The 133,625-nt window shown below is 43.7% G+C and overlaps 3 protein-coding genes, 3 long non-coding RNA genes and 1 pseudogene across 18 annotated transcripts; 3 read left to right on the plus strand and 4 right to left on the minus strand.

Moving 5' to 3' along the window:
• Positions 1–22,853: 22,853 nt before the first annotated feature.
• LOC103888937 (uncharacterized) lies at positions 22,854–27,740 on the minus strand. The gene is made up of 4 exons (XR_008517576.2): positions 27,120–27,740; positions 24,041–24,150; positions 23,561–23,742; positions 22,854–23,335 (listed from the first exon to the last, which is right to left on the minus strand). It is a non-coding gene; the product is annotated as an uncharacterized LOC103888937 (long non-coding RNA).
• LOC100447677 (melanoma antigen preferentially expressed in tumors) lies at positions 27,716–39,380 on the plus strand. Of its 11 annotated transcripts, none has more exons than XM_054543071.2 (6): positions 27,716–27,845; positions 29,612–29,647; positions 30,280–30,377; positions 36,042–36,364; positions 36,794–37,402; positions 38,487–39,380. In XM_054543071.2, exons 3-6 carry the CDS (start codon positions 30,357–30,359, stop codon positions 39,061–39,063), a joined length of 1,530 nt encoding a protein of 509 aa, XP_054399046.2. In that variant the 5' UTR covers positions 27,716–27,845; positions 29,612–29,647; positions 30,280–30,356; the 3' UTR covers positions 39,064–39,380. The 11 variants fall into 11 exon arrangements, with proteins under 11 accessions (XP_054399046.2, XP_063578832.1, XP_054399041.2 ...); XM_063722762.1 differs by having other exon boundaries at positions 27,750–28,049; positions 30,105–30,377; XM_054543066.2 differs by having other exon boundaries at positions 27,750–28,049.
• LOC129052521 (uncharacterized) lies at positions 34,868–38,978 on the minus strand. Its single transcript, XR_008517575.2, has 4 exons — positions 38,015–38,978; positions 37,215–37,490; positions 35,998–36,903; positions 34,868–35,150 (listed from the first exon to the last, which is right to left on the minus strand). It is a non-coding gene; the product is annotated as an uncharacterized LOC129052521 (long non-coding RNA).
• Positions 39,381–53,177: 13,797 nt separating the features above from the next.
• Positions 53,178–72,919, minus strand: LOC134761153 (uncharacterized). Its single transcript, XR_010139430.1, has 5 exons — positions 72,857–72,919; positions 62,187–62,243; positions 59,474–59,636; positions 57,171–57,238; positions 53,178–53,976 (listed from the first exon to the last, which is right to left on the minus strand). It is a non-coding gene; the product is annotated as an uncharacterized LOC134761153 (long non-coding RNA).
• ZNF280A (zinc finger protein 280A) lies at positions 62,882–69,440 on the plus strand. The gene is made up of 2 exons (XM_002830888.4): positions 62,882–63,096; positions 67,478–69,440. The coding sequence occupies exon 2, from the start codon at positions 67,549–67,551 to the stop codon at positions 69,172–69,174; it is 1,626 nt and encodes a 541-aa protein (XP_002830934.3). The 5' UTR covers positions 62,882–63,096; positions 67,478–67,548; the 3' UTR covers positions 69,175–69,440.
• Positions 65,301–65,396, minus strand: LOC112130709 (small nucleolar RNA U13; annotated as a pseudogene).
• Positions 72,920–73,351: 432 nt separating the features above from the next.
• On the plus strand, positions 73,352–98,210 carry ZNF280B (zinc finger protein 280B). 3 transcript variants are annotated; one of them, XM_054543077.2, is made up of 4 exons: positions 73,352–74,438; positions 75,231–75,291; positions 92,728–92,850; positions 93,592–98,210. In XM_054543077.2, the coding sequence occupies exon 4, from the start codon at positions 93,660–93,662 to the stop codon at positions 95,292–95,294; it is 1,635 nt and encodes a 544-aa protein (XP_054399052.1). In that variant the 5' UTR covers positions 73,352–74,438; positions 75,231–75,291; positions 92,728–92,850; positions 93,592–93,659; the 3' UTR covers positions 95,295–98,210. The 3 variants fall into 3 exon arrangements, with proteins under 3 accessions (XP_054399052.1, XP_009232416.1, XP_009232417.1); XM_009234141.3 differs by lacking the exon at positions 92,728–92,850; XM_009234142.3 differs by lacking the exons at positions 75,231–75,291; positions 92,728–92,850.
• The last annotated feature ends 35,415 nt before the right edge of the window (positions 98,211–133,625 follow it).

Consider the following 133,625-nt stretch of genomic DNA (forward strand, 5'->3'; position numbering starts at 1 on the left):
CAATCATCGTCCCCAACCTAGTCCCCTGCTGCCCCCTGGTGGCCTCAGATGGTTCATCTCAAGTACCAAGACACAATTCTAAGTGAGAGATAGAAATACCTGCTTTGGTCCCACTCCAACCTGCCTTTTTCTCCTCCCACCTCAGGACCAGGCCCTCGATCCATGCTAATCTTGACCCTTTTCCTCTGACTTTTTCCATGATGAATGTGTCCTCTGCCATACCAGGTGGCTAAGATACTCGTTCTCAGGACCGTTTTGCTTGTGCTAGAATGGCTTTGTCAAAGATACCTGAGGTGTCTTAGCTCCAGGCTGAGAAAACATTAGATGTAAAATGAACTAACCTCAGTATAAGCACTGGGTGAGAAAAATGGTATGAGGAAAAGACCAGCTGGGTTCTCAAAATGTCTTCTTACATGCACAGGGTATATTCTCCAGGAGACAGCTCATATTTGGTCACAAAACAAGTCTTAAGAAACTTAAGGAGAATTAAATCATTCCAAAAATCTTTTTTTACAACAAGAAATGAATCTAGAAATTAATAACAGTAAAAAAATGGAAAAATTCACAAATAGGCAGAAATCAAACATCGCATGTTGAACAACCATTGGGTCAAAGAGGAAAACCAAAGGGAATTTTAAAAATATCTTCAGACAAATGAAAATTAAAACACAGCACACCAAACCTATAGGATGCAGTAAAAGCAGTACTAAGTGGGAAGTTTATGGAGATAAGCAAACATTTAAAAAGGAGAAAGATCTCAAATAAGCAACCTAAAATTACAACTCAACGAACTAGAAAAAGAGGAACAAACTAAGCCCAAACTTAGCATAAAAAAAAGAAATAATAAAGATTACAGCAGAAATAAATCAAACAGATAATAGAAAAAAACAAAACTAAGGATGGTTTTTTGAAAAATTAAACAAAGTTGACAAATCCTTAGCTACACTATGAAAAAAGAGAGAAGACTCAAATAAATAAAATCTGAAATGAAAAAAGGAGCTATTACAACAGATGTCTCAGAAATAAAAAGGCTCACACCTGTAATCCCAACACTTGGGAGGCTGAGGCAGGTGAATCTCTCGAGCTCAGGAATTCAAGAGCAGCCTGGGCAACACAGTGAGGTCGCGTCTATAAAAAAAAAGAAAGAAAGAAAGAAAGATATTATCCGGGCATGGTGGTGCATGCCTGTAGTCCCAGCTACTCAGAAAGCTGAGGTGGGAGGATTACTTGAGCCTGGGAGGTTGAGGCTGCAGTGAGCTGTGGTCAAGCCTCTGCACTCTAGCCTGGGTGACAGAGAAAGACCCAGTCTCAAATAAATAAATAGGATCATGAGGGACTATTTTGAACAATTACACACCAACAAGCTAGATAAATTAAAAGACATAAATAAATTCCTAGAAACAGTCAACCTAAAAAAAAAAAAAGCAAATCAAGAAAAAATACAAAGCCTGAACATACCAATAACAAACAAGGAGACTGACTCAATAATCAAAAATCTCTCAACAAAGAAAAGCCCAGGACCAGATGGCTTCATAGCTGAATGCTCTACCAAACATTCAAAGATGATTTAATATTAATTCTTCTTAAAGTCTTCCAAAAAATAGAAAAGGGAACACTTTCAAAATTGTTTTATGAGGTCAGGATCACCCTGATACTAAAGCAAAGCAAAGACAACACCAGAAAAGAAAAAAACTACAAGCCAGTGTACCTCTGACAAACATTAACGGATATTACATGCAAAAATTCTCAGTAAAATACTAGCAAACCAAATTCAACAGCATGTTGAGAAGATCATACATCAGGAACAGGTGGGGTTTATCCCTGGATACAAGGATGATTCCGCATATGCAAGGATGGTACAGCACATCCACAGGCTGAAAGATTCACACACACACACATATGATTACGTCCACAGATGTACAAAAGGCATGTGGCCAAATTCAACATCCATTCATGATTTTAAATGAAGATGAAGAAGGAGGAGGAGAAGAAGGAGAAGAAAGAAAAGGAGAAAAAGGAAAGGGAGAAGAAGAAGGAGAAGAAAGAAGAAAGAGGAGGAGGAGGAGGCAAGAAAGAAGAGGAAGAGGAGGAGGAGGAGGAGAAAAGAAAGGAAAAGAAAAGGAAAGAAAGGAAAAAAGGAAAAGAAAAGAAAGCAATGGAAAAAAAGGAAAAGAAAAGAAAAGAACTCTCAACAAAATAGTTATAGGCCGGGCTCAGTGGCTCATGCCTGTAATCCCAGTATTTTGAGAGGCTGAGGCAGGAGGATCTCTTGAGCCCAGGAGTTCAAGACCAGCCTGGGCAACACAGCAAAATTAATCTCTATTATAAAATAAATCTTTAAAAAAGCAAAAATAAAATAAAATAGGTATAGAAGAAACTTACCGCAACACAATAAAAACCATATGTGAAAAGCCCACAACTAACATCATAATCAATGGGAAAAAAACAGAAGCTTTTCCCCTAAGATCCCACACAAGGCAAGATGCCCCCTCTCCACTTTTTTTTAATTCAACATTGCACTGGAATCCCTAACCAGAGAAATTACACAAGAAAAAGAAATGAAATGCAACCAAATTGGAAAAGAATAATTAAAATCCTAATCTCTGTGTGCAGATGACATAAACATAAGTGTAGAAAAACCTAAAGACTCCATAATAACAAAAAGTCAATTAAAACTAAGTTAAGTAAATTTGAAGGATAAAAAATCCACATACAAAAATCGATGATGTTTCTACACACAGACAGTAAATATATGAAAATAAAATTAAGAAAGCAATCACATTTACAAAAGGAATTAGTACTTAGGAATAAACTTAACGAAGGAGGTGAAAGAGTTTTACACTGGAAATTATAAAACACTGATGAAGAATGTTAAAGAAGATACAGATAAATATCAAGACATCTCATGTTTATAAATTGGAAGAACTAATATTCTTAAAATGTTCATACTACCCAAAGTGATCTCCAGATTCAATGCTAGACCTATCAATACCCAAACGTCATTATTTATAGAAATAGAAAAATAGGCCAGGCATGGTGGCTCGCACCTGTAATCCTGGCATTTTGAGAGGCCGAGGTGGTGGATCACTTGAGGTCAGGAGTTCGAAACCAGCGTGGCCAGCATGGTGAAACCCCATCTCTACCAAAAATACAAAAAATTAGCCAGGTGTATTGGCACATGCCTGTAATTTATCAAAAAGATAAAAGATAACAAATGTTGGCAAGGATGTGGACAAAAGAAACTCTTGTACACTGTTGGAAGGAATGTAAACTAATACAGCCATTGTAGAAAACGTATGGGGATTCCTTAAAAAATTAAAAATAGAACTACCATATAATCCAGCAATACCAATTCTGGGTATATCTCAAAAGAAAATGAAATCAGAATCTTGAATAGATATCTGTTCTCCCATGTCTTTTGCAACATTATTCACAATAGCCAACACATGGAAACAACCTAAATTTCTGATGACAAATGAATGGATAAAGAAAATGTGGTGCATGCACACACATACATACATACATACACACACACACACATACACATACACACACACAAATATTGCCAGGTTTTAAAAAATAAAGCAAATCCTGTCATTTGCAACAACATGGATAAAGCTGGAGGACATTATGTTAACTGATATAAGCCAGAAACAGAAAGACAAATACTGCATGATCTTATTTGCATGTAGAATCTAAAATATTCAAACTCACAGAACCAGAGAGTAAAATGGTTGGTGTCAGGACTGGGGAGGGAAAAGGGAAATGGGGAGATGTTTATCAAAGGGTACAAAAGAGTAGAGTTATACAAGATGAATAAGTTCTAGATAGCTAATGTACCGCAATGTGCCTATGGTTAACAATATTGTATTATTTACTTTAAATTTGCTAATTTGGTAGATTGTAAGTGTTCTCACCAAAAAAAAAAAAAAAGAAAGAAAGAAGTTGATAATTATGTAAGGTTATTTTATGTGAATTAGATTGATTTTGATTTCACACAATTATTGCAATAATTTCACAACAGATATATGTATCAATATATCAAGTTGTATACCATAAATATATAGAATTTTTACTAGCCAATTATATATCAATAAAGCTGAAAATAATAGTGAAAGAAAAATATTGCATGAAGGAGATACAGCTCACTAGATTTAAGAATGACCTAACGGAATGCAGAACAGGAATTCTAGTGTTTTTAACGGTCTGAAAGACGAGGACTAGAGTCAGGATTAGACTAAGGGCACCAGCTCTGGAGACCTCTCATCAGTGCCTGTCTGTCTATCACACAGAACATGGGACTTTTCTTTGTCTTGCTCCATTGTGCACATTGAGGCCACCTCAGCTCAGAGCTGTGTGCCTTCATGAGGGTCCCCCATCCACAGAGAGATGCTTAACCTAGTGTGTTTTTCTAGAAAGAGATGGATATGAATTAAAAACACTAATCAGGGCTGACTGATCTTTGCCAGATTAAAAATGGAAATGTCCACTCAGGAAACAGGATAGGGATTCTATGGAGGTAAATGTTCTTGGGGGACTATTTGGTGTTCTTGTTTGTAACACATGACAGACACTTGCAAGAGCACCAGAAAGTGAAGCCAAAGGAGCAATGAGCTAAGTGGTGGCACTGGGGCTTGGTGGACAAGGAGATGGGTGATTGGGGAAATGATAGTTTTGAATGTAAGACCCTTGTTTCACTATGTATGCTTTAAACATTTATGTGCTATATTATATTAAACAATAGTTGAGATAATGTCTATAATTTGAGATAATATTAAAATGGTAATGGTCAATGACCGGCTCAGAAATCCATCTGGGTGCGTGTGTTGGAGCTAATAGCCCAGATCACTGTGAAGAGAAATTTTCCTGCAAGAAACAGACTCTGAACTTTACCAGGAGCTGCTTTGTCCTCAGTTCCAAGGACACAGTGAGAAAATGGCCTTCATGAGGAAGCAGACAGTCATTAGACACCAAATCTGCCAGCACATTGATCTTAAGACTTCCCAGCCTCCACGAGTGTAAGAAATACATTTCTGTTTTTATAAGCCACCAGTTTAAGGTATTGTGTTATAGCAGCCCAAAGGTACTTGGATAATAACCACTGTACTTTTTAAAAATATGTGGCTGGTCTTGATGGCTCATGCCTGTAATCCCAGCACTTTGGGAGACTGAGGCGGGTGGATGACGAGGTTAGAAGTTCGAGACCAGCCTGGCCAACACAGTGAAACCCTGTCTCTACTAAAAATGCAAAAATTAGCTAGGCGTGATGGCACATACCTGTAATTCCAGCTACTTGGGAGGCTGAGGCACGAAAATCACTTGAACCCGGGAGTCAGAGTTTGCAGCGAGCCAAGATTGTGCCACTTCACTCCAGCCTGGGCAACAGACCGAGACTCTGTCTCAAAAAATAAAATAAAATATATAATCTACTTAATTGAAGTTTATATGTTTTAAGGTTTAATGATGATTATAATTTAAAAGTGGCTCACAAAATCAAAGAAAATAAAAAAATGGCTAGAGAACACCCTGCATGTTTAAAAAATTAATTCTCATGGTTATGAGATTAACTGGGATTCCAGCTAGAAACAGTATTGGCTCACCTTGAAAATAAACTACCAAAAGAGTCCTTGAGGAACAGGAGACTCATCCACCAAATAAGCTTTCCTGTGGATCATTTAGGAAAGAACCCATCCTAACAGGGAGGCAGTCTAAGTGCAGGACTGTTTCCAGGACAGGGGTTAAATGATCTGCTAGAAGGGGCTGTTCTCACAAAGAACAATCACTCAAATATGCCCTGGCTAAGCCCCCAAAGATAGACAATGGGTCAAAGACAAAGGAACTCTAAAAAATAAAAACAAGGCTGGGCACGGTAGCTCATGTCTGTAATCCCAGCACATTGGGAGGCTGAGGTGGGCAGATCACCTGAGGTCAGGAGTTCAAGACCAGCCAGGCCAACATGGTGAAAGCCCATCTCTACATTAGCCGGGCGTGGTGGCGCATGCCTGTAGTCCCAGCTACTCAGGAGGCTGAGGCAGGAGAATTGCTTGAACCTGGGAGGCAGAGGTTGCAGTGAGCTGAGATTGCACCATTGCACTCCAGCCTGGGCAACAAGAGCAAAACTCTGTATCAAAAAAATAAATAAAAACAAAGTTAAAAAAAAGAAAACATATGAATAAAACCCTTTACTTTTGTGCTCAGTCTCTCAACATCTTCGGATCTTCTCTCAGTTGCTGTTGCTTTGGGAAGAGACCTGCAGAGGAATAAATAACCCAGCAAAGACAGCCATCCTTACTACAGCGTGGTGGATACGGAGTTGAGTAAGATGTTATTTCTGGAGCACTGACCCAGACCAGTCAGCACAGTGTAGGAGATGGAGGCATTTAATGTGAGGGTTTCATAGAAAACTGCAGAAATGGTACTGAGCGGATGGATCCTATTGCTCTGTCCCTGCCATTGAAAAGTTGGAAAGAGTCACCATCCGGGACCATATCACACAGGAAAAGAAGAAGCTGCCGTTGTCCCTAGACAATTAACCAGAGAGCATGTTTCTTTTGCATTTCATTGTGGGAGGGGAGAGGGGCTGAGAGTGGATGAAATTCTCCAGGCCATGTTGCATGAAGCCCTCTTCTGCACAGGGTAAGGAAGCACCTTCACAGCGAGAGAGAGCCTGAGAGCCCAGAGCAGGTTTTGGTCTCATTACCCATGAACTTGGACCACTGTGGAAATTGTAGCTGCCTGCATATGAGCTGCAGTAATAATCAGTCTCGTCCTCAGCCTGGAGCCCAGAGATGGTCAGGGAGGCCGTATTGCCAGACTTGGAGCCAGAGAAGCGACCAGGGGCCTCTGAGGGCCAATTACTGACATCATAAATCGTGAGTTTGGGGGCTGTGCCTGGGTGCTACTGGCACCAGGAGACAAGGTCATAACCCCCAATGTCACTGCAGGTTCCAGTGCAGAAGATAGTAACCAACTGTCCAGGAGACCCGGACACTGAGCGAGGCTGAGTCAGAACAGACTAGGCCCAGGACCCTGGAAAGAGGGAGAAATACACTCTGGTGAGTCAGTGCTGGGCCCAGGTGAGTCTGAGGAGCAGGAGACCAAGGATCAGCCCAGAGGTCCCCGTGGCCCCTTCCCTGGAGGCGTCACCTGTGCCCTGAGTGAGGAGGGTGAGGAGGAGCAGAGAACAGGCCATGGTGGAGACGTCCCGAGAGAGCTGCCTCCTGAGACCCCAGCACTGGGCCTGCCCCCAGCCCTGTCTTATCCCCTCTGCCTCAGAGGAGGGTGGGGCCTCCATGCAAATCTGCATCCTGAGCTCCTCTCCTCACCCCACTCTCACCTGGGCCAGGCTCAGAGACTTCTGCTTCCCTGGACAGCGGGACTCAGCCGAGGAGATTAAAACTTGTTGTCTATTCTGATGGTAGGAACTTGATTCCTTTGTACCTGATTTCCTCAAGAGAGAAAGATCTGCTGAAGTCCCTCACCTGAGTGAGCTCCTGGCCCTCAGTGTCTCTGCTGTGTGGTGCCTGTGTCTCTGTGACCCTCCAGGCCTGGGCACACCCCATGGTGCCCTCTGCTTGGCACCCACCTCCAGGCTCTGTAAACTGTGAGGAAATGGGGCTGCCCACCCCACGGAAACCCCTGCTGTGTGTTGTTGGTCTTCCATCTCTTCAGCTGCAGCCTTGTCCCATCCCCACCCCCACCCTTCATGCCGAAGCATCTGCAGCGTCAAATCCCTTGAGCACATTAGTCATTCTAGGTCATGCAGCATTCAGGGGCACACATGGGAGGGGCCCTGTGGAGGAAACAAGGAGCAATGGAGCCACAATCCGCTGCTCCCAATCCTGCCCTTCCCACTCATGAGCAGGTGACTTGTCCTTTTCAGCCTCTGGTTCTCAGCCTGAGAACTGAGGACCACAGGATCCACCCACTGCCCATGCAGAGGATCTATAGAGAGATGAGTGTGAGGTGGAAAATGAAAGCTTCTAAAATGGGTCATTTCTAGCCTAGTAAGAGCCATTTTTTTTACAGACTTCATACTTATCTAAAGATTTCAGACCGAGAGTGATAGCTCACGCCTGTTATCACAGCAGTTTGGGAGACTGAGGCAGGAGGATCGCTTGAGGCCAGGAGTTCAAGACCGGCCTGGCCAACATGGCAAAACTCCACTTCTACTAAAAATACAAAAATTAGCCAGGCATGGTGGTGCATTCCTGTAATCCCAGCTACTCGGGAGACTGAGGCAGGAGAATCACTTGAACCTGGGAGGCAGAGGTTGCAGTGAGCCAGGATTAGCCCACTGCACTCCAGCCTGGGAGACAGAGCAAGACAGCAAGACTCTGTAAAAAACTATATATATATATATATATATATATATATGAAACATATATATGAAACATATATGAGAAACATATATATGAAATATATATGAAACAGATATATGAAACATATATATGCAAAATATATGAAACATATATATGCAAAATATATGAAACATATATATGCAATATATATATGAAACATATATATGAAATATATATATATTTCATTCAACTTTATCTTTTATTTTTTTCCTCATATTACAAAGAAGTGTTATTTCTGCTTTCTGGGTTTTCTTCCATCTCACTATATGCACAAGCTACAATAAACCAACTTTTTGGCCAGGCACGGTGGCTCACCCCTGTAATCCCAGCACTTTGGGAGGCTGAGGCAGGTGGATCACCTGAGGTCAAGAGTTCCAGACCAGCCTGACCAAGATGGAGAAACCCCGTCTCTACAAATACAAAAAATCAGCCGAGTGTAGTGATGCACGCCTGTAATCCCAGCTACTTGGGAGGCTGAGGCAGGAGAATCACTTGAACCTGGGAGGCGGAGGTTGTAGTGAGCCGAGATTGCGCCATTGCACTCCAGCCTGGGCAACAAAAGCGAAACTCCGTCTCAAGAAAACAAAAAACAAAAACAAAAAACAACTTTTCTTAATCAAGGAGCACATAAGAAACACAGGGGCCGGGTGTGGTGGCTCATGCCTGTAATCCATCACCTTGGGAGGCTGAGGCGGGTGAACTGCTTGAGCCCAGGAGTGCGAGACCAGCCTGGCTGGGCAACATAGTGAGACCTCATCTCTATTTTTAAAGTTAAATTTAAAAAGATAAATAGAGTAAACATAGAACCAATGTGAAAATATTTCTCCCTGTTTCTTTCCTCAAATCACTTTTAAAACTCTTTCATCTTTTGATGTCTTCCACTGCCTGTGATTCAGATTGATTTAATTTTCACATTTAAAATATTATTATTGTTTTCAAGTTCCATTTAGGATGCAGTGGCATATACCACCTTTTCTCCAAACCCAGCTATAAAACCTGGGACAGAATCCATGGAGCATCAATTTGATTACTTGGAAAACCAAATCACTGGAGGCAGACTAGGGGAGATAGCAGCACTTTTAGTAAAATCAAACCATCAGAGAGCTTCCCATTTTCCCCCGGTGTCCTGTGGCCTGCACTCAGGGCAGCCTGAAACCTGGAAGGGGTACCAGTGTGCAGCCACAAAAGTTCCAGAAGAAGCTCCACTGTTCTGGCTTGAAGATGAGAAAGGAAACCCCTAGTGCTCAGGGCAAATTTGAAATGTCCACGTTTTCCTTTTCTTATGTTTGTTCTTCTCTCCATTCTACATGATCCAGCCTCCAGGAAATTCTTCGTGGTGACAGCAGGGACAGTAGAGACTGTGCGGACTTTCTTTTCTCATCTTTGGAGCTGATTTCCAAGAAAGTGGCACTTAATCCCCTTACCTTTGTTACTCTCTGTCCTCTTGGTGTTTGGTGTGGACACGGACTCAGTTGCAGGAAGTGCACAGCAGTGCAGGCTAATTAAAGTCAGTTTTTTTCACCAGAAGACCAAAAGGGAAAGTCTGGGGAACCATAAATAATGGGCAGACTGTGGAGATAAATAAGTTTGAGGAAAAAAACCCTGTAAATTCCTTATGAAATCTTGGGCACAACTCTGAGGCACCCGTGCATGGATCTGATCCAAAATAGAATAAAAAAGACTCAGGGAACAGAATCAAGGAACAGACCTTGGACCAGATCCCAGATGACCACTGTGGAGTGATCCAAGTGCTCTGTTTCCCAGGGACCAAAGGCAGAGCTGGGGACTGTTTATTCCCACTCAATACCTTCTAGGTTCCCTCAGTTAGAATGACCCTCAAATACCTCTGTCCTCTTTCTATGCAGTGCTCTGAGGCTGGGGGCTGAGGCTATTTATTAGCCTTTCTAGAAACGAACATATTGGGACACAACATATTTTGAACACTCCACTCCCCACTTCTCCCTTAGGAGGGTCTCAGGAGGAAGCAGCCCATGGAACTTCATACACTCCCTGGTTAAACCACAGCAATTCCCTTCCCCAAATCCAAGCCCTTGCCGCCCCCTGGTGGCCTCAGATGGAGGAGCCCAAGCCCCAGGGAGGCAGCTGAGTGGAGCTGGAAATCCCTGTCCTGCTCCTGCCCCTTCCCACTCCTTCCCCTCCCAGCTCAGGACCAGGCCTCCTGGTCCCTTCTAATCCCCCCCAGGCTCCTGGCCCTTGGTCCTCTGGCTTCCTCCAGGATAGGATGCACCTTCTGCCACACCAGGGGGCCCAGACCCTCCCCCGTATAACCTCTTAGCTTGTCCCAGGGCAGGCTGGTCACAGCGTTAGTGCACCTGAGGCAGCTCTAGAGGCTCAGGGTTACAGAAATATTGTTAGATGGTAAATAAAACCAACCCCAGGAGGAAGGCTGAATGGGAAAAATGGGATGAGGAGACATTGATCAGCTCATCGAAATGGTTTGAAAGAAAGACTAGTTCTAGTTCATGAAGGACAAAGAGCACAGTCAGACTTGAGAACAACTTAATGGACAGTCAGAGGTGAGTTTCTGAATTTGAGGACATGGGAGAAGGGTTGGGGTCAGGCTGGGGCTAAGGGCTCCAGCTCCAGGGGCCTCTCATTAGACATTAAAGTGATAAGCGGCCCGGCACAGTGGCTCACGCCTGTAATCCCAGCACTTTGGGAGGCCAAGGTGGGCGGATCTCTTGAGTCCAGGAGTCTGAGAGCAGCCTGGGCAACATGGCAAAACTCTGTCTCTACCAAAAAATTTTTAAAAATTAGCCGGGCATGATGGTGCATGCCTATGGTGGTCCCAGCTACTAGGGAGGCAGAGGTTGCAGACTAGGGAGGCAGAGGTTGCAGTGAGCCAAGATCATACCACTGCACTTCAGCCTGAGTGAGAGAGGGAGACCCTGTCTCAAAAAAAGAAAGAAAGAAAAGACAAAAACATAGGTGTAACCCCCACCCAATAATTCAGTTTTCTTTCTCTCTATGAAGTTCTAGAACTCTCAGCATCCCTCCAATTCAATTCAGATTGACTCTTGCTTTTCCAAAATAAATACCTTGCTAATCTGCCTCCAAAAAGGCAGATTTTTGATTGACCATAGGAAAAATTTTAGGTGTACATAAAAGTTGAGTAGATATATCATGTAAATTCTCACAAACCTATGAAACTATTGTTTCATTTTAGGAACCATCCCTCCAAATTTCTTGCCATACTTAAATTTGATGTTTATAAATATGAATTATGTATCTTCCATAAGGATGAACATATAGTAAGTTTTGTTCATTTTTCTATCTCTAGCCATAAAAGATTATTTGGCATATAGTAGACCTTTGGTTAATATTACTTGTAACAATTAGTGATGTATAAATTGAATCAAGGTAACTAAACATATATGATTTTACATAAATAGGATCATATTATACATTCAGTTTTATGAATTGCATTTTGTATCCAAATATTACAGACATCATCATCTTGTTACTTGTATCTTGTCTGTCTTCTCCAAAAAATCCCCATGAGTCCAAACAAAGCACTTTATGTTTTTCCCTCAAACCTGTTGCTCTCCCATCTGTCTCTGTCTCAATAAAAGTCAAACTTCCAGGAGTCAACAACTCTTTCTTTCCTTCACGCCCCATATTCAATCCAAGAGCCAATCTGCCAACTCTAATAGTGAATCTCCCAGTCACTCTCCATGACTCTACATGGGACAAGCTTCACTCTCTTGTGCCCAAAGGCCATAAAATGCTCTGCCTACTTCAATTTTTCTTCCATAAATTTCATACACCATGAATGTTAAATTTCATTCATTTAACACATCCATCACTTCATGTAAAAATGATGGAAGATCTTCAAATAAATTCTCTTTTCATTTACAAAAACATCCAGCCATTTGCCTCTGCTTTCAAGTGATCTGTCTGCACATGATCTGTTGGCTGCCTATAACTCCCCTCTCATCTCCTTACTCTCTTTCCCGAGTCCCACTGGATTTCTTTCTGTTCTTTCAATTATCAAGTTTCTCTCTACCTCAGGGCCTTTGCACAGGCCATTCCTCTGACTGGAATTATCATATCTTCATGTGTTGCATGCCTGCATCCTACTGAGGACACACAAATGCACCCAACAATCCACTCAATAATACTTGCTTGCTGAATGAATGAAGGAGACAACTTAAGTAGGGAGGCTAAGCTATTGGCCTCACCCAAAGAGTCTCCAAGCCACATTTAGGCATGTTAGAAAAAAAACTTCCCAGAAAGGTCTGATAGCGGATACCAATTAGACAATTAGAAGTAAGTGTGGTTTTTTGTTTTGTTTTTTAAAGATGAGCTCTCACTATGCTACCCATGCTCATCTTGAACTCCCGGCCTCACAATCCTCCAGCCTCAGCCTCCTTAGTAGCTGGGATTATAGGCATGCACCACAACTCTGCTAGAAATAGGTTTTGATGCAATTATCTGTTCCTCTAGCAAATGTCACACTCAGTGCTCTGTTTTTATCCTCTTGCTCACTCTCTGCAGTCATCCCATGACTTAGAGGAGGAAGAGGCATGGGATCTGATCTTTCCCACTTTATCCTTTCCTGAAAAACACAATTGTGGTTGCGGAGAAAGCGGAGGACTTACTCATCCCTGCTCTGAGTGGGGAGGGTGAGGAGAGGATTCCAGCCTTGCTGGGAAATATCCAACATCTTCCTTCACAAGAACCAAAGGTGGGGCTGGGGACCTCTCATTCCTACTCAACCTCTCCAAAGGGTGGATGCTCACACATCTTTCTCACTGTCCTCAGCCCTTACAGTGGCCTGAGACTGAGGCCTGGGGATGTTTATTGGCCTAATCAGAGAAGGCACTGAGTGGAGACAAAAGACTTGTAAGTTCATCCCCTTTGGAGTCCCTGGAGAGAACAAAGCTCTTGGGACTGCCTACAAGTAGGATAAACCCCATTAGTACCTTGGGGCCATTAGAGTCCTCAAACTCATACCTTTCCTGTCCCCTGGTAGCTTAGATGGGAGGGTCTAGTCACAAGAACAACTGAAAGAGGCCCAGTCATCTGTATTCTGCTTCCTCTGCACCCTTCCCCCTTTCCCTCCCAAATCTAAGTTTGCTCCTTCTCCCTCCCCTTGTTTACCCTTCTGATCTATGCAGTGCTCCCTCCCTGGTTCCTCCACCCAGAATGGAATGTGTCACCTGCCATGCCTGCTGGCCCAGGTTCTCCAGGCTAAGGGCCACTCGCTTGCCCCAGGGACCCCAGTCCACGGGTCGCTGCTTGGGAGGTAGGTTTCAGTTCCAGGCCAGAGAAACATTGGATATAAATTGAAGACAACCCTGGTAGTAGGACTGGAGGAGAGAAATGAGACAAAGAAACCCTTTTAGAGTCTCAAAATGTTTGAAATAAAACTTCAGGAGGGAAGAGAGAGAGATCAGGCTGGACTGAGGCTATTCCAGGGCCCACATAAAGAATCTTCCTTCTCAGCAAGTGGGAAGATGTTGGACAATGCTCAGAGGAAGCTTGACCCAAGGGTCTAGATCCAAGGACCTCTCATGAGAGTGGAGTCCTGTTTGAATACACGAGATTCTGGGTCCTTCTTTTGCTGTCACCAGTGTCCATCTTTGGAGTCACAAATCAGAGCAGTTCACTAACCTGGAGCGAGGTCTTCCACCCATGGGATGATGCACGATTTTCGTATGTTTTTCTATGAAGACTTGGAAGCAGCGTATAGTAGATTGAATGGCTCCTCCAAAGATATCAGGTGTGATCATTTAGAGGTCTTTGTTTTTAACCACTCAGTTTATGGTTTGGTCATTTATCACAGCAACTACAGTGAATTAATCCTTGGGGTAAATATCCTACTCTGGAATGACTAGACATTGCAAGTTGGGCTCTTTCAGAAACTTGTTAATGGGGTTTGACCCTTCTTCCTTACTTCCCTCTGAAAATATAGATTAAAAGCTAGGCCGGAAGCTATGGCTCACACCTGTAATCCCAGCAATTTGGGAGGCTGAGGCAGGAGGATCGCTTGAGGCCAGGAGTTCAAGACTACTCTGGATAACCTAGTGAGACCCCCATCTCAACAAAAAAATAAAAAATAAGCTAAAAAGATTAGAAGCTATCCCTTTCTTCATGGCTTATGCATCTTGCCCGGAGAGGTGCCATGCTATACTGACTGATACCATCATTCAATGTCAGGTGCCTTGGCTGCCACTTCATCTTTTGCCACACACCTGGCTCCTATGCTTAAGCCCTGACAATGTGACACTATCACTGCATGGTCCTTCAATCCCTATTGCTATCAACTTCCTTACAAGCCTCCCCTGCTGGCCTGGTCTAGAGAACTACCCACTGAGTTTCTCAAGGATGCTGGATTTCTCTTACCAGTGTACCGCTTATCAATCAATTACAGACTGCAGCCCCCAGGCCCTCCTGAGAATTCTCTCACTTGGGGAGGTGTCCATGAGTACCTGGTATTGCCTTTCCAGCTAAGCACTCTCAGAACCCTTCTCTTTCTTTCTTTCTTTCTTTTCTTTTCTTTCCTTTCCTTCTTTCCCTCCCTCCCTCCCTTTCTCTCTTTCTCCTTCTCTCTTTCTTTCTTTTTTCTTTCTCTCCTTCCTTCCCCTCCTCCCTTCCCTTCCCCTTCCTTCCTTCATCTTTCTTTCTTTTTCTTTCTTCTTTCTTTCTTTTTCTTTCTATCTCTCTCTCTCTCTCTTTCTCTCTCTCTCTCTCTTTCTTTCTTTCTTTCTTTTTTTCAGGGTCTCACTCTGTCGCCCAGGCTGGAACAGCTTGCTACAGTCTTAAACTCCCCAGGCTGAAGCAATCCTCCTACCTCAGACTCCCTAGTAGCTGGCACTACAGGAGTGTGCCACCATGCATGACAAATTTTTTTTAATCTTTTGTACAGACAGGGTCTCACTATATTGCCCAGGCTGGTCTTGAACTCCTAGCCTCAAGCCATTCTCCCACAGTGGCCTCCCAAGGTGCCGGGATTACAGGCGTGAGCCACCATACCTGGCCTCCCAGGACCTTTTGATTCCTCGCTCACCATCTGCCACAGCAAGTCTGGCATTATGACCTTGCTTGGTATGGACCATTGCTTTCTCTGTCCTCCTAAGGGCCATCCTTGCAGCGGGCTTGCAGAATGCCTCAATGTCTTTGCTAGGGGGTTAAAGCCTGCATCCCAGGAGAGTGCTTCCAGCAGATAAACCCTCCCCAGTCCAATCTTAGGTTTTGCACTTTGATCTTGCACCCTCAGAATCCAGCCCCATACACACTCGCCTGGGGCCCACTGCATGTGTTGGCTGGTTCTGGAGCTCCTTAGTTCTGCAGCAGGTCTATCGCATTCCTTGCCAGGTTTCTTTGTGACTCAATTCTAGTTATTGGTCCATTGGTCTTAATAGGAGGAGGTGGCAGATTTCTGGGGACACTTGTGGTGGTGAATATAATCTCACAGGTCAGAGGCCTCTGCATCATCTTCAGGCAAAAGGAAGGGAGACATGGGCTTCAATGAGTAAGGGAGGGCCACTTCTGCAGGTTTGGAAAATTCAAGAACATCAAGATTTTCAGGTGTGTGAATCCAGATGGCCTCATGCCGTGACTCAGTACCCCGCTGTTACCCTGTCAGGGTCCTGATCGTCTGCCACACTTAGGATTAAGCTCTGGGCTTCAGTTTTCCCTGCTCTCTGTCCAAGCAGATGAAAGGGCAGGGAAGACTCAGGCCCAAAGGAAGAGTGCAAGCCAAAAAGCTTTTTCAGCCCAAGAGGAAGCTTTTTTTCAGCCCAGGGGGAAGCTTTTTTTTTTCAGCCCAGGAGGAAGCTTTTTGGCTTGCGCTCTGATGGAGTTAAAAATGTACCAGTCTATGGATTAAGAAAATGTGGCACATATACACCATGGAACACTATGCAGCCATAAAAATTGATGAGTTCATGTCCTTTGTAGGGACATGGATGAAACTGGAAACCATCATTCTCAGCAAACTATCACAAGGATGAAAAACCAAACACTGCATGTTCTCACTCATAGGTGGGAATTGAACAATGAGAATACATGGACACAGTGGGGGAACATCACACACACAGTGGGGAGAGGAGGGGGGAGGGATAGCATTAGGAGATATACCTGGTGTTAAATGACGAGTTGATGGGTGCAGCACACCAACATGGCACATGTATACATATGTAACTAACCTGCACGTTGTGCACATGTACCCTAAAACTTAAAGTATAATTAAAAAAAAGAAAAGAAAAAAAAATGTACCAGTCTAGCAAATTGACTATTTAAGTAAAAGGCACTTGAAAACACCAGTCACAAAAAGATCATTCTGCCCTGTTTTCTGTTTCTTAAAAGCAGAAGACAAAAGTCCCATGTGAAAAACCCTGTCCCTCCCTATGCTAGAAGGAAAAGCAACATTCTTATCCTCAGGGACGAGAAGTCAAAACTGAGATACTGCTGAACAGACCTTATTATAATAACTTTTATCTTTTAAGCAAAATCAGTGTGGACTGGGAAAATTCCAGGAAGCCTCAAAAAGATTTTCTCTTCTCAGCAGCTGGGAAGAAGTTGGATGGGGCTCAAAGGAATCTCAGCCCAAGAAACCTGTCATCAGAGTGGAGTCCTATTTGGATACAACAGATTCTGGGGCTTTTTTCCCACATATTTTAGTTGTTTCTTCACAACTGACTATTCTTTGACCAATTCCTTATATAAGTAACTGACTCTAACTGCTTCTTTGGGTCTTCATTTCCTTGTGAGGGCTCCTGTGCCATGTGAAACTTGTATTAAGTAAATTTGTATGTTTTTTCTCCTGCGAATCTGTTTTATGTCAATTCTTGAGCCCAGCTGGTACCCTAAGAGGATGGAGCTGGAGCCTTGTTGACCCACAACTTCTAATTTTTCATTGCTAATTAATCATTCCAGCATTTTATCTGTTGCAAGTCATCAATCACACTTAGCATCAGTGCTACCACACTGTTCCGAGAAAGCTGTGGAATTGGTTCCTTTAATGTTCTGTTTTCTTCACGTCTCTCAAATGTCTGACTCATGGTCCTGCTTTTTCATTTCCTCCTATAGGTAAATCATCCCTATTCACCACTGGTAAAAAGTTTACACACTGCATTGCTCCACCATGGTAGGGGCTATATGCGCATCTACCCCCGCGCCCCTACCTCCAACTCCCGCATATTGGGGTCTCCATTGCTCCAGAATCCCATCTCTCAGTGTCTCCTTTCTTAGACATTCCTGGTCCTAAGATAACTCAGGACTGTCCTGTTTTAGCACTGAAAGATCTATGTCCTGGGAAAACCTTCGGTCCAGGGCAAACAGAGACTATTGGTAATCTTCCTGGAAACAATGGTCACAAGCTGGGTCTCCTGGAAACAGAAGTTAAGGCGGAGATGAGCACACAGAGTTTTATTAGGGAGTGCTTTGGGCATCACCTGGAATCTGCCTGGTGAGCAGATCCCTCCAGAGTAGGCAAGTTCAGGACAGCATTTGCAGGCGAGGGCTGACTTCTGGCTGCATCACACTTTTGTCCTGACAGGGGATCTGGGACATTGGCCTTGACATTGGCCCATCAGCAAATGGCAGATTTCACTTTCCTCAATCAATGAGCTGGGAATAAGAAGTCCTGTGGAGTGTGAAGCATATAAAGCATTTCCAATAAAATGCCTAACACTTTTAAAACTTACAAGCATGTGAACTGCTGCTCAATTGGGGAAAAGCCTCAGGTATTTGGGGGAAGGGACTTCAAAGATCCTGTGTCTTTGGTTTTAGGCATGTTTTGAAATCAGCGTGTCATCAGAGGAAGAATAACATCAATAAAATACCTGTAGGTAAATAACTGGACCAGAAGCCCACTAGACTGGAGGTGTGTGCTGGATTAGGGCCCAGCCTCCATCACCTGTGGTCCACAAGGGAAAGCACTAGAAGGTGCCAGGTAGTTCCTGAAGGAAGTAAACAGATGGTTTCTCCTATGTAATCAGTTATTACCAGAAGATTTTTAGGCATTCCAAGATGCAGGAATCACCATCCTATTTGATTTTTTCTTGAAGAATTTTCCTACGCAATCAGTCATAAATAGACACAAGCGCATGGTTGATGCAAATTAGGAGACAAAATGATAATTTGCAAAAGATATAATGTATCACCTATAACCAAAGTTAATATACTGGAGAATGTACAAAAATAATTTCCTGTATACCAAGGTTTACCAGTGAGAGGGCAAGGAAGCCTTGCACAGTACAAATCAGAATGGTACCATATATAGAGAAGATGTCAAAATGTGTGGTACTTTAGCTATATTAGATTCCCATTGTTGCTATAACAAGTTGTCAAAAACTTAGCAGCTTAGAATAACAGTAATTTATTTTCTTACAGTTCTGAGAATCTAAAATCCAAAAGAAGGCTTATAGAACTGAAATAAAATTATCAGCAGGACTGGTTCCTTCTGGAGGTCCCAGGGGAGAATCTGTTTCCTTGACTCTTCCAGCTGCTAGATACTGCTGGCATTCCTTGGCTTGTAGCCACATCATCCAACCGCTGTTCATGTCTCCTTTTCTGTCCTCAAATCTCCCCTACCTCCCTCTTGAAAGGACACCTGTGACTACATTTAGGGCCCATTGGATAATCCAGTATAATGTCTCCCTCAAGATCCTTAATTACATCTGCAAAACCCCTTTTCTCATATAAAGTAATGATATAGCTTGGATATTTGTCCCCTCCAAATCCTATGTTGTGTTCTGTGCTCCCAGAGCTTAAGAAAAAGAAAAAGAACCATCCTGGCTAACAAGGTGAAACCCCGTCTCTACTAAAAATACAAAAACAAAATTAGCCAGGTGTGGTGGCGGGTGCCTGTAGTCCCAGCTACTAGGGAGGCTGAGGTGGGAGAATGGTGCGAACCGGAAAGGCGGAGCTTGCAGTGAGCTGAGATCACGCCACTGCACTCCAGCCTGGGCGACAGAGCAAGACTCCAAAAAAAAAAAAAAAAAGAAAAAGAAAAAGAAGGTGGGAAGTTTTGGGGTCATGGGGGCAAATCCCTCGTGAATAGCTTGGTGCCCTCGCTGCAGAGATCAGTGAGTTCGTTCATGAGAGAGCTGGTTGTTTAAAAGAATGTGGCACCTCTCCTCTCCCTCTTGTTCTGCCTCTTGCCGTGTGATGCCTCCTCCCCTTTCCACCAAGATTGAAAGCTTTCTGAGGTCCTTACCAGAACAGATGTGGGCACCATGCTTCTTGTACAGTCTGCAGAACCCTGAGCCAAATAAACCTCTTTTCTTTATAAATTACCCAGCCTCAGTTATTCCTTTATAGCAATGCAAAACGGACGAAGACAGGCAGTATTCACAGGTCCCAGGAATTAGGACCTGGATATCATTGAAAGCCATGACTCAGGCTACCCTACCAGCCTTCAAGTCTTACTGAGGCAAGTCTTACTGAGGCACAGACAGGAAACATTCTGAGGTGTTGTTCCCAGGATGCTTTGCACAACAGCACACTGACATATTCCAGAAACAAGAGCTGTCCATATCTAATTTTTAAAAGCCACTGTAGTATGACCTTTCTGTCCTCCTTTTCTTGAAAAAGCATTCCAGACTAGACTAATATTCATGTCCCCCCAAAATTCATATGTTGAGACCTAACCCCTAATGTGATGGTATTTGGAGGTAGGGCCTCTGGAAGGTGATTAGGTCATGAGACCAAAAGGTTTGAGAACCACTGATCTAGGAAAGATATTTACCAAAAAAGAAAGAAGAGGAGAGGCAAGAGAAGGAAAAGGAGGAAGAGGAGGCCATCCTAGCTCCCCTGGTATCTCACACTAGTAATGGTTAGTATGCAGCAACGACCGCTTTCTCTACTCATTCGCAGTTGGTTCTCTTAGATTTAACAGCTAAATCAACCATAAGTGCAAATATTCATTTCTGTCTCTTCCATTGTAAAACTGTCTTTTATTTCTTTTTACTGTCTTATTTTTGAATTTGCTGGAATAATTTTTGATATCAGCATGCAGTATGCTGTCCACTGCAAATAGACAAAGAGTATAGAGAAACACAAGACATAAGTATCATCACTGAAGTATATTTTTAATAGGATAGGCCAGACCAAGCAGAGACCATGGGGCCAGGCAGGGAGTGAGGAGAAATGGGGGTGGTGGGTTTTCCCAAGGGGCCTCTCCACAGTGGAAACCAAGAGACACTACTCCATCCCTTGGCTCTAAACCCAGATCTGCACACCCATCTAATAGCATCTGAACTGTCATCAGCTCTACCATTTCATTATTGTGGTTTACACTTGGAAAATCTGCTTTCTAGAACACCACTAAAAATCAATGAATAAAATGACAGAGTGTCTTAAAAAGTAAAGGATGTCTTCTTAAATTCTGAATAGAAAGCACAAGTCTTCTCTGTATAATTAGAATCTCCTCCCCTAGTCCTGACCGCACACAATTACTGAGGATGTACCCTATGGTGACCCCAAATGAGTCATACCCTTGCAGAATCTCTTCATTTGAATTCAAGAAGAACCTGTGATTTGCTTCTAACCAATAAATATGGCAAAGGTGATGGAATATTTCTCTTTTCATTAGGTTACATTAAATGGCAAATGAGCTATGGGTGACCTCTAGGAACTCTAGGAGCTACGGGCACTGACGGCAAATAGCCCCCAAAACCCTGGCTTCATACAGCAGCAAGGAAGTGAGTTCTGCCAGTAAGTTTGGAAACAGATTCTTCCTCAGTTGAGCCTCCAGATGAAAACACAGCCAAGCCAATGCCCTGATTTCAGGTTGGGAAGACCCTGAACAGATGACTCAGCTAAGCTGATCCCAGACTCCTGATCCAGGAAAGCTGGGAGATCATAAATGGGTGTTATTTTAAGGTGCTAGGTTTGCAGAAATTTGTTACACAGCAAGAGAAAACTAAAACCTGGATCATCTCGGTCACTTTGGTCAGATCCAGGTGGAGACAAGATAAGGAGAGAGACCTCGATCACTGAGTACAGGAATACCTGGGCTCACACTGATGCACACCTTCAAATGAGGTGGCCCCTGAGTTGTCTCAGTGCAATAAGAAGCTGTTGTTCTTCCTCTAACGTTGCCACTGAAGAGGGAGACCAAGTCTGCATTCAGAGGCCATTCACTGCACAGAGGGAGGGAGGGAGCTTTTATTTTCATTTTTGCAAAGCCAAGTCCCCTGGGAGATGGTTTCTCTTTCCCACATCATTATAAAGAGCAATGAGAGTTGCATAGGGTCCCATTCCTGAAGCGTCCACACCCTTGGGATGATGAGCAGAAATGAAAGCAAACACCACCATCTGACTGCCTGACTGGTGTGAAGCCCCATGACACTGGTCACTCATGGCAGATTTGGTCTCTGTTCCCCATGGACTTGGAGCACATGTGGGTAAAAATGCTATGGCTGTCCCAGAACAAACAGTGACTGTCAGGCCCATCTTCAGGCTAGAGGCCAAAGATGGCCAGGAAGGCCGTGTTGCCAGACCTAGAGACTGAAAATCAAGCTGGGACCCCTAAGGGTTGAGAATGGCCATAATAAATGAGGAGTGTGGGGCCAGTTCCTGGGCACTGTAGGTACCAAGAGATATGGTTAGAACCCTCAATGTCACTGCTGCTTCCAGTGCAGAAGATGGTGACTGTTTACCCCAAGTCCCAGACACTGAGGAAGGCTGAGTTAAGGCTGAGCCCAGGCCCCTGAGAAGAGAAAGAAATGCAGAGGGGGATTAAGTCAGATCATGACCCCAGGTGAACTCTACTGGTTCTCTCCACCTGGAGAGAGGAAGAGTCAACCCAGGTGCCCAGGTGCTCTTCCTTGAGGACCCTTGCCTGTGCCCTGAGGGAGAATGGTTTCAAGCAGCAGAAGTCAGACCATGGTGGAGATGCCCCAGAGCGGCCGTCTGAGACCCCAGCACTGGGACAGGATACTCAAGGCTCTTTTAGCCCTTTCCATGTCCTGAGATGCAAGAGGATCCTCCCTGAAAATCTGCCTCCTGAGCACTGACAATTCTTAGCTCTTCCTTTGCTCCAAGCCCTGGAGGCCTATACCCAGGGGAGTGCGCAGATGCTCTGGCCCAGGCTGGAAGCGTGTGAAGGGCATAAATCCTCTTCCAAAGTTGCTTTGAGGCTGGATTGGCAGAACACAGAGATGCCAAGCACTATCCATCAGTGAGCACCTGGATTTCTAGTGTGTTCCCTGACCCAAACACCTCATCTTCCCTTCCTCTCACATACCTGGGGAGGATCCTCCTGCCCTCTGTACACCCAGGAGGCCTGAATCTGGGGTGGAATCATGCTGCTCCCTACCTGAAGGCTCCTGCCTTTCCCTCTGCTCATTCACAGCTAGCCCCAAAAGAATTTTTTTTTTAAGACAGAGTCTCGCTCTGTTGCCCAGACTGGAGTGCAGTGGTGCAATCTTGGCTCACTGAAATCTCTGCCTCCCAGGTTCAAGCAATTCTCTTGCCTCAGCCTCCCGGGTAGCTGGGACTACAGGTGTGCACCACCATGCCAGGCTAAGTTTTGTATTTTTAGTAGAGATGGGGTTTCACTATGTTGCCCAGGCTGGTCTCGAACTTCTGACCTCAGGTGATCTGCCTGCCTCGGCCTCCCAAAGTGCTGAGATTACAGGCATGAGTCACCGTGCCTGGCCTCCAAAAGAATTTTCCAAAGTGGTGATTCTCCCATTAGGACACACGGTCATGGGAACGTAGGCAAGCCACTCTGAATTCTCTCCAAGACCTTCCACTGCAGCCTCTTGTGCATCTGCAGAATCCTGCAGCAGATTGGGGATCAGGGGCCATTTCAAACATGTGTTATTAAGTCAGGAGCCCAGTATGCACTAAGTGTCATGGGAGCACAGCCAGCCAGTGTGACCCAACACTGGGGGCAAGGAGCCTTGCACCAGGACTACACAGCCTGAGTTCCTTCTTGACTTGACCACTTTGTCTTGGACCTGTGGTTTGCCTTTTCTTACTGTCAGTGTCTTCACCTAAAAAAAAAAAAAAAAAAACGAAAACAGCAGTAAAGTTCACAAACTCCTTGCATTCGTCTGCTTAGAAAATTGAAAGGCAAATTGTTTCCATTAATCAGCAAGGTCTCTACGATTTTTATTCCCGGAATGGTTAGGTTGAGAGTGCTGGCCCCTTCAACTCCAGGTTTATTTTAGGTGGTCATAGAAAAATACATATTTTTCTCTCTTAGTTCTCTATCTCACCCGTGCAAAGGTTAGTGCTGACTCAGCCTCTCTCAGTTCCAGGAGCAGAGCAGAACAGACTGTCAAATGCGTCCCCCTCCCTTGCTTTCCTCATTGCAGTCTTAAAGTATCTCTTGTCATCACTCTAATTCAGCGCAGGTTGACTCTCACTTTCCAAAATGAAGATACCTCTATCTTCATTGCTGGTCAAGGAAAAAAAAAATCATATGTTTATGAACTGAGTGTTTGCGTCCCCCCACCACAAATTCATGTGTTGAAGCCCTAATCCCCATTGCGGCTGTATGTGGAGATGGGGCCTCTAAGGAAGTAATTAAGATTAAGTGAAGTCACAAGGGTCGGGTTCTCATAACGATCAGCATCCTTATAAGAAGAAGCACCCATGCTCTCTCTCCACACATGCGCACAAAGGGGTCACGTGAGCACAATGCAAAATGGCCTCAGCCTATAAGCTAAGAGAAGATGCCTCAGAATGACACCTACCTTGCTGGCACTTTGATCTTGGACTTCCCAGCCTCCAGAACTGTGAGAAATAAATTTCTGTTGTTTAATCCATCCAGTCTGTGATATTTTGTTATGGCAGCTGAAGCAGTCTAATAAATGATTAAAAAAAAAAAGTTCAGGAGAATACAGAAAAGTATTTTATAACAAACTGTTATCATTTCAGTGACCATTTTCTGTACATGTTAGCCCACTTATCTAAGACATTCACAAATATGAATTACTGATATCCCAGGAACTTTGTAACTCCTACTCCCCATTCCAGGCCTAGCAGAGCCCCAGGAATATGGCATACGATTGTAAAGAACTTGAAGCAACGAATGAGTGAATGTTATGGTCATACACAAGTTTACATGAATAGAATTACATTAGACAATCATTCATGTGACCTGCATTTTTTTTCAAATATTACAGGCAGACATCATCAGTCAAAAAAAACAAGGGAATCTTGCCATTTGCAACAATACGAATGAACCTGGAGGAAATTATGTTAAGTGAAGTAAGCCAGATGCAGAAAGACAATACTGTACGAGCTAATAATATGTGGAATCTAAAAAGTGGAACTCTTTTGACATGGTTTGGTAATATAACAAATACAAAAAATTTAACGGAAAGGGAAAAAAGAAACACAAAAAGTGGAACTCATAGAGGCAGAGTAGGATGGTAGTTCCCAGGGGCTGTGGGTGGGAGGAATGAGAGATGTTGGTCAAAGGCTACAAAATTTTAGTTATAAGATGGTAAATTCTGAGACTGTAATATACAGCATAGTAACTATAGTTAATAATGCTATATTATTAATTGAAATTTGCTAACAGAGCACACACACGTTGACTACTGTGGTGAAAGATGTGTTAACTGATTTGATTAATCATCAAACAAGGTATATGTGGATCAATGTATATGAATTGTACACCTTGAATCCATACAATTTTTATTTGTCAATTATACCTCAAGAAACCTGGAAAAAATCAAACATTACAGACATCTTATTGTATTTTGTGTGTCTTATCCAAAAAAAGCACCCGGAGCTCAGCAAAGCACTTGATGTTTGCCCTTACACTGTTCCTCTCCCATTCCAATTGTCGACCAAAAGGAACCATCAGACTAAAAACGCCTCCAAATTTGTTGAATTTATTCAGGAATTAGAATACAAAATTGAAGGCTGGGCACGGTGGCTCATGCCTGTAATCCCAGCACTTTGGGAGGTCGAGGCGGGAGGAACACTTGAGGCCTGGAGTTCAAGCCCAGCCTGGGAAACACAGTGAGACTCTCTCTACCAAAAAAAAAATTTTTAATAAAGTAAATACATAATTAGCTGGGCGTGGTGGTGCATTCCTGTTGTCTTAGCTACTCAGGAGGCTGAGGTGGGAGGATTGCTTGAGCCCGAGAGTTGGAGTCAGTGGTGAACTACGATTATGCACTACACTCCAGCCTGGGTGACAAAGCAAGACCCTGTCTCAAAAAATAAATAAATATAAAAATAAATATAAATTTACAAAAAAATTAAAAAAGAAAAAAAGCATTATAACCTAAGATGCTCAGATATGGCAAGCCACATATGCATCTCAAGAGGGGAGGGCAAAGGGAAGGTTGTATTGGCAAAAAAAGAGATTTAAATAAGCTGCTTGCAAACAGTTCACTGCTTATGAAGACTCAAAACCACAGTTGGCATCAGTTCATTGGTGGAGATGCTATGCCTAGGCAGGTGTTCTTTCAAAAGCATCTTATCTAAACTGTTGTGATCCTAAAACAGGAATGTCTTGCAGGGCTATTTCAGAAAGTCCTGAGACAGCCAACCCTTTTTAAAAATATAGATGAGGTCTTGCTGTATCGCTCAGGCTAGTCTTGAATTCCTGGCCTCAGGGGATCCTCCAACCTTGGCCTCCCAAAGTGCTGGGATTATAGGGGTGAGCCACCACACCCAGCTTCCTGAGACAGCTTTTATCTCAGCCGTGTAAGCATGAGCCCTTCCCTTTCATACCCTCAGGGTTTTACTTTGGGTCAACAAAAAGTGAGTGTATTTTGGTATGTGCAACTTTCACACACCCATCGCCATAAAAGAAAGGACCAGCCTTGGCCAGGCACAGTGGCTTATGCCTGTAATCCCAGCACTTCGGGAGGCCGAGGCGGGCAGATCACGAGGTCAGGAGATCAAGACCATCCTGGCTAACACGGTGAAACCCCGTCTCTATTAAAAACACAAAAAAATTAGCCAGGCATGGTAGCGGGCACCCGTAGTCCCAGCTACTTGGGAGGCTGAGGCGGGAGAATGGCATGAACCCGGGAGGCGGAGCTTGCAGTGAGCCAAGATCACGCCACTGCACTCCAGCCTGGGCAAGAGCGAGACTCCGTCTCAAAAAAATAAAAAATAAAATAAAATAAAAAATAAAGGACCAGCATCGACTGACTGACAGCATTCCGCAGGCATCCTCCACAATCCTCTCTCCTCTCTGCCTCTTGCCCTGCAACCTGGCCATGCCATGATTCCTCCCTGTCTGTCCTCCTCTGTGGACTTCCATGACCACGCTCTGTCCTATGAGGCTGGACCAGGGTCATGTTCACTCACTTCTCTCCCCTCCCTGACATTTGTTCCACTCCCCAGCTTGTTCTCCACGCATCGATCTCAATGGAGCAACAGCAATCAGATGATGAAAATAATTAATGGTGGCCAGTCTTCAAATGGATCCCCTTTTCAATCCCACACTATCCATCTGCTGCCTTCTCATCAGCCCTCTGCCCCAGTTTCTTTCCCTTCTCAAACTGGACAAGCACCCTATTCCGTGAAGATGTGTACAGCCCGTTCCCATGCCCTGAACTCCATCCCTTCAAGCTCCTCTGGCTGCTCCCTGCTCAGGTCTCAGAAAAGCAGCCCTGGGCAACCCTCCCAGGGAGCCGCCTGCCTGTGTAACTTTCAGTACCAGCCTGTTTGCTTTCTTAGATAATTAGCTACAACGGCCACTTTAAAACAATGGATTTCTTATTTGTTTTTTGTTTTCACCCTAAACTTTATAAAGTCAGAAATCGTAAGTCCTTGAACATCCACAGCCACTCAAGGACGAACCTTTGCTGAATGCCTCAAGCAGAGAGGGGGAGGCGGAGTCTCTATTTCCAAGGTGAAAACACGACGGTTTTTATCAGCCCTGTTTTATGCGACAATCCCAGGTCGAATCTGGATCAATGCAATGACTTCCTTTGTATGGACCTATGTTTCGTTCGTGCATTCATCTGTGCAGCTGGGAACCCACAGCTCTGTTCACTGGCATGGGGATGCCTCGGGGAATGGAAGGGCAGAGCCATAAAAAGACAGCCAGCCTCACCACGCCGCCTGTTGCTCTTAGCCACCATGCCCATCATAGCCTGTGGCAGGAGATTTTGGGGTCCCCCCGACCCCTTTCAGGAAAACAGAGTTTGTGGAGGCTGAGTACTTCCCAGGCGTGACTGATAAAACAATTCAAAAGACTCAAAGAGACTCCTCGCCTGTCCCGTCCCTTGAAGGGCCTTGAACACGACGGGGTCCTTCCGCTTGGCTCCTAGCCCCTCCCTCTCCCCTTACCAGGAAAGGATCCTCCCCATCTCTGCAGAAGCCTGACCATCCCCCTAGAGGGCCTGGGAGGAAGTGGGTTTTGCATACAGTCCCTGTTGACTCTAGTGCCCCCTGCTGGCCCCAGACGCGAGATTTCGGCGAGGCTTCAGGGCACAGCTCCCCCACAGCCAGAAGCCGGGCCTGCAGCGCCTCTGCACTGCTCCGGGACACCCCACCCGCTTCCCAGGCGTGACCTGTCAACAGGTCTGTATTGGCGACAAAAGGAGCAGCCCTGAATGTAGGGAAAGCAGGGCGGAGTCCTCTGCAGGCTCGGGGGAGGGGAGGGGCGTGAATGCGTGGATTTCCGTGGAGAGGAGAAACACGGGGAGTCGAGGGGAGCATGCGCGGGCCTCAGAAAGTTCTGGGAAACGGACTCCCGGGAGCAGGGAGGAACGCGTGCTCCAGAGAGTAAGTTAATTGAATCCCGGGGGCGGGGGTCTCTTCAGCCCGGGGGGTTACAGAAGTAGGTAAATCCAGGTAAATCCAGAGATTACCCAGCCAAGGGCAGGGGCGTGTTTTCTAGACATGCGGGGCGGGGTGGGGCGAGAACCTGAGCTCAGGGTTCCCTGGAACCGGCCCCTGCACCCCGCATCCCACTGAAGAAAAGGGAGGTCGCCAGAAGCACAGACCCAGGACAGAGTCCAGACTTGGACGTCTCCGTGATCCCAGAACACCCCATCACACACTCCCAGCCAGCCCCTCGCCTCCCCACTGCCTCTCCATTCGCCCACCGCACCCCCTTTTTCCACCCTGCCCCCACCCTACTGTGGGGGGGGGAAAGGCCGCAGGCGTCACGTATTCACCCATCCCCACCCCTCCTCCACCCCTTACCCACCACGTTGTTTCTTCCCACATCCCCACCCCTCCCCCACTCTCTGCCTCTCTTCCCTCCTCCTGCCCAACCCTTCGTTTCTCTTATACATCCCCACCCCTCCCCCAACCTCTCTCTTTTCTCATCCCCACCCCCACCCTGTCTCCCTTCCCCCATCCCCGCCCTGGCCCACCTTCTGTCTCCCTTCCCCCATCCCCACCCCTCCCCCACCTTGTCTCCCTTCCCCCATCCCCACCCCTCCCCCACCCTGTCTCCCTTCCCCCATCCCCACCCCTCCCCCACCCTGTCTCCCTTCCCCCGTCCCCGCCCTGGCCCACCTTCTGTTTCCCTTCCCCCATCCCACCCCTCCCCCACCTTGTTTCCCTTCCCCCATCCCACCCCTCCCCTGCCTTCTGTCTCCCTTCCTCCACCCCGTCTCCCTTCCCCCACCCCACCCCTCCCCCACCGTCTGTCTCCGCTCCTAATCCCCACGCCTCCACCACTCTTTGTTTCCCTTCCCCCATCCCGACCCCCCAACCCTGTGTGCCTTCCTCTATCCCCACCCGCCCACACTGTCTTTTTTCTCTGTTCCCCACCGTCTCCCTTCCCCCATGCCCACCCCTCCCCCACCCTGTCGCCCTTTCCCCATGCCCACCCCTCCCCCACCCTGTCTCCCTTTCCCCATGCCCACCCCTCCCCCACCCTGTCTCCCTTTCCCCATGCCCACCCCTCCCCCACCCTGTCTCCCTTTCCCCATGCCCACCCCTCCCCCACCCTGTCTCCCTTTCCCCATTCCTAATCCTCCCCCCGCCCCCTCCTTCCCCACCCCATCTCCCTTCCTTCCCCACCCCCATCTCCTCCCCACCCACTGTCTCCTCTGCTCCCCAACCCCCTCTCCCCTTTTCCCCTCCTCCCGCTCCCTTCTCCTCTGCCCCTCCCCCCACTGCCCCTCCTCCTCCCAGTCCTTGAAAACAAGCGCCTCTCGACTCTCTGGGCGAGCTCACTGGATCTCGTGAGATTTTGCCCTGGAAGGACTGAGAAACGGGGATTGGTCAGACCAGGCTGCTCGCCCCCCCGCCCCCCGCCGCCGTCTCGCCCCCCCGCCCCACGCAGCGGCTAGGGCGCTTAGCTGAGCCATTGTCTCGTTCTTTCCTTCCAGCAATTTCGCGGAGTGGTGAACTCTCTGAGGAAAAACGTAAGTTCGAGCCGTGATTCCTTCGCTTCCCCGCAGGGTGACCTTGGGCTTGTGCCCCGGCACCACCCCTGTCCCGGGTCCCTGTTTTCTTCCTGGAAATGGGTTGAAGACCAAAGAAAATAATGTGCGCCACTTGGGTCACCCCGGGCCGCCTGCCCCGGAAAATTGGCCACAGTTGAGGAGTTGTGGCTGTAAGGATGCCTTGAACCGAGGCGGCGGTGCTCGTGGTTGGAGCTCTCCAGGGTGGGTGCGCATTTGTAATGCGGTGGATGCTCTGGGACTTGGCCCCTCTGAAGGTGCTGGGGGTTGGGGACGGCCCAGGCAGTGGCGTAGGCGTCCTAGGAAGGCGGGAGCAGAGGCAGAAATGTCGCTGCAAGACCGTAGTCAGGGTCCTTGATCACAGGGGTCACTTGTGACCAACCACATGGTCTGTTTTTCCTCCTGCCCGCTCGTTCAGCCCAGGAGACACTGGTGCTGGTTTGGAGCCAGAGGTTTGTACTGAAAGGGCGGGATTGAGTCGCCAGTTGTCAGTTTTCTCAGCAGTATTTGCGGAGGTTTTCACAGGAGGCCGTTGCTTCGTAAATATTATACATGTATCCTTCTTTTTGGAGCATTTTGATTATTACTCTCAGACGTGCGTGGAAACAAGTGACTGAGACCTAGAAATCCAAGCGTTGGAGGTCCTGAGGCCAGCCTAAGTCGCTTCAAAATGGAACGAAGACGTTTGCGGGTAAGAAGGTCCCCTGAGCTGTCTGAGGTGCTCAGAGAAGCCCTGTTCCCCTCTGTCCTTGTCACTCGAGCCAGATGGGAGCTGCATCCTGACGTCCCTCACAGTAGACGAAGGGGCAGGAGCTGCTTTTATTGTTTCTGGTCATTTCCCCAAAAGAGCATTTCACTCCCCCTGCTGTCTTTGTATGAGAGTCAACCGTAGGGCCGGGCGCGGTGGCTCATGCCTGTAATCCCAGCACTTTGGGAGGCTGAGGCGGGCGGATCACCAGGTCAGGAGATTGAGACCATTCCTGGCTAACACTGTGAAACCCCGTGTCTACTAAAAGTACAAAAAATTAGCCGGGTGTGGTGGCATGAGCCTGTAGTCCCAGCTACTCAAGTGGCTGAGGCAGGAGAATCGCTTGAACCCAGGAGGCGAAGGTTGCAGTGAGCCAAGATCATGCCGTTGCGCTCCAGCCTGGCGACAGAGCGAGACTCCGTCTCCAAAAATAAAAATTAACTCTAGGCCGGGTATGGTGGCTCTTAACATGTAATCCCAATCCTAGTACTATGGGAGGCCGAGGTGGGCGGATCACCTGAGGTCAGGAGTTCGAGACTAGCCTGGCCAAAATGGTGAAATCCTGTCTTTACTAAAAATAGAAAAAAAATTAGCCGGGCATGGTGGCCGACACCTGTAGTCCCAGCTACTCGGGAGGCTGAGGCAGGAGCAGGAGAATCGTTTGAACCCAGGAGGTGGAGATTACAGTGAGCCAAGATGGTGCCAGTGAACTCTAGCCTGGGCGACAAGAGTGAAACTCCTCCAAAAGAAAATAATAATAATAATAATAATGTATTGTGGACCTTATTGCCAAAGCCACGATTACAGTCAGCACCTTTCCCCGGGGTAATCAGATTCCCAAGTCCACACTTCCGAGTGGTGTCCAGAGAGTATGAGCTCAGGGAGGCTTTGATCTCACTGCCCCATGGGCTGGGGCCATTAGGGGTAAGTGTCGGTCCTGGGAAGTGAGCAACAAGATTGCACTGCCTCATCCTTGGGTGCCACCTGGGGAGATCAGGGAGGACATGCAACCTGGGTTGAAGCCGGGAGACTCGTGCTGGAACCAGAGGCTCAAGGACGACCCAGTGCGTTGGACTGTGGGACCGTCCTCAGGTGCTGTTGGTATCCACAAGCCTGTAATCCCAGCACTTTGGGAGGCTGAAATGGATGGATCACTTGAGCCCAGGAGTTCAAGACCAGCCTGGGAAACATAGTAAGACCCTGTCTCTAAAAAAGAAAAAGAGGCTGGGCATGGTGGCTCAACTCCTGTAATCTCAACACTTTGGGAGGCTTAGACAGGCAGATCACTTGAGGTCAGAAGTTTGAGACCAGCCTGGCCAACATGGTGAAACCCCGTCTCTACTAAAAATACAAAAATATAGCGGTGTGTGGGGGTGTGTGCCTGTAATCCCAGCTACTCAGGAGGCTGAGGCAAGAGAATCATTTGAACCCAGGAGGCAGAGGTTGCAGTGAGCCAAGATTGCGCCATTGCACTCCAAAAAAAAACACCTGAAGGACCTGGTGTAGATACTTCGGGGGTCCCCACTGGGATTCTGTGACTAGAGAGGAGGGTGCAGACCATCCCCCTGATGAGCTCAGAGGCCACTCTGGCCTGCGCAGCCCACAGGGACCGTAAGAACCAGTAGACAGGGGACATGCAGAAATAACTCCCCAATTCATGCCTGGACCCTAGGAATCATGCTGAGCCCCAGTCTTTTCACTCCTCCCTTATACTGGGAGGAAGGACAGCACCTTTGTGCAAATGTGCCCCTGGTGCTGCTTCCTCCAGTGCCACTGGACAAACTGGCAGTGTGAAGCTGGGCAGAGGAGTGTCACTGCCTCACAGGGAGATTGGACAGCTCAGAGATTGCACAACTCACACTTGATCGCAGTTCCTCCTCCTCGCTTGGATCTCCTGGAAGCGCGGGGATCCCATAGAAGCTTCCCTAACTGTTGGACTTACTCAGTTTTCCTGTTTTTCCATGGTTTATGTGAAGTTTATCAGCCCTTTCTAACACTTAGGTTGTTTGATAGGGAAGGAAATGAAAATCTTTCTAAACTCCTCACATAAGGGCTACCAATTCCTGCTTGCCTGGAGCCGAGCAGGTTCTTCCCCAGACAGAGTCAAGGACTTACAAGACTAAAAATGAAAATAACAGTGAACTTTAGATTCTCTGTGAAGGCTATTTGAGGTAATGAATGAGAGCTGCTGCGGCCTTTGCTGTGCCCAGTAGGTGCTTGATAATTAGGGACATTGACAATGACCTTTATTACTAATCTCAGTCTCCCGCAGCTGATGAGTAAAGATGATTGCCTGGGAATTAAAGGAAATGTAGAACAAATTGTAGTTTAACCCAATTTTCACAAAGGCCATTAGGTGTTGAGGGTGAAAAGTAGGAGAAAGTAGTCCCCAGAGAGATAAACAAAATGGAAAACATCCTTCAATGAATTACAGTCTCTTTACGCAGGCCACAGCAAACAAAGCCAGGCCCCAAGACATTCCAGCTGGACACTTGCCAGTAGAATATAAGAATTGTGGGGACTTCACAGTGCATGAGGCAGAGAATGGCCTGGAGAATTCTTTGGGTGGAGAGGTTCTGAAACTTCAAAAGTACCAGTGGGTGATCAGGCCCAGGATAGGAATCATCCCTAAGCAGATCCTTAAATGCCAAATGTAACTTCAATTTTTGTGACAGAAAATGTATTTGTGCACTGTGCCTAGCATGGAAAGAGAGAAAAACTGAGTCTAATTGATAGGCCTGATTGCATCTCACTGACCAGAATCTCTGTACCTGAGAAGCTTAGGGGCAAGAAGGAACAGCTGTTTTCTTGAAGTGTGGAAACATTAGTAATACTTAGGACGGGGCTGGCCATTGGAGATTATGTTTGTGGTAAAGGCCTGACTTCCTGCTTGTGAACAGCCCTGATGTGGAAGAGGACACCTAATAATAAAGAGAAAGTCTTCTGACAGCTTCCTTAATGGCAGGGATGTGTGCTTTCGGCCCTTGTTTATTTCTCTCCTGGCTCCAAGATTCCTAAGAAACCACAAGGTCTTTCAGACTTGAAAATGTTGCTGTCCTAGGTTTGGTCACCAATATTACCCTCTATCCCACCTCTCCAGCCCACATTCCTAGATTTAATCTTGTCAAGGCTGTTTGCCAAGAGGATCCTGACTTTCTGGGAGAAAACACCCTTTCCCTCTAGGGAGGGAGGAAGATTGAACTCCCTCCCTGCCTCAGTGATTACCTTGGCTTTACTGGAACTATCTTTCATCTTCCTTAGCCATTCCCCTTTTTAATTTCTCTACTCCATCCAGGCCAAAGTCTTTCAATTCTGCCCCCAAAAAAACCTATCTGTCTTTATGGTAATCCACTCAGTCCCATTACAAATGCCCAGCCTTACTTCTGACTACACTCCTAGTTGTAGTGTAATTTTGACCCACCTTCCTTCAGGACAACCTTGACTTTCAAAGTCTGGAAGACCAGCCACCCCTCTGTTGTTCCTCCCTTTCTCCCTGAATAGGCATGTGATCTGCTGTGTTAGGGAACATGGGGTATAAGTGACAATTTGATACTTGGGGATTGTTTGGGAGTGGGGAGGGGTAATGTCATGATGCCCTTCATAAAGCTATCTTAACTGGAATATTTGGGTAATTTTGATGTGGCCCAAAATTCCCCTAACAGTTACACTCTCTGGGTGGTTTTGTTCACTTTTTCTTTCCTTTTGGTAAATGGACATCCCATTCAATCAGTTGAACCTGCTGAAGTAAGTAAAAAACCCCATCAGGATTCACTGGCTGGAGATCCAGGAATGTAATTAGATTTGGCTCTTCCATTGGCAGCGTGGAGTTGAAAGGGGAGGTATGCCCAGAAAGGCCTGTAATAGCTTCAGAGGGGCCAGAGGAGGGACCCAGAGGCCTTGGAGTCAATGTTTTGGTCCTCCCAGAGGTCTGGGCAGATGGCTTCTGCACCACAGCTGGGTCTGGTGAGTCGGGAACCTCAGGCTATGGCCACTGCCTTCTTCTACTGTCAGCCCAGGGTCTGCACCGGCCATCAGGGCCAATGCTGCTTAGATGGTTTTCCTTTTTCTTTACTTACAAAGGAACAGGCTTTGTTCTTGCCTCTAAATGTAGTTTTGCCTTAATCCCAAACATTTTTCTTTGGTTATTGGATTGATTTCTTAGTTGATACACAATAATCATACATATTTATAGAGTACATGTGAAATTTTAGTTTATGCATATATAGTGTGTAATGATCAAATTATGGTAATTAGTATAACCATTACCTGGAACATTTATTATTTATACTGAATCCCAAACATTTTGATTTCTGCCATTTTATATGTTAAAAATAATTTCTTAAACGGCTTTTTTTTTTTTGGAAAATAAAAGACATCTAGTTTGAATTTTACTTTATTACAATTTAAATAATATGTGGCAAGCAATTATAATTTGCATCATTTATGATTTTTTAAATCAGTGATTTACTAGTTAGGCTTTTTTTTAACTAAAAGGTTAAAAAATATTCCATAGATTTTTTTTCTTTTTCTTTTCGGATGCTTTGGAATTAAAGACATTTTCTTTTTTTTTTTTTTTAATAGAGATGAGGTCTCCTTGTGTTGCCCAGGCTGGTCTTGAACTCCTGGGCTCAAGCCATTCTCCCACCTTGGCCTTCCAAAATGCTGGGATGACAGACATGAGCCCCTGTGCTGGAGGCGGAGGCTTTTTCAGGATATCTAGTATACAAGATGGTAACTGCAGTTAATAATATATTCTATGCATGAAAATTGCTAAGAGTACATTTCAGGTGTTCTCACCACACACGTGTGAGATCATACATATGTTAATTAGCTTAAGGTACCCATTCTACAGTGTATACATATTTCAGAGCATCATATTGTACACCATAAATATACACAATTTTTATTTCTCCATTTTAAAACTAATGTTTTGGGGAAAAAGAACCAGGCTTTGTTTCAGTGAAGCGTTTGCTCCGCTGATTTCCATGTCAAAGTAGTAACTCTTAATATACGTAAAAGAGACACACTTAAAATACATGTCTCAGAATGTGTTTTTTTTTTTATTTTACTTTCAATTGCTGTGTAATACTGTTGTGCTGCTTCTGTAGTTTCTCATTTAAAATTTTTTAGTGAAACATAATGGCATCCATTGTGCATTGTGTGTGTGTTCCTCATCTTTCCCATCTGGCTTATTTGTTGGAGCAGAGAAGGATGCTGTCCTGGGCTATGTGACACTCCCATTTGAATTGCCTTTGAGTGATCATCAGAAACTTTTTCCCAAAATGAGCAGGGTCAGCTCTCAGGGTCCTTAGTTCTCACTTCCCAGGGGGACTAGAATTAAATAGAGTAGTGGGTAGATACAGGATGGGGCCAGTGGCCATCCTGTCTCCTCCTCTACACTTGATGAGATGTTCATCCTGGTGCCAGCAGAGCTGTGGCTTTGTGGCCACCGAGTGCAGAGTGGAATCGGGGTAAACTGAGAACTCCCCTGCTGTCGCTAGCACAGTGACTTTGGCCCTAAGTTGGTCCCTCAGAAGGGTGAGGAAAAGATAGAGTTGCTTACGCTTGGGCTGAGAGGGATGCCTTGTTCCCTATATGTTTCCTCAGGGTTCCATTCAGAGCCGATACATCAGCATGAGCGTGTGGACAAGCCCACGGAGACTTGTGGAGCTGGCAGGGCAGAGCCTGCTGAAGGATGAGGCCCTGGCCATCGCCGCCCTGGAGTTGCTGCCCAGGGAGCTCTTCCCGCCACTCTTCATGGCAGCCTTTGATGGGAGACACAGCCAGACCCTGAAGGCAATGGTGCAGGCCTGGCCCTTCACCTGCCTCCCTCTGGGAGTGCTGATGAAGGGACAACAGCTTCACCTGGAGACCTTCAAAGCTGTGCTCGATGGACTTGATGTGCTCCTTGCCCAGGAGGTTCGCCCCAGGTAAGGGTGACCTAGCAGCTTGGTGTGGGGCCCTGGGAACCCGAGCAGGATGCAGCTTGGGTCAGGGAGCATGGAGCGCCTAAAGCTGGTCCAGAGGCTCTGATGGTGCCAGCAAGGAAGTTCAGGGAGGCCTTGGGGCTACTGCAAGGGTCACTCTTGGAATGGGCTTCTGGACATGGGGCACTGATTAAAATGCAGAGGTGTCTGAAGGAACATGCACCTGCTTCCTCCTGGTGGGGTGGGAAGTGGGGACCAGGAAGGATCCCAGGATCCTAGTGGGAAAGGGAGCAGCTGATCCCTGAAGTATGGAGTAAAAGTGCAGATCTAAGGTGGATGTCTGTTTGGTTCTTACCTACATTATGAGACTCGTGGTCTTATCTTGAGTTGATCTTAAAGCATCTCAGCTAATTACCTGCTTTTCCCCCACAGGAGGTGGAAACTTCAAGTGCTGGATTTACGGAAGAACTCTCATCAGGACTTCTGGACTGTATGGTCTGGAAACAGGGCCAGTCTGTACTCATTTCCAGAGCCAGAAGCAGCTCAGCCCATGAAAAAGAAGCGAAAAGTAGATGGTTTGAGCACAGAGGCAGAGCAGCCCTTCATTCCAATAGAGGTGCTCGTAGACCTGTCCCTCAAGGAAGGTGCCTGTGATGAATTGTTCTCCTACCTCATTGAGAAAGTGAAGCGAAAGAAAAACGTACTACACCTGTGCTGTAAGAAGCTGAAGATTTTTGCAATGCCCATGCAGGATATCAAGATGATCCTGAAAATGGTGCAGCTGGACTCTATTGAAGATTTGGAAGTGACTTGTACCTGGAAGCTACCCACCTTGGCGAAATTTTCTCCTTACCTGGGCCAGATGATTAATCTGCGTAGACTCCTCCTCTCCCACATCCATGCATCTTCCTACATTTCTCCGGAGAAGGAAGAGCAGTATATCGCCCAGTTCACCTCTCAGTTCCTCAGTTTGCAGTGCCTGCAGGCTCTCTATGTGGATTCTTTATTTTTCCTTAGAGGCCGCCTGGATCAGTTGCTCAGGTGAGGGATGGTGAGTTTTCTCTGCAGACCAGAGCAAGCCCTTCTTTATTGCAGTAAACAATAAAGGATATCTTGTATGTGCCAGCCACTGATAATGCAAGAGTTAGCAAGTCACTACCAGTTAACACGTCTTGTTCACCGCTGTCCCCAAGGATGGTATCACATAACTACTACTCATAAGGATTAGAGGTATACATTAGGATAGATGCTGTTAACAGTGACTCCTTGTTAGAAAACTCTGTAATGGGAGGTTGGGGCCTGGCAAGGGTGCCTTTAGGCATTCTTCCTTAGGAAGTGATACCTAAAATGATCAAAAATAAGCAAGGAGGGCATTGAAGAAGGGAAAGCCCATCAAAGGTGAGATTTGAAATTGTAAGCTGTGCGCTCACCAGCTTCTCAACATGAGCTGCTCCCTCTAAACTTGCCTCAAATTTCCTGTCTAAAGGGTGATTTAGAATTCCAGTTAAGGTAATAGGTGGGAAGTGCAGGATTCTGGAGATGTGGAAGAAGGAACAAGAGAGAGGAATTGCAAAAATTGATAGGTGGTTTGCTGATGATACAGTGACCTAAGGTAGCCCTGCAGCCTGGGAACCCCCTTTGGATGTTGCTGACCTTGCCCCAGTTTATCCACTGTGAATACTCCCTAGTAGTTTCATCAGGCACAGAGATATAGGTGATTGGGGCCCAGGCAGTGGCAGAAGGAAGCCCGAGCTGAAAGAAAGTATTTTCGGTTGTATCTTCAAATACTAAAATTCACTGATGCCTTTCCTTGCTTGAGACATCAAATCAGGCTCTGTCAATTCAATTCATGCTCACACCACCTAAAAGGTCAGTGTTGGACCCTGCCTCACAGATCAGCCAAGGGAGTGTTTGAGATCTTTGTTTACTTGAACCACTTATGCAGCAAATGATGGAGAAAGGACTAAACCTGAACTTGTACTCCTTGAATGCTCCTTTACAGCATGGCATCCTGGGGGTTAACCATCATCAGGAAGACTTTGAGTTTTGGTGAAATGGGCCTCTCTCCAGTCTCCCTACCCCACTACCACCATTCCCCAGCACTAACTGCTTTGTCTATTTGCAGGCACGTGGTGAACCCCTTGGAAACCCTCTCAATAACTAACTGCCGGCTTTCGGAAGGGGATGTGATGCATCTGTCCCAGAGCCCCAACGTCAGTCAGCTAAGTGTCCTGAGTCTAAGTGGGGTCATGCTGACCGATGTAAGTCCCGAGCCCCTCCAAGCTCTGCTGGAGAGAGCCTCTGCCACCCTCCAGGACCTGGACTTTGATGAGTGTGGGATCATGGATGATCAGCTCCTTGTCCTCCTGCCTTCCCTGAGCCACTGCTCCCAGCTTACGACCTTAAGCTTCTGCGGGAATCCCATCTCCATATCTTCCCTGCAGAGTCTCCTGCAGCACCTCATCGGGCTGAGAAATCTGACCCATGTGCTGTATCCTGTCCCCCTGGAGAGTTATGAGGACGTCCATGGTACCCTCCACCTGGGGAGGCTTGCCTATCTGCATGCCAGGCTCAGGGAGTTGCTGTGCGAGTTGGGGCGGCCCAGCATGGTCTGGCTTAGTGCCAACCCCTGTCCTCACTGTGGGGACAGAACCTTCTATGACCCGGAGCCCATCCTGTGCCCCTGTTTCATGCCTAACTAGCTGGGTGCACATATCAGATGCTTCATTCTGCATACTTGGACACTGAAGCCAGGATGTGCATGCATCTTGAAGCAACAAAGCAGCCACAGTTTCAGACAAATGTTCAGTGTGAGTGAGGAAAAAAGGGGAAGTTGGGGGTAGGCAGATGTTGACTTGAGGAGTTAATGGGATCTTTGGGAAGATACATCTTACAGAGTTACAAATAGAATCTGAATTTCTAAAGGGAGATTCTGGCTTGGGAAGTACATGTAGGAGTTAATCCCTGTGTAGACTGTTGTAAAGAAACTGTTGAAAATAAAGAGAAGCAATGTGAAGCACCTGGTGTCTTGTAGTATAAGAACCTGCTTTCCCAGTTAAACCTCAGGAAATCTCCAGTTGCTGATTAAATAAGACACTGCTCATCCATGGTACTTATACCTTTAGGCTGGACAAGGTCCCAGCCCCTAGATCTCATGACACCATTCACCTCTTTGGGGCATCTGTTACCTCCTTGCTTATTTCTTTGGTGTTCGAAGGGTCAGAGCATGCAAGGTACATCCTCAGGGCCTGGAACATAGGAAGGGGCGGGTAATGAACACCCCCTCACTACTAAACCCCCTGAAACCCTGGACTCAGTCCTCCCTGTTTTCCAGTGGACTCATAAGCCTCCATCCCTGGCCTGTGGCTGTGCCAGTATTGGGCTTGACTGTGTACAAGTCAGACCTCCCGTACTGGAAGGGGATGTCCAGTACTGCACTTGAAGTGGAGCCTCTGGGCCTCACCAACCCATCCCACCAGGTCCAACCCCTTTCTGAATTTAATTGTGACCCGTTAAAAACATCTTAATTCCTTTTGGCAAAACACTAAGATCATATTTATTTAGTATTTGTACCCACATTAAAAATACGACGACATCTTGTGGTCCTATCAGTGAGAAAATTACTTCTTTGACGTAAGAGTCCCCCCATCAATGAGGTGGTAAGCTGAATCTCAGCCAGTGAGATGCCTTGGATTTGGGGTACCAAGAGTGAACAAACTCATGGCAGGTGCTAGGGAGCACTTCGGGGGAAGTAGATGAATGAATGTCAGATTTGGGAGTTGGGGGTAGGTGGAGGCCACCTTGTAGAACAATCTATCCAAAAGGATGGGAGATGTCATACTGTGCAGGTGGACTCTGCAATCCCTGGGCAGTCAGCCTACTTGCCTGCCACTGCTCCCATGCTAGTGTGTCCTGCCCTTAGGCTGCCTCACCTCCCTAACTGTACAGCTTCCCAAAGAAGCACCTGGGAAGAAGGTCACACACCAAGGCCCAGGGTCGGGCTCTATCTGCACGTAGCTGTGAGTGCCAGCACACCCAGTCCTGCCTATTCTGAGGCCTCTGTCCTGGTGATAACCACCCATGAGACTGCTGGCATTGCAGACTGTCAGCAACATCCTCTCTTGCAACACACAGCAGCTAGGCCCTTCAACCTTTTTTCTTCTGTTCCCATCTTCAAGCCTCCTACCATAAGCTCTATAAGAAACAAATTGGCTGGGCGCAGTGGCTCATGCCTGTAATCCCAGCACCTTGGGAAGCCGAGGCAGGCGGATCACCTGAGGTCAGGAGTTCGAGACCAGCCTGGCCAATGTGGGGAAACCCTGTCTACTAAAAATAACAAAAATTAGCTGGGTATGGTGGCAGGTGCCTGTATTTCCAGCTACTCAGGAGGCTGAGGCAGGAGAATCGCTTAAGCCCGGGAAGCGGAGGTTGCAGTGAGCCGAGATCAAGACACACTACTCCAGCCTAGGTGACAGAGCAAGACTCCGTCTCAATAAAAAAAAAAAAAAGAAAAGAAAAAGAAATAGGCCCATCAGCTTGTGGGCACATTTTGCCATTTTTTAAAAGCTCTCCCTCTTTCTCTCTCTCTTTTTAGAGATAGGTTCCCACTCTGTCACCCAGGCTGGAGTGTAGTGGCATGATCATGGCTCACTGCAGCCTCAACCTCCCAGGCTCAAGTGATCCTCCTTTCTCAGCCTCCCAAGTAGCTGGGACCACAGGCACATGCCACCATGCATGTCTATGTTTTTATTTTTTCTAGAGATGGGGGTCTTCCTATGTTGCCCAGGCTAGTCTCGAAGTCCTGGGTTCAAGGGATCTTCCCAACTCAACCTCCCAAAGTGCTGGGATTACAGGCATGAGCCATTGTACTCCAGCCTTGGCGACAAAGTGAGACCCCACCTCAAAAAAAAAGATTAATAATAATACGTACCGTGTAATGTCACAGTGAGGGTCACTTGGGCTAACTTTTTATGGAAAGCACACATTAGAATGCGTGGAACATGGATGGTCCAGCACAGGATAACAGTTATTAGCTGCCTGCTGCAAGTAAAGGAAGAAAAATGCTACATCTTGCTTCTAAAGCAGGATGCCTGACAGTAGGGACATTATTTGACCTGGAGATGAATCTGGAAAACTTTTTTCAGACTTTGGAATCAAAATATTCATAAAGTAGCTGGGTATGGTGGCACACACCTGTAGTCCTAGCAACTTGGGAGACTGAAGCAGGAGGATCACTTAAACTCAGGAATTCAAGGCTGCAGTGAGCTATGATCACACCAGTGCACTCCAGCCTCAGCAACAGAGCAAGACCCTGTCTAAAAATCAAAGGCCAGGCACAGTAGCTCACACCTGTAATCCTAGCATTTTTGGGAAGCCAAGGCAAGAGGATCGCTTGAGTCCAGGAGTTCAAGACCAGGCTGGGCAGCATACAAGACTCCCCATCTCTGTGAAAAAATTTTTGAGCTGAGCATGTCGGTGTGCACCTATAGTCCCAGCTACTCAGGAGGCTGAGGCATGAGGATCACTTGAATCCAGGAGTTCAAGGTTGCAGTGAGTTGTGATCATGCTACTACACTCCAGCCTGGGTAACAGAGTGAGCTCCTGTCTCAAAAAAAGAAAAATAAATGGCTCATGCTTGTAATCCCAGCATTTTGGGAGGCTGAGGCAGCCGGAACACTTGAGGCCAGGAGTAAAAGGTTTATTAACTTTTTTTTTTTTTTTTTTTTTTTTAAGATGGAGTCTCACTCTGTCGCCCAGGCTGGAGTGCAGTGCTGTGATCTTGGCTCACTGCAACCTCCGCCTCCCAGGTTCAAGCAGTTCTCCTGCCTCAGCCTCCCAAGTAGCTGGGATTACACGCATGGGCCACCACGCCTGGCTAATTTTTGTATTTTTAGTAGAGATGGGGGTTTCACCACTTTGGCCAGGCTGGTCTCGAACTCCTGACCTCAGGAGATCTCCCTGCCTCAGCCTCCCAAAGTACTGGGATTACAGGCATAAGCCACCACACCTGGCCAGTTGATTAACATTTTATATGGTCAGATGCAGTGGCTCATGCCTGTAATTCCCAAATCTTGGGAGGCTGAGGCTGGAGGACCACTTGAGGCTAAGAGTTAGAGACCAGCCTATACTACATAACAAGACTCTGTCTCTACAAAAAAAATTAAAAATTTAACCAGTGCTCACCTATAGTCCTGGCTACTCAGAAGGCTGTGGTGGGAGGATTTCTTGGGCCCAGGAGTTCAAGGCTGCAGTGAGCTGATTGTGCCACTGCACTCCAGCCTAGGTGACAGAGCAAGACCCTATCTCTTAAAAAAAAAAAAGCAGGAAACAAGGCCGGGCGCAGTGGCTCATGCCTGTAATCCCAGCACTTTGGTACACTAAGGTGGGCAGATCACCTGAAGTCAGGAGTTTGAGACCAGCTTGGCCAACATGGCAAAACCACGTCTCCACTAAAAATACAAAAATTAGCTGGGTGTGGTGGCGGGCGCCTGTAATCCCAGCTACTCTGGAGGCTGAGACAGGAAAATCGCTTGAACCCGGGAGGCCTGTTGATCGAACCAGATGCACATTCAGCCTTCTTAATAGAACCTGGTTTATTTTGATAAAAGAGATGTTTAGACCTTCAAATGAGAAATTAGGGCAGTTTCTCCAGTTGAATGCTCCACATGTGATGCTGGCAATGATGTGTTATGGGCTGATTTGTGTCCTCCCAAAATTTATTTGTTGCAATTCTATCCCCCAGTAACCTCAGAATGTGACTTTATTTCCAGATAGGGCTTTTAAAGAAGCAGTTAAGATTAAAATGAAGTCATATGAAAGAGCCCTAATCCAAAATGACTGGTGTCCTTATAAGAAGAAAAAATTAGGACACGAACACGCACAGAGGAATGTTCATGTGAAGATATAGCAAGAAGGTGGCCATCTTGCAAGCCAAGGCCTCAGAAGAAACCAACCCTGCCAACACCTTGATCTTGGACTTCCAGCCTCCAGAATTGTGGGAAAATAAATTTCTGTTGGTTAAGCCACCCAATCTATGGTATTTTATTATGGTAGCTGGCAAACAAATACATGATGTTTATTGCAGTCATTCAGATAATTTTGTGTATATTCATTGCAGCACTAGTCACACTAGCAAAGACATGGAATCAACCCAAATTTCCATCAATGATAGGCTGGTTAAAGAAAATGTGGTACTGGCTGGGCGCAGTGGTTCACGCCTGTAATCCCAACACTTTGGGAGGCCAAGGCGGGCAGATCACCTGAGGTAAGGAGATTGAGACCATCCTGGCTAATATGGTGAAACCCCGTCTCTACTAAAAATACAAAAAACTAGTCAGGCGTGGTGGTATGCACCTGTAATCCCAGCTACTTGGGAGGCTGAGGCAGGAGAATCGCTTGAAACCGGGAGGTGGAGGTTGCAGTGCGCAGAGATCATGCCACTGTACTCCAGCTGGGCAACAGAGTGAGACTCCATCTCAAAAAAAAAAAAAAAAGAAGAAAGAAAATCTGGTACATACACACCATGGAATACTATACATCCATAAGCAAACTAATGCAGGAACAGAAAACCAGACACCACATGTTCTCACTTATAAGTGGAGAGCTTAACAATGAGAACACATGGATACAGGGAGGGGAACAACACACACTGGGGCCTTTTGGGGGAGGGTAGGGGGGATGTAGAGCATTAGGAAAAAGAGCTAATGCATATTGGGCTTAATACTTAGGTGATGGGTTGATAGTTGCAGCAAACCATCATGGCACATGTTTACTTACATAACAAACCTGCACATCCTGAACATGTACCCTGGAACTTAAAAAAAATAAAGTAGAATAGAATAAAATTTTAAAAACTTGATTACATAAAAAATAAAAAAACTCTGGTGGGCACCTTTCCCCTTGTGAGCCCAGCTTAATCCAGAGGGGAAACAAAACAGTTTAATACATAGAATTTGTTTTCTACAATGCACTGATGTGGTGGTGATAGTAATGAGTACCAAACGTAATAAGCACAACTGTATTAGCTATCTATTACTACATAACAAATTATCCCAAAACTTAGTGGATTAACAACAATAAATCATTATTACTTCGAAGTTACTGCAGCTTAGCTGTGTGGTTCTGGCTCAGAGACTCTCATGAGGTTATATTCAAAATGTTGGCTTGGCCAACTTGATGAGAGCTGGAGGATCCCCTTCCAAGATGACTCTTTCACTTGGCTGTTGGCAGGAAGCCTCAGTTCCTTACCACACGGACCTCTCCATAGGGCCGCTCGAATGCTATGACATAGCAGTTGTCTGGTTTCCACCAGAGCAGGTGATTCAAGAGGGCAAGGCAAAATGTTTTGTGTGACTTAGTCTTGGAAATCACACGTCGTTATTTCCCAGTATCCTGGTGGTGCCCTGCTCATTGTGACAGCACAAAATAAAAGTGTGGGGACACCATGAGGAAGGGATCATTGGGGGCACAAAATGTTTTGCATGCATTATTTTACAACAATCCAGAAAGGTAGTTACCATTTGCCTTTGTGCCCTAGAAATTGGCATTATATCTGGCAAATACTAAGTACATAAGAATTTTTGTTGTTGTTGTACAGATGGGGTCTCGTTATGTTGCACAGGCTGGTCTTGAACTCCTGGCCTCAAGGGATCCTCCTGCCTTGCCCTCCCAAAGTGCTGGGATTACTGGGACGCAATCACTGCACTGCTGCAGCTTTGACCTCCCGGGCTCAAGCAATCCTCCCATCTCAGCCTATCAAGTAGCTGAGTCCACAGGTGTGCACCGCTATTCCCCCCTCATTTTTTGTGTATTTTTTGTAGAGATGGGGTCTCACTATGTTGCCCAGGGTGGCCTCAAACTCCTGGCACTGTTCTAGGAGTTCTATATATTTTATTCCATTTAATCAAATCCTGAGAGGGTGTGCATTTATTATTATTATATTCCTAGTACAGATTTTTTAAAAATGGAGGTGTTAATAAACTTGCCCAAAGTCATACAGTTCATAACATCCAGGATTTGGACCCAGACAGAGTGAATATAGATCCCAAACTCTTTTTTTTTTTTTTTTTTTGAGACAGAGTTTTACTCTTGTTGCCTGTGGCCCAGGCTGGAGTGCAATGGCATGATCTCGGCTCACCGCAACCTCTCCCTTGCGGGTTCAAGTGATTCTCCTGCCTCAGACTTCCCAGGTAGCTGGGATTACAGGCATGCACCACCACACCTGGCAAATTTTGTATTTTTAGTAGAGATGGGGTTTCTCCATGTTGTTCAGGCTGGTCTTGAACTCCTGACCTCAGGATCTGCCCGCCTTGGCCTCCCAAAGTGCTGGGATTATAGGCGTGAGCCACCGTGCCCAGCCAATCCTAAACTCTTAATCACTCAGGTACATGTCTGAAAAAATTTTTGGTGGGCTGGGTGTGGTGGCTCACACCTGCAATGCCAGCACTTTGGGAGGCTGAGGCAAGAGGATCTTTTGAGGCCAGGAGTTTGAGACCAGTCTGGGCAACATAAAAAAAAAAAATAGTAGTAGCCAGTCATGGTGGCGCACACCTGTAGTAGTCCCAGCTACTTGAAAAACTAAGGTGGGAGGATCGTTTGAGCCAGGGAGGTCGAGGCAGCAGTGAGCCATGAGAGCACCACTGCACTCCAGTCTGGGTGACAGAGTGAGACTTTATCTCAAAAAAAAAAAAAAAGTTTCTGACAACAGGCTAAATAAATAAATAGTAAAACAAGAATCACATAATTAGATGACACAGTGTCTTAGTCCGTTGTCTGTTGCTTACAACAAAATATCCGAAACTGGGTAGTTTATAAAGAAAATGAATTTCTCACAGTTATGGAGGCTGGGAAGCCCAAAGTGGAGGGGGCATGTCTGGTAAGAGCCTTCTTACCTGGTTGGGGGGCTCTGCAGCATCCTGATGCCGCAGAGGGCATCTCATGAAGGAGGCTGAGCATGTTGGCTCAGGTCTCTCTTCTCCTCTTATAAAGCCACCAGCTCCCCTTCCATGATAACCCATTAACCCATCAACCCATTAATCCATGAATGGATTAATTCATTCATGAAGGCAGAGCCCTCATGATTCAATCGCCTCTTAAAGTCCCCACCTTTCAATAGTCCCACATTGGAAATTAAGTTTCCCACACATGAGATTTGGAGTTCGCATTCAAACCATAGCACACAGATATGTCAGAATAGCATCCTGGCATTTATTGATAAGTTGCTTTGACTTTTGGGTTTGGAGCACTCAAGGCTTTGTGTTAATGAAACATCTCATGCTTGCCTTTGCAGTTTCAACCCACATCCTACTCAGAAGATAAGATGCATTACTGTTTGCTTCTGAATATTTAAACATAAAATCTTAATCATCAATCCCCTTTATAAATTTATCTCCATTCAAATTAAAATAAGTCAGTAAAATTATGTTAATAAATCACAATTTTAATACAGAGTATGTGAATAATAAACACCCATTTACATAAAAAGGTAGAGGAAGATAAGTGTATGTAGATACAGAGAATATATATTGAAGGACACATCAGAAATTCTAAACAGCCATTTATTTTGGGAATAGAGACAGGTAACCGTGATCTGGGGCAGAAGGGAAATTTACTTTACAATTAATGTATGAATTTTGGCCGGGTGCGGTGTCTCACGCCTGTAATCACAGCACCTCGGGAGGCTGAGGCAGGGGATCACTTGAAGTCAGGAATTCAAGACCAACCTGGCCAACATGGTGAAACCCTGTCTCTACTAAAAATACAAAAATGAGCTGGGTGTGGTGGCACATGACTGTAGTCCCAGCTACTTGGGAGGCAGAGGTGAGAGAATTGCTTGAACCCGGGGGGTGGAGGTTGCAGTGAGCCGAGATGGCACCATTGCACTCCAGCCTGGGTGGGCAACAGAGCAAGACTCCATATAAAAAAAATTTTTAAATGGATGATTTTTTGTGTGTTTGATTTTATTTTTAGCTCTATTTAAGTATTACTTTTAATTAAAAGGTAGTTTTTTGTTTGCTTATTTACTGCAACCCAGAAAAAACACTTCCAAACTAAGTTTGGGGAGATGCTCCCAAAGGTAGTTTTTAAGAAACAATGGAATAACCCTGAATACATTGTAAAAATATGCTTTTAGGCCACTAATCTCTCCTGAGTGTTTTAGTTTGTTTTGTTATTATTATTATTATTATTATTTTGAGGCTGAGTCTCACTCTGTCACCTAGGTTGGAGTGCTATGGTGTGATCTTGTCTCACTGCAACCTCTGCCTCCCAGGCTCAAGCAATCCTCTTATCTCAGCCTCCTGAGTAGTTGGGACCACAGGCACATGCCACCACACCTGGCTAGTTTTTCCATTTTTTGTAGACGTGGGATTTTTATCATGTCATCCAAGCTGGTCTCGAACTCCTGAGCTCAGGCAATCCACCCGCCTCAGCCTCCCAAAGTGCTTGGATTGCAGGTGTGAGCCACCATGCCTGGCCTTGTTTTTTATTATTATTATGATGATTATTATTATACTTTAGGTTCTGGGATACACGTGCAGAATGTGCAGGTTTGTTACATAGGTATACACGTGCCATGGTGGTTTGCTGTAGCCTTGTTTTTAAATTAATAAAAACTTGTACGAAATAATGTACTTATTCAATAGCTGATAGAAATGCATTCCTAATCACTGAAGAGACACATGCAATTTCAGGATTTCAGTGTTAGATATAACTGAAGTTTTTCTCCTCTACTCTGATGATTCATTACTGTTACTTGGAGTTTTTTCCTTAATCCACCTGGTAGTGACTGAGCATTTACCCAAAGCCTCAGTCTCCTCCAGCCTTGCAGTGGTAAAACTCAGCTAAATCATTTGACCCAGCAGAGTACGTTTCTGTCACCGGTTCTCCAGTCTTCTTCCTTGCAGTACCCATTAAAGTTGGAGGCTGCCTCTGACCACCCCTTTTTTTTCTTGACAGAATGAGCTAGGGATAACATGGGTCACCATAATTTGTCATCTAAGAATGTCCTGGGCAGCCACAAAAAAGAATGAAGTCATGTCCTTTGCAGCAACATGGATAGAGCTAGAGGCCACTATCCTAAGTGAACCAACTCAGAAATGGAAAACCAAATAATGCATGTTCTCACCTACAAGTTGGAGGTAAACAATGGGTACACATGGGACTCCTAGAGGAAGAAGGAAGAGAACAGGTAGTTTCCTGAGCCCAGCCTGCTGCCTGGGAGTATCCCCATATTGACTGGTAAGAGGTGGCTCCAAGACCCCAATCCCAATTTTGGCTTTCCTAAAGTCAGAACTAGACATTCCTCTCCCTGGCTTCAGGGAGCCCACATGTCCAAGGCTCATAGTGTAGACCTTCTAGAAGTGGAGAAAACTGAATAATAATAGACTCCCCTTTTTAAATTCTCCCTCTACTCACATTACTGGCTACAGGCCCAAAGCCTACCTGAAAAGTTTGTCTTCTCTCCACTCAGTCTGCAGAAAGCATCTTGTCCTTCTCCATGGAAACTACCTTGGGTAAGTAGCCATCTCGCCCCAGCAGACCTGCCCAGCATCTGTAGACCATGTTGAACTTACACCCTCTGCTTCTTCATAACTTCACATTGTACGGTCTTTTTTTATATTAGGCCATTAGCTTTCAGACCATTCTAATATACAGTTATCATTTGTTTTTATTATTTTCTTACCTATACCAGACAGATAGAACACAGATATTCCCCTAGCTTTTGAAACAGTGTGAAAATTGATCTCTCTCCATCCTCAAGGTCTTGTCCCTCACAGTTTAGGAGAGAAATCAAGGGAGTTGGGGCCAGAAAGAGAATTGAGAGGGAGTCCCTACCAGCACTGGTCTCTAGGAAATACCCCAAAGTGGGAGAAGGCTGTTTCTTGGAAAATCAGGGTAGATTGGTATAATAATAAAAAAAAAAAAACCCTTGGACAAGTATGGGGGCCTCACACCTATAATCCCAGTACTTTCAGAGGCAGAGACAGGAAGATCAATTGACGCCATGAGTTTGGGAACAGCCGAGGCAAAAGAGTGAGATTCCCATCTCTGAAAAAAAAAAAAAGAAAAAAATTTTGCCAGCCAGGCATAGTGGCACGTTCCTATAGTCCAGCTACTTGGGAGGCTGAGGTGGGAGGATTGTTTGAGCTCGGAGATTGAGGCTGCAGTGAACTGTGATCACACCATGGCACTACAGCCTAGGCAACAGAGCAATACCCCAACTCCAAAAAAAAAAAGAAAGAAAAAGAAACCCCCACTAAGGGCATTTGTTTGTGTCCAGGAGTCACCTGGGAGCTGAGCTATCCCTGAACACCCCCTACCTATGCATGAGGTGGCTCTCATTTTGCAGAGTATATTAGTTTGATATTGCTGCCATAACATACAGAACGGGCACCTTAAACAACAGATGTCTATTTTCTCACCACTCTGGAGGCTGGAAGTCAGAGATCAAGGTGTTGGCAGGTTTGGTTTCTTGCAAGGCCTTCTCTCTGTTGCTTGCAGCTGACCTTTCCTTTATGTGTTCGCATCCCTGGTGTCTGCTTGTGTCTCCATGTTTCCTCCTCTTATAAGGGTATTGTCAGATGGAATCAGAGCCAACCATAATGGCCTCATGACCTCTTTAAAGGCCTTATCTCCAAATATGGTTGCATTCTGAGGTACCAGGGATTAGCATTTCAACATAGGAATTGAGGGGAGCACAATTCAGCCCATCATAGAGATTGATGGTGAGGGCTTCATTCACACCGGGTGCTTTACTTGGTGACAGCTGAGCAGGGGCCAGGGCCATCAAGAGCAGTGGTTTTCCAGCCAGGCTGCTCATTAGACATCTGGGAGCTTTCACAGTACATACTCCTGGGTCTCACCTCTGGGAATACCGATTTAATTTGTCTGGGTTAAGAATCAAATGAATAGCCAGGTGTGGTGGTCCACTTTTGTGGTTCCCACTACTTGGGACCCTGAGGTGGGAGGATCACTTGAGCCAGGGAGGTTGAGGCTACAGTGAGCTGTCATTGCACCCTAGAGCCTGGCAATAGAGCAAGAGCCTGTCTTAAAAAAACAAAACACGGCCGGGTGTGGTGGCTCACGCCTGTAATCCCAGCACTGTGGGAGGCCAAGGCAGGCTGATCACAAGATCAGGAGATCGAGACCATCCTGGTTAACACGGCAAAACCCCGTCTCTACTAAAAATACCAAAAAAAAAAAAAAAAAAAATTAGCCGGGCATGGTGGCAGGCGCCTGTAGTCCCAGCTACTCAGGAGGCTGAGGCAGGAGGATATGGTGAACCCGGGAGGTGGAGCTTGCAGTCAGCCGAGATCTTGCCACTACACTCCAGCCTGGGCAACAGAGCGAGACTCCGTCTCAAAACACACACACACACACACACACACACACACACACACACACACACTTTGGGAGGCCAAGGCAGGAGGATTGCTTGAGCCCAGCAGTTGGAGACCAGCCCGGGTAACATGGTGAAATCCCATCTCTACAAAAGATACAAAAATTAGCCGGGCATGGTGGCACATGCCTGCAGGTCCCAGCTACTGGGGAGCCCTGGAAGATTGAGGCTGCAGTGAGCTGTGATCACGCCACTGCATGGTGGCAGAGTGAGACCCTGTCTCAAAAAATAAAATATAAATAAATATAAATAATCTGAAAACAGTGAAAGAAAAGCCTTCTCCTGTAAAGTGGGAGGTGGAAAAAGGTACTTCCCCTCAACCCTCACCACTAGCCTTTTCTTAGGTGGAGGGCACATGGATCCATTCAGGGATCTGAAAAGGGACTACTCTAAGTTTTAATCTAACTGACCTGGGGTAGGGTTGGGCAATTTGAATGTGTAGCAGGATGAGAACCACAAGCTTAAGAGTCTTAGATTAGGTGCCTTGCTAAACAATATACAGCCGGCCCTCCACACCTCATGAGTTCCTCATCTGAGGATTCAACCAACTGTGGATTGAAAATATTTCAAAAAATAATAATAACAATTCAACAATTAAAAATAATACAAATTTAAAAACAATACAATATGACAACTATTTACATAGCATTTACATTGTTATAGGTATTGCTGGGCTCAGTGGCTAGCGCCTGTAATCCCAGCACTTTGGGAGGCTGAGGCCAGAGGATTGCTTGAGCCTAGGAGTTCAAGACCAGCCTGGACAACACAGTGAGAACTCGTCTCTTCCAAAAAAGAGAGAAAAAAAAAAAAGCCTAGCCGGGCATGTTGGCTTATGCTTGTAGTCCTAGATACTCAGGAGGCCGAGGTGGGAGGATCACTTGAGCCCAAGAGGTCAAGGCTGGAATGAGCCATGATCGTGCCACTGCACTCCTGCCTGGGGGACAGAGTGAGTCTCTATCTCAAAACAACAACAACTATAATACATTGTCTTAAGTATTATAAGTAATCTAGAGATGATCTAAAGTATATGGGAGGGTGGCAGGGCATGGTGGCTCATGCCTGTAATCCCAGCTACTTGGGAGGCTGAGGCAGGAGAATTGCTTGAACCCGGGAGGCGGAGGTTGCATTGAGCTGAGATTACGCCATTACACTCCAGCCTGGGTGACAGAGAGAGACTCTGTCTCCAAAAATAAATAAATAAATAAAAATGAAGTATATGGGAGGATGTGTGTCGGTTATATGCAAATCCTAGGCCATTTTATATAAGAGATTCGAGTATCCGAGGATGCTGGTATCCCTTCAGATAGTGAGGGATGTCTATACTAAAATACTATATTAAAATATTTGGGATGAAGATGACAGTTGGGATAACTCTTAGATTAAGCTGCTGCAATCACTAGAGACACTTCTGTGGACAGTTAGGGACCACATCATTCTGCATGTACCACTCGCCTTAAGTTCTGCATGTGCCACTCACCTTAAGTTCAGAAACTGGTGAAGTGTAAAATATACATCTCATTAAGCAAGATTGGGGTACAGGCAATTTACAGTTCAAATCAACACACAGATGTGCTTTATTTGGCTTCATTATGCTTTAAAACTTAAAAAATATATACTTTTTGGCATTTTAAAATTGAGAGACAACATAAAAATTTAAATTTCCAGTGTTGCTTGGAAAATAGATCAGCAACACCAGCATTGCCATCAGGCAGAAATCAGATAAAATTGAGTAGTAGCATTAATATCCCTGAAAGACTCCTGCACGCTTCTATTTTCCAAGGGCTCATTTCTCTTTTACCCTATGCTGCAAATGTGTTTGATGCTCGGCCCTTATAAACATTTGACTTTAAGAATTCTGTTCTTAGTTTTTTAAAATCCAGTATAAAAAGAAAAAAAAAGCTGGGCATGGTGGCTCACCCCTATAATTGCAGCACTTTGGGGGCCCAAGGCGAGTGGATCACCTGAGGTCAGGAGTTCCAGACCAGCCTGGCCAACATGGCAAACCCTGTCTTTACTAAAAATACAAAAATTAGCCAGGCATGGAGGTGGGCGCCTGTAATCCCAGCTACTCGGGAGGCTGAGGCAGGAGAATCACTTGAACACGGGAGGTGGAGTTTTCAGTGAGCTGAGATCGCACCACTGCACTGTAGCCTTCCCCACAGAGTGAGACTTCATCTCATAAAAACAAAAAAAAAAAAAAAAAGAAAGAAAAAGAAAAAAGAGAAATTAAAATACATTTTTAGGAAAAAAAAGTAAGAGAGTATTTTCTTTTTCTTTTTTTTTTTTTTTTGAGATGGAGTCTCACTCTGTTGCCTAGGCTAGAGTGCAGTGATGCGATCTCAGCTCATTGCAAGCTCTGCCTCCCGGGCTCATGCCATTCTCCTGCCTCACCCTCCCAAGTAGTTGGGACTACAGGCGCCCGCCACCATGCCCGGCTAATTTTTTTTTTTTATTTGTAGTAGAGACGGGGTTTCACCAAGTTAGCCAGGATGGTCTCGATCTGCTGACCTCGTGATCCGCCTGCCTCAGCCTTTCAAAGTGCTGGGATTACAGGCGTGAGCCACCGCGCCCGGCCAGTAACAGAGTATTTTCTAAACTCTAACTTAGAAGTATGAAAGTTGTCAGAATCAAAATGGAGCCACTAATGTTAAAACAACAACAACAACAAAGCAAAACTTGACAAACAGAGCCTGGGAAGGCCATGAAGAGAGGGTTTGCACACTTGCATACCTGATAACAAAAACAATGACAAAAGACTCTACAGAAACAACCTTGTACAAAGGACATCGCAACCTTAAGCAAAAAATACTTCCATAAGGGCATCTGCCCAGCAACTGCCTATCCAACCTTGGACTAGCGTCACCCTTGCTATTGATCTTTGTAGTCAAGGATAATTATCTCAAAACAATTATGTAATCCTTCTTATCCTTCCTTTAAAAACCTTTGTCTTCCTTTACCTCCCCAAATGCACACATAGGGGCATACATATTTTCATTGCAATGCTCTATCGCCAAATACACATCATTTTCTTTTAAAGAGCTTCTCTCTGTTATTAGGTTGACGTAAGAATGTGCACGCGTTTTGGCTGGGCGTAGTGGCTCACGCCTGTAAACCCAGCACTGTGGAAGGCGGGAGGATCTATTGAGCCCAGAAGTTCAAGGCTGCAGTGAGCCATGATTATGCCACTGCACTCCAGCCTGGAAGACAGAGGAAGACCCTGTCACAAAAAACAAACAAACAAAATGTTAGCCTCACAAAGAACCTCTACTGGGGCAGTGTGGAGGGGAAATGTGGGGTTGGAGCTGCCACACAGAGTCCCCACTGGGGCACTACCTAGTGGAGCTGTAGTGGATCCACCCATAGCTTGCACCCTGTGCCTGGAAAAGCCTCAGGCACTCAATGCCAGCCCATGAGAGTAGCAGCAGGGGCTGAACCCTGCATGGCCACAGGGGTGGGGCTGAACTCTGCAAAGCCACAGGGGTGGAGCTGCCTAGGGCCTTGGGAGCCCACCCTTTGCATCAGTGTGTCCTGGATGTGGGACATGGAGTCAAAGGAGATTATTATGGAGCTTTAAGATTTAACAACTGCCCTGCTGGGTTTCAGAATTGCATGGGGCCTGTAGCCCCTTTGTTTTAGCTGATTTCTCCCTTGGGAATGGGAATGTTTACCTAATGGTTGTATCCCCATTGTATCTTGGAAGTAACTAACTTATTTTTTATTTTATAGGCTCATATGTGGAAGATTCTTGCCTTGTCTCAGATAAGACTTTGAACTTTTGAATTAATGCTGGAATAAGTTTAAGACTTCGGGGGATTATTGGGAAGGCATGATTGTATTTTGAAATATGAGAAGGACATGAGATTTGGGCGGGGCCAGGGGCAGAATAATATTGTTTGGATGTGTTTGCCCACGGAAATCTCATATTGAAATGTAATTGCCACTGTTGGAGGTGGGGCCTTGTGAGAGGCCTTTGGATCATGGGTGTGATTTCTCATGAATGGTTTAGCACCATCCCCCTGGGTACCATCCTCCCGATAGTGAGTGAGTTCTCAGTGATCTGGTTGTTTAAAAGTGTGTAGCACCTCCCCTCTTGCTCTGTTGTTCCTGTTTTCACCATGCAACATGACTGCTCCCCTTCACCCTCTGTCATGATTGTAAGCCGCCTGCGGCCTCCCCACAAGTAGATGCCACTATGCTTCCTGTACAGCCCACAGAACCGTAAGCCAATTAAACATCTTGATAAATTACCCAGTCTCAGGTATTTCTTTATAACAATGCAAGAATGACCTAACACAGTTAGACTTAGGAGAGATTCTTGTACTTGTCTTACAATAAGAATGATGGGATTTAAAAATATAAATAGGCCAGGCACAGTGGCTCACGCCTGTAATTCGAGCACTTGGGAGGTCAAGGCAGGAGGATCACTTGAATCCAGGAATTGGTGACCAGCTTGGGCAATATAGTGAGATCCCATCTGTACAAAAAATTTAATTAAAAAAATTAAAATAAGTGAGACACTGTATTTGTCTCTCTATGTCTGGCTTATTTCACTTAACATAATGCCAAGTGGGTTTATCTATATAGTTGCAAATAACAGAATTTCCTTTGATTTTAAGGCTGAATGGTCACCAGGTATGGTGGCTCTTGCCTGTAAGCCTAGCAGTTTGGGAGGCTGTATTACTCCATTTTCATACTGCTGATAAAGACATACCTGAGCCTGGGTAATTTATAAAGAAAAATAAATTTAATGGACTTAGAGCTCCACGTAGCTAGGGAGGCCTCACAATCATGGTGGAAGGCAAAAGACACATCTTATATGGCAGCAGACAAGAGAGAATGAGAGCTAAGTGAAAGGCGGAAACCCCTTAGAAAACCATCAGATCTCATGAGACTTACTCGCTATCATGGGAACAGTATAGGGGAAACCTCCGTCATGATTCAGCTGTCTCCCACTGGGTCCCTCCTACAACACGTGGGAATTACGGGAGCTACAATTCAAAACGAGATTTGGGTGGGGACACAGCCAAACCATATCAGAGGCCAAGGCAGGAGGATCACTTGAGTATAGTATATATAAAAATATAAAATGAAAGAAGGGGCCGGGCACCAGGGCTCACACCTGTAATCCTAGCACTTTGGGTGGCCAAGATGGGCAGATCACTTGAGGTCAGGAGTTCAAGATCAGCCTGGCCAACATGGTGAAACCCCATCTCTACTAAAAATACAAAAAATTAACTGAGCATGGTGGTATGCACCTGTAATTCCAGCTACTGGAGAGGTTGAGGCAGGACAATCACTTGAACCTGGGAGGCAGAGGTTGCAGTGAGCTGAAATTATCCCACTGCACTCCAGCCTAGAAGACAGAGTGAGACCCTGTCTCAAAAAATAAAAATAAAAATAAATAAATTAAAATGAAAGAAGGTAAGAATCCCTGCCATGGCACTAAATTTAAATGGAAATATGAGTACACTGTATTTTCTAGGTCTGTCTACTGAAGCAATAACAATTGAGCATACTTAGTGCCCAGATCTTGAATGTTTTTTTAAAATTTTGATTGACAGATGACAATTTGTGTATATTTTATGATGTACATGATAAACATATGTGCACACATTGTGTAATGATTAAATCAAGCCAATTAACATATCAATCAAGCCAATTAATATAGCAATCACCTCATATTTATAATTTTGTGATGAGAACATTCAAAATCTACTCACTCAGCAATTTTAAAATATACTATACATTATTATTAATTATAGTCACCATGCTGTAATACTATACATTAGGTCTCCAAAACTAATAATTCCTCCTGTTTAACTGAAACTTCGTACCTTTTAGCCTATTCTCCCCATCCTCTACCCGTCCTGACCCTAGTAACTACCATTTTACTCTCTGCTTCTGTGAGTTTAACTTTTTTAGATTCCACCTGTAAGTGAGACACTGTGTATTGGTCTCTCTATGTCTGACTTATTTCACTTAACACAATGTTGTCCAGGTTTATCCATGTTGTTTCAAATAACAGAACTTCCTTTCATTTTAAGGCTGAATTTTAAGGCTGAATAGTGGTAAGGCATGGTGGCTTTTGCCTGTCATCCTAGCACTTTGGGAGGCCAAGGTGGGAGGATCACTTGAGTACAGGCATTTGCGACCAGCCTGGGCAACAAAGTGAGACCTTGTCTCTACAGAAATTTTTTTTTTAATTAGCCAGGTGTTGGTGGCATGCACTTGTGGTCCCAGTTACTTGGGAGGCTGAGGTGGGAGGATTGCTTGAATTCAGGAGTTCAAGGCAGCAGTGAGTTATGATCGTCGTGCCACTGCACTCCAGCCTTGGTGACAGAGGAAGATATTGTTTCAAAAAAAAAAAAAAAAGAAAGAAAGGCTGAATAGCATTTTATTGTGCATACATACCACACTATCTTTATCCATTCATCATGAACACTTAGGTTGATTCCACATCTTGACTGTGGTGAATAGTCCTGCAATGTACATGAGAATAAAGATACCTCTTTAACATATTGATTTCATTTCCTTCGGATATATACCCAGAAATGGAATTGCTGAATCATATGGTAGCTCTATTTTTAATATTCTGAGGAACCACCGTACTGCTTTCCATAATAGCTATATCATGGCCAGAGCAGGAGAGAGGCAGGAGGTGCCACACACTTTAAAACAATTAGGTCTCAGGAGAACCCACTCACTATCATGAGGACAGTACCAAGAGGATGGTATTAAACCATTCATGAGAAATCCACCTCCATGATCCAATCACCTCTCACCAGACTTCATGTCCAACATCAGGGGTTACATTTTGACACAAGATTTGGTTGATTACAACATCCAAACTATATCAGGGAGCATGTCAAAAAAGACATGGAGAGCAAGACTGCCAAAAGCAGAAAGCAGAAACACATTTCCACCTTCGGGCACCTTCTGATGCTCTTGGATTCCATTTGGGCAGAGTTTAAGTACCAGCTCTCTGCAGACCCTGGACTAGGCCCTGTGGCTGCAATGAAAAGAACCTTAGGAGGAAACTCAGGAATAAAAACAGAGAAAGTGAGACTTGAGACTGAAATTATGAAACCAAGGAACTAGAAAACCCTGAGAACAGTTGATTAAAACATGGAATGACCGGGAGATCCAGAGTTTCATCAAAGAACGGGAATTACTTTCCTTTTTTTTGAGACAGTCTTACTTTGCTGCCGAGGCTGGAGTGCAGTGGTGTGATCTCGGCAAACTGTAACCTCTGCCTCCCAGGTTCCAGGTGATCCTCCTACCTCAGCCTCCCAAGTAGCTGGGACTATAGGCAGCCACCACCACGCTCAGCTAATTTTTCTATTTTTTTGTAGAGACAGGGTTTCGCCATGTTGCCCAGGCTGGTCTCCAACTTCTGGCCTCCCAAAGTGTTGGGATTACAGGCATGAGCCACCATAACTGGCCAGGAATTTCTTTAACGTGAAGAGTTGAGGAAGAAGAATCATGAATAGTCTAAAGCAATCGACTAGCATCTCAAGCAGAGGGGCATAAAGAAGAGTTGGCAGCACTGTCTCCAGATGGTGATGTTTGCAGGACTCCTACTGGACTACTTCTGAGGACAAACAGAGGCCAAGGAACCAACCTTGGCCCTGTCCTCATGGTTCTACATAGGATTCTGGGATACAGATGGAAGGACAGCAGTTTTTCAGTTTCTCCTTGTGCAAATATGGTTGTTTTTCCAACTCCCAAGTACCAGCCCCAGGTTTTCCATCCCCATTTGCTTTGAGGAACTGCTGTCACACCCCTATCCATGATCTCCGTGAAAGATCCTCAGGTACCAAGATCAGAGTTCTGGAGCATGAACCCTCCAGGGTCAGTTCCATGCCTGTTTTCTGCTGTTCTCCCAGCAGCCCCCAGTCCCCAGCAGCAGCAGTCAACCTCTTTGGGCTCTGATTCAGATCCCTGAACTTAAAAATAACTAGAACCTAGATCCCAATACTGTCTGAAGGATAATAGAACAGCACAATTGTATGCACTGGTGCGTGACTCCTTCCTCTCTCAGACTGATATAATGAGAATCAGGTGTGAAATAAATGAATGATCATGACTCTCTCTCTCTCAAAAAGGGAAAAAAAAAGATATGGGGAGCATGGTAAAGGGACTCTCACTTGACATTTGAAGCATCAAAAAAAATAATGACAGTATCTGTTTATAACATTTTTAAATAACATAAATCTTCCTGATGCCACACTGATAGACAAATCAACATTCTTCTTTACAAAAGAATTAATAAATATTGAAGGAATGATAGAATTTGAAAATGGCCATTCATAAAGTAGGAGATTAGACATATTGTCACTCATAGGCATCTTTGCATCCTTCACGTCTATTTTTTTTTTTTTTTTGAGACACAGTCTTGCTCTGTCGCCCAGGCTGGATGCAGTGGCGTGATCTTGGCTCACTGCAAGCTCCGCCTCCCTGGTTTGCGCCATTCTCCTGCCTCAGCCTCCCGAGTAGCTGGGACTACAGGCACCCGCCACCACGCCTGGCTAATTTTTTTGTATTTTTAGGAGAGACAGGGTTTCACTGTGTCAGCCAGGATGGTCTCGATCTCCAGACCTCGTGATTCACCCGCTTTGGCCTCCCAAAGTGCTGGGATTAACAGGCGTGAGCCACGACGCCCAGCCTTGACCAACAATATCTTAACTGCTATGTCCCCTACCCAAATCACTGACCTCATCTTTCCTCTCCACTGGTCCTTTAACTGGAGCCACACTTGTCTCTGTGCTCTTCCTCTTCCAGGCCATGAAATGCCTGTGCCTCTGTGTCTTTCTTCTGGCTGGAAAATTCTCCCAATAGTCACCTTTCTTCTCTCCTTCTTTTCTTCCTTTGATGTAACTATCTCACAAACAGCAATTCCAACTCTGAGTTCATCTGATTGGGCACCTCTTTGTGCATCCCCCAAATTTAACTTCTAGCACTCTGTTTCATAAACACAGCAAGGTGGCATGAGTGATGGTCTGTCCCTGACCTGCATCCATAACCGACGCGCCATCCATTTCCTATTCTGTGCCTTAAAGCAACAAAGGATTCAAGATTTCAGCCATTTTTTCTTTTTCTTTTTTAATCTTAAGGTCTGCTTCTACCAGTCATTTGAAAAACATATTGTGACAAGCTTTAATCTCATGACTGGAATTCTTTCTTTGGAAAGTGGGGCTGGTCCGAAAGAGTCCTGGAGAGCATTTCCCAGTGGAAACTTCCCAAAGGCAGACTGATAAAGAATCAGCTATGGCCGGGCGTGGTGGCTCACGCCTATAATCCCAGCACTTTGGGAGGCCGAGGTGGGCAGATTACCTGAGATCAGGAGTTCAAGACCAGCCTGGCCAACATGGTGAAACCCTGTCTCTACTAAAAATACAAACATTAGCCAGGCGTGTTGGCACATGCCTGTAATCCCAGTTACTTGGGAGGCTGAGGCACGAGAATTGCTTGAGCCTGGGAGACAGAGGTTGCAGTGAGCGGAGATCACGCCACTGTACTCCAGCCTGGCCAACAGAGTGAAGTCTCAAAAAAAAGAATCAGCTATGGAGGGCAGGGTGCGGGTAGTTTGCGCCTGTAATCCCAGAACTTTGGGAGGCCGAGGTGGGAAGATTGCTTGAGCTCAGGAGCTTGAGACCAGTTCAGGCAACACAGTGAGATCTCATCTCTACTAAAAAATTTAAAAAAATCAGTTAGACATGTTGGCATCTGCCTATTGTCCTGGCTGCTTGGGAGGCTGAGGTGGGAGGATCGCTCGGGTCCAGGACATCAAGACTGCATGATCCTGCCACTGCACTCCAGCCTGGGCAACAGAGCGTGAGACCATGTCTCAAAAATAAATAAATAAATAAATAAAATTTTTAAAAAAAATCAACGATGAGGATGTTTCACCACATTCTGTGACCTTTAGATGCATTACAGTTAGTTTTCTGCAGAAAAGGAGGATACATTTTATAAGGGAACATAAACGTTTCATAGGAAAGGCATGTATCCTGATGCAAATTTATATTCAGACCATGTGATTTTATTTTTACTAGATTAGTGGGTTAGAATAGCTTGGTTAGAACAGCTAGATGCGGTCTTATTTGGGACTTTTAAAACTGAGCAAAAGAAAATAAGATGCAACTCCGAGCTATTTCTAGACACTCCTCTCAATTTTTCTCACCTCCCACAAGCATTGTTGCCACAACCTTCTGTCTCAGGGGAAGGGCCTACTTTATACCTGAGCCAGCCCCTGACCACTGCCTAGGCTTCCTGGAATCTTCCAAGCAGGATTCTGCTTCTGGAACAGAGGAAGGAGTGAATATCAGTTCTGCAGAATACACATTTCCTTTCCTTTCCTTTCTTTCCTTCCTTTTTTCTCTTTCTTTCCTTCTTTCTTTCTCTCTTTGTCTTCCTTTCTTTTTTTTTCTTTTTTTTGAGACAGAGTTTCACTCTGTCACCCAGGCTAATATTTTGTATTTTCTTGTGGAGACGCGGTTTTGCCAGGTTGCCCAGGCTAGTCTCAAACTCCTGGGCTCAAGCCATCCGCCTGCCTAAGCGCTGGGATTACAGGCGTGAGCCACCACGCCTGGCCCCTATTAGAACTTTACTGTCTAAGTCTTGCACTTCATTTCACTTTGCTTGCTTATTTATTTATGAATGAATGAATGAGACAAGGTCTCTCTCTTCCACCCAGGCTAAAGTATGGTGATGCAATCATAGTTCACTGCAACCTCGATCTCCCTGGTTCAAGCAATCCTCCCACCTCAGCCTCCCGGGTAGCTGGGACTACAGGCATGTGCTACAACGCCTGCCTGATTAAAAAAAAATTTTTTTTTTTTGTAGAAACAGAGGTCTTGATATTTTGCTGAAGTTTGTCTGGATTTCCTGGGCTCAAAGATCTTTCCACCTCAGCCTTTGATAGTTGGGGACTACAGGTGTACCTCAGCAGCGGGCCTCATTTCACCTTCCTTTCCAGGGGCATGCTCTTGGCTACTTGCAATGCCCTCAAGCAGCCTTTCCCCAGTCCCTAGACAAGAATAAAGACCCTGGGTCACACACTTTTATACCACCTTGGGCTCTGCCCACTGGGTTCAAGCGATTATTCTGCCTCAGCCTGAGATTACAGGCATGCACGGCCACGCCCAGGAAATTTTTGTATTTTACTTTATGAAGAATAGAGACAGGTTTTCACCATGTTGGCCAGGCTGGTCTCAAACTACTGGGCTCATGTGATCTGCTGTCTCGGCCTCCAAAAGTGCTGGGATTACAGATGTGAGTCACCACACCCGGCCCAGAAAGGTATTTTTAAAGTTTTATCAGGAGATGGTACTTTAGAACATTTTAATTTGCAAATGATTTTCGTTTTAATTTTGAGATTTGATTGCATTGCGTTGGAATGGGGGTGGAAATATAAATATTTCTTACCTGTCAAGGGACTCTTGAGGCTCCCCTTCCCCTGCTTTCTAATCTGTGTTGCAAAGCCTGTAAAGACAGTAAAAGGGTGGGCCTGAAATTCAGCTGAGAAGGTCCCAGGGAGGGGGTAGTGAAGGAGGAGGGAGGAGGGAGAGACAGAGGGAAGGAAGTGAGAGGGGATGGGAGGGAACCAGGATAGACCTTCGACCCCTGGAAATGGATTAAGAAGGGAGTGGGCTGCTGCTTGGAGAAAGCTGTTGAAGACTCACAGTGAGGACTCTGTTTGGACACCTGGAAACTCCTACGGGAGCTCAGTCTTCAAGGGCTGTGGGAGTGAGACCCACCCTGCCCCCTGGGGCTCCTACTGGGAAGACATCTGCTTTTTAACTCGCTCACCTCTGAGCTCTGTTGGAACAGACATGTGGACTGCCTCCCACTCCGCACCCCATCCCTTCTGACCCCCAATAGCTGAGGGCCCAGGCACACTGCAGAGAAAGTGGTAGACTCTGAACAAAAGAGAGAGGTGGGAGGACGCCCATCACCAGCTAAGTCAACCTGGAAGGCAGCCCTGAAGCCCCACCCTCATTCTTTCCTTTGAGTAGCAATTGGAGGAAAGCTTTTGGCAATCAAGCTGGACAACAACTGAAAATCCAATCAGGATAAACTGCTTCAGACACGTGACTGGAAAATGATTGGGCTATAAGGGGCTTAAAAGGAGTGGGACCTTCTGATCTGGCCTCAGAAAGGACTTTGAAGAGCAAGCGGCGTTGTTCGCCTGCAGAAGGAGTGCTGTCGGTCTCTGGACAAATTTCTCCGGAAGGTGGAGACAAGGAAGCTCCGGCTTCGCTTTCCCTTGTGGCCCAGAGTGGAACATACTGAGCTGCACTGAATCATCTGGATGCACTCGCAACTTTAGGAACTGGTGAGCTGAGAAATTTGCTATCTTTCATTTTGCTTCTCTAAAACCAGAGCTGGCAAACTTGTTCTGTGAAAGACTAGATGGCAAATATTTTAGGCATTGCGGTTCTCTGCTTCAACTACAGTAGTCTTCCCTTATCCAGGGTTTTCCTTTCTGTGCTTTCAGTTACCTGAGGTTCCAAAATATTAATTGGAAAATTCCAGAAATAGGCAATTCATAAATTTTAAGTCACCAGCCCTTCTGAGTAGTGTGATAAGCTCTTGAGTCAGCCCTGCCCTGGGATGGTAATCCTCCCTTTGTCCTGAGTCCCCATGCTGTTGGCTGGCTGCACTCTCTGTACCTTAGTCACTTAGGAGCCGTCGCAGTTATCAGAGTGACTGTCCTGGTGGTATCTCAGTGCTTGTGTTCGATTAACCCTTACGGTGCTTAATAATGGCCCCAAAGTACAAGGGTAGCAATGCTGGCGATTCAGATATGCCAGAGAGAAGCTGTAAAGTGCTTCCTTTAAGTGAAAATGGGAAAGTTTTTAACATAATAAGGAAAGAAAACAAAATCATATGCTAAGGTTGCCAAGATCTACAGTACATAAAGATATTTTGTCAGCGAGAGACTGCATTCACATACCTTTAATTTAATTTATTAATTTATTTTTTTGAGACGGAGTTTCACTCTGGCCGCCCAGGCTGGAGTGCCACGGCGCGATCTCGGCTCACTGCAACCCACGCCTCCCGGGTTCAAGTGATTCTCCTGCCTCAGCCTCCCAAGTAGCTGAGATTACAGGTGCTCGCCACTATGCCCAGCTAATTTTTGTATTTTTAGTAGAGATGGGTTTCACCATGTTGGCCAGGCTGGTCTCAAACTCCTGACCTCAGGTGATCCACCCGCCTCAGCCTCCCAAAGTGCTGAGGTTACAGGCATGAGCCACCACACCCTATCTCACATATCTTTTATTACAGTATATTGTTATAATTATTTTGTTATTCTTAACCTCTTACTGTGCCTATTTATAAATTAAGCTTGATCATAGGTATGTATATATATGAAAAAATATAGTATATATTGAATTTGGTTCCATCTGCAGTTTCAGGCATCCACTTCGGGGGTCTTGGAACATATGCCCCAAAGATAAGGGGGTACTACTGTACTCAACTGTGTCATAGAAGTGTGAAAGCAACCATGGACAACAGCACTAAAAAAATGATCATGGCTGTGTTCTGCAACACTTTGTGGTGAACACTGACATTTTGAATGTTATATAATTTTCACGTCACAAAATATTCCTTTTTCTTTTTTTTTTTTTTTGAGTCTCACTCTTTCACTCAGGCTGGAGTGCAGTGGTGCAATCTTGGCTCACTGCAACCTCCACCTCCCAGATTCAAGAGATTCTCCTGCCTCAGCCTCCCGAGTAGCTGGGACTACAGGCATCTGCTACCACGCCTGGCTAATTTTTGTATTTTTAGTAGAGAAAGGGTTTCACCATGTTGGCCAGGCTGGTCTCGAACTCCTGAGCTCAAGTGATCCGCCCACCTCGGCCTCCCAAAGTGCTGGGATTACAGGCGTGAGCCACCACGCCCCGCCTCCTTTTGCATGTTTATTCCCCCAAATTTAAAAATGTACAAGTTTAAAAAAATCTTAATAATAAAAAAAGTAAGAAAACAATACCTTAAAAATGTAAAAAACATTCTTGGCTTCCTGACTGTACAAAAACAGGGGAAGGGCCAATTTTCCAATTTCTGTCTTAAACCATTGTTTGCCAAAATGTAGCTGATATCCATTAGAGAACTATAAAATGAGTTTAGTAGGCTGTCAGCTTACAAAAAGAAATAGGATTTTTCACTGACTATAAGATGCCATCAATTGGCCAGGCGCGGTGGCTCATGCCTGTAATCCCAGCACTTTGGGAGGCCGAGGTGGGTGGGTCACGAGGTCAGGAGATCAAGACCATCCTGGCTAACACGGTGAAACCCTGTCTCTACTAAAAATACAAAAAATTAGCCGGGCGTGGTGGCGGGCGCCTGTAGTCCCAGCTACTCGGGAGGCTGAGGCAGGAGAATGGCGTGAACCCCACGGGGCAGAGCCTGCAGTGAGCCAAGATCACGCCACTGCACTCCAGCCTGAGCGACAGAGCAAGACTCCATCTCAAAAAAAAAAAAAAAAGATGCCATCAATTATAAAAGATACATTACTCTCTCTCTTTTTTTTTTTTATATCAGATGGTAAACATGCTGATATAACAAGGTTTGAGGGAGGCACATCTCACATGAGTGAAAACCCAAGCATCACGCTTATCCTCACAAAAGGATCTGAGATATGTCATTTTTGATTCCACTATGAAATAAAAATATATACTGCAAAAACAAATTATGAAATGTATTTTATATTGATGAGATGCTATGATGAGATGCAATCTGATTTAGAGATGTTAAAATGGAAATATAAGCCTATACCTTAGAATCAATAAAATGTGGCATAGAAGGTATCAGAGCCTATCCCTTGCAGTAAGGTGAAGGTATTACAGTATTTGACAAAACTTTTGTTTCAATTTACACACACATACACACAGGTTTACCTTCTCCCTTGTACAACAGTATTAAATCATTTGGATTTGGATTTCATTAAATGCTTAGAGAATCTGGAATAATGGATTAGAGCCTCTGGTACACCTAAATGATCATATTAATAACAGCTACTATTTATTTAACAAAGATTTAGCATGTACAGTATGACAGACATTGCTCTATAAGCTGAGGAGTAAACGAAACAACTCCCTGCCCTCATGTGGTATACAGTTTAGTGGGTAAACACAGAAAAGAAACCAGTTATATTTTTAAATTTTTTGTACAGATGGGTCTTACTATGTTGCCCAGGCTGGTCTCGAGCTCCTGACCTCAAGCAGTCCTCCCGCCTTGGCCTTAGAAAGTGATGGGATTACAGGTATGAGCCACTGCACCTGTCCCATTTTTTGTTGTTAAGACACAGAGTCTTCTTTCCACTGTCACCCAGGCTGGATGCAGTGACATGATTATAGCTCACTGTAATCTCAAACTCCTGGGCTTGCAAGATATATTTTACATATTGTGTGGTAGGCAGTGATAGCATTTAAGTTGAAAAATAGCATTGAGGGTTTGAACATATGAGTTAAGGAGGTTGTGATTTTTGATATTGTGGTCAGGGAAGCCTTGCTGAGGAGGAACCATGGGCCTGAGGCAGACCAGGAGCCCAGATGGGGTTAATCTGGGGAAAGAGGCATGCAACGTCCAGGAACAACAAAAGTTCTGAAAAAGAAAAAGGCCTGGTGTGTTCCAGACTCATGGAGCTCAGGATAGCTGCATCAGAGTAATAGAGGAGTTAGCAAGGGCGATGATGACCTAAGGTTCTATGCGGAAATTTAAAGTTTGCTGGTATTTCCTATGAATGAAATGGAAAGTCATTGAAGACTTAAGAGCAAAATATACTTGCTCCCCTGTATATTTTAACAGGGGCATTGGGGCCACCATGGGAAGATCTGACAAAACTTTTAAGACTGGCAACTTCTGCAGTGATCCAGGGAGAGAACATGGTACCTTCCATCAGGGAGGTGGCAGTGGATGTGGAAGAGAGTAGTCAGATTCTGGATATCTTTAAAAGATAGAGCAGACTGGGTTTGCTATTTGATTGGCTGTAGTGTATGAGAGAAAGTCTGGCAAAGGATGACTCTGAAGTTTGTAGACTGAGCAACTGAGTTTACTGAGAAAAGGAACATTACAGGAACAGCAAAGGGTGTGTATGTGTGTGTGTGTGTGTGTGTGTGTTGTGATTTGTGTGTGTGTTTGTGTGTGATGGGGTCTCATTTGGTTGCCCAGGCTGGAGTGCAGTGGCATGAACATAGCTTTGAAGTCCTGGGCTCAAGTGTTCCTCTTGGCTCAGCCTCCCAAGTAGCTGGGACCACAGGTGTGTACCACCATGCCAAGCTAATTTTTTTTAATTTTTAATTTTTTTTGTAGAGATGGGGTCTTGCTATATTGCCTGGGCTAGGAGCAGCATGTTTTTGAGAGAAGTTTTGTTCAAGTTGGTTAGAAACCTTAGACATCTGAGAGAGTACCTGTGGGATGAGGAGGAGGTGAGTGAGGCATCTAGAGTGCAAAATTTAGAGGCAAGCACTCTGAGATGTTCCATCTGCACCTCCTGAAATCTTGCTTCCTTTGCCTCACAACTGCAGAAGACCAGGGGAGAAGAGAGAGGTAAATTTGAAATTATTATGCCATTTAAAATGTTTCAAGCCTTATTTCTGACGTGTAAAATAGTGATGTTGATAGTTATCTCAGTGTTTTAAGGGAGGATACAATAAAGTAATGATTTTGTCTTTCGAAATAAATATTGACTATTGTCACATGGTTTCACTTAGGTGGCAATTTGTAAAAAGACAGCTCTGGAAGTTGAAGGGACCAGTGGCTTCAAGCAAAAAGTAAATTGAAAATGGGAGATATCTTTTTGTGTAAGAAAGTGGAATCACCAAAGAAGAATTTGAGAGAATCCAAACAAAGGGAGGAGGATGATGAAGATCCAGATCTGATCTTTGTTGGGGTGGAGCATGTACATAGAGATGCTGAAATTCTCTTTGTCGGGATGATTTCAAATTCAAAACCAGTCGTTTCAAACATTTTGAACAGAGTCACCCCAGGCTCAAATTCAAGAAGAAAGAAAGGCCACTTCCGTCAAGATCCTGCTCACGTGTCGCAGCCTGCAAATCATGTGACCTCTGTGGCAGAAGCCATCATGCCAGTTTCTCCGTCTGAGTGGAGATCAACAGATAGTCCTGTCACTATGAAGTCTTCATCTGAACCTGGTTATAAAATGAGCTCACCACTAGTTGTTTCTCCCAATTCTTCAGATTCGCTGCCACCAGGGACTCAGCGTCTAGTTGGAGCTATGGTCTCTCGAAGAGGCAGAAATGAGAGTTCTCCTGATTCAAAGCGACTTTCCACTTCAGATATAAACAGCAGAGATTCCAAAAGGGTTAAACTCAGGGATGGAATCCCAGGAGTACCTTCTTTAGCTGTGGTCCCTTCAGATATCTCTTCTATAATAAGCACAAATACACCCTCACAGGGGGTCTGCAACTCATCAAACCATGTACAGAATGGAGTAACATTTCCTTGGGCTGATGCTAATGGAAAGGCACATTTCAATCTTACAAATCCAGAGAGAGCAAATGAGTCTGGCCTGGCAATAATAGACATTTCAAGTCTAGCAAGTCAAAACAAGACCTTTGATCTCAAGAAAGAAAATCCCATCGTGTTACTTAGCGACTTTTACTATGGACAGCATAAAGGAGATGGGCAGCCAGAACAGAAGACTCACACCACCTTTAAATGCCTCAGCTGCGTGAAAGTTCTAAAAAATATTAAGTTTATGAATCACATGAAGCATCATTTGGAATTTGAGAAGCAGAGGAACGACAGCTGGGAAAACCACACCACCTGCCAGCACTGCCACCGGCAGTTTCCCACTCCCTTCCAGCTACAGTGTCACATTGATAGTGTACACATCGCCATGGGGCCCTCTGCTGTCTGTAAGATCTGTGAATTGTCATTTGAAACAGATCAGGTCCTCTTACAACACATGAAGGACCATCATAAGCCTGGCGAAATGCCCTATGTGTGCCAGGTTTGCCATTACAGATCGTCGGTCTTTGCTGATGTAGAAACACATTTTAGAACGTGCCATGAAAACACAAAGAATTTGCTTTGTCTGTTTTGTCTCAAACTTTTCAAAACTGCAATACCATACATGAATCATTGTTGGAGGCACAGCAGAAGGAGGGTCCTTCAGTGTTCCAAGTGCCGGCTACAGTTTTTGACGTTGAAGGAGGAAATAGAGCACAAAACCAAGGACCATCAAACATTTAAAAAGCTGGAGCAACTGCAAGGGTTGCCTCGTGAAACAAAAGTTATTATTCAAACTTCAGTTCAGCCAGGATCAAGTGGAATGGCTTCCGTTATTGTTAGCAACACTGACCCTCAGCCTTCTGTAAAAACTAAAAAGAAGACGGCTATGAACACTAGAGATTCCAGACTCCCTTGCAGCAAGGATTCTAGCTGAAAATATGTTCGACTCACTTCCAGGAGTTCCAAAAGGCAGAAGTGAGGCTAGGCCATATGTGCATTGTGGCTGTAGATGCTAGCAAGCAATGTCATCAACTGTAAGGTTTTTTTTTACAGTGACATCTCATCAGCTCCCTATTGTCAAGAAGTAGCTCCAAAGTCTTTGAGCCCTTCCCTAGTCAAATGCTCCCAACAGGGCATCCCTTATTCTGACCTCAGAGGTTTTTCTTGTTTATGAACTTTAAATAAATGGAATCACACAAAGATTCTTGTCTTTGGCTTTTTAAAATAAGTGAGATGGCTGGGCGTGATGGCTCATGCCTGTAATCCCAGCACTTTGGCAGGCTGAGGCGGGTGGATCACTTGGGGTCAGGAGTTTGAGACCAGGCTGGCCAACATAGTGAAACCCCTTCTCTACATAAAATAGAAAAATTAGCCAAGCGTGGTGGTGGGTGCCTGTAGTCCCAGCTACTCGGGAGGCTGAGGCAGGAGAATCGCTTGAACCTGGGAGGGGGAGTTTGCACTGAGCTGAGATCACGCCACTGCCCTCCAGCCTGGGTGACAGAGCATGACTCTGTCTCAAAATAAAGTAAAATAAAAAATAAGTGAGATGCATTTTTGCTGTGTGTAGCAGTAGCACATTCTTTTTCATTGCTGGATAGAATTTTGTTGAGTGACTGTGGCAGTTTTGTATAAATTTATTTCACTGTTGATGGACTTTGAGGCTGATTCTTTGGCAATTTCGAATAAAGCTGCTATGAGCTTGTGCGTGTCTTTTGGTAAGCATGTAATCATTTCTCGTGGGTATATATAGCTATGAGAAGTGCTGGAACTGCATGTGTTTAGCTGTCTAGTGTAGATACTGCCAAATACATTTCCAAAGTGATTGAAACGATTTACATTCCCACCACCGATACTGCGAATTCCATTGCTACTGATCCAGCACTTGGTACTGTCAGTCCTTTTAGTAAGTGCCCTTCTCTTGAAATTGTAGTGGTACCTTATTGTGGCTTTAATTTGCATTTCCCTTATGAGTAATGGACCTTGAGATTATATAGTTATCAGCCACGTGAGTTTTTTTTAATTAAATGTCTATTCAAGTTTTGCCCCCTCCTACCTTTTTAAAAACTGGGCTGTTGACTGGGAAGGGTGCTGGGGCACTGGAAATGTCCCATATTTGGATCTCAATGGTGGTTTTATGGTTTATCTTTCATGAGTCTTATTTAAGAAATTGTCTACAAAGGACATAGATATTTTTTGTTAATGGTGTGATAAGGCACAAAGACTAATTTTTTCATATACATACCCAAAATCAATCAGCACCACTTACTAAAAAGACCACTCCTTCCCTACTGTATTGCCGTGGAAACTGTGTGAATCAGGTATGATTGTATATATGTGTTTCTGGAATCTATTTCATTTCATTTGTCCTGTTCTCTATCCTTGTGCTAATGCTGCAGTATCTTAATTATTGTAGCTTTGCATAATCCTCCATGTGGTAGTTTCATTTCTCCAATTTTGGTGTTCAAAATTTCCTTGGCTATTCCAAATGCTTTGCTAATTGAAGTGGCTGTCATGGGTGTCCTTTGCTTGGTCTCAAACTCAGGTACAATAGTTTACTTTAATTGTGATGTTAGCTGTGGGGCTCTTTGTAGTTACCCACTGAGTACAGGGGAATCGACTTACAAATCAGTAACAGAAAGATCACTGAAAAAACCCCCAAAGTTCCTAAATTAGGCAATACAGCTCTAAACAGGGCTGGGACTAGGGTGAGGCAAGCAGGGAACCTAAGGTGACAACGTGCCATCCCTGAAGCTGGGAGTGGGTCTCTCCTTAATGTGCCCCAGCCTCCTTGCTTATCTCACCCCAGTCCTGGTCCTCATTCTAAATAACCCATAGCTCCTCTAAGAAATCGCAGTGAAAAAAGGAAAATGTTGAACTGAAAAATATTGAAAACAACCACAAAATTTATGGGATGGAACTAAAGCAGTTCTTGGGAATTTATATTTCTAAATGCATATATTTGGGAAAAAGAAAGGTTGACTAATGATCTAAGTCAGTGCTGTCCGTAGATCTTTCTGCAACGATGAAAATGCTCTACTTCTGCTCTGTCCAGTATGCTACAGGTGACTATTGATCTGTTGAAATGTGGCAAGTGTGACTGAGGTACTAAATTTTTTATTTTATTTCTGATTAATTTAAAACTAAAAAGCTATTTTTGATTAATTTAAAACTAAAGGAAGAAGAGACAAATCTTCCTTAAAGAAGAGTTGCAAAGTAATTTGTGTAGATAATTTTCCTTCAATGAGACCTCACAGCCTTCCTGCATGTAGACAAGATTTAGAATAGGGTATGAAAGGGGGGGAAAAAGTAATTTACAGCAGAGAAGCCAGTAGAAAGTCTTATTGATAGCATGGATCGCTGATGAGAAATTATGAGAAAGACACATCATGTCCGTGATAGTCTTCTAAAAACCATAACCCCACTGTAACCATGAGAAAAACATCAAACCTAAATTGAGAGACACTCTGAAAAATACCTGACCTTTACTTCTTAAAATTGTCAAGGTCATGAAAAGCAAGAAAAGTTTAAGAAACTGTCACAGACCACAGAAGGCTAAGAACACAAAGTGACTAAGTACAATTCAGTATCCTGGATGGGAATCTGGAACAAAAAGGATGATGGGAAAAACTAGTGACATTTGAATAAAGCCTGGAGCTTAGTTGACACTAATTTACTGATGGACATTGGAATTATCATGAAGCCAAAAGAAGATCTTTTCACACATATTTATTTTTCATTTTATTATTTTTTGAGACAGAGTCTCGCTCTGTTGCCCAGGCTGGAGTGCAGTGGTGCAATCTCAGCTCACTGCAACCTCTGCCTCCCAGGTTCAAACAGTTCTCATGCCTCAGCCTCCCGAGTAGCTGGGACTACAGGCACGTGCCACCACACCCAGCTAATTTTTGTATTTTTTGTAGAGACGGGGTTTCACCATGTTGGCCAGGCTGGTCTTGAACTCCTGACCTCAAGTGATCTGCCTGCCTTGGTCTCCGAAAATGCTGGGATTACAGGTGTGAGCCACCGCACCTGGCCTCTTATATACATTTTAGATATTGCAAATATCTTCTTTACATATCAGCCTCATATGTACATTTTAGATACTGCAAATATCTTCTTTACATATCAGCCTCATATATACATTTTAGATACTGCAAATATCTTCTTGACATCTATGATCTCTTCATTTTGACTATGGTACACTTCACTGAACAGAAATCTTCAAATTCAAGGGTAAGTAATATTTAGGCCATGTGATTTGATTATAATACAATTAAAAAGTCTTAAAAATCTCATAGATTTCAAAAATAAATAACATATACTATATAACCCTTGTGTTAGAAAGAATCACTATGTAAAAAGTAAAGTAGAGGTTCCTCTTCAAAGACTTTCCTCCCTGTCTAATTAGGAATAAATAGTAACTTCTCTTAGAAGTAAAATTTATTCAAAGACCTGTGCTAACATTCTTAGATATCTGCTAGCCGTAATAAAGAAATTAATATACTTTGTGTTCTTAGCTCCCACAATTTAGCCTAAATATTTGCCCTGGCATGCTTATACCGGTCCAAGCAAGCATTAGGTCATAGCCTGTTCCTCTTCCTATTTGGAGGCGTTTTTACCTTTCTCAGCATTCCACAAGTTACATCTGCCTTCCTTTGTTCTCCTCTGACTTTGCCTCTTTTAGAAAGTTCTAAGTTGTTAGCCAATCGGGACAAACACAGAATGTGAGGTCCTCTTCCTGCCAATGGAAACCGGACACAGCAGTAGGGTGGATGCATCAGGTTATAAATAACCCTGTATCCTTTGTTTGGGGTACTCTCGTGGCAAAACTGCTGGCGAGTGTACCCTTTCTGCAGAAAGTAAAAATGGCCTTGCTGAGAAAATTAAATTTATGTTCAAGTGTTATTTCTTTGCGGCACCAGGGAACAAGCATTTCTAACAACTAGGAAAATTAGGACATAACTAATTGAAGGATAATGAACATATTACCAAGCAGACTGGTGGGACACAGTTAAACTGGTACTTAAAGGTAAATTTATCGCATTAAATACAAGAGAAATAAAAAAGTTGACAAGCAAACAAGGTAGGCATTTTTCTCCAAAAGTTGTAATGAGAAGTAACAGAGCAAGCCTATGAAGTCAGGAAGGAAGGAAATAACAGAATGGAAGAAATAGATAAAATAGATAAGAAAATAACATTATAGATTAATGAAACCAAAAGCGATTTACCCGCCCCCCAAAAAGATGGCTAAAATAGACTTGGCAGAATTGGTCAATTAAAAATAAAATCAAAGCTGCAAGTAAATTGAGTGGGCAAACTTTCTGTAAAGGGCCAGATAGTAAATATTTTCAGCTTTTCATATATGGTCTCTGGCAATTAATCAACTTTGCTGTTGAAGCAGGAAAACAGGCATAAATAATACCTAAAGGAATGGGCATGTTTGTTGTTCCAATAAAACTGTATTTATGGACACTGAATTTTGAATTTCATATAATTTTTACATGCCACAAAATATTATTCTCCTTTTTTTTAGCCATTAAAAAAAATGTGAAATCGGTTCTTAGCTTGCCGCCAGCTGTACAAAAACAGGTGGCAGGCTGGATTCAACTGGCCCCAGATGTAACTAGAAGAGGACAGATGTAAGGTTCAGTTGTTTTGTCACAATCCCTTAAGCATGGACAGTCAACAAAGGGACCACACCTGAGAATTATAACAGCTGGCCTTCTGGTGGGCAAACCATCCCCTGATGGACTGGAAGCCTACCCCCTACCCCGAGCCCTGGCTGCGACAGCTCTGGAACCCTGACTGCCTGGATGCCCCTCAGCTCTGGAACCCTGACTGCTTGGATACCCCCTCAGCTCTGGAACCCTGACTGCCTGGAACCCTGATCCGGAACCCAAGATCCTTCCAAGGCCTCAGGGGCATTGCTGCTGCCCTCCTCCTTCTGAATCTGACCCCGCATCCAGCAGTCGCCACCAGGGGCGTCAGAGCGCGCGCATGCGCCTAGCTCGGAGCCGCGCCGATCTCGCGCCGGCACCTGGCAGCCAATCGCAGGTCTCCACTGGACGCGCGCGTGTGGAGGCGTGCGCGTCGGCGGCGCCGGGGGCCTGAGGAGGCGTAGTCGCCGCCGGCTTTGCCCCGGGAGCGCCTCCGGGGCCGGTGCGTGGCCGGCAGCTCGGGGACAGCAGCTGATCCGGACCGGTAAGGACGGGGGCGTGGCGCGGCTTCAGCGTTCCCCGAGGGGAGATTTGAGGGATTTCATGGCGAGCCGCAGCCCTGCGGGTCGCGACACCGCGCTTTAGCTGTGCGCTGCCGGAGCGGCCTTTGCAATGCAGCCGCTTTCTGTGGGGAGTGCAGGGCAGAAGCAGGTCCCACGATCCCCTCACGCACACCCCCTTCCCTAATCTCAGCGGGCGCCACTTTCACATCAGCCTCCACTCCCTCACGCAGACGCCCCCACCCCCGGGCTGGGCCCGGGCCTCCTGGAGGAGGGGCCTTTCCTGGCTCCCAGTGCGCTCCCCTCCCCCATCGCCCCCGCGGGGTCTCTTTTGGCGCTCAATGTATTTAAAAATCTGAAAACTGCTTTGTAACCCCAGGCCCTCCCCGGTTCTGGAGACCTGTAGGCCCAGACCCCTTAAGGCATTTGAATGTATCGGTCTCTCTCCCCTACTTCAGCGTCTTGTCTTACTTACTGCGTCGCTGTCGGGACTCTTAATGCAGCCCCTGGGACCCTAATGGAGTCCCTCCCGTGAGAGCCAGGACCTGGGGTGATTTGGAGGCTTTTGATTTGGGCAGTTGGCTGGTGGGATGTTTTCCTTTGCTAAGGTAGGGTAGATTGGAGGAACAGATCTGGGGGAAAGGAGTTCAGTTCACTTTTCCTGTTAAGTGTGAGATGATTGATAAACACCTAAATGGCAATGTCAGGTAGGCAGTGGGATCGAAAATATTCTTGTGACATGTAAGTAACTAATGCTTCTCTCTGGTTACCTCAAGGATGTGACCTTCTGCCTGGAATAGCTCAAGTTCTTAAAAGTTGCGTTGTAATAAACCTGAGGTAAGAAAGGAGAAGTCTCCCTGATAAGGACCAAAGTTGTATCTTTTTTCCTTCAGTTTCGCTCTCTTGCCCTTTCCTGTGCTGAAACATAGCTGTTTAGTATTTAATATTTTACTGAGGGAATCTAAATGATGCGTTTGATTAGTTCAGGCCAATTGTTGATGTAGATCGTTCGGAACCCTCTAAATTGCTTTCTTGAGAAAGGAGAGGGTGGTAGTGGCATTCTTTTACCAGATCTCTTGAAAAAAAGAAATAATAAGAGCATCATGGATGTTAAGTTATATAAAGCTGACTCCTTTTATCCTACCCTCTTTCTCAGCGACTGTATTTCATGAGGTAATTGCATGCAGCAGGACAGGGGAGGTCATCTGAAGTCATTGCATGCCAGTAGGTGAGATTATAGTGAATTCTGTGCCCAGCAATTTGTGATTACAGCTCAGTGAGACCCATTGTATTAATTATCTATTGCCGTGTAACAAATTGTCTCAAAACTTAGTAGTTTAAAATAAAAAAAAAATTTATTACTTCATAGTTTTTGAAGGTCTGGAATCCAAGGGTGGCTTAGCCGGCTGGTTCTGGCTCAAGGTCTCTCATGAGGTTTCAGTCAAACCTTTGGCTGGATTGTCAGTCTCTGCGGAATTGACTTGGGTTGGATCATCTGTCTCTAAGCTCACTCACTGGGCTGTTGGCAAGAGGCTTCAGTTCCTCGCTCTGTGGGCCTCTCCATGGGGCTATTCATGTCACAGCAGCTGGCTTACTTCAGAGCAAATGATTCAAGAGACCTTGTAACCAAGATGAAGGGTAGAGTCTTTATGACCTAATTTCTGAAGTGACATACCATCACTTCCTGCTGTATGTGCTTGATCCCACAGGCCAACCCTGTTAGTGGGAGAGGGCTACAACTATGTGAATTCTAGGAAGTGGGATTCATTTAGGGCCATCTTGCAGGATGGCCACTGCAGCCATTTATCCACCATTTAACCCTTTTCCATAGGATCTCAAAGCATTGTCCTGTTACTCTGGGTGAATAATTTGACTTCTTGCTAAGGCCAGAACCTCTACATGTGCATTTGTTTATTTAAGGATATTATTCTAGCAAGACTTTTTGTCTAGGGTTAAGTTTTCTATCTCTCCAGATCATTAATATAGCAAACATACTGACTGTACCGTCACCTCACCTTAAAGATCTCATTTTTGATGCCACATCTCCCATCTGCTTGTTTTAGTTTGTATTTGCTTGTCCTTACGGGAAAATTTCTCCAGAGTTGTCCATATTTGCTATTTCCTGTTCTCGTTCTTCCTTAAACCCACTGCTGTCGAGGTCACCAATGAATTCCACTTTGCTTAATCCATTAGTCAGTTTTAGTTGATTTTCTTGATTTTATTTGATCTATTGGCAGCATATATTGTAGTTGTTCCTTTTCTCCTCCTCATTGGATTCTGGGATGCTTCTCTTTCTGGATTCCCCTCCCACCTGAATGGCTGTGAATAATTGTTTTTTTTTTTTTAATTTCCTTTACCAGCTCCTTCTCATCTCCATGACCTCTAATCAGCTGCAACCTCTACTTCCTGGGTTCAAGCGATTCTCCTCCTCAGCCTCCCAAGTAGCTGGGATTACAGGTGCCTGCCACCACACCCAGCTAATTTTTGTATTATTATTATTTTATTTTTATTTTTATTTATTTTTTTGAGACAGAGTCTTGCTCTGTCACCCAGGCTGGAGTGCAGTGGCACGATCTCAGCACACTGCAGCCTCTGTCTTCTGGGTTCAAGCAATTCTCCTATCTCAGCCTCCCGAGTAGCTGGGACTACAGGCAAGAGCCAGCACACCTGGCTAAGTTTCGTATTTTTAGTAGAGACGGGGTTTCACCATGTTGGCCAGGCTGGTCTCGAACTTCTGACCTCAGGTGATCTGCCCGCCTCGGCCTCCCAGAGTGTTGGTATTACAGATGTGAGCCACCACACCCGGCCAAAGCTGAAGAATTTAGAATGGCCTACATGATCTTGGCTTTCCTTTGCCACAAACAGCTCATTTTTTATCTCATTTCTAACTTGTCACTCTTTTCATTGGTCCACGTATGTTAGCCTATTGATCAGTCCTTGCATGTGTTAAGTGCTCCAGTCTCAGAGCCTTTGTGTTTGCTGTTCCCTTTGTTGGAGTATTCTTCCCCAGATAGCCATATTCATGTTATATGAATATCAACCTGCCTCCATTTCCTACTTTATTTTTCTCCCTAGTGTTTATATAACCATCTTACTTTTGTTAAAAAACATTATTTTTTGACTACCTCTTCTGGAATGTCAGCTCCCTGAAGTGAAGGACATTGGATCACTGCTATATCCCCAGACCAATACATGGCACCTTGTTGGCCTACCAAACTTTTATTGAAGGAATGGTCTTCTCAAATTCCTCTCAAATACCACCTTGATGCTTCCCCTTCTCCTTTTCTCTCTAGTCATGAGATTATCAGAACTGTGCAGATTCTTGATCATTCCTGTATAATTTCTCTTTTAGTTTTTTGTGGACTGGGATATGTTTTAATTCTACTGATTGAATACATTTTATAGCTATGGTTCCACTAAAATAGCAAACATCAGAACATCAAATGTGTATGTTTGGCTACACACACAACCTTATATGATGGTCTTTCTGTAGATTAACAGTTTCTCCCTAATTTCTTAACATCCCTCCCACCAGCTCAGTTCTAATGCAGCAATATTACCTTAGGGTCAATTTGATATGTGAAAAGAGAATAGTGACTTTCACCTTTTGGCTTTTAACACTTAGTTAATGTGGGCACAAGCTTTTTTTTTTTTTTTTTTTTCCCCAGATAGAGTCTTGCTGTGTTGCCCAGGCTGGAGTGCAGTGGCACAATCTCAGCTCACTGCAACCTCCGCCTCCCAGGTTCAAGCGATTCTCCTGCCTCAGCCTCCTGAGTAGCTGGGATTACAGGCGTGTGCCACCACTCTCAGCTAAGTTTTTGTATTTTTAGTAGAGATGGGGTTTCACCATGTTGGTCAGGCTGGTCTCAAACTCCTGGCCTCGTGAGCCACCTGCCTCGGCCTCCCAAAAGTGCTGGGATTACAGGCGTGAGCCACCACGCCTGGCCTGGCGCAAGTTATTTTAATCTTATTCTTTGTTAGCTTATACTTGTAAACTACAAGTGTGTATAGGTCCATTCCTTGTTTTTTCCCTTCAGTGTATAATCAGTCATTTGGATAATACTGAATAATACAATTCTGAGAGTTGAGCTTAAGCATTAGTGTTGTATAAGTTTGAAACAAAATGTGAATGCTCTGCAGAAGTCTTAACTGAGTTTTTTTCCCTGGGAGCTTCCCATTCGCAGAGACCCAGGTTACATAGGGAGTCATGATAGGACCTATGTGGTCTGCATAGAATATGCTCTCACAGCTTTTCACAACCTCTAGATTCCTTATAACTAGGTTGACTATGTAATTTATCATCTAAACTGAAGGACTTATATTAAAGATTGAAGAGTGGCACTATCCATAATTACACAGAGATAGAAGTTTAAACTGCAACTGTCTTGGTCATACCAGCATATTTGGTAATCCTACGTATAATTTATTTGGTCTTCCAAGTCCTTGGTATCGGAGAAGAGTTCACTCTGCAAGGAGACATAACTGTTGCATCCTTGGGAGTGTATGACTCCCACTACAATTTATAAATTGACCACCTGATACTAGCTTAATTCTTTTTGTTGGCTAGATTAACTTGCATTGTTCCATTATCCTTGTTACGAATTGAGTCTGCTTAATGGTGCTTTGAAAATTTAGCAGCGGTTGTTGGGAGATGGAGGGTTATACCAGCCTGTTGCTAGGCATTTTTTTTCTTTGAAATATAATTCATATGCCATAAAATTCATCCTTTGGAGTGTGAAATTGAATGGTTTTTAGTATTATATACTTACAAAATTGTACAACCATCAACAATATCCAATTCCAAGACATTTTCATCAACCCTAAAGAAACCTTGTATCCATTAGCAGTCACTCCCTATATTACTTTTCCATGGCTGCTATAACAAATGATCACAAACTTGGTGGCATACAACAACAAAAATTTATTCTCCCTTAGTTCGGGAGGTCAGAAGTCTAAAATAAGTTTCACAAGACCTAAATCAAGATGTTGGCAGGACTGTCCTCCCCTGGGAAACTCTAGCGGAGAATCCATTCTTTGCATCTTCTAGTTTGTGGATGTAACGTTCCTTGGCTTGTGACCATGTCACTCTAATCTTTGCTTCTGTCTTCACATCACCTTTTCCTAGCGTATGTGTGAAATCTCCCTCTGCTTCTCTTACAAGGACATTTGTGATGGCATTTAGGGCCCACCTGTATAGTCCAGGATAATTTTCCCATCTGCAAAGATCCTTTTTCCAAATAAGGTATCATTTACAGGTTTAAGGGATTAGGATCTGATATTTTGGGGGCCATTTTTCAAACCTACTATATTCCTTTCATTCCTCTTCATCAAGCCCATGGCAGCTGCTACTTTATTTCTGTCTATGAATTTGCCTTATTCTGGACATTTTGTATAAGTAAAATAATAAAATATGTGGCCTTTTGTGTCTGGTGTTATTCACTTAGTGTATTTTTAAGGTACACTGTATTGTATGCCTGTTTGTACTTCAGTTTTTTATGGCTCAATAGTATTTCATTGTATGGATATACCACGGTTCGTTTATTCATTCATCAATTAATTTACATTTGGTTGTTTGCACTTTGTAGCAGCATTATGGCTGTATTCCAGCTAGCTTATATATGTGTTATATTTTCAGTTCTCTTGGGTATATACCTAGGAGTGATATTGTTGGGTCATATGGTAACTCTATATTTAAATTTTGAGCAATTGCCAAACTTTTCCAAAGTACAAGTTTATATTACCACCAGCAGTATATGAGGTTTCAGATAGCTGCACATCCTCTGCAACACTTGAGATTGTTTTTGGTTATAACTAACCTAGTGGATGTGAAGTAATAGCTCATTGTGATTTTCATTTGCATTTCCTTAATGACTAATTATGTTGAGCAGCATTTCATGTGCTTCTTGGCCATTTGTGTATCTTCTTTGGAGAAGCGTTCAGATCCTTTGCCCATTTTTTTATTGTTTGTTTTTGAGACAGGGTCTCGCTCTGTTGCCCGGGCTGCAGTACAGTGACACAATTATGGCCCACTGCAACGTCGACCTCCCAGGCTCCAGTGATCCTCCCATCTCAGCTGCCACCCTGCCTCATTCCACCCCTGAGTAGCCAGGACTACAGGCGTGTGCCACCATGCCCAGCTAAATTTAAATTTTTTTTTTTTTCTTGAGACAGTCTTGCTCTGGTACCAAGGTTGTAGTGCAGTGATGTAATCACAGGCATACTCTACCACATCCGGTTAATTTTTTAATTTTTTGTAGAGGTAGGGTCTCACTGTGTTGTACCAGCTGGTCTGGAATTCCTGAGCTAAGTCCTCTTCCCTCAGCCTCCCAAAATACTGGGATTGCAGGTATGAGCCACTCTGTGCCTGTGTTTTTAAATTTTTTGTAGAGAAGGGGTCTCACTACATTGCTTGGACTGATCTTCAACTCTTGGGCTCAAGCAGTCCTCCCATCTCAGCCTTCCAAAGTGTTGGGATTACAGGCGTGAGCCACTGTGTCTGGCTTAATTTTTTATTTTTTATTTTATTTTATTTTTTTAACAGAGTCTCACTCTGTCGCCCAGGCTGGACTGCAGTGGCATGATCTCGGCTCACTGTAACCTCTGTCTCCTGGGTTCAAGTGATTCTTCCTGCCTCAGCCTTTCGAGTAGCTGCGATTACAGGCGCATGCCACCATGCCGGCTAATTTTTGTATTTTTAGTAGAGACAGGGTTTCGCCATGTTGGCCAGGCTGGTCTCAAACTCCTGACTGTAAGTGATTCTCCCACCTTGGCCTCCCAGAGTGCTGGGATTACAGACGTGAGCCACCATGCCCAATTGGGGACTGTTTTTAAAATGAATTGTTTTATTGTGGTAAAAACGCATATAATTTACCACCTTAACCATTTTTAAATTAATAGTTCAATAGTTTCAAGTATATTTGCATTGATGTGAAACAGATCTCTAGAACTTTTTCATCTTGCAGAACTGAAACAATGCCCATCAAACAACAGACTCACCCTTTTCCTCTGCCCCTAGTCTTTGGTAACCATTACTCTACCTTCTGTTTTTTGATTTTTTGGTTTTTTTTTTTTTTTTTGAGATGGAGTCTTGGTATGTTGCCCAGGCTGGAGTGCCGTGGTGTGATCTCCACTCACTGCAACTTCTGCCTCTCGGATTCAGGGGATTCTTCTGCCTCAGCTTCCGGAGTAGCTGGGACTACAGGTGTGTGCCACCACCACGCCCAGCTAATTTTTTTTTGGAACAGAGTTTCTCTCTTGTTGCCTAGGCTGGAGTGCAGTGGCGTGATCTCAGCTCACTGCATCCTTTGCCTCCTGGGTTCAAGCAATTCTCCTGCCTCAGCCTCCCAAGTAGCTGGGTTTACAGGTGCCTGCCACCACATCCGGCTAATTTTTGTATTTTTAGTAGAGACAGGGTTTTGCCATGTTGGTCAGGCTGGTCTAGAACTCCTGACCTCAGGTGATCTGCCCACCTCAGCCTCCCAAAGTGCTGGGATTACAGGTGTGAGCCACTGCTTCCGGCCTCTACTTTCTGTTTCTATGAATTTGACTATTTTAGTTACCTCATATAGGTGGAATTATACAAAAGTATTTGTCTTTTTTTACTGGTTTATTTTATTTGGCATAATATCCTCAAGGTTCTAACATGTAGCATTACAGGTTTTCTTCCTTTTTAAGGTTGAATAATATTCTATTGTGTATATATATATATATATATATATATAATGTTTTGTTTATTCATTTTTGGGTAGACATTTGGGTTGCTTCCACCCCTTGGCTATTTTAATAGTCCTTCTGTGAATATGGGTGTGCCAATATCTCTTCGAGACCCTGCTTTCAATTCTTTTAGATGTATACCCAGAAGTAAGATTGCTAGAACATATAGTAATTCTGTTTTTAATTTTATGAGGAATTTCTGTACTGTTTTCCATAGTAGTTATACCATTTTACAATCCAGTGACCGTGCATGAGGATTCTAATTTCTTTCCAACAATGTTTGTTTTTTAATAGTAGTCATCCTAGTAGGTGTGAGGTGGTATCTCATGGTGGTTTTAATGTGCATTGGTTTTATGATTAATGACACTGAATATATTTACTTGGTCTTTTGTATATCATCTTTGGAGAAATGTCTATTCAAGTTCTTTGCCCTTTTAAAAAATTGAGTTATTTGTATTTGTCATCTCCATTATAGTTTTACTTCTTGCTTTCCAATCTGAATGCTTTTTGCTTCCTTTTCTTGCCTAATTACCTTGGCTGTGAACCTCCAGTACAGTGTTGAGTCGAAGTGGTTAAAGTGGACATCTGTCTTGTTCCTGATCTTAGGGGCAGGGGTACTTTCAGTCTCACCATTAAGTATGATACTATAATAGCTGTGAGTCTCATACAGATGCCTTTGTCTGGTGGAGAAAGTTTCCTTCTATTCCTATTCATTTTGTTGTTTCAAATCATAAAAGGATGTTAGCTTTTGTCAAGTGTTTTTTCTGCAGGCAGGTGTAGTTTTTGTCCTTTATTAAAATGGTATAGGCTGGGCACGGTGGCTCATGCCTATAATCCCAGCACTTTGGGAGGCTGAGGCAGGCGGATCACCTGCAGTCGGGAGTTCGAGACAAGCCTGACCAAAATGGAGAAACCCTGTCTCTACTAAAAATACAAACGAATTAGCTGGGCGTAATGACGCATGCCTGTAATCCCAGCTACTCGGGAGGCAGAGGCAGGAGAATTGCTTGAACCCGGGAGGCGGAGGTTGTGGTCAGCCAAGATCGTGCCATTTCACTCCAGCCTGGGCAACAAGAATGAAACTCCGACTCAAAAAAAAAATTAAAATTAAAAAAAAATAAAAATGAAGTTAATGTTGGTTGATTTTCATAGAATGAACCATCCTTGTATTTTTAAAATAAATCCCACTTGGTCATGGTATGTAATCGTTATATATGTTGTTAGATTTTGTTTGCTAACATTTTGTTGAGGATTTTTGCTTCTGTAAGGGATACTGGCCAGGCGCGGTGGCTCACGCCTGTAATCCTAGCACTTTGGGAGGCCGAGGCGAGCGGATCACGAGGTCAGGAGATCGAGACCATCCTGGCTAACACAGTGAAACCCCGTCTCCACTAAAAAGTACAAAAAAATTAGCCGGGCGTGATGGTGGGCTCCTGTAGTCCCAGCTACTCGGGAGGCTGAGGCAGGAGAATGGCGTGAACCTGGGAGGCGGAGCTTGCAGTGAGCCAAGATCACGCCACTGCACTCCAGCCTGGGTGACAGAGCGAGACTCCATCTCAAAAAAAAAAAAAAAAGGATATTGGCCTGTAGTTTTCTTTTTTTATATGATTTCTTGGTTGGATTTTGGTATAAGAGTAATAACTGGCCTCATAGAAAGATGTGCAAAGTTTTCTCTCCACTTCTAATTTTTGGAAGAGTTAATGAAGGATTGGTGTTAATTCTTTTTAAAATGTTAAGAATTTACTAGCATAGCTATCTGATTTTGGGCTTTTCTTTGGGGAAGTTTTTTGATTACTAATTCTATCCCTTGTTTTGGATCCATTCATATTTTCTGTTTGTTCTTGAGTCAGTTCATTAGTTCGTGTCTTTCTAGGAATTTGTTTCATCTAGGTTATCTAATTTGTTGACAGATAATTTTTCATAGTATTCCGTTATAATTCTCTTTATTTCTGTGTGGTTGGTAGTAATATGCCCTCTTTATTTTTAAAAAATAATTCATTGAGGTGAAAGTCACATAACATAAAATCAGTCATTTTAAAATAAACAATTTAGTGACATTTAGTGCATTTGTAATACTGTATGTGTGCTGCCTCTATCTAGTTCTGATACATTTCCATCATTCCAAAGTAATACCCCTTTACCCATTAAGCAGTTTCTCACCATTTTCCCTTTCGTATCTTCTGGCAACCACAAATCTTTGTTAAATATCTATGGATTTATCTATTTCTGATATTTCCTGTAAATGAAATCATACAATATATGAGCTTTTGTGCCTGACTTCTTTCACATGATATGTTTTCAGGGTTTACCCTGTTGTAGCATGTATCAGTGTATCGTTTCTTTTATGGCTGAATAAACATTCTGTTGTATGTATATACCATGATTTGTTTATCTATTCATCCATTGATGGACATTTAGGTTGTTTCCACCTTTTGATTATTATGAATTGTTGCTATAAACATGTATACATGTACTTGAGTACCTTTATTTCTTTGAGTGTATACTTAGAAGTAGATTTGTAGGATCATAAGTCTATGTTTAACATTTTGAGGAACTGCCAAACCATTTTGTAATAAAATCTTTTGATTTTTACAAGCTTTTGTTAATTTTCAGGATCTGAAAAACAAGATTTTTGTAGTTTTTGCTAGTGTTCTCTTTGCTTTTATGAAGCAGCAGTTATTTGTAGGTCCTTATTCCACCATTCCCCTTAACTTCACCCTGTTGCTGGGCATTGAACAAATTGACTTTGTTATGCCTTTTTTTAGTTGTCTTTTTTGTGGTCCTCTACAACCCCTCTTTAAATCATTCTTCAAGCCCTTTAAAAACTCAGCTTTAGTGAAGAAACTTGACTCTGAACTATCAGACCACTTTTAGTTTGAACTGCCACCCTGTCAGATCTTCTTTGTAACCTCCGCCTCCCGGGTTCAATTGATTCTCTTGCCTCAGCCTACCAAGTAGCTGGGATTACAGGTGCCCACCACCATTCCCGGCGAATTTTTGTGTTTTTAGTAGAGATGGAGTTTCATCATGTTGGTCAGGCTGGTCTCAAACTCCTGACCTCAGGTTATCTGCCCACCTCGGCCTCCCAAAGTGCTGGGATTACAGGCGTGAGCCACTGCACCTGGCCTTTTTTTTTTTTTTTTTTTTTTTTTTTTTAAAGATGGAGACCGAGATTCTGTTCATAGGAGGAAGGGAAGGAAAAGGGGAAAAATGACTGATTTTCTCTGTTGCTTAAGAGTAGATCCCAGGCTGGGCACAGTGGCTGACGCTTGTAATTCCAGCACTTTGGGAGGCTAAGGTGGGTGTATCACCTGAGGTTAGGAGTTTGAGAGTAGCCTGACCAATATGGTCAAACCCTGTCGCTACTGAAAATACAAAAATTAGATGGGCGTGGTAGCATGGGCCTGTAGTCCCAGCTACTTGGGAGGCCAATACAGGAGAATTGCTTGAACCCAGGAGGCGGAGGTTGCAGTGAGCCAAGATCACGGCACTGCACTCCAGCCTGGGTGACAGAACGAGACTCCCATCTCAAAAAAAAAAAAAAAAGAGTAGATCCCACTCCTACTGGGGTAGGGAGATTAGACATGCAAAGACATATCAGATCTAACAGGTTTGTCTTCAAAAATCAATTCTCACCTCCCATGATGGGAGAAGCCAATAGGAGGGTTTCAATTCGAAAGAAAGCTGAGAGATCAGTGGATGATAACCCACCTTCCAGATTATTTCTGTGCATTCAAACAATGGCCCTTCTAGTAGATCATTGTTTTTTCTTTGTTTTTTTTGAGATGGAGTCTTGCTCTGTCACCCAGGCTGGAGTGCAGTGGCGCAATCTCGGCCCACTGCAATCTCTGCCTCCCGGGTTCAAGCAGTTTTCCTGCCTGAGGAGCTGGGATTACAGGTGCTTGCCACCATGCCTGGCTAATTTTTGTATTTTTAGTAGAGATGGGGTTTCACCATGTTGGCCAGGCTGGTCTCAAACTCCTGACCTTGTGATCTGCCTGTGTCGGCCTCCCAAAGTGCTGGGATTACAGGCGTGAGCCACCGTGCCCAGCCTCTAGTAAACCGTTGTTATAACCACACACAACTTTTTAACCACACACATACTCTTCTGAGGAAAGGCTTCCCCAAACTATTGGTCCTTATGATGAGATCTGGCCATACATATTTTTCTTCTGAACCCCAGGATTGTGGGGCTGTCACATTTCCTCTAACAGTACACCTTAGGAGCTCCCAGACTTGAAGAAAATTGGCTGTTTCCCACATTTGAACATTTTCCACTTTTTCCCTCAGTCTACCTTTTTGAATTGATTTCTGACTACTTCTAGATAACCTTTTTCCATTAATGAATATTTGAGTGCTTATTGTGTGCCAGGCACTGCTTTAGGCACTTGAGAGAAATCAGTAACAACAACAAAAACAAAACAAACTACTCCAACAGAAGAAACTAACAAACAGTCCAGTGGAGGAAGAAAGATAGTAAGTATAATAAAAATGCAAATTCTCTGGTGAAATGGAAGATGATGTTATAGAATTAGGAAAAAAATAATAGAGCAGGCTTAGAAGTTGAGGAGGTATAAGAGAATTGTAATTTTACGTAGTGTAGTCAGAATAAGTCTCATGGAGAAGGTAAATTTGGACATGCACTAAAAGGTCAGAGAGGTAACGAGTGGAAATAGTAGTAAGGATCTGTAAATTCTTCATTTTTCTCTCAGTCTAGTCTGTGGAAATTGTCATGTCTTTCGATAAGGAACGACCTTGGTTTAATAGTTACTCCCCTCCTAGACTCTCAGGCTAGATTTTTTTTTTTTTAATTTTTTTTTTTTAATTGAGACGGAGTCTTGCTCTTGTTGCCCAGGCTGGAGTGCAGTGGCACAGTCTTGTGCACAGTCTTGGCTCACTGCAACCTCTGCCTCCCAGGTTCAATTGATTCTCTTACCAAGTAGCTGGGATTACAGGAGCCCACCACCATGCCCGGCGAATTTTTGTATTTTTAGTAGAGATGGAGTTTCACCATGTTGGCCAGGCTGGTCTTGAACTCCTGACCTCAGGTTATCCACCCACCTCGGCCTCCCAAAGTGCTGGGATTACAGGCGTGAGCCACTGCGCCTGGCCTTTTTTTTTTTTTTTTTTTTTTTTTTTTTTTTTTTTTTTTTTTTTTTTTTTTGCTAAGACAACTGGATTATTCATTATATTTTTTCCACAACACAAAAAATTATTCACCTTGTATTTCCCATTTACAAGTGTTTTCATCTTTGTGATCTCATTCATTTCTCTTAAAACTCAAATTAACTAGGACTCATATTTTATGCCAGAAACTCAAGTTGAAGTAGGTTAGATAACTTGCCCAAATCTTAGAAAGTAGCAAAGCCAGGATTTGAGGGAGTTGTCCTAGCTCCTACTCCAGCTTTATTCTCATTATTCCAAGCTAGTTTAAAAACCTGGAGTCATTAATTTCATATTCTAACCGCAGGAATTTAAGATCAAAGTTTGAGTCTCACTGTGTCACCCAGGATGGAGTGCAGTGGCACAATCTCAACTCACTGCAACTTCTCCTGAGATGCTTGTGCCTCAGCCTCCTGAGTAGCTGAGACTATAGGTGTGCGCCACCATGCCTGGTTAATTTTTTGTATTTTTATTAGAGATGGGGTTTCCCCATGTTGTCCACACTGGTCTCGAACTCCTGACCTCAAGTGATCCACCCACCTTGGCCTCCAAAAGTGCTGTGATTATAGGCGTGAGCCACCACACCTGGCCTCTCAGGCTAGTTTCAACCCTATTTTACATTTCTCTACCATCCTCAGCTTACTTTTGAAAAAGTATTTATTAAAAAATATTTATGAAAAAGTTATATTTTATTTTATTTATTTGCCCTGGGATGGAATACAAATGTTTGCTGTAGTTTTAAGGATCCTATAAAACTCCCATTTACTGCAAGGATCTCTGTTTAATGGGCATTGAATTCTAAGACAGCAAATGTGTAGAGTTATTTGTGGGGGTGGGGGACAAGTTTGAGAAAGAAGCAGTGGGGTGAAGAAAGTGATAGGCAAGGGAAGATGGTGGGGATAGGTACCATAGGAGTCCTGGTGGCCTAAAATCTAATCATAGAAGTTACTCAAGTGGGACTGATGCCTGAAAAAAACTTGTGTGGCTGTAACAGTGATCTACTAGAAGGGCCATTGTTTGAATGCACAGAAATAATCTGGAAGGTGGGTTATCATCCACTGATCTCTCAGCTTTCTTTGGAATTGAAGCCCTCCTATTGGCTTCTCCCATCACAGGGGTGTGAATTGACTTTTGAGGACAAATCTGTTAGATCTGATAGTCTTTGCATGTCTAACCTCCCTACCCCAGTATCTCAAGATTCTGGCAAATTGGAAAATAAGCATTCATTCATCCATTGGTGGACATTTGTAGAGAAGGGTCTCTGGACATCTAGAGGAGAAGAAAACTCTCATGGCCTAATGCCACCCTTGTTCTTAATGAACTTGTTCATTAACTTATTAGCTTTGTTCCTGATCCTTGCTCTATTCCTCTTTTTCATCTTGAATGATGGTTGGATGAAGGGTTAATCAGTATGGACAACAGCCAAAAATCTAACCAAGAGCAACTGGTTAGGAAGTCCAGCAGTGTTATTAGAACCCAGTTTAAGTTTTTCTTCTTTGCTTGTTTGATGGTTTATTAAAAACAGGAATTCATTTCTCACATTTTTAGGCTGGGAAGTTCAAGATCAAGATGCTGGACAATTTGGTTCCTTAGTGAAGGCTCTCTTCCTGGCTGGTGGATGACAGCCTTCTTGCTGTGTTCTGACATGACAGAAAGAGGAAGCAGTGTCTGTGGTATCTCCTCTTATAAGGGCGCCAATCACATCATGAGGGCCCTATCCTCATGAACATCTTAACCTGATTATCACCCAAAGGCCCCATCTCTATATACCATCACATTGGGGGTTATAGCTTCAGTATACAAATTTGGGGGTGGGGGGAACACAGTTCAGCCCATAGCATAACCCAAATTATGTATACGTAAAATATTCTCTAGAATTGGAGGAATCATTTAATGCTTAGGAATAGAAGAGTGATATAATTACAGTTGTGTTTTAAGATCCATCTTGTGTTGGTGTGTTATATAATTTGAAGGACAGAGAAAAGAGACAGAACAATTTAGGGTCTAGTACAAGTGTACAAAAATGAAGTAACCAGTAGACCTAAACCTAGAAGTTGCAGCCTGGGCTGAGGGCCATTAATAGGAATGGACATGAAAGGTAGAATGAGCGATGCTCTAAAAGTTATTTAAAATGGCTTATAAGGTACTTTGACATTTTCTGGGAGGTAGAGGAGGTTTGAACAGGTTTAAAAAATAGAGAGTGAAAAAATGAATCCAATGAGACACTTTAATTCTTAAAGACTAAGCAGTTAACAGCAATATTATCAGAAATAGGTGTGCACTAAGTCAGTTTTAGCAGAAAGAGCACAAAACCAGAATTCAGGAATTAGGCATCTTAGTACTAACTCTGTCTACAAACCCTCCATATAACTTTAGTAAATCATAAACTTTTGGGGGCTTTAAAAATTAATCTTCAGATTGGCCGGGCATGGTGGCTTACGCCTGTAATCTCAGCACTTTGGGAGGCCAAGGCAGGCAGATCATGAGGTCAGGAGATGAAGACCATCCCAGCCATCATGGTGAAACCCCGTCTCTACTAAAAATACAAAAATTAGCTGGGCGTGGTGGCGCACCTGTAATCCCAGCTACTTGGGAGGCTGAGGCAGGAGAATAACTTGAACTCGGGAAGCAGAGGTTGCAGTGAGCCGAGATCGTGCCACTGCACTTCAGCCTGGGTGACAGAGCAAGACTCCGTCTTGAAAAAGAAAAAATAATAACAATAATTAATTAATCTTCAGATAAATCTAATGGCCATGTTGTCAGATTATAGTCTGATTTTTTAGGATACTGGAGAATATTAATGATTGTGAAGTACAATATTTTCTTTTTTTTTTTTTTGAGATGCAGTCTCGCACTGTCACCGTGCTGGAGTGCGGTGACGTGATCTCGGCTTACTGCAACCTCTGCCTCCTGGGTTCAAGTGATTCTCCTGCCTCAGCCTCCTGAGTAGCTGGGATTACAGGTGTCCACCACCACGCCCAGCTAATTTTTTGTATTTTTAGTAGAGACAGGGTTTCACTATGTTGGCCAGGCTGGTCTCCAACTCCTAACCTTGTGATCCACCTGCCTTGGCCTCCCGAAGTGCTGGGATTACAGGCATGAGCCACCGTGCCCGGCCAGATATTTTCTTTAGAGAGGATGTTAGAAAATATATTTAGAATTACCTAGAGGTAGTTACTGGAACTGTGGAAGTGATCCTGAGAAGAAGATTGGATTTGGGCAGGAGTTTTCCCACAGGACATTTGGTAATTCCTGGAGCCATTTTTAGTTGCCACCCTGGGGGACTACTGCTGGTTTCTAGTGGGTAGAGATCACAGATGCTACTAAACATCCTACAGTGCTCTCGACAGCCCCCAGCAAAGAATTATCTAGTCCCAGATGTCAGTAATGCTTAGGAACCACTGGGCTAGGTGGCATCATCCTGGAGTTAGGCGATTGAAGTTGTATATAGACAGACTAAACCAATTTTAGTTGACTCCAGAGAGCAGTGTATTCATATCTGCCTTATATTTTTTCTGGCATTATATATCTACTAATTAAGCTGTAAATCACTATTCATGATACATCAGTTTGTATATAGTTGACAATGCTTAATATTGTATTCTTTTTAAATTCACTTTCAAGGTGATACACATATTTATAGGAATAAATATTGTCTATATGTTCCAAAATTAGATACTGATATCCTAATTAAAATTAAAACAATGTGCATGGCATATATTAGATGTCAGTTTAATTTTTATGCTTTGGATTATGCTGATTTGAAGGGTCCACATTGGGATACAGTGAATCTTGATATGTTTTTAGAAATTGGTGAGTTATGAACCTTGGTTTCTAGTGCCTACATTTTGCTAGCATTAGACCAGTTTTTGAAACAACTAGTAGTGACCTAGTGTTGAGGCTTAACTTGATTTTGTGGGTCAGTGGTTAATTTAAGAAAAATGAGGCTGGGCGCAGCTCAGGCTTGTAATCCATGGCTCGTGCTTGTAATCCCAGCACTTTGGGAGGCCGAGGCTGATGAATCACAAGGTCAGGAGTTCAAGACCAGCCTGGCCAACACAGTGAAACCTGGTCTCTACTAAAAAATACAAAAATTAGCTGGGTGTGGTGGCATGTGCCTGTAATCCCAGCTACCCTGGAGGCTGAGTCAGGAGACTTGCTTGAACCCGGGAGGCAGAGGTTGTAGTGAGCTGAGATTGCGCCACTGTACTCCAGCCTGGGCAACAGAGCTAGACTCCGTCTCAAAAAAAAAAAAAAGAAAAAGACAAGAAAAATGAAATAGAAAATTTTAGAATGCAGCCTGTGTAGTAAAGGTAGTTATTATTTATGTGTATGTGCTTGTGTAATTGGGCTCCATATAATTTTTTTTTTTTTTAAACTATTGGTTGTGGTCAAATATTTGTAAAAAGCTAGCAGCTTTAAGTCCTTTATTGGCCTACGGAATTTCCAATGGATAAAGTTCTCAGAGTAAATTCATAGAAAATGTGGAATTAATGGAGCATAATCTTCTTTAAAAATAAAGGATCTTATGACGGAGAGTCGCTATTTATTGATTCATTTAACAAATTTCAGTATTTGTTGAGCACCTGTCCTGTGCCAGACACTGTTCTTTGTGCTGGGTATACAACAGTCAACAAAAGGTACAATACCTGCCCTTTTGAGTTTAAGTTCCACTGGATGGACAATAGAAAATAATCAAATAAATAGGATTGTAATATGTTAAATGGTGATAGGGCTTTGGGGATGAAAGAAAAGGGAAAAGAGATTAGGAATATGGGTTAGAGGTTGGTTGGAATATTTGAGAACCTCACAGAGAGGGATACTTGGAATAGAGCCCTAAGGGCAGTGAGGAGCTAGCCATGCAGATACCCAAATGATCATTCATATTGGAAGGAACAAGGGCTTTGAGCAAGGAAAAGAGCTTAGTATGTTCAAGAAATAGCAGGGAGGGCCAGGTGCAGTTGCTCACGCCTATAATCCTAGCACTTTGGGAGGCCAAGGCACATGGATCACCTGAGATAAGGAATTTGAGACCAGTCTAGTCAACATGGTGAAACCCGATCTCTACTGAAAATACAAAAATTAGCTGGATGTGGTGGTGCGTGCCTGTAGTCCCAGCTACTCAGGAGGATGAGGCACGAGAATCACTTGAACCTGGAAGGTGGAGGTTGCAGTGAGCTGAAATATATACCTGGGTGATAAAGCGGGACTCCATCTCAAAAAAATAAAATTTAATTTAAAAAATTAAAATAAATAAAATAAATAGCAAGGAGGTTAGTGTGGCGACAGTGAAGTGGATAGTGGAGAGTAGTGTGAGATAACTGCAGGAGCAGTATGTGGGGTTGGTAGTGTAGTCTTCTAGGCATTGGTAATACTTGGTCTTTTACTCTCAATCAGAAAGCCATTGGAGGGTTTTGAGCAGAACAATGATACAGTCTGACTTTGTTTAACACAATCAATCTGCTTGCTATGTGGAGAAGAGATTGAGGAGGAAGCACTGTTGCGTTTTAAGTTCAGTGGGTAAGTCAGACCTGGAGGGGAAAATTTAGGAGGCATTAGTGAATGGATTATAATTAAGGCCATGAGTTGGGATGAGATTATCTGCCTGGCACTTGACATTGTGCTATGCTGTTTGTTGGTTATGTGTGGGCACTATAACTCTATAAATTTAATACCTCTTTTCTATATTAATGTTTATGAGCTTACTATATATGAATCAATTGAGATATGTACATTTAATGTAATTTTCTTCCAATTCCACTACAAATCAAGCTGCCATTGAATAGGTGGTGCTTTTAAAAAACCAGGTATTACTGTAAGTCTAAGAAATAAGAATTTTTGCCTTTAAGATCACAAAATACATTTAAAAGTAAAAAACTTGCTAAAGAGGAAGCAGCTGGTTTGTGGCAGACTAAGGATTCCAGCTTACTCTTCAACTCCAAAGCCCATGTTTCTAAGCACTGCACAGTGATGCCCTCGTAAAAATGTGTGTCCTTTGCCATATAATTTTGCCTAGTGATTAGCTGCTGGTAGGTTTGTTTTTTTTTTAAATGGAATAGAGCACAATCAGTACAGCAAAGTTATGATTTTAGATTCATAGGAACCTGATCTTTTATCATAGGTTTTAAGCTGTTATTTATCCTCTTTCAGTCTCAGTGTCCTTGTTGGTAAAATAGTGATGTTTATAAAAACAGTGTTTTGGAGGAGAATTAAATAAGGTAATGCATTTTCCTGTACTTACTGATGTATGTTTGTACTTAGGTGGCAGTTTATATAAAGGAAGCATTGGGACTTGTGGCCACACCATTCAAGAATTAAAAAATTAGAAAATGGAACAATCATGTGAGGAAGAGAAAGAGCCTGAACCACAGAAGAACATAAAAGAAGCCAAACAAGTAGATGACGAAGATGCTGAGCTCATCTTTGTTGGTGTGGAACATGTAAATGAAGATGCTGAGCTAATCTTTGTTGGGGTGACTTCAAATTCAAAACCAGTCGTTTCAAACATTTTGAACAGAGTCACCCCGGGTTCCTGGTCAAGGAGAAAAAAGTATGGTCACCTTAGAAAAGATACTGCTCACAAATTGCAGCCTAAAAGTCATGAGACCCTTACATCAGAAGCAGTAACCGTCCTGCCAGCTTCCCAACTTGAATCGAGATCAACAGATAGTCCTATTATTATTGAGCCTTTGTCTAAACCTGATTATAGAAATAGTTCACCACAAGTTGTGCCTAATAACTCTTCAGAATTACCTTCTCCTTTGATTACTACATTCACAGGTTCATTGCATAATCCAGTAAGTGCAGCACTTTCAGTAGGAGGTATAAATGAAAGTCCTCGTGTATCAAAGCGACTTTCCACTTTCGAAGTAAACAGCATAAATCCCAAAAGGGCTAAACTCAGGGATGGAATTATGGAAGGAAATTCTTCAGCTTCGTCCCCTTCAGATACCTTTCATACAATGAATACTCAGCAAAGTACACCCTCAAACAATGTTCATACCTCATTAAGCCATGTTCAGAATGGAGCACCTTTTCCAGCAGCTTTTCCAAAGGACAATATCCATTTCAAGCCTATAAATACAAATCTTGATAGGGAAAATGAATTGGCAAAAACAGACATTTTGAGTCTAACAGGTCAAAACAAGACCTTTGATCCCAAGAAAGAAAATCCCATTGTGTTACTTAGTGACTTTTACTATGGACAGCATAAAGGAGATGGGCAGCCAGAACAGAAGACTCACACCACCTTTAAATGCCTCAGCTGTGTGAAAGTTCTAAAAAATGTTAAGTTTATGAATCACGTGAAGCATCATTTGGAATTTGAGAAGCAGAGGAACGACAGCTGGGAAAACCACACCACCTGCCAGCACTGCCACCGGCAGTTTCCCACTCCCTTCCAGCTACAGTGTCACATCGAAAATGTCCACACTGCCCAGGAGCCCTCTGCTGTCTGTAAGATCTGTGAATTGTCATTTGAAACAGATCAGGTCCTCTTACAACACATGAAGGACCATCATAAGCCTGGCGAAATGCCCTATGTGTGCCAGGTTTGCCATTATAGATCGTCGGTCTTTGCTGATGTAGAAACACATTTTAGAACGTGCCATGAAAACACAAAGAATTTGCTTTGTCCCTTTTGTCTCAAAATTTTCAAAACAGCAACACCATACATGTGTCATTATAGGGGCCACTGGGGAAAGAGTGCACACCAGTGTTCCAAGTGCCGGCTACAGTTTTTAACTTTCAAGGAGAAAATGGAGCACAAGACCCAGTGTCATCAAATGTTTAAGAAGCCTAAGCAACTAGAAGGATTACCTCCTGAAACAAAAGTTACTATTCAAGTGTCGCTGGAACCTCTTCAGCCAGGATCAGTGGATGTAGCATCCATAACTGTGAGCACATCTGACTCCGAACCGTCACTCCCCAGGTGTAAAAGCAAAATTTCAAAAAAGTCCCATTAATTCTAGTTTCAGTAAATCTAAAGCAAGTATTTCAAACCAAATTTAAAAACTTCATAAAACAAAAAATACAAACCATACATTATTCAGTAGCACCAAAAATAGTGAAACTAGTGGATTATATATGACTTTTTAAATAAGATTTAGGATATATATTATTTGATCTGAATTTTGAGGTATTATTTTAAAACATCTGGTTTTCATGTTAACTGTATCTGGCTTAACACATAAAAGGTGTTTGTGTATGTATGTGTGAGAGAGAAAAAGGTATTAATTTATTTTTTTACTTTTAATTTTTTTTTTTTTTTTTTTTTTTTTTACTTTAGAGACAGGGTCTCACTGTTACCCAGGCTGGAGTGCAGTGGCGTGATCCTAGCTCAATGCAGCCTTGAACTCCCAGGCTTAAGCATTCGTCCGCCTTAGCCTTTGGAGAGTAGCTAGGACTACAGGCGCAGCCACCACACCCAGCTAATTTTTTATTTTAATTTTTTGTAGCGATGGAATCTCGTTATGTCACCCAGGCTGGTCTCGAACTCCTGACCTTAGGGGAGCCTCCTGCCTCAGCCTACCCAAGTGTGGGGATGTGTGAGCCACTGCGGCTGGCACCTATTTATTGTTTTGGTATTTCGTGTTACTCCTAAGCTTGAAAGCTCTTTTTTCTATATATAGAATTCATAGAATTTTTGAAATACTTAGTTTTCTTTACAGCTTTTTCCATGCATTCAACATTTCATGGTTAACTCTAGTCAGACTGGAATGGCTTTGTTATGCCCTGGCCCACTTGCTGCTGAATTCCCAGAAGTGCCTCTGCTGTGCTGGCGTAAAATAACCTGAAAAGATTCTGAAAAGCCAGGATGTGGAATTGAAAGAGAAGCTGCTGCGTGAGCAGAGACCAAGAAGGCGGAGGTTAGTTGAGGGAGAGCAGTGGTTCTTTGTTCTAGTTGAGGGATAGGCACACATTCATTCTCGTCTTGGGGCCAGGTCGAAAGGAACACTGCTTCAGAGTGTCTTTACCTACCTGAAAACATCCAAGGAAGCCAAACCATTCATAGTACAATGCTTTTGTTTGGTGAAGGGCCCCTGCAGACATCAAACAGCCGCCATGTATCATTGGTTTGAGATGAAATAGCAATAAAATTAATAGAATGGTGCCTGGTACTAGCTGACTTCCTGTTCTGTGATCTAAAGGTGAATTTGATTCATTCCCTGTCCTCTCCCTTCTGGCTAGCCGTTAGTGGAGAATGAACTGGCCATATTCCTCTCAGCCACAGCTGTAAAGCAAGTTTCCCAAAGGGAAGAAGCCCTAATATCTATAATTTGAACTATACTGGACCCATAGTTTTAACTGAAAAGGGCCAAACAAGTGGTGTCTGTCCAGTTCCTGGACTGGGCTAAATTTAGTTTTCCCACTGTTAAGCTGGAATGAGGACTGTCCAAGAACAGTAGGTACAGTGGACAAAAATAGCCCAGGGTGACTGACTGAATTTAAACCCATAATGGCTTTATATTTTTCTGTGCATATATATGTTACCCTAATTGAACATGTGAAGCTTGCAACTTTATGTCTTGCCTTGGACATGAATGTATTACAGCTTGCAGTTATTCTGTTGTATGTGTAGTTTCCCGGTTTATTGACACTAATGCTGTTTGGGTCTTACCTGACACACACCAGTGTGCAAGAAATGTCTCTCTAATTCAGTAAGTGTTAAGACTTAGAGTTAATGTCCTTCATCTGATCTATCCTATCTAATCTGTACTATGGGTGAATCTTTTTCCCTTGCTCTCCCCAGGGGCTGTTTCACAGTATTCTGGAGTACCTTTTGAGTATTGGTTCTTGAACATCAGCAGCCTTGGCTGCCTCTGTGGACTCCCGGAGTTGTCTCCCTGCTTGTGTTCTGGTGCCATCCTTTGTTCCTCCACCCCCGACCAAGGTGCCCAGCAGCCTGTCTTCACCAGTCAAGGAATCTGCCATCTTGGCTGTAGACATAGGTCTGGAGAAATCTCTCCCTTTTTCCTTGATATCTTTTTAAAGGTACCTTATCTATCCCCACTCCTTTGTTCCCTCCTCAATCTAGTTAAATTTCCTAAGCTATCACAAAAATCCGGGAAGAGATTTTTAGCATCCCTCTTAGAGTAGAAGGCAGTGCAGATAACAAAGAAGTTGTGAGTAGATTATCTACATTTTAGAAAATTTTCTGACTGTAGATCCGTAGATTCTGTTGTATTTATTTGCCTGACACTCATTTGATTGATTTGCACCTTGAACACTATACTAGGTCTTTTCAGTTACTTTGCTTGGGTTAAGACACTTTGCTAAAATTACAGCCTGAATCCTTTCTTTAGTTGAAGAAAGGGTATGTGTGTGCAAGTGGGTGTGTGCGCGCCAGTTTTTCTTGTCTCAGGTAGATACTCCTACTGTATATAAATAGATCTACAGACTTTTCATACTTACCTCCCGTATTCTGTTTCTGTGGTAAAAATATGAATGTTGTAGTTGTATGTTGAGTGATTGGTTGGTATTATCAACACTGTTGTTTGCTGTTTCATTAAAGCATGCTCTTAAGGAGTACATATGGTCATTAATTGCCAACTGTAGATTCCAGTGATCTGGCCCCTGCCTACCTCCTTCCTCTCTTTTTCATTCTCTGTCATGCTTCTCCACTGTTTTCCCCAATGATGCACTATTTTGACACACTGGCCTTGCTATTCCTTAAGCAAATCACATTCTTCCCAATCCAAAGACTTTGCACATGCTATTGTCTTTCTTAGAATGCCCTTCCCCTAGGCCTGCATGGCTTGCTACCTCACTTCTTTGACATTTCCTTTGGTTCATTGAGCTTCAAGGCTCTTAAAATGCCACTAACAATGAGATCTCCCTTTAAAAAAAAAAAAAACTTTTACTTTTCCTCTTAAAGGCACTTTACTCTCTCCCCACTCCTCTTCAAAGTATTTAAATTTCCTACGTTTTCATGAAAAAGCTGGAAAGCGATCATCATCAAGGGCTTTGCTTCTGTCTTCGAGTTGAGCTAGCTTGAGTCAATTTCTGTGCCTGCAACCAAATGAAAATTAATATAGTGAGTTCTTTCAGGAGCTTTCTCTGTTTTTCTATTGATACCTCTATATATTTTTAAGGCAATGTCACTTTGTTTTGTTTACAAATATATTGAATATGTCAAGATTACTATTTTGTTATTACCCTTTGTGAATTTCCTTGTCTATTTTGCTCGCTTGTTCTTTCAGATGAAATTTATTATTTTATTAATGTTGCCAAAAATTATAAGTAAAATATCAATTATAGTAATAAAATGTTTTGTGAAAAAAATGCTGTTGCTGTATTGTCTTTCCACCATAAGTAAAATGGGATGTTTGTTTTGTTTTTTGAGACAGAGTCTTGCTGTGCGACCCAGGCTGGAGTATAGTGGCGCGATCCCAGGTCACTGCAGTGTCCACCCCCTGAGTTCAAGTGATTCTTCCGAGCAGCTAGTACTACGGGCATGTGCCACCATGCCCAGCTAATTTTTGTACTTTTCCTAGAGACGAGGTTTCAACATGTTGGCCAGGCTGGTCTCGAACTCCTGGCCTCAAGTGATCCGCCCACGTTGGTCTCCCAAAGCGCTGGGATTACAGGAGTGAGCCACCATGCCTGGCCTGTTTTTAGTTTGTAATTTTTATTTAGTACCACTGTATAATCTTTGCCTTTTTGCCACTGGTGTTCATTTTTAGCCTTATTGCTACAGCCAGAACTTCTAAACAATATTTAAGATGGGGTTAATGGGCTTCTTTGTTCTTGGCTTTAATGAGAAATGATTTGCCCTTAAAGGTAATAAGTATATTGCTTAAATAATTTCTGTTTCCATTTTGGGGGCCAGCTGTGGTGGCACATGCCTGTAATCTCAGCACTTTGGGAGGCCAAAGCGAGTGGATCATCTGAGGTCAGGAGTTCACGACCATCCTAACATGGTGAAACCCCCTCTCTACTAAATACAAAAAAATTAGCCGGGCGTGGTGGCGTATGCCTGTTATCCGAGCTACTTGGGAGGCTGAGACAGGAGAATCGCTTGTACCTGGGAGGCGGAGGTTGCATCCAGCCTGAGAAACAAGCGAAGATCTGTCTCAAAAAAAAAAAAAGTTTCTATTTCTATTTTTTAGAATCTTTAAAGAGAATTATTTAGTTTTATAATTTACAACATCTATTAAGACATTTTCTTTACTAACCCAAGTTTTTACTTGGTTGCACTTACAGCTTTCTTGTTAGAAACCTTCCTTTCCTGAAGCAAAAGTAGTTCTATTTGGGGTAGGATATGGTTTTAACTACTCGGAATCCCACTTCCTTTCTCATTTCTAATATTAAAGTGTATTTCCTCTTCCTGTCATTAATCCGTCCTGGTTTTATCAATGTTTCGGATTTACTTTTTCCAAGAAGCAACGCCCCTATTTGCTTTAGTTTTGTTTTCTCTATTTTTTTAATTCATTATATCTCGTTCGCTTTCTTTAGCATTGTTGTTTTTTTGTGAGTTTGTTTTTTTTGTTTTTTTTTTTTGGTAGAGACAGGGTTCTGCTATGTTGCCCAGGCTGGTCTCGAACTCCTGGGCTTAAACAGTCCTCCTGCCCTGGCCTCCCAAAGTGTTGGGATTGCAAGTGTGCGCCACTATGCCTGACCTATTTTTAAATTTTCTTTAACAAAGGATTCAAACCAGCTGGGCATGGTGGCTCATGTCTGTAATCCCAGCACTTTGGGAGGCAGAGGTGGGTGGATCATATGTGGTCAAGACTTCGAGCCTGGCCAAGATGGTGAAAACCCGTTTCTACTAAAAATACAAAAATTAGCCGGGCGTAGTGGCGGGCACCTGTAATCCCAACTGCTCGGGAGACTGAGGCAGGAGAATCACTTGAACCTGGGAGGTGGAGGTTGCAGTGAGCCGAGACTGCGCCATTGCACTCCATCCAGTCTGGGCAACAAGAGTGAAACTGCATCTCGAAAAAAAAAAAAAAATTAAGACGTGGTGGTGCACACCTGTAGTCTGACCAGCTACTTGAGAGGATGGGGCGGGAGGGCTTGAGTCCAGGAGGTCTGCAGTGAGTTATGGTTGTACCAGTAGGTGACAAGAGATGCTGCCTCAAAAACAAACAAAAAACCAAAACTTGGAAACCAAACTGAAAGTCAAATTATTAAATATATACCTACTACAAACAGTATTCAGTTATCAAAAGTAGTGATTATAGGAGCTATTGCAGTACACAATTTTATTTAGCTATAATGCAAAATAAGAAAGGAACATACAAAGTTATATGTACTTTGCAATTGTAATTATTCATGATAATATCTATGGAAAAGAATGATAAATTCTAAATACAATTGAGTTTACTTAATCCTGTAGTGATTTTTATTCTTTCAAATGCTGGCCAGGTATGGTGGCTCACACCTGTAATCTCAACACTTTGGGAGGCCAAGGCAGGCGGATCACTTGAGGCCAGGAGTTCCAGACCAGCCTGGCCAACATGGTGAAACCCCATTTCTACTAAAAATAGAAAAACTAGCTGGGCATGGTGGTGTGTGCCTGTAATCCCAGCTACTCGGGAGGCTGAAGCAAGAGAATCGCTTGAACCCAGGAGGTGGAGGCTTAGCCGAGATCACCCTGCTGCACTCCAACCTGGGCAATGGAGCGAGACTCTTCAAAAAAACAAACAAATGTTATATAAGTGAGTTATTTTGTCTTTTAAAAGCATTCATCATATAAATAAAAGAAAACAAAGGAAATTCCATTTCAGTGGTTAGCCCTCTTAGACTCTTTCTTTCCTGGTTATGAGATTGAAATGAGAACAATTATCAATGTGTGGCAAGACTGCCACTAAGACACAAGTCTTTCTTAGCTTTAGGGCAAGCATTGGCAAACTGTGGCTTTTAGGCTAAGTTTAAATTTTCAAAACATTGTTAGAGCCAGAGACCCATATACACCCAGCAAAGCCTAAAATATTTACTACCTGACACTTTATAGAAAAAACTTTGCTGATCCCTGCTCTAGTTATAACTTAGACTCATTTGTATGTTCCCCTGTATTCATGTATGTGGGCTAATGGCTTAGAAGAATTTTGGATGTGAATGGGATGGGGTTATTCCTTGATCCTATCCAGGGATTGATAGAATCTAAAACAGTAGAAAGAGACACAATGTCAAAAATGACAGAACAGCTGTCTGAGGGATGTGTGTATGGGTGTGTATAAACATACATGTTGAAACCTTAGTACCATTTTTCCATGTTTTTTGATGGGTGGGATTGTGTGCTGTGCAAACAGGGAAGGGAATGTGTTATCTGTTGCTGCATAACAGTTTACCACAAAACTAACAGCTTAAACATTAACTCACATAGTCTCTGAGTGTCAGGAATCCTGGAACAGCTTAGTGTCAGATCCTACAGGTTAGGGTCTCAGTCCTCCAGACTGCCCCCCATTCCCCCAGACACCACTTGCAAGTCTGGGTATCCTGAACTTCTGACTGACTGAATTCCAGTTGGGGTTCTCACAACCCCCTCTTTAGGTTTCATTAATTTGCTGCAGTAGCTCACAGAACTTGAGGAAACATGTTTACTGGTTTATTATAAAGGATATTACAAAAGATACAGATGAAGAGACACACAGGGCAAGGTGTGTGGAAAGGGGTATGGAGCTTCCATGGCTTCCCTGAGTGCGCTAACCTCCAGGAACCTCCAAGTGTTGTTCAGCTAACTGGAAGCTCCCTGAACCCAGTCTTCTTGGGTTTTTATGGAAGCTTCATGACTTAAGCATTCTCTCCCGCTAGAGTATAGGGCAGGATTCTGTCTTGGGAGGGTCTTAGAACCCACAATCAGAAAGATTAGGGTCCTGCCTTGGGGCAGGTAAAAGGATGGCAGAAGGTCAGAAGCCTGCCTCTGAGGCTTCTGAACATTATAACTGAAGTTCTGGCTGTAGCAATAAGGCTAAAAATGAACACAAGTGGCAAAAAGGCAAAGATTATACAGTGGTACTAAATAAAAATTACAAACTAAAAATAGGCCAGGCATGGTGGCTCACTCCTGTAATCCCACTGAACATTATAACAAAAGACTGTAACAAGGGCTATGGGAGTTATGAACCGTGGACAAAACCAATGTATATTGTCATAACACCACAGGAGCATAGCACACGCAGCATAGAGATGCTGGTCAATGGGATGATTTATGTCCTGAATGGAACTCAGTGCCACTGCACTAGATTTCCTCACACTAACCAGAATGGCATGCAATTTAAAACCTAAGAATTGTTGTCTGAGTGCGGTGGCTCACGCCTCTAATCCCAGCACTTTGGGAGGCCGAGGCAGATAGATCATTTGAGGTCAGGAGTTTGAGAACAGCCTGGCCAACATGGTGAAACCCCATCTCTACTTAAATACAAAAGTTAGTTGGGTGTGGTGGTGGGCACTTGTAATCCCAGCTACTCAATACGCTGAGATGGGAGGATTGCTTGAGCCCAAGGAGCAGAGGTTGCAGTGAACTGAGATCACGCCACTGCACTCCAGCCTGAGGGACAGAGCAAGACCTTGTCATTAAATAAATAAATAAATAAATAAATAAACTAAAACCTATGAATTGTTTATTTCTGGAATTTTCCGTTTAATATTTTTGGACCACAATTGACTGTGGGTAACTGAAACCATGGAAAGTAAAATCACGGATAAAGGGAACTATTGTACTCTGAAGCATCATTTTTGATCTTTCAGAGCCTTAAAGGATTTTACCCTCTGACTGGGTGCAGTGGCTCACACTTGTAATCCAAGGCTGGTGGATCACCTGAGGTCAGGAGTTCAAGACCAGCCTGGCCAACATGGTGAAACCCCGTCTCTACTAAAAAAAAAAAAAAAAAATTGCTGGGCATGGTGGCCTGCACCTGTAACTCCAGCTACTCGGGAGGCTGAGGCAGGAGAATCACTTGAACCTGGGAGGCAGAGGTTGCTGTGAGCCGAGATCGAGCCATTGCACTCCAGCCTGGGTGAAACTCTGTCTCAAAGGAAAAGTAAAAGGATTTTTACCTTCATCTTTCATATTTCTGCACCTTTCTTTAGTGCCCTGGATATAACCTTTGCTTGGGAGCAGTTAATTTTAGCATCTTTTGCCATCTGGAAAGACTGGGAATTTTCAAAACCAGCAGGTACTGGCTCTTGGATCTTTTTTGTTTAACACTTCTTCCGTTAGCTTGTTTCTGTCCCCTCAGATTTTACTATAAGCAGCAAGAAGAAACCAGTTAGCACTTTCAGCATTCTGGCTGGAAATCTCAATTAGATGACTCAGGTACATTTTCTACTTTCACCTGACTAGGTGATAGTCACTAAACTTTCTGCCACTACGTAACTACGTAACCCCTTGCTCAATTTTCTAATAACATGTTCCTCGCTTCATTTTAAGCTACACTAGAGCCTTCTCAGAGTCCAGTTTTCTACTAAGGCTTGCACTAACAATCTCCTTGAAGTTTTTTTAGCTTCTGCCCACTGCCCAGTTTCAAAGCCACTCCTACATTTTAGGTATTACACCAGCACCTCCCTTCCAGGTACTAAAATCTGTACTAGTTACCTATTGCTTTATAATATATTACTGCAAACTTACCAACTAAAACAACCGCTATTTGTTATCTCATGGTTTCCGAGGGTCAGGAATTTGGGGTCACTTAACTGAGTGGTGCTGTCTCAGCTTCTTTCATGAGGTTGCAGTTAAGATGTTGACTGGGGCTATATCATCTGAAAGGCTTGACTAGGGCTTTCAAACTCACTTGGGTATTGGCAGGAGGCCTCCCTCTGTTCCTTGTCATATGGTCCTCATGACACGTCAGCTGGCTTCCTACAGAATGAGTGATCCAAGAGAGAGCAAGGAAGGCATTGCAATGTTTTTTATAACAGCCTTGGAGGTAAAATAACTTGACTCTGTTGTATACTCTTGGTCACCCAGAGCAACCCTGATGCTATGTGGGAATGGACCATATACAGATAGGAATACCAGAGGGTGGGGAATCACTGGAGGCCATCTTGGAGGTTACCACAGGGAAAATGGAACATTAGAAGTTTTTAAGATACAAGGAAGGCAGCTAAAACTGAGTTAATGGTCATTGTGTTACCTTCCCACACTCTCTGGTGTGCCATTGTGGCTGACACCATTTTGAGAGGATTCTCTTTAAAGTTCATTTATTTTAAAACATTGAGTATATAATATATTCACATTCTTCAAACATCAAAAAAGTAACAACTCAGATTCTTTTTTTAGCCTTTCAGATAGTTTCTTATTTTTTCTTTTTTTTTTTTAAATAACTGATTTATATTATGCACAGTCTTCTGCACCTTGCTTTTTTTATTTGACAGTGTAACATGTTCACATTTTATGGCATATAAAACAGGAAAATTATAGCCTGAGATTATGAAAGGGCTAATTAAAAATATTTCTGAAGTGTTTCCAAAGATTACTAAGAAAAATTGGGGGCCGAGTGTGTTGGCTCACGCCTGTAATTCCAGCACTTTGGGAGGCCAAGGTGGGCAGATCACAAGGTCGGGAGTTTGAGACCAGCCTGACCAACGTGGTGAAACCCCGTCTTTACTAAAAATACAAAAATTAGCTGGGCATGATGGTGGTGGGCGCCTGTAATCCCAGCTGCTTGGGAGGCTGAGGCAGGAGAATTATTTGAACCCAGCAGGTGGAGGTTGCAGTGAGCTGAGATCGCGCCATTGCACTCCAGCCTGGGCGACAGGGCCAGACTCCATCTCAAAAAAAAAAAAGATTACTAAGAAAAATCTCTAATGCACTATTATAAAATTGTTGTGAAGAAAAAAATCCCTGTCCATTTCACAAAGAATAAATATAGCTGATTAGTAAATAAATGCTAAATATTTAGTCTCCATAGCAAAAACAAAAATGGAAATTAAAGCAGTGGTAGTGTACTGATGAATATTATATAAATAGTAATGCTTACTGTCAGGATGTATTAAAAGAGCCTGGGGCTCATCATCCTCTGAACCTGATTTCTCGGGGGCTGGCCTTGGTAAAGGGGGGTAGATTGGGGTGTAAGGAAGAGGGATTTCTATCTCCTCTGGTGGTTCCTCCAAAACTGGCTCTTCCTGTCTTTCCCGTGGCTTTCCCTTTGTCTTCATAGCTTCTGGCGAAGCTGATTTTTCTTTCATTTTAGGCTCAACTCGAGCCACAAGCATTTTGCAGTAAGCTGCCAGGCAGGGCTGTAGCCATGTGGGTAGGGTTTGGATGATATTCAGCCATGAGTCAATATAAGGAAATTGGTCTGGATGCCCTGGCTGTCCTCCAACCCCAGTCATCACCTGATATACATGGCCAATTGTTCCCCTATCTGTTGTTCCTTTAGCCGGCCATCTGACATTAAAAGAGGGCCATTTTATTTCACAAAGTGTTTTCAACTTCTGGGGGTCAACTTGGTCCATTATCCCCCATATAGCCTTTTTTAAAGTTCTTTAACATACATTCTAATGGGGTGGGTTTCAATGGCTTCCCTCCCATCTCCTCCCAGTTATGGCACAACTCTTTTACTTTCCTTTCAGACTGATTCGACTGCCTCCCTCGTGGGAGTATTTCAGACACTGCTTAGCATTGGAGCATTCATATAAACCCCAAACCTGGACCACACAATCACTAAATTGTGGGGTGGCTCCATAAGCCATATGCAGTTCACCACTAGCCCTGGTCAGTCCCACACTTGCTTGGGATATACGGTCTCACACTAGGAGACTTGTGGTCCCACACACTTCACTCTGCTTATGCATGCAGTCACATGCTTCCCCAGTCCCAGTTCCTCTTCTCAGGTTGGAGTGTAGGTTTCAATGGATTTAGCGAGCCATTCTCACATCCTGGGTGGGACTACTAGGTACACCCCAGGAGTTGATCAAACTCTCTTCTGTCCTTATGGGACAGGTCCTTCCTTGGGCCCCAATCCTTACCGTAGGTCCTGTAGCGTGCTGTTCCTGAGATCATCGTGTAACCCCTTAGGTTCCATTGCACTGTCAGGGAGGGGTGCTGTGTCATGGGAGAACCCATCCCTCTTCCAGGTTTAAGTTTCCCCAATGGCACCTGAGGTCATGGGTCTCCCCCGGCTTGGGGCCTCAGACCCACAGGCAAAGGAGACAGCAAACCTGTCATCTCCAATCCTGGACGAACACCCAGAAATGTTGTGGGAATCAAGGGACAGGAGAGACCAATGGGTGGGACAGGAGGATTTATTAGGTGCGCACAGGCCCAGTGGATTAACATCCAAAGGCTGAGCCATGAACAAAGGCAGGGCTCAACTTTTATACATGCATTCAAAAGGGGGTTGGGCAGTTTGATGGCAAAAAACCTGTAGGTTGGGCAAGCAAGCTTACAGAAGGAGAACAAAGGCAGTTTGTCGAACAGTGACAGGTTTTGCATCTTAAACATATCTTGTGACCTTGCCATGCTGCACAGAAGGGAAAAACGGGAACTTACAAAACTTGCAAAAGTAATTAGGAGAACAGAACAAGGAACAAAACTTGTTTTTCTTTTTATATCCTCTGCTTCAATACAAACATGTGCTTACAATCTGTTTTTTTTTGTTGTTTTTTTTTGAGATGGAGTCTTGCTCTGTTGCCTAGGCTGAAGTGCAGTGGCATAATCTCGGCTCACTGCATGCTCCTCCTCCTAGATTCACGCCATTTTCCTGCCTCAGCCTCCCAAGTAGCTGAGACTACAGGTGCCTGCCACCACGCCAGGCTAATTTTTTGTATTTTTAGTAGAGATGGGGTTTCACCGTGTTAGCCAGGATGGTCTCGATCTCCTGACTTCATGATCTGCCTGCCTCGGCCTCCTAAACTGCTGGGATTATGGGCATGAGCTACCGCACCTGGCCTACAATCTATGTTTTCTTAGTACTGCTTCCTCTTTGATGATGCAGTGGTTTTCAGAGGGAATTTTGTTTTCCTTTTTCTCTCACTTTCATAAAGAGGGATTTATACAGGCTGAGCAGTGTCTCTCACACAGGATGCGGCTACCCATGTCCCCTCCTGACTCATGAGTGCTCTCCCCGATGGGTGCCCCTCTCAGCTCTCGGGCTGAGCGCACAGAGAGGAGCAGGCCCACGGTTGACTCTCCCAGCCCAGCCCCATCCTGGGCCCAGTACCACATGACTAGTGTGGTGAGAGACAGGAGTGTATTTGGTAAATAATTATTAAGCACCTATCTTGAATTGGGTGTTTTGTTCAGCAGTGGATATACCAGACTGAGCCAGCCAGTCTGGTCTCTGCCTCAGAGAGCTGATCCTGATGAGGAAATGCAGGGTTTGAATCATACAGAAGGCCTCCCTTCCTCACCTTCCCCATTGGAGGCAGAGAGACAAGTGGGGCCACTGCTGCACATAGGGGTCTGAGAGGGTGAATATTAGTAGGGACTATAGTGGAGGAGGGATTCATAAAACAAACAACAAACAGAGTTGAAGGACTAATTCTTGGGTTCAAGTGAAGATGAGATGTTCATGAAGTGGATAGATGGAGCAACACAGAGATGAATTATAAGACCCAGGTAAAGGGGCTACCAGGAGCCCAGGAATTATAATTTGGAAAAGAGAAGGAGTTTGGCAGGACCAGTGCTTTAGTAATCCAGGAAGATGACGTTTGTCCTGTCAAGGAGTTTGCTGACTGGTGGGTTGTGATCTGCTGGGGCTGGCAGGGAGGGTGGGCTGAAGCCCTATGTTACAGGGTGTGGAGTGAACAACGCCTGAGAAAATGAAAGAGGGAAAATAGATCCCCCTTCAGGAAAGACTAGATGGGAGGTGTAACATGGAGAGCTTCTGAAATCTACACGTCCTTTGGAAATTTCATTTAAACAGAATCTTGTTAATTTGTATATTTCTGTCAGAGGAGAAGATAAACAGTGTTTCTGGTGATATTAACCTGAAGGATATCAACCATCTTATCTCCAACACAGAAAGGTTTGCTTTAAATGTCCTTTCTTCTTGGGCTGTACATACTGTGCTTTTAAAATGCTCTTTTTTTAGCTGAGTGTGGTGGCATGCACCTGTAGTCCCAGCTACACAGGAGGCTGACACAGGAGGATGGCTTGGGAACAGAATGTTGAGGCTACAATGAGCCATGTTCATGCCACTGCACTCCAGCCTGGGTGACAGAGTGAGACTCCATCTCAGTTTAAGTAAATATTAAAAAATAAAAAATAAGTGTAAGAATATGCTTTTTGATCAAGCTTTACCATTGTATTGGTATCCTCCTTAACATATCAGTTGAATAAAATATTTTATATTGGTTATTTCTATATTTTAATAAGAGTCAGCCATTTCTATTTTTAAAAAATATACCCTGAGCCTTTTGTAGGTTATCTACTGGAATCTGGAATGCCCAAGGAGATTTGCTTACCATATCTATTTAAACCATTGTGTCTGAAGAATGAACTCTCCTTTAACCCAGGGATTTTTTCCCTTGTATCCTTGTAGTGATTTTTTTTTAGGGGGGGTGTAATTGGTGGTTTTGATTATTTCATGCTTTGCTATTCTAGTTTTTCTTTTTTCAGATGGAGTCTCACTCTGTTGCCCAGGCTGAAGTGCAGTGGTGCGACCTCAGCTCAGTGCAAACTCCACCTCCTGGATTCAAGTGATTCTCATGCCTCAGCCTCCCGAGTAGCTGGGATTACAGGTTCATGCCACCATGCCCAGCTGATTTTTGTATTTTTAATAAAGACGGGGTTTCACCATGTTGACCAGGCTGGTCTCGAACTCCTGACCTCAGGTGATCCACCCACCTCGACCTCCCAAAGTGCTGGGATTACAGGTGTGAGCCAGTGTGCCCGGCTCTAGTTCCTATTTTATACTTCAAGTCAAATTCATTTTCTATAGTTTCAAACCTCTTGGATTTCAATCTTGTCTTGCTATGTTTAAAATTTCTATCCCAGTTCCATCAAATGAGCAGACACTGTTGGTTGTCCCCTTATTCCTCAAGGCAAGGTTGCAAGCTTGGCTTTATTCCAGCAACAAGGGGGATACATCTTGATGAGTTTTCGCCAATTATAGGTAATTTCATTACCTTTGACAGTAAATGGTTTAAGTCTTGACATTTAATGCAATTTTGGCTAAAGACACATGAGGGGAAGTCTGTTGAATGATTCTTGTAAAGCTTATTCTGATTGGTAAATATTTATGCTGGAGGAACTATTTCTCTTTTCTTGAATCCCTCAATGTTTCTGGGGAAAAATTCCTCTCAATCTGTGAAACAAGAAAACAACTTTTCAGTTACTAAAAGGCAATGGTGGAATAGGCAAGGGCTAGAGATTCTCTTTACGTAAGGGAGAAAGTGGGAGGAAGAAGGGTGTCACTCATCCAAAGGAATCCCAAAACTCAGCAGGGAAAATTCCATTAGCTTTCAGGGCCTTCTAGTAGTCCCTTCTGCTTTGATATTCTGTACTCTGGACCCACAATGGCAGTGGCCCGACCCTCTGGATACTCATTGGCAGTGGATGCCATGCCTTCTCTGATCTCTTTGTCTACATGGTTAGCCCTGCCTTTTGAGTCATTCCTCTTTTATGTTTTTCTTTGTTCCTTTCATTCTAGATTGATAGTGTTTCTGCTTGTGTAACATTCTTAAAAACCCATGTCATTCTCCCATATCATTCAAGGGTGTCCACACCATCAGATAAGTCTTCCACACCATCTTTCCTGGATAACCCATCTCTATTCCTGGCCTCTGCTAGAATGATTAATAAGGTTCACGAGTCATACCTAATCTTTTCAACAAAAATTTGTCAAGATACATCCTTGCTGTTCCTTCTAGACTACTTTTTAAGAGTGAATTTCCTAATTTTAGTAATCTGGATAGGCCAAATGATCTCCCAAATCATAAATTCTGGTTTCTTTTGGTTCAACAGTTTCTTCTGCAGTTTCTCTTTCCTCTCTGATTTTACTAAATACCAAGGAGAAAGAAGGCGACAATATCCACACATTGGTTGAAATTCTCCTCAGATAAATACCCAAATTTATTGCTTACAAGTTCTTTCCATCCAACAATATAATGCAATTTAGCCAAGGGTGTTTTTTTTTCTGCCATTTTTTAACAAGTATCACCTTTCCTCAAGTGTCCAACATAATGTTAGTCGTCACCTTATAAAGACACACCAGAAACACCTTTAATGTTCATATTTCTATATATATATATATTTTTTGAGACGGAGTCTCGCTCTGTCGCCCAGGCTGGAGTGCAGTGGCGCGATCTTGGCTCACTGCAAGCTCTGCCTCCCGGGTTCATGCCATTCTCCTGCCTCAGCCTCCTGAGTAGTTGGGACTACAGGCATCCGCCACTACACCTGGCTAATTTTTTGTTTTCGTATTTTTAGTAGAGACAGGGTTTCACCATGTTAGTCAGGATGGTCTTGATCTTCTGACCTCATGATCCACCTGCCTTGGCCTCCCAAAGTGCTGGGATTACAGGTGTGAGCTACTGTGCCCGGCCTAATGTTCATATTTCTATCGACTTTCTGTTCATGATAATATATTAATTATTTAAGACATTACACATTTTCTCTAAAGTCCTCCTTGCCTACTTCTGAGCCTTCATCTAAAGTGCTTTTAACTGTATTTCTACTGACATTCTCTCCAGTGCAATGCATGCTTTTTTATTTGTGTATTTAAAAACTCTTCTAGTCTCTACCTGTTGCCCTATTCCCCAAACTTCCAAATGTTTAGGTAATTTTTTGTAGCAGCACACACCTCTTGGTATAAAAATTTGTATTTTTTCCTATAGTTGCTATAGTAAACAACTACAAAGTATGCGGTTTAATACAAAAGAAATCTGTTGTTTCACAATCCTGATGTGAGAAATCTGAAATCAAGGTATCAGCAGGGGCATGCTCACACTGAAGGTTCCAGAGATGAATGCTTGCTTCTTGTAGCTTTTAGTGGCTCCCAGAAACACTTGGTAGTGTAGCCTGCAGTGGTACTCAGCCTCATCCTTGGACTGGGCCCTGAGAGCATCAAAGTGGCTTTATCCCAAGAAGCAAGTCTGAGAAGTGAGCAAGATTCTGTGAGTATTTGTTGCTTGTATCGTAAATCAATGTCCTGGGCCCTTGACCAGACCTACTGGATCCAGTATGGAGGGTGTCCATTGGTGACAACTCCAGTGCTGGAGTCACAGGTGAGAGTTACTGTCCCTCCTCAGGACATGGTCAATGAGGGCTCTTGGAGTCACCATACCCTGAGTAATGGACCCTGAAATAAAAAACCAGACACATGTTAAGATGAAAATTAAGGCAGAGGGATGCCTCCAGAAGCTGGTCCCTGAAATCTCCATCTACCTGGGCAGAGAGTGAGGAGGGAGAGGAGGAGAGGCATCCAGGCCGTGAATGGACTTTCAAAAGATCCCTGGGCCTTCAGCTGCTGCTGGACTCTGGGATAGTTTTTTCAACTCCTCAGCTCTCTGGGTAAAAGGTACATAGTTATTAGGCGTATTATGCAAATATGTGTCTTTTACCACCACTATCATTCAATTCTGCATGCTCAACCAGGGAGCAGCCCCTCTGTCAGGAAGGCTGGCTGCATTGCTCTAAATAACTACCTGAGATTGTGTAATTTATAAAGAAAAGAAATTGACTCACAGTTCTGCAGGCTGTACAAGCATGGTGCTGGTATCCACTGGGCTTCTGGGGAGGCCTCAGGGAGCTTTTACTCATGGCAGAAGGTGAAGTGGGAGCAGGTATATCACATGGTGAGAACAGCAACAAGAGGTGAAGGGGGGCAGGTGCCACACACTTTTTAACAGCCAGATCTTCTGTGAACTCGCTCATCCCAGAGGAGACAGCACTGAGCTATTCATGAGGGATACACCACCAGGATCCAGACACCTCTCAGCAGCCCCCACTCCAACATAGGGATTACATTTCATGAGGTTTGGAGGGGACATCCACAATGTATCAAGAATATATTGTTTTCTAATATTCTATGGTCTCTTGGTGTTTACCTGGGAGCAGGTGGCATTGGGGAGACCAGATCTCAGTTTCTTTTCTTTCTTCCCTCCCTCCCTCTCTGCCTCCTTCCCTTCTTTCTTTCCTTCCTTCCTCCCTCCCTCCTTCCCTCTTTTCTTTTTCTTTCTTTTCTTTCTTTCTTCCTTCCTTCCTTTCTTTCTTTCTTTCCTTTCTTCTTTCCTCCTTTCTTCTTTTTCTTTCTCTCTCTCTGCCCTTCCTTCCTCCCTCCCTTCCCCTCTCCCTGCCTCCCCCATTCCTGCTTTCCTCCTTCCGTCCTTCCCTCCCTCCCTCCCTCTCTCCCTTCCTCTTCCTTTCCTTTCCTTTCCCTTCCCTCTTTCTTTCTTTCTTTCTCTTTCTTTCTTTCTTTCTTTCTTTTTCTTTCTTTCTTTCTTTCTTTCTTTCTTTCCTTCTTTCTTTCTTTCTTTCTTTCTGTGTCTGTCTTTCTTTCTTTCTGTCTTTCTTTCTCTCTTTCTTTCTCTCTCTCTTTATTTCTTCTGTTTTTTTACTTTTTTGAAATAGGGTCTCACTCTGTCACCCAGGGTGGAGTACAGTGTCACACTCATGGCTCACTGTAGACTTGAACTCCTGGGCTCAAGAAATCCTTCTACCTTGTCATCCCAAAGTGCTGATAATACAGTGTGAGCCACTATGCCTGGCCCCAAATACTCAGTTTCTATAGCTATAGGGCCCAATTATGGATCAACATCCACTGGGCACCTATTTTCCCTCAGTTTTGTATCTTCTAGAATGCATTGTGCTCAACTGGTTTATTGTAGTCCTCAGTAAGGAAGGTATGAATTTAACATAATGTCTTTTCTCTGTAATAAAGGCAAAATCTCCAGGTTTGCCTATTGTGGGAGACATTGAGTTTCAGAGCCAGGTAGGGATATTGGACTAAATGACCTCTTAGTAACTTTCAAACCAATGGACATTCATGTTTTCTCAGTTTGTATCTTTCCATTAAAATAGGATTATGCGTTTAAATAGGATCATGACTTTCAGCCATGAGCTTTTCTCATGAGATTGCTTAAAATAATACATTATTTATTTAAAATGAAGAAATATATAAAATAGAAATTATAAAGGTAAATACAAGAAACATCATAGAATAGTAGCACACACACAAGTGCCTGTGTGTGTGTGTGTGTACCAACACAGCCATATGATGTTTCTTTTTATTTTATTTTTTATTTATTTATTTTTCTTTGAGACAGAGTCTCACTCTGTCACCCAGGCTGGAGTGCAGTGGTGCGATCTTGGCTCACTGCAACCTCCACTTCCTAGGTTCAAGTGATTTTCCTGCCTTGGCCTCCCAAGTAGCTGGAATTACAGGCACGTGCCACCACCCCCGGCTAAATTTTGTATTTTTAGTAGAGATGGGTTTTCGCTATGTTGGCCAGGCTGGTCTCAAACTACTGACCTCAGGTAATTCACCCACCTCAGCCTCCCAAAGTGTTGGGATTACAGGTATGAGTCACTGCGCCTGGTCAATGTTTCTTTTTAAAAAAATAATTTTCCAGGTTTTATTGCAAACTCACATTGGCTTATCATACACAAAAAAAGCTATGTGGTGGGGTGGAGGAAAGGATTTTCCATATTATAATCATGTTAATTACAGTACATTAAAATGGTAGTTTACATTACAAATAAGCCTGTAAGTTTAAATATGTTAGTGTTATAACTCAATGTACAGACTTTCTTTTTTTCTTTTCTTTCTTTTTTTTTTTTTTTTTTTTGAGGCAGAGTTTCATTCTTGTTGCCCAGGCTGGAGTGCAATGGTGCGATCTCAGCTCACTGCAACCTCTGCCTCCCGGGTTCAAGCGATTCTTCTACCTCAGTCTCCTGAATAGCTGGGATTACAGGTGCCCCCCACCATGCCCGGCTAACTTTTTGTATTTTTAGGAGAGACGGGGTTTCGCCATATTGGCCAGGCTGGTCTTGAACTCCTGACCTCAGGTGATCCTCCCACTTCAGCCTCCCAGTGTTGGGATTAAAGGCGTAAGCCACCACTCCCAGCCCAGACTTTCTTTAGACAATACATATAATTATTAGGAATGCAAAAACAAAATGAAAACATAAATAATGCTCATTTTACAGGTGACATTTTAAGCAATGAAAACACCAACAGCTTTGACAGACAACTGGGGCATTTGTCTGTAAAAACTCTTTCTGACTGGGCATGGTGGCTCACAACTGTAATACCAGCACTTTGGGAGGCTGAGGTGAGCAGATCACTTGAGGTCAGGAGTTGGAAAACAGCCTGGCCCACATCCAAGTGGTGAAATTCTGTCTCTACTAAAAATACAAACATTAGCCAGGCGTGGTCGTGGGCACCTATAATCCCAGTTACTCAGGAGGCTGAGGCAGGAGAATCACTTGAACCTGGGAGGTGGAGGTTGCAGTAAGCCAAGATCATCATGCCACTGCACTCCAGGCTGGGAGACAAAGCGAGACTGTATTAAAAAAAAACAAACAAATAAACAACAACAACAAAACAAAAAAAAGTGTTTCTAAAAATAGAACTGTTTGTAGCAGCAGTGCTTTCTGTAAATATCTGAATATGTCATTGTAAGACCATTTCAATAAATTGTAGTTGTTAACTATATCTTACAAAACATACCAGCCTACACATAAATTTATATTCCAAATATGGAATAAACAGTGTCCCATGTCATAGAATCTTGCAAATGTGACGTTGATGCTTCTGAAAAAAATCCATCTGTGATCAGGCATACTACACTCATACTACTGTTTAAACAGTAAACACACAAGGAAAAATAGAGAATTGAAACCCATTGCAACAGGAAAATCTTTGAAGTGAATAAAATCTTATGAGAAAGGTATATTTCATAATATTCATTATCACAGCCCAGACACTGGAAAAACCAGATGATCTGTTTCTTTTCTTTCTTTTTTTAAAAGAGAGAAAAGCCTCTGTCAAACCATGAAATAATTGGTTTAGCATCAGGGCTAGATGATAGATCCAGCTTGATTTGCTGAGGAGGATTTGGTGGAGGATAAGAGTTGGCGTTCCTAAGCTCAGTCTCCTGAGGTTGGGAGATTTTCAAGATGGGGCAAATTCCAGGGTGCTTGCATACATACAAGTTATTGACAGTCTTCTGAATAAAGCTGTCCAGGCCCATCCTTCTCTGTTTCATGAAAGCTTCTGTAAGCACCTCAGCTTCTCATGGTTCTTTCCCTGGCAGGTTGACCCAAACTTCATCTATGTTTTTTTAATCTTCAAATTCTTTATTGCCTCAACATAAGCTTTTCTAATATCATTTTATGTAGAGACAGCAGAAAAGTAAATCATCACACTTTCACACTGTTTCTCTAATCCACGGCGTACTGTGGGGACGTTCATTTGGTGATGTAACTTTCAGCTCTGCCCCTTCATGTCCTGGTACCAGGTGAGTCATCTCAGTGAGTGGCGGGAATGTCTCTGGAAACCAATCCCACATGGAAGGTTTCAAGTAACATAAATATTCATACGCTCCATCAACTATTAGAGAACTTATGTTGGTGGAAGTTTTTCCCATCTTCATGCTGTAGTTTGAAATAAAGTCATAGTTTTCAGCATTGGATTGAGAATTTAAATTTGCTTCTGTGTGTTCTTAGATTTTTGAATGGGAAATTGGGAGTAACTGAGTCAGAGAATATTATACTGACTGCATTTAAAGTACAAATGTGCAAGATAACTTCATAATAGTGAGTAGAGTTGCTTCTCAAATGTTAATATTTATAAAAAATATTCTGGGGAGCTTGTTAAAACAGATTTTTGGGCACCAAACCAATTTCTGACTTAGTAGGTTTAAGATGGGCAATTGCATTTGTAAGAAGCTCCCAGTTAATGATCTCATTCCAACACTAAATGAAATATTATTTGATCTGCATAGACAAATTAACGAACGAGGGTGTGTTTTTAAATGCTGCTTGAATAAGAACAGTCTTCCCGGTAGTGGTGGGTCTTTGCGTGTCACTGTGGTTTATATATTTTGGAGCAGAGCCTCCCTCTCTCATTACTCCAGGCAGAGAGGGAGGCAGGATGCACAGGCTTGGAGGGGGCACACTGGGGAGAGGGCCATACCCTGCAAGAGACCAGATAAAGCACCAGGCAATGAAGCACTGGACTGGAGAATGGGGCAAGGAGACGCTCCCCATTGTGGTGTTTATCTTTTCCACTGTCTCACTTTCTCTCCTGCTGTTGAAGGCTGAGGCACTCTGAGCATAGGAAGAAACTTTTGTTGTACTTCTCCCATGGGTTTAAATCACTGTGGAAATGCCGTTATCCATATACAGTGCACAGTAATACTTATTCTCATTCTCGGTCTGGGCCCCCGTGAGGACAGCTTTGTTCCCTGCAATGGAGCCTGCAGGCACTCAGGGACCCCAGAGGGACAGTTGATCATCTTGTAGATAAGCCTGGTGTTTGCTGATATCAGCTGGGGTGGTGACCTGTAGAGACTGACTCAGAGCTAAGACCACATTTGAATATGACTGTACCTCATGGAGACACAGTGGTGGCTCTGGGTCACCACTGTCTGAGGATCTATCCCCTGGGAGCAGCTGTTGGGAACAGGCACAAAACCCTGCCCAAGAGCCTCTGCTGGACCCTGAGAACATCAGGATACTGAGTCTCATCAGTGAGTATAGGGAGCAGCTCAGCCTCTGCCAGCCTATGGCCAGTGGGGCTCACCCAGCTGTGAGGAGCCCCCAGGCAGGGCCTGAGACAGTTACCCATTGCTCCTGCTGGTCACAAGCCCACTGGATTTATCTCATTAATAAGGACATTTATGACCAAGTCACTCTGATGAACCCATTTGCATTACATAGAAAATAAATATCTGTTAAATCTTACCATTCTCATCTTATATGGCCTCTATAGCCATTTCCATGGGAATGCCTAATGTTTCTTCTGCTCTCCATGCAGAAAAAGGTGACCTTGAGATCTGGGCTTCCTCAAGAGTCTCACGGGGAGGAGTTGCTTGAAGCACATATTGGGCAGTTTCTGTATGAGGATATTCCACAGACCCACTACTAGACCCTGACTCAGTGAGAAGCTCCACTGATGTAAGAGGGGAGAAGAGAACACAGTCAGGACCCGAGGGATGAGGAAACCCACCGTCAGCAGTCTCCGTGGTCCTGAGTGGGATGAGCTGCAGGAAAGTCACATCCATGGAACCAGCTTCCCCCAGTGGCCCAGGAGCAGGCTCAGCACTGTTTCAGCCATGATGGAGCCTCCCCTTGACTCTGTCATGTCCTACATAGAAGTTTACTGGCCTCACACCCATAGTTGCCCCAACACCTAACTTCCTGTCCTGACACTGCAACTGAAATGTGTGTCCCCTTCACAGCCAGGCCAGCTCTGGGCCTCCAGTTCCTCCCTGACCTGCATCCTCATGCAGCATTTCATGATTGAGTGCCTTGTTCCTGGGACACAGTGAGCCTCAGAGAGCCCTGAGCACAGACTGCTGGGGATGGAAGGGGAGGTCTCTGCTTTGAACTCTAGAAAAGCAGAGTCCATGCTTCAGGGAACTACCCACCTGCTAAAATGTCCCCAGGCTCTGACCATGATGTGAGCTAAAAAAAAAGGCTCATCTTGCTTCTTTCAAGAAAAAAAATTCCAGCTCCAGAGGCACTGGTGTTAGCACATATGGACAAACAGCCAACACTTCAGTGTCATCAGGTGCTTTGGTTTTGTTTTCCTTTTGCTGAGACTTCAGAAACAATAAATGGGAAATTGAGAGAACAGCCTTTTACAACTAGAAGGTACTTACAAATATTGTTTCTGTAGAGGTAAGTTATTTTAAAATTTGAAAATTATCACAGAACAAGAGCCAGGGCAGGCTGAGGTTTTTGTCCCACTTCCCCATCTGTGTGTTTCACTGTAAGAAGCATTGCCATACCCAGTCTTACAGTAATAGCCAGCCTCATCCTCAGACTGGAGCCCAGAGATGAGTAAAAGCCCTGCATTGGCCGAGGCATCTTTGGATCCAGAGAAGTGGCTGGGGACTCCAGAGCCCTGGTGCTTATATGAGTCTGAGTACTAGCTCAGGAGATACCTGGGAGGGCTCTCTGGCTTCTGCTGGTACCAGTATATTTGGTATCTACTAACAATTGATGTCACTGCGCAAAGGGCAGGTGAGACTGGCTGATGCTCCAGATGTAGAAAAGGAAGGTGGCTGAGTCAACACAGACTGGGAGAGGGAACTGCAAACGCAGACATTTATGGGTGATGGGCAGAGACCAGAGTAAAGTTCAGGGATCTTTACCAGAAGAGCCAGAATCAGGATGGGTGGCTGGCCCTGGTCTCTGAGCCCTGTCCCTACCTGTGCAGTGAGAGAGGAGCAAGAGAAGGAGAGGAGTCCAGGCCGTGGTGGATCCAGTCCCTGACCCCTGCAGTGGGGCTGGGATGCTACAGGCCTCCTTTTCTTCTCACCCTCTGCAGAGGCTGGGCTGCTCATGCAAATGAGTTCCCACCCAGGGACTGCCCAGCACCTCCCTGAGCCCTGGGGCTGGAGCTCCACTCACATTGCAGCCTGAGGAGGAGGAAGGTTTGCTTCCCGCCTTGGGAGGGCCCTGAGAGGAAGCACCTGCTGAGACCATACACAGTTCCATGCTCAGGGGACACTGCCAGGCCAGAGAAGAAACAGCTGCTGAGTCCCCTTCAGTTAGCACAGGGCCTTAGTCCCAAGGCCTGGATTTCTTTTAGTGAATGGTCCTTACTGAGCAGCTGTATAGGAACCACAGGGCAATCTCACTGCACCCCATGCCGATTGCAGGGCACACACCTCCCCATGGCCCAGCTGGTCTCTGCAGCTCATCAGTCACTGTTTTACACATCCATGTTCTGATTCCCAGACACCGATTTCATCATTCTTTGAGTGATTATTTTGATTTCTCACCCCCAGAAGGAGTCTTGGTCCATGGGATGTGCAGTCATGTACATATATAAGTTTTAGAGGTGTCAGCACCCCCACAGGACATTCTAGAAAAATCTAATTACCCATATGTGCCATCAGGGTAGGCGTCACAAAGAAGGGATCAGCTGAGGAGTTAGGTTGAAGGGTGGGTAAGGGTTGTTGAGAAGAACAGTGAAAAATGATAATTTTTCAAGAAAAATAAATGATTCATGACATGTTAAAGACAGCAATTCAGCAAAAGTTATATATACAGTAGTTTTAGATGATTTATAGAAATTTGATTCAGTTTAGTAATACAGGGAAAGTAAAAGATTTCGGGCCAGGTGCAGTGACTCACGCCTGTAATCCCAGCATTTTGAGAGGCCAAGGCAGGTGGATCACCTGAGGTCAGGAGTTTGAGATCAGCCTGGCCAACATGGTAAAAACCCCATCTCTACTAAAAATACAAAAATTAACTGGGCGTGGTGGTGCACACCTGTAATTCCAGCTACTTGGGAGGCTGAGGCAGGAGAATTGCTTAAACCTGGGAGGCAGGGGTTGCAGTGAGCCGAGATCATGCCACTGAACTCCAGCCTGGGCGATAATTGCAAAATTCCATCTCTAAAAAAAAAAAAAAAGAAGAAAGAAAAAAAGAAAGAACAAGAAAAAGAAAAAGATTAAGTATACTTACATTTACCAGTGAAAAGTGTGACATATTTCTTTATTTTATAAAGTTAGACATTATCTTCCTAAGTAAAACTTGTCATTTTCTGCACAGTTGTGTCATATTTTTTGGTCAGGAATTTGTCCTAGATGTAATATAATTTGTTTGTGTTGTGATATTACCACCTGTATTTTCTTTTCTTTTATTTTTTCTTTCTTTTCTTTTTTTTTTTTTTTTTTTTTTTTGAGATAGAGTCTCACTCTGTTGCCCAGGATGGAGTGCAGTGGTGCGATCTTGGCCCACTGCAACCTCCGTCTGCCGAGTTCAAGTGATTCTCGTGCCTCAGCATCCTGAGTAGCTGGAGCTACAGGTGTGCACCACCATGCTTGGCTAATTTTTGTATTTTTAGTAGCGATGGGATTTCATCATATTGGCCCGGCTGGTCTCAAACTCCTTGACCTCAAGCAATCCACCCTCCTCCACTTCCCAAAGTGCTGGGATTGCAAGCATGAGGCACCACGCCCAGCTGTGCACCTGTATTTTCTTACTGGATGTGTATTAGGAAGATCGGTATATATTTTGACCTCAAAGTGATTGTGCAGATGAGTGGCATGTCTGAGCAGACAAAGACAGAGACCATCACTTTTTTGTTGTTGGCATTAAAAAAATTATTTCCATAGGTGTTTGGGGAACAGGTGATATTTGGTTACATGAGTATGTTCTTTAGTGGTGATTTGTGAGCTTTTGCTGAACCCATCACCCGAGCAGTATACATTGTACCCAATTTATAGTTTTTATCACTCTTCCTCCTTCCCACTCTTTCCTCCTGAGTCCCCAAAGTCCATTGTGTCATTCTTATTATTGGGGGAACCTGCCCCCGATAATTCAATGTGGGTCCTTTTCTATTTTCCCTAAGTGTTGGCCGGTCTGAGAAATAAAGGGAAAGAGTACAAAAGAGAAATTTTAAAGCTGGGTGTCTGGGGGAGATATCACATGTCAGCAGGTTCCATGATGTCCCCCAAGCCACAAAACCAGCGAGTTTTTATTAGTGATTTTCAAAGGGGAGGGAGTGCACGAATAGGATGTGGGTCACAGAGACCACCTGCTTCACAAGGTAATAGAATATCACAAGGCAAATGGAGGCAGGGCCAGATCACAGGATCAATGTGAAATTAAAATTGCTAATGAAGTTTTGGCCATGCATTGTCATTGATAACATCTTATCAGGAGACAGGGTTTGAGAAAAGACAACTGGTCTGACCAAAATTTATTAGGCGGGAATTTCCTCATCCTAATAAGCCTGGGAGTGCTACGGGAGACCGGGGCTTATTTCATCCCTTATCTACAATCGTAAAAGACAGACGTCCCCAAAGCGGCCATTTTAGAGGCCTCCCCTTAGGGACACATTCTCTTTCTCAGGGCTGTTCCTTGCTGAGAAAAAGAATTCAGTGATATTTCTCCTATTTGCTTTTGAAAGAAGAGAAATATGGCTCTGTTCCATACAGCTCTCAGGCAGCCAGACCTAATGGTTATCTCCCTTGTCCCTGAACATCACTGTTATCCTGTTCTTTTTTCAAGGTGCCCAGAATTCATATTGTTTAAACAATTTGTGCAGTTAACACAATCATCACAGGGTCCTGAGGCGACATACATCTTCAGCTTACGAAGATGACGGGATTAAGAGATTAAAGTAAAGACAGGCATAGGAAATCACAAGAGTATTGATTGGGGAAGTGATAAATGTCCATGAAATCTTCACAATTTATGTTCAGAGACTGCAGTAAAGACAGGTGTAAAAAATTATAAAAGTATTAATTTGGGGAACTAATAAATGTCCATGAAATCTTCACAATTTATGTTCTTCTGCCATGGCTTCAGCCGGTCCCTCCATCATTCAGGGTCTGACTTCCCGCAACACTTCTGCCTTTGCATTCTCATAGCTTAGCTCCCACTTCTTCTTTATTTATTTATTTTTTTTAGATGGAATCTCACTCAGTCGCCCAGGCTGGAGTGCAGTGGCATGATATCAGCCCACTGAAAGCTCCGCCTCCTGGGTTCATGCCATTCTCCCGCCTCAGCCTCCTGAGCAGCTGGGACTACAGGCACCTGCCACCATGCCCGGCTAATTTGTTTGTATTTTTAGTAGAGACAGGGTTTCACCATGTTAGCCAGGATGGTCTTGATCTCCTAACCTTGTGATCTGCCCACCTCGGCCTCCCAAAGTGCTGGGATTACAGGCATGAGCCACCACGCTCGGCCAGCTCCCACTTCTGAGTGAGAACATGCAATGTTTTCCATTCTTGAGTTACTTCATTTAGAATAAGTCTCCAATCCCATCCAGGTTGCTGCGAATGCCATTAATTCATTCCTTTTAATGCCTGAGTAGTATATCATCATATATACATTGTTTCTTTATCCACTCATTGATTTGTGGGCATTTTGGTTGCTTCCACATTTTTGCAGTTGTGAATTGTGCTGCTATAAACATGTGTGTGCAAATATAGTTTTTGTATAATGACTTCTTTTCCTCTGGGTAGATACCCAGTAGTGGGATTGCTGGATCAAATGGTAGTTCTATGTTTAGATCTTTAAAAAATCTCCGCACTGCTTTCCACAGTGGTTGTACTAGTTTACATGCCCACCAGCAGTGTAGAAGTGTTCCTTTTTTACTGCATCCATGGCATCATCTATTATTTGTTGATTATGGCCATTCTTGCAGGTGGTAAGGTGGTATCTCATTGTGGTTTTGATTTGAATTTCCCTGATCGTTAGTGATGTTGAGCATTTTTTCATATGTTTCTTGGCCATTTGTATATCAATTTTTGAGAATTATCTACTCATGTCTTTAGCCCACTTTTTGATGAGATTTTTTTTTTCTTTCTAGTTTGTTTCAGTTCTTTGTAGATTCTGGATATCAGTCCTTTGTCAGATGTATAGAATGTGAAGAATTTTCCCCACTCTGTAGGTTGTCTGTTTACTCTGCTGATGTTCCTTTTGCCATGCAGCTCGCCAGTCACTGTCTGTATTCACACATCCATGTTCTGATTCTCAGACACCAATTTCATCATTCTATAAGTGATTATTTTGATTTCTTTAGTTCTTTAGCTCTTTAGTTTAATTAAGCTCTTTTTCTCTTTAGCTCTTTAGTTTAATTAAGTTCCACCTATTGAACTTTGTTTTTATTGCATATGCTTTTGGGTTCTTGGTCATGAAATCCTTGCCTAAGCCAATGTCTAGAAGAGTTTTTCTGATGTTATTTTCTATAAGTTTTACAGTTTCAGATCTTATATTTAAGTACTTGATCCATCTTGAGTTGATTTTTGCATAAAGTGAGAGATGAGGATCCAGTTTCATTCTCCTACATCTAGCTTGCCAATTATTCCAGCGCCATTTGTTGAATAGGGTGTCCTTTTCCCACTCTATATTTTTGTTTGCTTTGTTGGATATCACTTGGCTGTAAGTATTTGGGTTTATTTCTGGGTTCTCTATTCTCTTCCATTGGTCTATGTGCCTATTTTTATACGAGTGCCATGCTGTTTTAGTGACTATGACATTATAGTATAGTTTGAAATCAGGTAATGTGATGCCTCCAGATTTGTTCTTTTTGCTTAGTCTTGCTTTGGCTATGTGGGCTCTTTTTTGGTTCCATATGAATTTTAGGATTGTTTTTTCTAGTTCTGTGAAGAATGACAGAGACCGTCACTTCTTCAATGTAGCCCACATCTACACTTGTGCTAATTGCAAATGGCCCCTGGATTTCTAGACTTAAAAGGTGCTTTAGTAAATAATCTAGAATCAGGTCACTCACTTCCTTCAGACACTCTCTCCTCAAGGCATTCAGAGAGATGCTTCTCATTCAGATGTGGCATGTCACTCCCTGGCTTAAACACCTTCAGTGGCTCCTTGTTGTTTATATAAAACCTGAACCCTGTGGCCCCAGCAGCATGACCTGCAGGTTGTGGCCCCTGCACACTCCCATAGCCCATCTCACAGCCCCTCCTCCTTCTGTTGGGACTCCGGCCTCAATCACTTCTTTGTCCTGGGAAACCCTGAGCTCCGGTCCCTTCCATAGTCTCCACACCAGCTCCTCCTTTGCCTGTTGGGAGAAGATGGGCTTCAACTTGAAGTCAGAATGTAAGCTTACATTTTGTCCACGTTGTTAAAAGCAGATTATATACCACATTGTTAAAATCAGGTTACATACCAATTAAAAGCAGGACGTATACCTCTCATCACAGACATAGATTTTTTTAGACAGTGATTATCATGGAAACTTTTGAGTTATATAAATATACTGAGAATTGTCTAATGAATCCTTGGCACCCATCAGCTAGCTTTGACATCATCAGTGTGATTCATCTTGTTTAATCTTTCAACCCTTTTTACCCATCATCTTACTCCATCGCTGGATGATTTTACAGCAAATCACAAACATGATCACTAATGCCAACATTAGTGATCAGCCTTGTCCTCATTCTGGAGCCCAGAGATGCTCAGGAAGGCCTTTTTGGAAAACTGATAGCTTGAGAATCAGTCCTACATCCCTGAAGGTGTATATTGGCTTCTATGGATCAGAGGTTTGGGGACAATTCCTGTTCATTTTTGGTACCAAGACACAATCCCAAGACCCTTATTGCTGCTGCTTCCAGTGCAGGAAATGGTGACTGGTTTAGCCACAGACAGACTGTGCAGGTTACCAAGTGAGTTCTGACTGCCCAGGACCCTGAGAGTCAGGAGAGAGACACAGGGTGAGGGAGGTGGCTCAGTAAGCCAGGGGAGCAAGGCAGAGCCCTGGTCCTCCCAGTGCCATCCCTGCCTCCCTGTCTCCAGCTACTACAGGAGTTATTAATAAATAATTTTTAGGCAGCAAGAAAGGGTGAAAGTTCTTGGTGGAATTTTCTTTTAATAAAAAGCGACCCCCAAACCATTTCTTTGCTAACAGAAAGCAACAGAAAGCGGCTTGAAAAAGCAGACTGGCAAGCATTGATATGCAAATGCTGGTGGCTAGAAGCCAGGTCCACCCAGTATGGTGGCTTTCGCCCTCTTCTCCTTGTCGCCACATGTGCCAGGTGTCATGGCAGCCTCCACATAAAAGCCACGTGTGCAGGACATCATGGCAACCTGAATTTGCATATTAAAAGACTAGGGTGGGAGGGCCAGTTTTTTTACAGGCTACGTGAATGACACACCTGGTCAAACAAATTCCCTGGGCCCTGTGCAAATCAGACACTGCCTCCTCCAGCCTCCCAATATAACCAGCTGCTGTCCACCGCATGTGGGGTTTTCCATTCGGAGCCCTTCTCCCTCTCTATGGGGGAGCTGTTTTTCTTCTTTCTTGCCTATTAAACTTTCCACTCCTTAAAACCACTCCACATATGTCCATCCGTGTTGCTAATTTTCTCAGAATGAGACAAAGGACCCTGGTGTTTCTCCAGTCATCAGAGCCGTATCCTTTCTGGTGCCTTGGCCGGGAATCCAAGGTACAACATTCATCGGCGTAGTGATTAGAGGAGTGAACTCAAAGTCTGTTCTGTCATTCAGAGGTTCTTGGCCTCTATTTTAAGATCAAAATCAAATCAATGATGGGCATCCATTAGCTGTCTAGATACGCTTATCATGGCTGTTGTTCTAAAGACTTGAGTGTCAGGCTTGCTGGTGAGAACATGGAGAACCCGCAATACTCACGGGTCATTGGGAATGTTGGTCATGCTTCAAATCAGTTTCTTTTCAAGGGTAAACTTAGCCATCACGTGAGGCTGGGAAAAGTTCTGAAGCAACTGAGAATTTCTGGCCAGGGCACACCCTGGTGTTATTCAAAGTTTTCTGTATTGGACCCAGCCTCCAACAGCCTGCTCTGGACGTTGGTAAAGGATCCCTAGCTATCCTGTCGCAAAACTTTCTTCCTTTTCTATCCATGGTCGTTATGTCTCATACTCTGTGTGTCAAATGTGCGGGAATTTTTACAGCATAGGGAAGTAATCTTTGTAGGCAAGATCAGAAAATGCAATAGTAACCGGGGAGATAGCTCAGGAAAATGCCATTGCAATCTTCTAGGAACAGAAGTCTTCCTTTGCCCCTCAGTGAGGTTACTCCCTAAAATTCCTCTGGTGAGCATATGGTATTTCTAAGCCAACCTAGTGGAAATAAAAATCCTCTTTATACGACACATTGCTGATCTCCGCGGTACACCACAGCTTCCCAATTTTTTCTTTTTGCACCTTTCTACTGGAAACCAGGATTTATGCTGCTCCTGTGAATGGGAAAATTCTGCTTTCAACTATTAGGAGTAAAATTCCTCTGCAGCCAAATTTGTGCCCAGATAGATACTGTCCCATCAGCAGGAAAATCGCCATTAGGTCCCCATGTTCCTTTAAGACACCTATTCTCTCTCCGATTAAAACAGTACTTAATTAGTAAGGAGATTTTAAGTCTGGAAGTTAACTGGAACCATTTTTCTAAGGGTAAATGCTTTAGCACATGCCATAATGGCAGGCAATCTAGCACATTCCCTCCATTAAAGAAGGCTTTCCTCCTATATAGTTTTTGCCAAGATCTTTTTTTTGGGGCAGGAGGAGGGGAGACACACAGATCACACAAGTCCAGGAAGTCAAAGGGAAATCATAGGCAGAGGACTAGAGCTGCTTGGGGTAGCGCGACTAGGCCCAAAAGCTTAGTTCCTCTGGTGCCATGGCTTGGAGGGTCACGCTTGCAACCGTGGGTGGCACATTTAACAGGGTGCCAGGACCTGGGTGATTCTGGAAATTAAAGGAAGGAAAGTAGACTTCCTTCTAAATACTAAAGCCAATCTCTCTCTTTTCTCCTCTCTAATCCAGGCCTCCCCTCTTCTCATAGCATTACCATAAGAAGCATCTCAGGAAAAACTCTAGTACAATATTTTTCTCAACGTTAGTTGCATTTAGGAGGACCTATTTACACATGCTTCCAAGCCATTGTCGTGATAGCTTTACTAGTTAGAAAAGCCTCCAAATTAATCCTGGGAAAGAACTTAACTGTTTACACCCCACATAATGTGGCAGGATTACTGTCCTTTAGGGGGCGCTTTTAACTAACAGCTGGTAAAGCAAGAAATACATAAGGCAGGATAAGCAGTAGTCACTCTAAACAACATCTCTCCCCAGACACAAGCACTTAATTAGCTGAACTAATAGCTCTTACGAGAACACTTCAATTAAGCAAGGGAAAGGTAGCCAACATTTACACGGACTCCAAGTATGCTTTCTTAGCTCTCCATACTCATGCTGCCATTTAAAAGGAAAGACATCCTCTTACCACTAATGGATTTCCTGTAAAATATCACCAGAAAATTAGCAGGCTATTATCCTCACTTTTTATTCCATGAGAAATAGCAGGGATGCATTATAGGAACACCAAAAGGCAACAAATAAAGTAGCCAAAGGAAATAGATTAATCAGGCAGCTAAGTCAAAGGCAAGGAAGCCTCAAGGCGTTAACACACTTCAAGCCCCTTCTAATCTAGGAATGCTCCATAACAGAAATTAAACCTCAGTATTTTCCTGCAGAAACAGAATAGGCCACTTCTCAAGGGTATGCTTTTTATCTCTCAGGATGGCTACAGCCAGAGGATGGCAAACTCCATTTGCCAGCCTCCAGCCAAGGGAAAGTTCTTAAAATCCTTCACCAAGCTTTTCACTTAGGAAAGGATAAAACTTTTCAATGTGCCCAGAGACTGTTTTCAGGCAGAAAACCTATAAATTGGTTAAGCATGTAACCTCTCTACCTCACTTCCAACAGAAATTGACACAACTGGCAGAAGCCCAACCCCAGGAAATAGAACCACCTTTATTTAACCCAGGAGATTTGGTACTAGTGAAAACTCTCACCTCTCTCTCCTTCCCTAAGTCAAGCTGCGAAGGGCCCTACACTGTTCTCTTTCAACCCCCTTGGCAGCAAAAGTTACAGGTATCAACTTCTGAATACATCATACTCAAGTCAAAGCCTGAATGCCTGAGGCAGCAACCCCTGACAGCCCAGAGGAACGTCCTGAATATCAAAGTGGAGAAATAGAAGATCTTAAGCTGAAAATCATAAAAGATAAGTAACTGAGTGAGGGCTACTCATCCTACTCAGTCCCACTCCTACCTCACCAGATGCTTTTTATTTATTTATTATTTTTGAGACAGAGTCTTGCTCTGTCACCAGGCTGGAGTGCAATGGCATGATCTCAGCTCACTGCAACCTCTGCCTCCCGGGTTCAAGCGATGCTTCTTCCTCAGCCTCCCTAGTAGCTGGGACTACAGGTGTGCACCACCACACCCAGCTAATTTTTTTTTTTTTTTTTTTTTTTTGAGACGGAGTCTTGCTCTGTCGCCCAGGCTGGAGTGCAGTGGTGCGATCTTGGCTCACTGCAAGCTCCACCTCCCGGGTTCACACCATTCTCCTGCCTCATCCTCCCGAGCAGCTGGGACTACAGGCGGTCTCGATCTCCTGACCTCGTGATCCACCTGTCTCGGCCTCCCAAAATTTTTTTGTATTTTTAGTAGGGATGGAGTTTCACCATGTTGGCCAGGATGGTCTCAGTCTCTTGACCTCATGATCTGCCCACCTCAGCCTCCCAAGGCACTGGGATTACAGGTGTGAGCCACCACGCCCAGCCACTTTTTATTATTTCTACCCCTTCCTCTAAAAATTTGCCACCAAATATTAGAACTTCTTTTTTAATGCATATTTGCAGGGAGATTTTGATTATTCATAGAATTGCATTTGTAACCTTGTAGATTCCCAAAGGGAAATGTTATATCTTGGCAAGTAAAGTTTTCAGTGGAAATTATTTACTATGCCAGTCTTGTGGGAATTGTTACAGTCACACTACTATTTGCAATAGAACTATACACTATGGCACTCACAATGTGGAATTCTGGTTGTAAAATTCTAATTGCTGTAACATCTTGCCTAATTATCATCCTTATAACAGGATTAACAATTGCAGGAAAGATTTAGTCAAGGCTGTTTTGCTTATAGCAGGAGTAATAGTTATGGATATAGCACGAAAGTTTTACTATCATTAAGTTTGATAGGACTTTTTATTGAAGACTGGTTGTATGGTGCACTCTAAGCTATAGAAAGAAGGTTATAAAAGAAGGAACTTTATATAAGAAAAGATCTTGTGTGGGAAATTCTTGTCCTAAAAGGAAATGACTGGTTATTTAGAGGAAGGATGTTTAGGACAATTCAGAAAGTTTGAGTATGTTGTGAGAGAGTCTGTGAAAGTCATGAAAGAATTTAATAATTAAAGAAAAGGAATTGTCAAGATTAACACTAAAGTTAATTTAGCCACCCAATAATGTATTTCTCCCAATTATATTGCAAGTTATAAAAATGGTCTAAACCTAAAACTATTCACTAATGGCAAGTAAAGGGGGAAATCTATGGTTTTCTCAAGGAAAAATGTCACTTTTGTATTAATCTTTCTGGTAATATTCAGTGACATCTAGTGGAGACAACCCAGTATTACAATCCATTGGTGTAACCAACAAGTATCAAACTCTGCTGTCATAGTCGTGGTCTATAGTACCCCCACTAACAGTGGTAATCTTAATACTCATATTCTAACCCTATATTTTAAACCTGCTTGTAAGATTTATCTCTTTTCACCTAGAAGCAATCAAACTCCGAATAATGCTGCAGACAGAGCCACTCATGGACACGCCATTCTTCAGAGAACCCTTAGATCAACCTCAGGAGGAGGCCCAACTACTGTCCCCCACATGACACCCCTTTCCAGCAGGAAGTAGCCAGAAAGATTGTTGTCCAACATCCCCTAACAACAGTTAGGTTTACTTCTCCCGAGGGGGAAAATAATACAGGAGTCATTAAGAAATAATTTTTAGGCAGCTAGAAATGGTGTAAGTTCTCGGTGGAATTTTCCTTTAATAAAAAGCAACCCCCAAACCATTTCTTTGCTAACAGAAAGGAGCTTGAAAAACCAGACTGGCGAGCATTGATATGCAAATGCTGGTGGCTAGGAGCCAGGTCCACCCAATATGGTGGCTTTTGCCCTCCTCTTTCTGTCACCACATGTGCCAGGTGTCATGGCAGCCTCCAGATAAAATCGACATGTGCAGGACATCATGGTGACCTGCATTTGCATATGAAAAGGCTAAGGTGGGAGGGCCAGTTTTTTTACAGGCTGCATGAGTGACACACCTGGTCTAACCAATCCCCTGGGCCCTTTGCAAATCAAACACTGCATCCTCCAGCCTCCGAATATAATCAGCTGCTTTCTGTTGCATGTGGGATTTTCCATTAGGAGCCCTCCTTCCTCTCTATGGGGGAGCTGTTTTCTTCTTTCTTGCCTATTAAACTTTCTGTTCCTTAAAACTACTTCATGTGTGTCCATGTCACTGATTTTCTCGGTGTGAGACAAAGGACACTGGTGTTTCTCCAGTCATCAGAGTCATGTCACAGCCACCTTTGCAGAGACTCAGGAGGGTGAGGAAGAGAGGGTCCAGGCCATGGTAGAGATGTATCTAGTGCTCTGCTTCCTGAGCCACATAGATTAGGGGGAACAACCCCTCTTCTCTGGTGTCTCTTAGGGGAGGGGACTCAATGAAAATCTATCCTGACCCCTGGCTGTGCCCCTCACATAATATGCTGAGTCTGGTTTTTCTTTTTGAGGAGTAGGTGGGTGGGAGCTAGGAGGGTGTGGTCAGTGATGCTCCAGGCACCCTGGGAGGACACAGCTGCTGGGCCCTGTGAATGCTAAACAGCAAATGGCAGACAGGTGTGTGGTGTTCCAACTGAGTCCTTCCATGAACTCACTTCCCAGGCTGCACAGAAATCCATGGGTCTCTCTTCCTATTTGATTCCTCACTAGATCAGCACATAAGGCAGAATGGTAGGAATTGGGGAAAATTGACTAGTATATTTGTGTGGTTCACTGGATTTGTTAGAAACAAGAGCTCAGAGTCACAAGAAAAATGAGCATTCAAACAAAGGATTTCTCAGCAAGACAAATTTACTTCTGCAGAAGGGTGCCGCTCATACTTCTGGCTGCTGTGAGAGCACACCAAATGAAGGAGGGAAGGGTTTTTCATCCCTAACGTGGTTAGTCCCTGCTTCTGTGTCCTGTCCCCACTGGCTGGAGTTGTACCGCACAATCTAAACTGACCCGATTGGCTACTGTTTAAAATTGAATATGGCTATTAGGTGGGAAGGGAGAGGCTGTCTGTTATGGTACAAGGTATGTTTGGGCAAGTCAGGGTGTGGCAAAGGCGGGAAGGGTAGTTTCGTGGGAGGGTTAGTTTACAGAATGGGTAGCCAGGAGTAAAAGAGGACTCTTTCCAAATAAGGAAGAGATGTGAGTTACAGATTGGGACTGGTGGGAGAAGTTGTTTACAGAGAAGGTAGCTTAGGAAAAGGGACAAGGAAGTTGATCTCAGGAAGAAAGAACAAGGAAGTCAGAAATTAAGCCTTTGAAGATGAACTTACTGTATCTGACAATTTCCCCCTTTTGATTTTTATAATTCTTCCTTTTCAAACCTTTTTAACATGCCTCGAATCTGTTGTTCTGCTTGGTTTTTAAAAGTGGGGGCTTATCTGAATAAGGCGGGGGGGGTGGATTTGTAAAAGGTTTTAGCAAGAGTTGTTTCAATAAGCCTTTGTAGTAGGCCTCAGGTGAGGGTATGATACAACATTCTACAAGAATAAGCAAACCTATTACTATGTCAAGAGAAGTAAAGATTGAGGACATAAGTCTTTTCCATTTGCTGAACCATTTCTCCATTAAATTAGTGAAGGGGTCGTTTATTCCTGAATTTTTAGCTAGTTCATTGGATAAAGCAGTAAGACCTTGTAATCCTTTTGTTATGGTTCCATCAGGAGCAGTATTATTAGGTATAAAAGTACAACATTGAGTTCCAATTATAACACAGACTCCACCTTTCTCTGCTAGTATCATGTCTAATGCTATTCTATTTTCCCAAACCATTTGGCTGGTGGGTCCTTACTGTTTAGCTATCCTTTTAATAGCATCTCTAGTATAGTTAACAAATCCTTGCTGGTTGTAATAGATGTAATTTATCCAATCTACATTTTTATTTACAGTCAACCACCAGAATACTATGGACTCAAACCCTGCAACTATCTTATTTTGGGCCTTAGATTCATCTGGCACTCCTCTCTGGATTCCAATGGCATCTATACAAGCATGAGAGTCAAAGGACCCATGAGGAGCATCTTTTGTTTTATGATGCTTGTCTTTATCCTTTTTGGTTGACAAAATGCCAGAGTGAAAGGGATGGCCAATTAGATCAGAGTGTAACTGCCGCTCCAGTTACTTGGAAGTGTCTAGTAATGGTCCGCGACACCACCACCATACATCTGCTCAGGGATGGATCAGGGCAGACTGATTGATCAGCTCTTGGAATGGCTTAAGCTCACTGCATCACTGCATCCCTTTAGGTCTCCAAGAAATGCTAAGTTTCCCCCTTGTCGTGAGAGACACGAGTAAAACTTGCATCAGGAGACAGAAGCTGGATGGCCCTCGGGGGCTGACCCACAGGGTGCTGGACTTCAGGAAATAGCAGAGAGAGAGCTCAGCATAATTAATTACCCCAGGCTGTGGGGTGTTGGAAGACAGCTACCATACAGTTCATGCCTGGTCAGCAGGAGGACCTTCCAAGTGGAAAGGGGACAATCAGGGCCTCTGGCCTACCATGCACACAAGTGTAACAATCGCTTTTGTTTAGAGTGTGGACAGGATATTTAATCCATTCCAGCCAGGCATTTGCATCTTTGTACCCTGTCTCTAGAGCTATAGTCTGCTTTAAATCTTTTACCTCCACAACCATTACCTTAGTTGGCTCATTCTGGAGATGGGAAGAGAATGCTGAGCCTGATATGTTTGGGGAGAGCATTGGCTCCCATAGGTTCCCTGGACTCTGGGTCTGGATTTCTTTATTGTTTTTAACCGATGGTCTAGCCAACCTCAGAGAGAAGATTTCTATGGGGTCCTGTCCTGTAACATCTGCTCCTAACCTATACCATTCGAATATGGAGGGTTCTTGGGTCATTGTTTGGGGATTATCTATAATTAGCAATAAGGGGTTACACTGCAGTGACTTACAATTTGGTGGGGTGTTACCACGAATAAGTTGGAGTTTCTGTTTCAGTCCTCAGAATTGTTTGAAAAAGGGGGCCTGGCTGTCCACCCTCCATATTGGGTGGTCCACCAAACATCCGTCCAGTCACCACAGGGACTTTTTAAGGCTCTATACTTATACTTGGTTGACTCACTACGGTATGGACACAGATACTTATCTACATTTGATAGCTGCCTTTGAGCTTGTTCGTCTCTACATGAGATGACTGAACAAGTGTCGAACTGGAGGGTTAAGGGATGATTAGTTTGAGTCACACTGATGATGAGGTGACTTTCTGTTGGAAAGAAAAGGGAAAATAAACAAATGATTATTCAGCCCTTTTTAGAGTTAATTTGGTGGGGGCGGGCCCTGGGGTGATGGCCCATTTTTCTCTCGCTGTGAAAATCACTCCTTTCACTTGTGTGTGAGGTGTCCATCCCCTTTCAGGCATGTGGACAGTGATTTCTGAAGTTAGAAGCACTAGATAGGGTCCTTCCCAAGCCGGTTTGAGTTTTCCTTCTTTCCAGCTTTTGATGAGAATGTGATCCCCAGGCTGATGCTGATGTGCTGGGAGCTCCAAGAGTGGTGTTTGTGCTAAAAGGCCTTTAATTCTGAGGGAAGAGAAAGTGGAAGACAGACCAATTATACAGTTCTTGAGAAATTGAT

The sequence above is a fragment of the Pongo abelii genome, chromosome 23 (genome assembly GCF_028885655.2).
Source record: "Pongo abelii isolate AG06213 chromosome 23, NHGRI_mPonAbe1-v2.0_pri, whole genome shotgun sequence".
In the NCBI taxonomy this organism is placed as follows: Eukaryota; Metazoa; Chordata; class Mammalia; order Primates; family Hominidae; genus Pongo; species Pongo abelii.

Bases quoted from the DNA above. Each gene is read 5' to 3' on its own strand.
- LOC100447677 (XM_054543071.2), top strand. From the start codon at position 30,357: ATGGAACGAAGACGTTTGCGG. The intron at 30,378-36,041 runs GTAAGAAGGTCC...ATGTTTCCTCAG, and splicing joins TGGAACGAAGACGTTTGCGG to GGTTCCATTCAGAGCCGATA. The intron at 36,365-36,793 runs GTAAGGGTGACC...TTTCCCCCACAG, and splicing joins GCCCAGGAGGTTCGCCCCAG to GAGGTGGAAACTTCAAGTGC.
- ZNF280A (XM_002830888.4), top strand. From the start codon at position 67,549: ATGGGAGATATCTTTTTGTGTAAGAAAGTGGAATCACCAAAGAAGAAT.
- ZNF280B (XM_054543077.2), top strand. From the start codon at position 93,660: ATGGAACAATCATGTGAGGAAGAGAAAGAGCCTGAACCACAGAAGAAC.